The 121,896-nt window shown below is 47.1% G+C and overlaps 1 protein-coding gene across 2 annotated transcripts; it reads right to left on the bottom strand.

The window, feature by feature from the left end:
* Positions 1-31,777: 31,777 nt before the first annotated feature.
* LOC115095044 (dipeptidase 1-like) lies at positions 31,778-106,404 on the bottom strand. 2 transcript variants are annotated; one of them, XM_029608225.1, is made up of 11 exons: positions 105,876-106,404; positions 69,757-69,883; positions 69,267-69,399; positions 68,371-68,521; positions 62,813-62,882; positions 61,782-61,958; positions 40,432-40,516; positions 40,087-40,162; positions 39,596-39,731; positions 38,389-38,455; positions 31,803-31,960 (listed from the first exon to the last, which is right to left on the bottom strand). In XM_029608225.1, the coding sequence occupies exons 1-11, from the start codon at positions 105,980-105,982 to the stop codon at positions 31,926-31,928; spliced, it is 1,164 nt and encodes a 387-aa protein (XP_029464085.1). In that variant the 5' UTR covers positions 105,983-106,404; the 3' UTR covers positions 31,803-31,925. The 2 variants fall into 2 exon arrangements, with proteins under 2 accessions (XP_029464084.1, XP_029464085.1); XM_029608224.1 differs by lacking the exon at positions 38,389-38,455 and having other exon boundaries at positions 31,778-31,960; positions 105,876-106,395.
* Positions 106,405-121,896: the final 15,492 nt, after the last annotated feature.

The raw sequence follows: 121,896 nt of genomic DNA on the forward strand, positions 1-121,896 counted from the left end.
GATTTTGAGGGAGGAATCTCAGTAACTTGGTGGGATTCCATAACCTCCTGGTTTTCTAACTTATCTAGTCATTTGAAGGGGATAGTAGGAGTTTTTCTTGGATTACTAGTTTTAGGTATAATGTTATGTTTTTGTATTCCATGTATTTGTTCAGTATTACAATATTGTCGACCAAAGATGCCAACACCAAAACCAGTAACCAATATGATAGCGTATAGCAATATAAACTTGAGAACTACTAGAATGGTCCAAACCACAATCAGTACAGATGATAGCTGGGAAACGGAAAGTGAGAGCAGTTAAAAAAGGGAGGTCCTAGGGAGGTGTCCACAGATACAAAGAAGAAAACCCTAGTCTCTATGCTGTTCCCCTGTGTGAAGAATGAAGACACCTAATGTGAGCCAGAGTCAATCTGGCTCAAGGGAGGATTGTAGAATATCCTGAAGGAAAAAATACCAGAGGCCTCAAAATGAATTAAGGCTCTGAAGAAAGAAGAAGAAGCTATGGTGAACTATGGCCTAGTTTTGCAAAGCAACATATGAACTATGGCCTAGTAACACACACATTAGCAGAATCCAGGTGAAACGTCAACAAGTGAAGTCACAGGATGAGCATAAGATAAGAAGATGACAGGTCTGAGAAAGGGTATCTGTGAAGATAACAGATCTGAAAAAGGGTATCTGTGAAGAAAGTTTGTGCATATGAAGTAAGATAAGATTAAACGGGAACAAAGAGTAGCTGCACTTAGCAGCAAGGTTAACTGAAATCTTGTGGTTTTGGAACAAATAGTAGTTATCAATTAGCTTACAGAAAATGTATATAAAAAGAGCTTGCAAAAAGAAAAAATTAAGCAAATGTTCCAGACCATAGATGTGCTATGTACATGTTGTGAGTATACCTTTGCTTCCTGCGTATACCATTGCTTATACTCAGTATAATAAATATATTATTGTGTGATTCAAGACTTAGTCAGAGTTGTTATTACAAACAACCTACTCTGTTTGGAGAACAACTGGCAAAAGACTTAAAGATGTATCAAGTTATGCATGGGCCAGTTGTGCAGTATGTGGATGATCTCTTGTTGTTCAGAGAAACTTATCATGAATGTGCAGCATCAACCCACCATTTGTTAAAGACTTTGTACTCAAAAGGGTACCGTGCAAGCAAAAAGAAAGCACAAATCTGTGAATTGGAAGTAGAATACTTGGGTTTTCAAATCCGTGAAGGCACTCGTCGTCTTGGATTCTCTCGCACAAGTTCCATAAGAGATCAGCCTGTACCTACCTGCAAAAAAGAACTTCGTGCGTTTCTAGGAGCCACGTGATACTGTAGACTGTGGATTGCAAACTATGCAATTATTGCCCAACCATTATATGACAAACTACGAGGTAAAGAAGCAGAATCCCAACCCTTCCAATGGGAAAAGCATGAATTAGCAAATCTGCATCAACTAAAAGACGCTTTGATCTCACCCCCTGCTCTAGGATTGCCGGATGTAATGAAACCATTTCATCTCTTCGTAGATGAGAAAAAAGGAATGGCCATAGGGGTATTGACTCAAACTTTAGGATCATGGGAACGACCTGTTGCATATTTGTCAAAAGGAATGGACAATGTTGCTAAAGGATGGCCTGGTTGCCTTCGAAGCATTGCTGCTGCATGCTTATTGATCCCAGAAGCAGTTAAATTAACCTTTGGACAAACTCTGCAAGTAACAACCCCTCACACTATACAAGGACTGCTTGAAACTCATGGACCAAAATGGATGACAAATTCCCGTCTTGTAAAGTATCAAGCCCTGTTATGCGAAACACCTGAGATTCAAATACAAGACAGTAAGAACTTGAACCCTGCAACCTTACTGCCAGCACCTAAGCCAGTCATTCATAACTGCGAAGAAGTCATGGCTACGGTGCATTCTAGCCGACTCGATTTGAGAGATCAACCTTGGCAAGGAGCTTGGACTTTATTCACTGATGGAAGTAGCCAGGTTATAAATGGGATACGGGTCGCTGGATATGCTGTAGTATCCGAAGATGAAATCATTGAGGCTGAACCTCTTCCCCCAGGGACATCTGCACAAAAAGCTGAACTAATTGCTCTCACTCGAGCTCTACAGATAGCCAAAGGACAAGTTGTAAATATCTACACCGATTCTAAATATGCATTTCTCACCATCCAAGTACATGGAGCCCTATATAAAGAATGAGGATTTTTAACTGCAGAAGGAAAGCAATTGACAAACGCATCAGAAGTACACGACTTACTAAATGCAGTCTGGTTACCACGAAAGGTGGCTGTCATGCATTGTAAGGCTCATACAGGAAAATCAGATCCTATTGCACAAGGGAATCAAAGAGCTGACAAAGCAGCAAAGGAAGTAGCTCGGGAACAACCATTTCAAATGACAACAAAAACGTGCCCTCTCTTACAATTTCCAAGTGAAAGTCCTATATACACCACAGAAGAAAATGAATGGGCCCAAACCGAACAATTTCATCAACAAAGTGGATGGTGGATTGTACAAGATGGTCGAATATGGATACCTGAAGCCATTGCTTGGACTATAGTTAAAGAAGCACATGATAATACACATCTTGGCCGTGATTCATTGGCAAGATTATTGGAAAAAACGTATTACATCAATAGAATCACTCAACTGACTAAACATGCAATTAATCAATGTGTCACATGTGCAAGAAACAATCCTCGAAGCAGACCTGGTCCTGCCCCTGGCCATGTCCTTCGAGGAACTCTACCATTCCAAGTCTGCCAAATTGATTTCACTCACATGACTCCTTCCAAAGCAGCGGTTCTCAACCTGTGGGTCGCGACCCCGGCGGGGGTCTAACGACCAAAACACAGGGGTCGCCTGTGTTTTGGTCGTTCGACCTGTGTTTTGGTCGTTCGACCAAAACTGATCTGCGGACCGACCCCAACGGCCTGGTCCGCAGACCAGTACCGGGCCGTTGGGGTTTTTTGCCGGGCCGCGGCTGCTGCGGGGAGGCGGGGCGAAGCTGGAGACCTGCCTCCTCCAACCCCAAAAGGGAGCGCGTCGCGGTGCTCCTCCCTACTTACTTCCTGCCCGCCCTGCCCCGGAAGACAAATGTTGCCGGAGCCGCACGGGCAGGAAGGAGGAGGCGCGTCAGCTGCGTGCAGAAGAGGAGCAGCGGGGCCGGGAAGACTAGGGCCGCTGCAGAGCCCATCCTGTGGTAACCCGTAAAGAAGAGGCCCAGAGGTGAGAGAGAGGTGTGTGCGAGTATGAGATGAGTTGAGAGATTGTGTGTGAGAGTGAATTGAGAGACTGTGTGTGTTTGCAGAGACAGCATGTGAGAGCCTCTGTGTGTGTGAAAGAGACAGCATGTGTCAGTGAGAGCCTGTGCTTGAGCAAGGCAGCATGTGGGGGGGTGAGAGAGCCTGTGTGTGAGACTCAGACAGCCTGTGCCAGTGAGAGACTGTGTGTATGAATGAATGCATGACAGAAAGAGCATGTGACAGTGAGATCCTGTGTGTGTATGTGTGTTTGAGAGAGAAATGCATGTGAGAATGAGAACCTGACTGTGTGTTTGAGGGAAGAAGACAGGTGGAGAGAAAAGAAACAGAAAAAAAGGCAATATAAAAGGAAATGGCAAAAAAATAAAGGGAAGCAGATGTAAAAAAAATAATAAAATTACTTTTACTGATTGGTACATGTAATCTTTGGGAATGTGCAAGAGTAGCACTTTCTCTATGGCGGATCTCACAATGTACGAGATCAACATGGAGGAAGTGGAAACCCAGGGGGCCTGCACAGAGGAGGCAGCAGAATGGGCTTCAGTGCCAATAGCAGCAATCAGCGCCTCCCCAATAGCCACGTGGCAGTAATTAGATTAATTGTTTGACTCAGCTGGAGGTGACAAAGTATGAAGTGGGATGTGAAATCAGCTTGATCTGGTGGAGAATTAGGATTGCTGTTACACATGAACTGTATTTGGCAAACATTAAATTAAAGGGAGCCAGGATAATCAATTGAAGCCTGCAGCTGAGAACTGATTCATTATGACTCATGTAGAAATTAGTGCATTTTCCAGATTAGTCTGCATAACACAATTCTCAACATTCAGCATTATTTCTGCTGCATAGAGTTTTATCTGAGAGACTCTGAGGTTGTGAGGGAGCCAGTAAGAGTGAGAGCATGAGTGTGTATGAGAAAATCCAGGGGAGTAAGAGTGTGTGTGAGTGGGGGGGGGGGGGAAGAGAGTGTCTTACACCCTGAGAGTGTGTCAGTGTCTGTGAGAATGAGAGGTTATGGTGGGTATAAGAGCATGAATGTGTAAGTATGTGACAGTGTATGTGTGAGAGAGAATGGACATGTGAGTGTATGTGTGAGAGAGAGAGGATAACCTCCTAATCCTCGACAATATCAGGGTGACTGGAAATCAAGAGCTCCCATGTATGGACAGCAGGGGCTTTTTAAAATCCTTATTAGTTTTAATTATTGTGTGTTATTTGATATATGTGCTGTTTTGAAATATTATTGGTGTTTGGGAAATTATAAAAATGTATATGATTTTAATTAATAGAAATTCTATTTATCAGTAATTTTAAAATATTCTTTTATTAGTATGGTTTTACTATTATAACTGATGCTTTATGTTTCTTAATTTTATTGTTTTATGAGGAATGGTGGTTCTGTTTATAAATGTCATAATAAATAAGTATGCACTAAAATCCAACCCCATCCATAACCCTGCCCCATATGACCAAAGCCCCGCCCTTGCCCCGCCCTCCCGGGGCGAGGGCGGGGCGAGGGGTCACCGCACCATGAGGAACTGTATTACGGGGTCACGGCATTAGAAAGGTTGAGAACCACTGTTCCAAAGGATACAAAGCTATGTTAGTATCTGTCTGCACCTACACCGGATGGATTGAAGCTATACCTACAAGGACTGAAACAGCTAAAGAAGTGGTGTCATTAATTCTCCATCAGATGTTACCACGCTATGGATTACCAAGACAAATAAATTCTGACAATGGACCAGCTTTCACCAGTGAAGTCACTCAACAATTAAGTAAAATTTTGGGCATTAAGTGGCATTTGCATTGTGCCTGGAGACCACAGAGCAGCGGAGCAGTTGAGCGAGCTAACAGAACTTTGAAAAGCCAAATAGCTAAGTTGTGTCAAGAAACAAAAACCAAATGGCCTGCTATCCTACCATTAGTTCTATTACATGTCCGATGCAGTCCAAGAAAATCTGGTCTAACACCATATGAAATGATGTATGCAAGACCCCCCACCGCTTCCATCGTTCCCAAATGTCACTCAGCAAACAACTAAAGGACTGTATGACACAGTTGTCGCCATCCGCAACTATACTTGTGAGACTGAGCCCCTAATTCTAATCACACCGACTCATCAATTTCAAATTGGAAATTCTGTATGGGTAAAAGAATGGGATGAGTCTGATTTTTCTCAAGCCACGATGGAAAGGTCCATATACTGTACTGCTGACCACCCCTACGGCTGTAAAAGTCTCTGGATGTCCATCATGGATTCATTGGACCCGACTTAAACCTGCCTCTTCTATTTGGCAGGTCTCCAGGACTGGAGACAACAAATTAAAATTTACCCGAGGCAGGCCCAGAGCTAATCCTGAGTAAAAGACCCAAACGAAATACTGAAGAATATTAATGTGAAACGCGTGAACCTCAGGGGCGTCCTCCTGAGATGACGTCATCCACTTCCAATATTTAAAGGTCTCTAATTCACTATCGAACTGAGTTAGCAAGGAGAGGATTTGGTTACGGATTCGGCTACGTTTCCTCCAAGCTACTCTGCCTCCTCAGACTTACCAGAGGTACCCACTCCTCGGGGGCCTCGCTTTTTTCTTTACTTTCAGATTACAGATAGGAACCGGTACTCACTCCTCGAGGGTCCATGTTCCTGGACACTCTGAAGATTCTCTACTGCCTGGAAGCTATCGCTGCTACAAACAATTGTGAGTTACCCTTAGTCGGGAGGGTACTTACCGAGGAATGGTCCTGATGAACTCCTCTCCGGAAGGTGGAGTGGAATAGCCTAGGGGAGAGTCAAGGCAGGCGGCCAGCAAGCAGGATCCGGGTCCAGGCAGGGTCAAGGCAGGTGGCAAGCAAGCAGAGTCCGGGTCCAGGCAGGGTCAAGGCAGGCGGCAAGCAAAAACAGAGTCCGGGTCCAAGCAGGGTCAAGGCAAGGCAGGTTCAAAGAGAATACCAGGAGCAGCTATGCAGGAACCTCGTTGCAAGGCATCTGAAGATTCCCAGGGAGAGGTTTAAATATCCTCGGGCGCTGACCAGTCATCATCCGGGGCCGGCCCGACCTTTCCGCCACGGCCCCTTTAAGGGGCAGAGCCTGCCGTGCTCTCTCCAAGGCTGCTCGTTGAGGCACCGGGAAGAACGCGCCGCAGCCTGCGCGATGCTTGCAACGGTCAAGGCAGGGCCAAGGCAGGTGGCAAGGCAGAGTCAAGGCAGGCGGCAAGCAAAACAGAGTCCGGGTCCAGGCAGGGTCAAGGCAAGGCAGGTTCAAAGAGAATACCAGGAGTAGCTATGCAGGAACCTCGTTGCAAGGCATCTGAAGATTCCCAGGGAGAGGTTTAAATCTCCCCGGGCGCTGACGTCATCATCCGGGGCTGGCCTGTCCTTCCTGCCACGGCCCCTTTAAGGGGCAGAGCCTGCTGTGCTCTCTCCAAGGCTGCTCTTCGAGCACCGGGAAGAACGCGCCGCGGCCTGCGCAATGCTCGCAACTGTAGGGGGTCCCTGGCCGGGGACCAACTTGGCCAGGATTAGTAACAGTACCCCCCCCTCTTATGGCCTCCTCCTGGAAGGACCAGGCTTACCAGGGTGTGTAAGATGAAAGTGCTAGAGTAAGGTCTTATCCAAGATGTTTGCTGATGGTTCCCACGAGTTCTCCTCCGGACCAAAGCCTTCCCATGCAATCAGATATTCACACCGTCTGTGGTTATGACAAACATCAAGAATCTCACGTACTTGATAGATCGGATCATCTTCTGATGCAACAACCTGTGTCGGAAGTGGCGCAGCTTGGAACGAAAGAGGAGATCACTGGTTTAAGCAAGGAGACGTGGAAAGAATTATGACTACGGAGACTGGTTGGTAGCAGTAAGCGATAGTGACTAGTCCCCAGGCGTTTGCTGACATAGAAAGGTTCCAATGTACTTGGAGCAAGTCTCATGGACGGGACCGGAGACGTATGGGGCGGGTACTAAGCCAAAACTCGGTCTCCCGCATTAAATAGTGGAGAAGGGCGACGATGCTTGTCTTGCCATCCGCTTGGTTGTTGCAGCCGCATGAAAAGCTTGGCATTGGTAACCTCCCATAGTTCATGAAGCTGTAATGCGGAAAGGTGGGCTGCTGGGAGGCCAACCGAAATGGGGCAGAGGAAGGGGAGGCCGGGGCTGCTTGCCATAGACAATCTGGAATGGAGAAGTCCCAGTGGTTGAGTGCGTGTGCGAATTATGCGAAAATTTCGGCCCAGGGTAAGAGCATGGACCAATCATCCTGGCGGTCATTTATAAAAAGGCGGAGAAACATCTTTTAATCTTCTGTTGATGCGTTCAGCCTGTCCATTCCCTTGTGGGTGAAAGGCGGTGGTAAGTCCATACTGCACACCAAATTTTTTGCACAATGCACCCCAGTATTTAGCGATAAATTGTGGACCTCTGTCTGATGTGATGTGGAGTGGAAGACCATGAAGGCGGAACACATGAAGAGAAAACAGCCCTGCCAACTCAAGGGCGGATGGGAACTTGGGTAACGGAACAAAGTGTGCCATTTTGGAAAATCGGTCGACCACAACCCAAATAACCTGATTACCGGAAGAAGAAGGAAGGTCCACTACAAAGTCTGTGGAAATATGGGTCCAGGGTTCCTGAGGCAGTGGTAGGGGTTGGAGGAGGCCCATGGTCGGGCCAGGTAATGGTTTCTGTTGAGCACACTCGGACAGGAATTGACGTAGGCACGCACATCCCTACGGCAAATAGGGCCACCAATAATAGCGGGATAATATTTCCAGGTACCTGCCCTCCCGGGATGGCCAGCCGTAAGGAATTGTGTGCCCATGAGAGTACCTTGGGACGAAGGCGGAGAGGAACCACCGTCTTCCCTGGTGGTGCAGTTTCTGTGGTGCCAGGACCACCTTGGCTGGATCAATAATATAGCTGGGGAGTCAGGTGTGTGTCATCGGTCTCGTGCAACCGGGAAAGGGCAATCTGCACGAATGTTTTGGTTGCGGGGCGATAGCGTAATACAAATCAAAATGACTGAAGAATACCAACCACCGAGCTTGGTGTGGGTTCAATCATTGTGCTTTACTAAGGTATTCCAAGTTTTTTATGGTCTGTGTAGACTGTAATAGTATGTTGCGCTCCCTCCAGCCATTGCCTCCATTCCTCGAAGGCCAACTTTATAGGCTAACAGTTCCTTGTCTCCAATCCCGTAGTTCTCTTCGGCCTGGGAAATTTGCAGGAAAAGTATGAGTAGGGGAGTAATTTTCCCTGGTTGGAATGTTGGCTAAGTACTGCTCCTACCGCCACGTCCGAAGCATCCACCTCCACAATAAATGGACGTGTGGGATCTGGGTGACAGACATAGGGTTCTTGTAGAAATGCGGTCTTAAGATCCTCAAGGCCTGTACAGCCTCGCTAGGCCAATTCCTAGGATCCGCCCCATTCTTGGTCAAGGCTGTGAGGGGTGCCACAATGTGAGAAATCGAGGGATGAAAGTCCTGTAAAAATGAGCAAATCCAAGAAAGCGTTGTAGGGCACGAAGTCCCACAGGTTGTGGCCACTCCCGGATGCTAGCCAACTTATCAGGGTCCAGTGGTGGAGATGATGAAGCCCAGAAAAGGTAGTGATTGTCTTTCAAATAGGCATTTCTCCAGTTTTACAAATAACCGGTGTCTCTCTTCAAGCGTTGAAGAACTTTTCAGACATCTGTGCGATGAGCAGCCAGACTCTTTGAATAGACTAATATATCATCAAGATAAATGATTACTCCTTGATTCAACATGTCCTGAAATATCTCATTCATTAAATTTTGGAATACCGCCGGGGCATTGCAAAGTCCAAACGGCATCACCAGATATTCGTAATGGCCGTCTTGTGTATTAAACGCGGTCTTCCATTCATCTCCCAGTTTTATCCGAACCAGGTTGTATGCCCCACGCAAGTCCAGTTTAGTAAATACGTTAGCTCCATGAAGGCGGTCTAGTAATTTCGGAATCAGTGGGAGAGGATATCGATCCTTGCGAGTTATTGCATTAAGTCCCTCTGTAGTCAATGCATGGTCTCAACGACCCATCTTTCTTGGGGACAAAGAAGAACCCTGCTCCTGCCGGAGATGACGAAGGTCGGATAAACCCTCATTAAAGATTTTCTTTAATGTATTAGGACATAGCCAGGGATTCTGGCCCAGATAGTGGATACACCCGCCCTCTAGGTGGTCAGGTATTGGGAAGCAGATTTATGGCACAATCAAAGGTACGGTGTGCCGGAAGGATCTCTGCCTCTTCCTTGGAAAAGATGTCCGTATAATTTGCGTATTGCGGAGGTGGTTGTAGTCTTGTAGCTGCTAGTTGGATTTTAGGTTGAGGTCTCTGATTCAAACAGGTAGCGAAACATTCTGACCCCCAAGCCGTAATCTGCAGAGTCTTTCAGTCAATGATGGGGGCGTGTTTCTGTAGCCAGGGAAGGCCCAATACCACCAGTTGGACAGCTTTTTCCAAAATGAAGAAGGATATCTCCTCCCTATGGAGGATCCCCGTAAGGAGTGTTATCGGGGCGGTAAAGGTAGTGACTTGACCCGGAAGATTCTCCCCCTGAATCAACGAGATGTATAGGGGTGACTCGCGATGAAGTACTGGTAATTGTAGTTGGTGAATCAATTCCGCTAGAATGAAGTTTCCTCCTGACCCGAATCGATGAGGGCCAAAGTTGTGAAGGATCCATGGAGGTAATGTAGCGAAACCGGCATAGTACAGTGAGGGGCGAGATTGCTCCCTAGGGTCAGCCCCTCTAAGACGCCTAGGTTTGATAGTTTCCCGGACGTTCTGGGCACTGAGCTAGAAGATGTCCCTTGTTACCCACAATAAAGACAAAGTCCCATCCTTCTTCGACGCTGCTTCTCTTCGGTAGTCAGATGGCTCCTACCCAACTGCATGGCTCCTCCCTGCCCTCGGAAGATGCTTCAGTAGTGGTTGGATGAACCATGGGGAGGGAGAAGGTAGGGGCCAATGGAACTGTGCGTCGGTAGAGTCTAAACTCCTTGGCTCGTTGCTGTAGTCGTCGATCAATACGACCCGCGAGGTCAATCAATGCCTCAAGATCATCTGGAATCTCTTGTGCCACCAACTCATCTTTACTATGAGGAGAAAGTTCCTTCCAGAAAAATTCCTCTTAGGCAATCAGCCTGCCATCCCAGCTCGGATGCCAAGGGTGCGGAACTCCACCGCGAAATCAGCCAAAGGTGCGAGCGCCTTGACAGAGGTTGAGGAGTTCCGAGGGAGGCGGGTAGATAGACGGCTTGGTTCATCGAATATTTTGGTGGAAGGTCCGAACAAACCGCGGCAAGTCGCCCAAAATGGAGTCTTCACGTTCCCAGATCGGGGACGCCCAGGCTAGGGCCTTCCCATCCAACAAGGAAATGAGGAAGGACGTCTTAACCCGATCTGTGGGAAATTATTGTTCCTGCAGAGAGAATCGAATGAAGCAATGGTGCAGAAATCCTCGACATTGTTTGGCATCTCCGGCATATTGGGGTGGAGCAGGCAAGTGGGTTACAGCACTTGTAAGCTTGGAATCGCAGAGTAGGAATGGCAGCCTCTGCTCCTCGGACCGAGTCAAGCCGGTTCACTAAACGTTCAACAGTGGTGGTCAGAGTCTCTAGGCACTGTTGTTGTTGCTGTTGCCTCTGTTGCATAAGTTGTTGTGCCTGGCCTGGAATAACCTGGAGGCCTGTCAAGTCCACCGGGTCCATGGCCTTGCAATCTGTTCTACTGTGGACCCTTAGTCCGGAGGGTACTCACCGAGGAATGGTCCTGATGAACTCCTCTCCAGAAGGTGGAGTGGAATAGCCTAGGGGAGAGTCAAGGGCAGGCAGCCAGCAAGCAGGACCCAGGTCCAGGCAGGGTCAAGGCAGGCAGCAAGTAAGCAGAGTCCGGGTCCAGGCAGGGTCAAGGCAGGCGGCAAGCAAGCAGAGTCCGGGTCCAGGCAGGGTCCAGGCAGGCGGCAAGCAAACAGAGTCCGGGTCCAGGCAGGGTCAAGGCAGGTGGCAAGCAAAACAGAGTCCGGGTCCAGGCAGGGTCAAGGCAAGGCAGGTTCAAAGAGAATACCAGGAGCAGCTATGCAGGAACCTCGTTGCAAGGCATCTGAAGATTCCCAGGGAAGGTTTTTAAATATCCTCGGGCGGCTGACGTCATCATCCGGGGCCAGGAACCTCGTTGCAAGGCATATGAAGATTCCCAGGGAGAGGTTTAAATCTCTCCGGGCGCTGGACGTCATCATCTGGGGCCAGCTCCACCTTCGCGCCGTGGGCCCCTTTAAGGGGCGGAGCCTGCTGTGCTCTCTCCGCTGCTTGTCGAGGCACTGCGGAAGAACGCGCCGCGGCCTGCGCGATGCTCGTTATGGTTGGGGGGTCCTGGCCGGGGACCACCTTGGCCGGAATCGCAACAACTCGCTCCTCGAGGCCTAAACCTTTCCAGCTCCTGAGATTCCTTGAGACCTTATGTGAATTTTGTCATCTAGTTCTGTTCATGAACCTTGTCTACTCTACCTACTCACTTTCTACAGTTTCTCAACAGCTCAGCCATTCTGGATCGCGGTTCCAGTGCCTGAGGGACTACAGGCCTGCCGGGCATATAAGCTCACTACTGCCACCTCTGCTGATTTCCAAGCCCTGTTAAATAAAGAACTAATGTGGTCTGTCTCCATACTCAAGCCTAGCCGGTGGTCCCTCTCGGGAATCCTCCCGGGGGTGTGATCATCTGCCACCGGCCCAGGGATTCACCCACTACTATCTCAGATTCTTAACAGATTGCTAATTCCCAGCATAGCAGAATATAACAGAATCTGAGACACTACAAGATAGCTGACTCCTCCTTCTTAGGCGCCATTCATTCAGATTGCTCCTCCCATCTAACGCTCAGCTTTCTTAACAGATATAACAGATTGCTATCTCCTCATGGAGAACCCTAACAGTTGCTAGCCCTAGCAGATTTAAAACAGATTGCTAACTCCCTAGCAGATTCATAACAGACTGCTAACTCCTTAGCAGATTCACAACAGATTGCTAACTCCCAGCTCTAACACAGAGCTTTCCCAACAGAAAGTTACCCCTCAAAATGTTCAGCATTCACAAAAACTGAAGCACATGGACTTGGTAAGGCTATAAACCTCCCCCATTCTCAGGAACCTCTGCCCAAATTGCAAGAAGATAGCTGGATGTCAGCATAGCATAATGCTACTGATCATTTAAGAACATTTGGAGGGTCATGTGATGCGGTGAATAATGGAATACGTACCTCACTGAGCTCCGGCTGCCATGGCTCCAAAAATACCTATTTTTTGATCACGTGTAATTTCCAATTGCTGCAAAAACAACACCTCGAAATTTATGTCGATCGCCTATATATGCAACAATCGCCATCTGATATGCCTCTAAAAACCGGCAAGAAAGAGAGGGAAGAAACCCCAAAACTACTGACAACAAAATGGCGACACACTGCCGACACAGCCAGCAGCCAAGGCCAGTATGAAAGTCTGGCTGAAGAACCTAAAGCAGCTGTGTTAGAAGCCCTTGATGTTAAACTATCCTCCATTTCAGCGCAAATCACAGAGGTAAAATCCGCGCTGATGAACTGAACCCTGCTTTGAGCAAATAGAAGGCAGGGTGTCGGTGCTGGAGGATGATTTGCTGGCAGCAACCTCTAAAATGATAGCTCTGGAAAAAACAATAGCGGCACAATCCATCAAAATAGATGATATAGAAAACAGAACTCACCGATCGAATTTGCGTTTTTATGGCCTCCCTGAATCTATTGCCGACAGGAATCTAGGCTCGTTCCTGGAAACATGGCTGCCAGACTCCCTACACTTCCTGGACTTATATTCAGCTCTTAAGATTGAAAGGGCTCACCCGGATAGGGCTGCAGAAAGAAAGGATCAAAGGCCAAGGACAGAAAATAGCGAAGATCCTAAACTTTGCACACAAAGAAGCTATCTACAGGGTCTAGTTGTAAGTCTTTCAGAGCTTATCTATAACTCCACGAGGGTGAGGATCTTCCAAGACTACTCCACCCAAATTTCGGCTCTGCGGCGAGGATTCTCCCTGATATGCTGTTCGCAAAACAGATGAAATTCTCGCTTCAGTTTCCTGCACAACTAAAGATCTGGCATGGAGATACTATCAAATTCTTTGATTCAGCGGATGAGGTGAAAAGGTTTTTGGCAGCTAATTGGAAGTACGGGAGAAGGTTTTCATGGGTAATGATTCAGATGGACTAAACCAAATCACGGTGAACCTAGAAGATGTGGTAGACCTGATTGACAAAATGAAGAGTAGTAAATCATCTGGACCGGATTGTGTACACCCCAGAGTTCTGAAGGAACTAAAAAATGAAATTTCAGACCTATTAGTAACAATTTGTAACCTATCATTAAAATCATCCATTGTACCTGAAGATTGGAGGATAGCTAATGTAACCCCAATATTTAAAAGGGCTCCAGGGGCGATCCGGGAAACTACAGACCCGGTTAGCCTGACTTCAGTGCCAGGAAAAATAGTGGAAGGAAGTGTCCTAAACATCAAAATCACAGAACATATAGGAAGACATGGTTTAATGGAACAAAGTCAGCATGGCTTTACCTAAGGCAAGTCTTGCTCACAAATCTGCTTCACTTTTTGAAGGAGTAAATAAACATGTGGATTAAAGGTGAACCGTTAGCTGTAGTGTACTGGATTTCAGAAGGCGTTTGACAAAGGTCCTCATGAGAGGCTTCTAGGAAAAGTAAAAAGTCATGGGATAGGTGGCGATGTCCTTTAGTGGATTATAAACTGGCTAAAGACAGGAAACAGAGAGTAGGATTAAAGGACAGTTTTTCAGTGGAAGGGAGTGGGTAGTGGAGTGCCTCAGGTGATCTGTATAGGACCCTTACTTTTCAATATATTTATACATGATCTGGAAAGAAATACGACGAGTGAGGTAATCAAATTTGCAGATGATTCATAATTGTTCAGAATAGTTAAATCACAAGCAGATTGTGATAAATTACAGGAAGACTTGTGAGACTTTGTGAGACTGGCAGATGAAATTTTAATGTGGATAAGTGCAAGGTGATACATATAGGGAAAATAACCCATGCCATAGTTACACAATGTTAGGTTCCATATTAGGTGCTACTACCCAGAAAGAGATCTAGGTGTCATAGTGGATAACACATTGAAATCGTCAGTTCAGTGTGCTGGGGCAGTCAAAAAAAATCCTCGCTGTTCTAATCAGAATGTTGGGAATGATTAGAAAGGGGATGGTGAATAAAACAGAAAATGTCATAATTGTCTCTGTATCGCTCCATGGTGAGACCACACCTTGAATACTGTTGTACAGTTCTGGTCACCACATCTCAAAAAAGATATACGGTTAATTGTATGGAGAAGGTACAGAGAAGGGCTACAAAATGGTAAGGGGAATGGAACAGCTCCCCTATGAGGAAATACTAAAGAGGTTAGGAGTTTCAGCTTGGAGAAGAGACGGCTGAGGGGGGGGATATGATAGAGGTGTTTAAAATCATGAAGAGGTCTAGAACGGGTAGATGTGAATCGGTTATTTACGCTTTCAGATAATAGAAGACTAGGGGGCACTCCATGAAGTTAGCATGTGGCACGTTTAAAACTAATCGGAGAAAGTTCTTTTTTCACTCAACGCACAATTAAACTCTGGAATTTGTTGCCAGAGGATGTAGTTAGTGCATTAGTAATAGCTGTGTTTAAAAAAGGATTGGATAAGTTCTTGGAGGAGAAGTCCATTACCTGCTATTAATTAAGTTGACTTAGAAATAGCCACTGCTATTACTAGCAACGGTAACATGGAATAGACTTAGTTTTGGGTACTTGCCAGGTTCTTATGGCCTGGATTGGCCACTGTTGGAAACAGGATGCTGGGCTTGATGGACCCTTGGTCTGATCCAGTATGGCATGTTCTTATGTTCTAAAATGGTGCGGGAGTTTTTTTTTTTCATTCTTTCACCATTAGATGGATGCTAGTCTGCCAGCCGTTTTTATTAGCTGACGGAATCAAGGTTCGCTAGGCTTTTACATGGTTACTGGTCTCCCAGATATCTGCCTTAACTGTACTCCATGTTACCTCGAGTGAGGAAATCTGTCTTCCTTTCTTTTCGGACTGTCCTGCCATTTCGAGATGACCTGTCCTCATAACTACATTGACAGAAACTTGGGGTTTCCAGGTTTCTACCATGGACTCTTGAACCCTGCTGTCAGCTTTTACCGACTTCCATGTTACCCCATGTGAGATATACTGCTTTTTTCTTCCCTTTTTTCTTTTGGTTCAGATGGTGGAGAGATGTGAGATTGAGGGATCTCATTGATGGTGGTGTGGGGTGGGAATACTTCAGATTTGGAAATGTGGGTTCATTAAGGGAGGTGTACTTTGCCCCCTCCTTCTGGGTGAATATGGTTACAGTTCAAGAACAATTTGTGAACTGGGAGGAAAATCCCGGCTAGGGTTTTTTTTTGTTCATAGTCCGGTGAGATTTCTTTTCCTCTAAATATCTCATCTAGTAAACACAATGGGTGGACCCAGTGAGGATTATCTCTTGGAATATAAACGGGCTGGGCTACCCCATGAAGAGAAAAAAAGGTCTTGCATCAATTGAGGGAGATGCAAGCCCATTTTGGTTTGCTTATAAGAAACTCATCTGTCCCATATAGAGAGCCAGAAACTGGTGCGGGCATTGGTTGATGCCTGACATTTCACACCGGCTAAAGGGATGAAAGTGGGAGTGGCCATACTGATTCACAACTCCGCCAACTTTCAAGTATCTAAAACTATACACGACAAAGAGGGCAGATTTTGTGATGACGATAGGTCAGCAGAATGGTAAGGGAAACCATCATATGCAGTGTATATGCACCTAACAATTACTCACATAGTTTCTTTGTGTATATCCTTTCCCAACTAACATCTCAGGCCTGAAACTTACTGGTAGTGGCTGGAGATTTCAATATTACACATGACCATCAAATGGATAAGTGCCCCTCTTTGCCTTGCTCTTTCAACAACACAGATAAAGGAGTGGTGTTTCTTTGTGAGGAGTGCACTCTTTTTGATTCATGGCATGTACTTCACCCGGCTGAGAAAAATACACGACATATTTCCCAAGCCCATGATTCCATGTCAGGCATTGATTACATCCTGATTTCCAGAGATGATTTCTCCTCCTTAGCAAATGCTACCATTGGACCACAGATTATATCAGACCATGCAATCAATTGGATAGATTTACAGTTCTCAGTTTTGGAACCTGGAGAATGGTTCTGAAGTTTCCTGGTTTTTTCTTTGCAATGACCCAGCCTTCCAGAAATTCCTTCATGGGAGATGGGAGGATTTTTCTGTACACAACCAACAACACACAGATAATCCCCAATTATTCTGGGGAGACAGGGGAAAGCCGTGATGTGAGGAGAGATCATCTTGTATGTGGCCTCTCACAGGAGGCAGACCAATGCAGCCATTTTACAGTTGGAAGCCCAAATGAAAACAGCCAAGCATAAACTTACTTCCCAAGCAACCACAGCGCATTTTTCTTCCTACTTTTCCTTCTTAAGAGACCTACATTTTTTATTACAACAAAGAGCTCACAGAACCTTACAAGTTTCTGAACACAATTTCTTTCGATTTGGAAACAAAGCTGTTAAGCACTTGGCTAACATGGTTCGCTCTCGCAGAGGAAGAACCTTCATTCCCCATATAAGATGTTGCGGTCCCGACTGCCCCTCTCCTGATCGGGCTCAGGCCTGCCTACCTCCGCTCTGGCAGCCGCGGGATTCCGCCCAGCCCCGGTCCCGGGAGGCCCTCTGTCCGCGCAGTTCTCACGTGGCGGACGCCATTGCAGGCCTGTTCTCCGGCCTCACGCGAGGATGCTCTTCTTGTGCGTCCAGCTCCCGGAAGCCCGGCTCCGCATCCTTGGCTGATGTCACGCTCTGCTCCCGATATAACCGGCGTTCAGTCGCTCACTAAACGCCTTGCAACGAGGTTCCTAGCTGACTAGTTGCTTCCTGTCTGCGTTTCCTGTTGATTCCCAGTTACCTGCCTTGACCCCGGTTTGCTTCTGATTTCGCTACAGCCTGCTGCCTGCCTTGACTCCGGTTTGCTTCTGACTTCGCTACAGCCTGCTGCCTGCCTTGACTCCGGTTTGCTTCTGACTTCGCTACAGCCCGCCGCCTGCCCTGACCCGGGTTGCCACGGACTTCTTACCACTGCCCGCCTGCTCTAGCCCTGAGCGTTCCCTCTGGCCAGCTTTCTGACCCGGCCAGTCTCTCTGACTCTCTGGCAAGCCTAGCCGCCACAACTCCTAGTGGGCCTCCTGCCTTCCCTGTGCACTAACTCTCCAGGACATTCTCAGCAGTGCCCAAGTCCCAAGGGCCCGTGTCCCTACGGGCTCCTCCCGGGGGGACCCCGGGCTCTGGGTGAAACCTTGCCAGTTCGTGCCTCCGCCTCCCGGCCTGCCTAGTGGTCATCGGTAGGCCGGCCCAAGGGTCCACCATCTACCCTCACAGCAGTCTAGCCGTAACAGTTTGCAAGGCCATGGACTCGGCGGAGGCTCCCAGTCTACAGGCCATCCCTGGGATGGCACAACGCCTCCAACAACAACAGCATTGCATCGACACCCTTGCTGCCACCGTGGAACAGCTGGTCAGCTGCCTGGAGGCTTCTCCACCAGACCCGCCTCCAGCTCCGCCCCTTGCTTCCATCCCCAGCTCCACGTCGGTTACCCAGTTGCCTGCACCGACTCGCTATGCCGGGGACATCAAGACATGCCGAGGCTTCTTGAACCAGTGCTATGTCCGCTTCACTCTCTTACCAGCACAGTTCCCCTCGGACGCAGTCAAAGTCGCTTACATATTCTCGCTGCTGGATGGCAAAGCACTCGATTGGGCTTCTCCCATGTGGGAGCGCCAAGATCCCTTGTTACAGAACCTTCAGGAGTTTGTATTCAACTTCCGCTTAGCTTTTGACGACCCTGCACGCCAAACGACGACCACCTCTGGACTTTTGCACCTCAGGCAAGGGGTGCGCTCAGTGGCGGACTATACTATAGACTTTCACACCCTCGCCATGGAGGTCGGTTGGCGGGACGACTGCCTTAGGGGGATCTTCCTGGAAGGCCTAGCTAGCCGTATCAAGGATGAGCTAGCAGGTTGAGATCTCCCGGATGACCTCAATGACTTAATTGATATCGCCGGAAGGGTGGACCGTCATCTACAGCAACGAGACAAGGAGACATGCCCCTATCGAAGGGGTCCACCGCTTCCCCAGAGTACCACCCAGTCCGCAGCAACCAGGATACCACCTGCTTCTGCCGCCCCCGGAGAACCTATGCAGTTGGGCAGATCCCCACTGACCACTGAAGAAAGGAGGAGACGCCGTTCGCAGGGCCTTTGCCTCTACTGTGGCGGCAAGGGGCACTTCCTCGCCAACTGCTCGGAGCGTCCGGGAAAAGACCGTGCCTAGGTTACCCTGAGGAGCTACTCCTAGGCTTTGCGGGCTCAGCTCCTCAATGCACCATACCAGTGACTCTTAAATACCCCGGAGGGGAACTCCAGACTCGTGCCTTCATCGATTCTGGCGCCGAGGGCAACTTCATAGTAGCAGACCTGGTAAACCAGCTATCGCTCCCTACGCGACCCAAGGTTCCTCCACTGCGTATCTCTTCCATCCGAGGTACGTTGCTCCCAGGGACCATCTCCTGCTGCACGGGTCCCTTGACCCTTCAGACCGGACTGCTCCATTCTGAGGAGATTTCCATGCTGATTCTGGAACGGGCAGTACATCCTCTGATCCTCGGACTGCCGTGGCTGCAGCGTCACTCCCCGGTAATTCAATGGGACACCCTCCAGCTGACCCAGTGGAGTCCCTTCTGCTTCGCACACTGCCTGCAGGTCCCGCATCCTCCGCCGCAGCTCCGGCTTTGCTCATCTCTCCTCTTACCGGAGCCGTATCAAGCCTTCGCCGACGTGTTCTCCAAGAAGATGGCAGAGATTCTCCCTCAACACCGGCTATTCGACTGCCCTATTGACTTATTGCCAGGCACCACATCCCCTCGAGGCCGGGTTTATCCACTGTCCCTGCCAGAGACTGCTGCCATGTCCCAGTACGTTACCGAGAACCTTGCCAAGGGCTTCATTCGCCCTTCTCGTTTCCCCGCTGGAGCCGGCTTCTTTTTTGTGGCAAAGAAAAACGGCTCACTTCGCCCCTGTATAGACTATCGAGGCTTGAACGCCATTACCAAGAGTGATCGCTACCCCCTTCCGCTGATCCCTGAACATTTGGACCGCCTCCAGGGGTCCCAAGTATTCACGAAGCTAGACCTTCGGGGGGCCTACAACCTCGTCCGTATACGTCCTGGAGATGAATGGAAGACGGCCTTCAATACCAGGGACGGGCATTACGAGTACTTGGTAATGCCCTTCGGACTCTGCAACGCCCCGGCCGTCTTCCAGAATCTCATGAACGAGGTTTTACGTGAGATGCTACACTCTCACGTCATCGTGTACCTTGATGACATGCTAATCTTTTCAAAAGACCTGGAATCTCACCGCCAGCACGTCAGGCAAGTCCTACAAGCCCTAAGGGATAACCGCCTCTATGCCAAGTTGGAAAAGTGCGTCTTTGAGGCGGAGTCCTTGCCCTTTCTGGGGTACATCATTTCATCCACTGGCTTCTGGATGGACCCCGAGAAGGTCTCGGCCATAACCAAATGGCCCCAGCCCCTGGGTCTCAAGGCTCTTCAAAGATTCCTGGGATTTGCTAACTTCTATAGACATTTCATTCCTCGCTACTCCCATCGGGTCGCTCCCCTCACTGCCCTAACCAGAAAGGGAGCTGACGCCAAGAGCTGGCCCGACGCCGCCGTCAAGGCATTCTCCGATTTGAAAGAGGCATTCTTGGCCGACACCTGTCTCCGCCACCCGGACCCGGCAAGACCCTTCATCGTCGAAGTCGATGCCTCCAGCGTGGCCGTTGGGGCGGTCCTCAGCCAACACTCCGCTTCAGGCCAATTATTACCTTGCTCATATTTCTCCAAGAAATTCTCCCCAGCCGAAGCGAATTGCTCCATTGGAGATAAGGAACTTTTAGCAACAAACTCGCCTTCGAGGAATGGAGGCAGTGGCTCGAGGGAGCTAAACACCCAGTCACCGTATACACTGACCACAAGAACTTGGAGTTTCTGTCCCAAGCCCAGCGGTTAAACCCCCGTCAGGCCCGGTGGTCTATGTTCTTCAGCCGCTTTGATTTACACAACAATACCGCCCTGCAGCAAAGAACCTTCGGGCTGATGCCCTGTCACGGACCTCCATGTCTGACGAGGACCTCGAGCCTCCCCAATACATTCTGGACCCCAGCAAGGTTCGTCTATCAGCCCTGACGGTCCTTTCTCAAAATAGAACAGTGGTTCCCCGACGTGACCGACTAAAAACCCTGCGCTGGGCTCACGACTCCCTTACTGGAGGCCACGCCGGGCGGGAGCGAACACTGGAACTCCTCAACCGGTTCTACTGGTGGCCCAACATCCAGCAGGACGTCCGCACCTACGTAAGCTCTTGTCCCACCTGTGCCCGACAAAAACCCAGTCCTGGTCCTCAGTGTGGTCTTCTGCAGCCTCTCCTGGTTCCCACAGAACCTTGGACCCACCTTGCTACAGACTTTATGGTCGACCTACCACCGTCACACGGGAAGACGGTCATCTGGGTCACCGTCGACCGTTTCTCCAAAATGGCGCACTTTGTGCCGCTGCCCAAGCTACCATCTGCACCCGAACTGGCCCTTCTTTTCGCCCAACACATATTCCGGATTCATGGGCTTCCCCAGGATATCATTTCTGACCGGGGGCCGCAGTTCACCACGCGGTACTGGAGGGCTCTCTGCAAATGCTTCAAGGTTCAACTCAGCTTCTCCACCGCTTTCCACCCTCAGAGCAATGGACAATCCGAAAGGATGAACCGCTCCCTAAAGACCTTCCTGCATGCCTTCATCAATGAAAGGCAGGACAACTGGACTGAGCTCCTACCCTGGGCCAAGTTTGCCTATAATAACCAGTATCATGCCGCCAGCAGACTCTCACCCTTCCAGCTGGTATATGGAAAGCAGCTTAAACCTCCGCTCCCCATTTCCACGCCCAGTGTTTCCCCGGCCGCTCAGCTGATGGCTCAGCAACTGCAGACTCTTTGGCAAACAACCCAGGACAAGTTGGCTGTCTCTGCCTCCTCCGCCAAGCGAGCAGCTGATCGCCACCGACGCCCGGCACCCTTGTATCAACCTGGAGACCGAGTCTGGCTCAGTACGAAGAACATCCATCTGAGGCTTCCCTCTAGGAGATTTGCACCCAAGTTCTGTGGACCCTTCCGGGTTGCCGAAAGGGTGGGGCTCGTTTCCTACCAATTGAGGTTGCCATCCTCGCTACGGATCCACGACGTCTTTCACGTCTCTCTGCTGAAGCCTCTGGTCCTCTCCCGCTACCACCGCAAGCTTCTGGACTCTTCCGCTACTCCCATAGCTGATGATCCCACGTACCAGGTACGCGAAGTACTAGACGTACGATTCTACAATTGAAGATGGGAGTACCTCCTCGCCTGGGAGGGTTGCGGCGACAAGGACAACACCTGGGAGCCAAGCCGCAACATCCTGGACAAGTCCCTCCTCCAGCAGTTTCATCTTGACCACCCTGAGAAACCCGGTCCTTTAAAGAGGGGCCGTAAAGGAGGGGGGGGGGGGTACTGTTGCGGTCCCAACCGCCCCTCTCCTGATCGGGCTCAGGCCCGCCTACCTCCGCCCAGCCCAGGTCCCGGGAGGCCCTCCGTCCGCGCGGTTCTCACGTGGTGGACGCCATTGCAGGCCTGTTCTCCTCCAGCCTCGTGCATACGCGAGGATGCTCTTCTTGTGCGTCCAGCTCCCGGAAGCCCGGCTCCGCCTCCTCGGCTGACGTCACGCTCTGCTCCCGATATAACCGGCGTTCAGTCGTTCACTAAACGCCTTGCAACGAGGTTCCTAGCTGACTAGTTGCTTCCTGTCTGCGTTTTCTGTTGATTCCCAGTTACCTGCCTTGACCCCGGTTTGCTTCTGACTTTGCTACAGCCTGCTGCCTGCCTCGACTCCAGTTTGCTTCTGACTTCGCCACAGCCTGCAGCCTGCCTTGACTCCGGTTTGCTTCTGACTTCGCTACAGCCCGCTGCCTGCCCTGACCCGGGTTGCCACGGACTTCTTACCACTGCCCGCCTGCTCTAGCCCTGAGCGTTCTCTCTGGCCAGCTTTCTGACCCGGCCAGTCTCTCTGACTCTCTGGCAAGCCTAGCCGGCTCAACTCCTAGTGGGCCTCCTGCCTTCCCTGTGCACTAGCTCTCCAGGACATTCTCAGCAGTGCCCAAGTCCCAAGGGCCCGGGTCCCTACGGGCTCCTCCCGGGGGGACCCTGGGCTCCAGGTGAAACCTTGCCAGTTCGTGCCTCCGCCTCCCGGCCTGCCTAGTGGTCATCAGTAGGCCGGCCCAAGGGTCCACCATCTACCCTCACAGCAGTCTAGCCATAACATAAGAATGCTACAAGGACAAATAGTAACAAGCCAGAAAGAGATATGTGAGGTCTTTTGAATATTTTACGAGAACCTGTGTACAGGGGGAATCACACGACGAGGAGGTTTCTTTGAACAACTTCCCTTACCTAAAATTTCAGAGACTCAGCTTATGTCCCTAAATAGACCAATTCAGCCTATCGAAGTGTTAAATGTAGTAACGGCAAGTAATCCCGGGAAAGCACTTGGGCCAGATGGATTTTCCTTTGATTTTTACAAAATTTTGAAAATCCAGCTATCTGGCCCCCTATCTGCTTTTTATTCGGATGTGTTACAAAAAAATGCATTTCCCTCATTTTAACACAGCTTTTATTACCGTGTTACCCAAACCGGGAAAAGACCCTTTAGCGCCGGCATCTTACAGGCTTATCTCTCTCCTTAACTACGACTTTAAAATCTTAGCTAAGGTGCTAGCCAACCGTTTAGGCATCATTCTCCCACAACTCATCATGTGAAGGGCCGTGTGGCCTGTTCCCACATAGTTAAACTCTTAACTTTCCCAGTTTCCCAGTGCACCCCAGCTCTTGTGCTCGGTTTCGATTTGGAAAAAGCTTTTGACAGAGTGACATGGCATTACCTTTTCTCAGTCCTTGGATGATTCAGGTTCCAAGGAAATTTTCTGTCTTATATCTCTCTACTGTATGATAACCTGATATCTCATATTGTAGCCAATGGCCTTAAATCAGCAGAATTGAGTATTAAGTGAGGGGTCTGTCAGGGTTGCCCGCTTTCCCTGATATTGTATATCCTCGCCATAGATCCGCTATTACGGAAAATAAATCAGGCACAGGATATTCTAGGATTCCAAAAAGGCCAACATTCGTTCAAAGTGATTTAATGACTGGAAGAGGAACAGTGTGCAAATCCAAGGCTCTCGTGCTAAACTTTCAAAAGGGAAACTTTGATAAAATGAGAAAAATTGTTAGAAAAAAAACTGAAAGGAGCAGCTACAAAAGTAAAAAATGTCCAAGAGGCGTGGTCATTGTTAAAAAATACCATTCTAGAAGCACAGTCTAGATGTATTCCACACATTAAGAAAGGTGAAAAGAAGGCAAAACGATTACCGGCATGGTTAAAAGGGGAGGTGAAAGAAGCTATTTTAGCCAAAAGATCTTCATTCAAAAAATGGAAGAAGGATCCAACAGATGAAAATAGGATAAAGCATAAACGTTGGCAAGTTAAATGTAAGACATTGATAAGACAGGCTAAGAGAGAATTTGAAAAGAATTTGGCTGTAGAGGCAAAAACTCACAGTAAAAACATTTTTAAATATATCCGAAGCAGAAAGCCTGTGAGGGAGTCAGTTGGACCGTTAGATGATCGAGGGGTTAAAGGGGCACCTAGAGAAGATAAGGCCATCGCAGAAAGATTAAATGATTTCTTTGCTTTGGTGTTTACTGAAGAGGATATTGGGGAGGTACCCGTAATGGGTTTTCATGGGTATTGATTCAGATGGACTGAATCAAATCACGGTGAACCTAGATGTGGTAGGCCTGATTGACAAACTGAAGAGTAGTAAATCACCTGGACCGGATGGTATACACCCAGAGTTCTGAAGGAACTAAAAAATGAAATTTCAGACCTATTAGTAAAAATTTGTAACCTATCATTAAAATCATCCATTGTACCTGAAGACTGGAGGATAGCAAATGTAACCCCAATATTTAAAAAGGGCTCCAGGGGCGATCCGGGAAACTAGAGACCGGTTAGCCTGACTTCAGTGCCAGGAAAAATAGTGGAAAGTGTTCTAAACATCAAAATCACAGAACATATAGAAAGACATGGTTTAATGGAACAAAGTTAGCATGGCTTTACCCAGGGCAAGTCTTGCCTCACAAATCTGCTTCACTTTTTTGAAGGAGTTGATAAACACGTGGATAAAGGTGAACCGGTTGATGTAGTATACTTGGATTTTCAGAAGGCATTTGACAAAGTTCCTCATGAGAGGCTTCTAGGAAAAGTAAAAAGTCATGGGATAGGTGGCGATGTCCTTTCGTGGATTGCAAACTGGCTAAAAGACAGGAAACAGAGAGTAGGATTAAATGGACAATTTTCTCAGTGGAAGGGAGTGGACAGTGGAGTGCCTCAGGGATCTGTATTGGAACCCTAACTTTTCAATATATTTATAAATGATCTGGAAAGAAATACGACGAGTGAGATAATCAAATTTGCAGATGACACAAAATTGTTCAGAGTAGTTAAATCACAAGCAGATTGTGATAAATTGCAGGAAGACCTTGTGAGACTGGAAAATTGGGCATCCAAATGGCAGATGAAATTTAATGTGGATAAGTGCAAGGTGATGCATATAGGGAAAAATAACCCATGCTATAATTACACAATGTAGGGTTCCATATTAGGTGCTACAACCCAAGAAAGAGATCTAGGCGTCATAGTGGATAACACATTGAAATCGTCGGTTCAGTGTGCTGCGGCAGTCAAAAAAGCAAACAGAATGTTAGGAATTATTAAGAAGGGAATGGTGAATAAAATGGAAAATGTCATAATGCCTCTGTATCGCTCCATGGTGAGACCGCACCTTGAATACTGTGTACAATTCTGGTCGCCACATCTCAAAAAAGATATAATTGCGATGGAGAAGGTACAGAGAAGGGCTACCAAAATAAGGGGAATGGAACAGCTCTCCTATAAGGAAAGACTAAAGAGGTTAGGACTTTTCAGCTTGGAGAAGAGACGGCTGAGGGGGGATATGATAGAGATGTTTAAAATTATGAGAGGTCTAGAACAGGTAGATGTGAATCAGTTATTTACTCTTTTGGATAGCAGAAAGACTAGGGGGCACTCCATGAAGTTAGCATGGGGCACATTTAAAACTAATCAGAGAAAGTTTTTTTCTACTCAACGCACAATTAAACTCTGGAATTTGTTGCCAGAGGATGTGGTTAGTTAGTATAGCGTTGTTTAAAAAGGATTGGATAAGTTCTTGGAGAAGAAGTCCATTACCTGCTATTAAGTTCACTTAGAGAATAGCCACTGCCATTAGCAATGGTAACATGGAATAGACTTAGTTTTTGGGTACTTGCCAGGTTCTTATGGCCTGGATTGGCCACTGTTGGAAACAGGATGCTGGGCTTGATGGACCCTTGGTCTGACCCAGTATGGCATTTTCTTATGTTCTTAAAGTGGTTGCTTTTGCGGGTGATATTTTAATTTTTCTAACCAATCTGGAGAACTCCTTGAGTCCCTTACTGCGGCTACAGACAGAATATGGTAAATTTGCAGGTTTACGAATTAATCAGAAGTCAGAAGCTCTGGACATAGGCGGGTGGGTGAGGACTTCTTGGACGGGCTCCTTCCCCTTAAAATGGGTTGAAAAGGACATGAAATACCTGGGAATTAAAGTACCTAGTAATTTGTCTAACCTTTATTCAGCCAACATACGCCCACTGATGTTTAATACTTCCCAGCTCCTCAGCAAATGGCGGGGCTTACCCTTGTCCCTCTCTGGTAAAATTCAATTATTTTAGATGATGGTCCTTCCCAAGTGGCTCTATGTCCTTCAGATGCTAATAATTTGGCTTACAAAAAATGACTGCAGAGAAGTGGGAAGAAAGCTCGTATATCCTTACAAACTCTCATGCAACCTATGTCCCAAGGGGGGGGGGTGAACTGTACTAATTTATGCTTATACAACCTAGCTTGTATGTTATGGTTTATATAGGACTGTGTTTTGAGGACTTCCTACTTTATCCCATACCAACAATTGGAAGGCTGGCTGGATATACCATCTTTCAATTACATCTTAAATGCACTCATTGATAAACTTATTGATAAACGCAGGGTGGAAGGCCTGGTCTTATTTATGTCAATTGTTCCATCTCCCCTCCAGAATAACATCATTGCTAAGCATCTGTGACATTAACCTATTCCCCACGCCAAAGGAAGCTCAGTGTTCCACAGATGGAGGAAATTAGGCTTAGAATTCATCTTTCAATGCTTCTCACAGGACTCCAGTTATTGAGCTTTCCGGAGCTGCAAAGGCAGTTCTCCTTACCAGCATCCGATCTCTTCTCTTATTTACAACTTTGGCATTTCTTTAAAGCATATGAAATTTCCTTTAAGTGTTCATTGCAGATTGTTACGATTGGGCAGTGGTCAGGTGTAGTGAACATCACCTGCAGGAGTGACTCCAGATGGAGAGAAACAGGAGTTGCAGTAGAGCCTCTGATAATGGCTGGAGAGGAATCTGGTGCAGGTAGGAGTGTGTAGGGCTGGGTGCTGGCTGGAACCTGTGGAGCTGAGTACTGTCTGGAAAGGAGTCTGGTGCTGGCTGAACCCTGTGGAGCTGGGTGCTAGCTGGAAGGTGCCGGTGGTGTTGGGAGCTGGCTGGAGGAAGTCTGATGCAGGCTGGAGGAATCTCTGATACAAGGTGCGAGAAGGTAAGGGTGAGCTCGATACACTGGAGCAGCATGGAGGTATGTGTGGAAGTGAGTGCAGGTAAACATGGTCAGAACACTGGAACCGAGTGCTGGTAAGGATGGATTCAGGATAGCATGCAGGTAAGTGTGAGACTGACTGTAGGTATGTGTGACTGGACTGAGGGAACCTGGGGAGGCAAGACTGACAATGAATAGACAGACTAACTAGACAGCACTAACACTGAACATAAAACATAAAAGCCCGAAAGTAGCAATCAAGGAGGCGTGACACAATGTCCGAAGACAGCAAGGCAGGGAAGACAGACCACAGACCGAAGGCAGGCAAGCCAGGACACAGAGCCCGAAGGCAGCAGGGTAAGACAGAATGCCCGAAGGCAACACAGAGAAATGAAGGAGGCTAGAGCAGGGAACCCAAGCAAGCTCGATGCCGAAGCACTGAGGGATTGGCTAGGCAGGGTTATAAAGGAAGTCCAGAACATAGAGCAGATAGATAGGATGGACTGGGCCAGCCAGGAGAGCATGCTCATGGGGGACCTCTGGTGGTGAGGCGGCTGCACAGCAGCCATAGTCGTAACACAGATCCAGTTGTTACATAATATTGTTTTAGGCTCCCACAAGCATAAACCTTCTATAGCTGGCTTCTCTAAGGCTGTGAGAACTACCCTGATAGTGGGAGATCTACCAAAACTTCATGATAAGTGTGTTGCGGGAGCACTAGGCAGCAGTCCCGATTCCGGGAAGATTGGTTTACCCTTGGACCACGGCGTGACTGCAGAGAAGCTCTGAGGAAGCGCCGAGGCAGGCAAGATGTGTCCAAGCATGGGCGGACATGCTGACGACCAGGAACCCTGACCTCTGCCGAACCTGAACGCACCAGAAGAGACCCAACAATGCAATGCTGGTCTCTGGGGTAGCCCTCCGGCCACTCGATAGCCCTTTCAGAGCTGCTGCCTGGAAACAGCAGATGCGACAGGACGGACAGAGGTCGAGGACAGGTGGACACAGGAACAGGAACAAGACAAAGACACTTGGAGACATGGTCGGGTTGAGGGTTCTTGAAGACTAGGATGAGGCGAAGACACTAGGCAAGTGGACAAGGCTAAGGCAGAACTGAGTCTCAGGATGAAGAGAGGATCCGGGCGGCTCTCGAAGCAGGGTCCAACCAGAAGAGGCTTCAATGATCCAGTGTGGTGATGCCCTGAAGGTCATCTAGAAGCAGAGTCCGCTGGAGGAGGCTAGGGTTGGCTCCGGGAACCTGGTACATCCAAACAGAGGAGCTGAAGGGAACTAGGTGGACAAGGCGGAAATACTTGAAGACTTGGATGAGATGAAGACTCTTGGTGAGTGGAAAGACGACAGCAAGGTTAAAACTCAGGATGAGGTGGAATCTGGGTGACACTCGAAGCAGGATCCTGCCCAGGCAGGGGCTTCAGTGACCCTGCATGACTGACGCCCTGGCAGGTCGTCTGGAAGCAGAAATCGGCAAGAGAGTTAGGAGTCAAAACCGGAACCAGGAACATCTGAGGACAAGGCATCCAAAGAGAGGAACCAGAAGAAATAGGACCTCTGAAGATGTGACATCTGAAGACAAGAACATCAGGGACATCTGAAGACGAGGACACGGGATCCGATGAGAGATCAGGAACCACAGATGATGACAAGGGAATTCCCATGAAGAACAGAGTGCCTTGAAGAAGCTGGGATCAATGAGGAGTCCAGGAGTGGACAGGCTCTTTGCAAAGGCGCTGAAGGACTGGCGAAGAGCCCTTTTATAGGGCTGAGGAGGAGACACCTGGATGACATCATCAAGTGGTGCCATGGGGCTACTCCCACCGAGGGCCCTTTAAGAAGGCAGGAGAGGTGTGGCCGTGTGCCTAGGAGGCAGGACCATGGACAGCAGCGGCGGTTATGCCGCGAAGAACAAGCAGGAACAGCACTAGGCCGCGAAGCCAGGTCCCAGCGTCGGCGGTGGCTTCCTGCCGCAGGAGGGGAATAGAATGGCGGCTCCATGCCGCGTGGGTAACAGGGTGTGCAACGGCCCTGCTGCACAGGAGAGGACAGTGGCAGTGGTGGCCTTGCTCGCCACAGGAGAAATGATGGCGGCAGCCTCCCAACTGTGCGAGGACATGGCGGCGGCTCCCTACCACTGCACAGCAGGAAGATGACATCGGCAGCCTCCGGGCCACGGAGGCAGGATGGCGGTGGCTCCAACCACCGCGGGACACAGGCAGCAGCCCCAGGCTGCAAGAGACAGCGTTGGGGCGGCTGGCAGCAGAAGTAAGAGTCTGCTTACAGCTAGGCCCGCGAACAGCATCGCAACAAAGTGGAAGCAATGGCTGGACTTCTCCCTATCATTGCAGGAATTCTCTGAATGCTTTCAGAATATTACGTCCTGGTCAGAAAATATGCTGTATAGGGAGCTACAATTTAAATTTATGAGGCAATTCTGTTTTAGCCCCAGACAGGGCTTTCCAAGCTAAGTTGGTAGCTTCCCCACAATGTGTTAAATGTTCAACATCCATAGGTTCTTTCTTCCACTGCTTCTGGACATGTCCAGTGGTCCAGGTGTTCTGGAAGAAAGTGTGCCACACGTGAAGCCAAATTCTTGATATCTCCATACCTGTAGATCCTATGTTGTGGCTATTTGGAGTCACATCACATTTCTCATTAGCAGCTGATCTCCCTACTCTCCAATTTGTACAGAAAGCAGGCCTTGTGGAGAAAAAAGTTATCTTGTGTAACTGGATTGGCAACTTAGCGCCACGACAGGAACACTGGTTTCGCCTGTTGGCGAAACTGTATACCTTTGAATTTTTTATCGGCAAAGATTTCCTCACATAAATATCTCTTAGAAACACAGTAAGTGTGGGAAAAACACTTTTTTAACACCCAAAACATTGTAGGGGGCTCCTTCTGTTCCTTACACTTCTCTATGTCATTTTCTCTCCACCCTTCACTTCACCAATCCACTTCTACACTCAAGAAGGAGGCTCTTCCTTTGAGGAACTTAGATTGAATCCTTCCTTCCTTCCCTAAGGACTCCATGCCTTATTTCCGAGATGGTGTTTTGCTTATTGTTTATAGTATCCCTGGGCGTCATCTGCTGAACAGTTGTGAGAGGTGGGGAGGAATGGGAGGGAGGGGGTGTGGGGGAGAGGGATGGGTTAGGGAAATTTGGGGGTTATTTTAGTTTGATTTAGTTAGCAAAGTCTAGATTAGACACTTGCAAAATTGATGACCACATCTATGGGTAATTTGAATGCCATAGCTTTTCCTTTTTTTTGTATTAGAACTGATGTATGTCTCTTATTAGGTATTCATTGCTCAAGGTTTACTGTTTGCTGTTACTTGGAGGTTATATGCAGCTCCTTTGATGCTATAATTCTTACATGATGTATGTTTAAAAATTCAATAAACATAATTAACAAAAAAAAGAACATTTTTTGTGCTGTTACTGACTCTCTTGAAATATACTTAGAAATAAAAGCTTGCTTTCTGTTTAATTCTGATATGGAAGTCATCAGGCGGAGTCAGATCCTCATGAAACCACTGAATCTCACAAGCTGCATGCGACTCGTTCGGGGAATAGTGAGAACTCGACCCTTTGTGTGAAACTTAAAGGAAGATAACACTCACATATAGCTCTTCTAGAGTGGGGAAAGTGCAATGGACCTTGTCATAGCTCGCCCCTCCCTTCTCCAGGACAGAGGTTTATTCGGACAACTACCCCAAACCAAAAAAATACCTGATTCTTCACTTTCAACGCAAATCCAGCATAACTCTCTGCTTCAACGGCAGGGGAGGAAGTTTGACACTTCACATATATCCAGCATAGCTCTCAGCTTCAATGGCAGGGGAGGAAGTTTGACACTTCGCACATATCCAGCATAGCTCTCTGCTTCAACGGCAGGGGAGCAAGTCTGATATTTCACTTTCAATGCAAAGCCAGCATAGCTCTCTGCTTCAACGGCAGGGGCAGAAGTTTGACACTTCACACATATCCAGCATAGCCCTCTGCTTCAACGGCAGGGGAGCAAGACTGATCACTTTCAATGCATAGCCAGCATGGCTCTCTGCTTCAACGGCAGGGGGGAATGAAGAAAGGTGGATCTATATTCAGGTAACAATCGACAAGGACTGAATTACATAGTCTGAATAAACAGATAAGCATGGGTGTAGCTTGCTTATTGTGGTGGTTAATACCCCTAACTAAATTAAGCTATTTCATTTAGATGCAGTTCCAACACTGCTCTCTACATTAATGGCGGGGGTGGAAGGGAAATAGAAAAGTATGTGAGAGAAAAAAAAAAGTGCAAAAGCTTGCTGGGCAGACTGGATGGGCCGTTTGGTCTTCATCTGCCGTCATTTCTATGTTTCTATGTTTCAACTTCAGTAAGAAATGAAGGCCTTGTGACATCGCTTTGACTGTGGCTGGTATGACACTGGTACCCAGTACAAAGCTTGTGCCTGCCAAGTTACTGGAGAACTGAAATACTGCAAACTCTTTATTTTAAAGAAGGAGGAAGTACAAGAGGAAGAATACGAGAACAGTAGAAAGGAGCTGCAGCCTGTTGCCTCCATTCGTGTACCCATACTTGGTTCGACATGACCCCTCGAGTTGATCAATGGAGATGGGTTCATCATCGGGAAATGTATTGTTCAAGCTGTTCTTCACCTGTAAAAGAAATGTGCTTCCGTGAGAGACTAAGTAAAACTGATTCCCTGTACGTACCAGGATCAGTCCAGGACACCTGGGTTGTGACCCCGCACCAGTAGATGGAGACAGATTAAAACTTGTGGGCGGAGCCATATATGCTCCTGTGCCAGTCACAGCCCCTCAGTCTTACTCTGTCTCCAGTAGGTGGTGCAGGTGTAGTCACAGCCTCTGGGTGCCCTGAGGACTGATACTTAGTTTTAGTCAGGGTTATTTTACTTATTTTGGTTATTTTAAGCTCAGTTTGTATTTTTTGATTCTACTTATTTATTTATTTATTTATTTATAACTTTTATATACCGGCATTCGTAAAAAAAAAACATCATGTCTGTTTACAGACAACTGAGAAAGGAAATTACAATGATAGATGGAGGAAGGATAGGAAGTTAAAAGGTGACAACTTTACTGTAGAGCCAACGGGCGCCACAGTTATTAAATGAGATTACATGTGGTTAACCAGGTTGGACATAAATTAATTATATACAAGAGGCGACAGAGTGGGGGGGTAGCGCGGGGCGGGGGATGAAGCGCATAGGGGAGGCGGGGTGGGGTAGGAACTGTACAAGGGGGCAGGTGGTGGCGATGGGAAGGAGTGACTGAATATCAGGAAGGTGGTGACTGAATATCAGGAAGCCATAAAATGGATGGGGTGGTGAGGGAGGGAGGGTGTGTAGGGGGGCGGGGGGACACTGGACTAGGGAGAGGGAAATAATGAGTGTTGAGGAGAAGTCAAATGCTAGGGTTGAGAGGCGTTGGGATAGGCCTGTTTAAATAACCAGGTCTTGATTCCTTTTTTGAATTGATTAAGTGAAGGTTCTAGTCGGAGCTCGGTGGGGAGGGAGTTCCAAAGGGTGGGGCCGGCGATGGAGAAGGCTCTCGCTCTGGTGTTTGTGAGGTGAGCAATTTTGAGTGAATTCTGCTTAGAGTAGTTTAAAAAAGCTGTCCGTCCTGCCTCCCAGGGGGGTGGGAAAGTTCTGAGAGGACCATCCCCCCCTGGTTGAGGCCGCTGCTGAGGGTCGAGGACCCGAACTACTAAAGCAGCAGCGTCGGGGGTGACACCGGGGAGCCCAGTTCACTCACCCCCAACAGGAGCAGGAACCCCAGGACCTTGGACAGCGGCAGGTTTGATTTAAAAAAAAAAAAAAAAAGTGTTTTTAAATTCTTTTGTTTGTGCCGGCTCTCCGTTTCTTCTTCGCCGGGGGGGGGGGGGGGGGGGAGAAAAGGTCCTCGGTTCGGCAAGGGGAGGGGAGTTTTTCGGCATTCAATTCTTTAATTTTATTTTTCATTTTTTCTTCACGTTTTCCCGCCGCGGCCGCGAGAATGCCTAGAGGCACAACTTGCCGCGCTTGCGGCTCTGCGCGCGCGCGGCTCTCTCGTGAGGGAATTTGTTCTGCATGCGTCCCGGGTGGGGAGGGACCGTCTAAGTCAGGTAAGGGGGTCCGTTCCCGGTCGGTGCGGTCGCCGTCGTGCACTCCCGCCGCTTCTATCGCGCCAGCTGACTCCTTCCCGCTTAGTGCAGGAGCGGCGGCCATCTTGGCATCAGTTCACGAAGTTGTGCAGGAACCTGCAGGGGTTTCTGCCGCGCCTCCCGAGTTATCTCCTCAACAACGGCCTTCGGGGGGGGCTTCCGCTGGGGGGGCTGAGTCCCCGGATGAGGCTGGCGAGGAATCGGACTCCTCAGATTCGGGGTCGTCTTTTTCGGCGGATTTTGCCCTCCTGCTGCGAAAAGTTTTAAAATATAAGGGCCGCAGGCGCAAGGAACTTCATGGACACTCTAAAAAGGATACTCCAAGGAAGAAAAAATCTCGGGATGACCCTGCGACAGGAACTCGGACACCAAGAGGTATCCCGCAGGATACAGAATCAGAGTCCACCTCACAAGATGAGGTAGATCCGCCCGACGAGCCCCTGATAGGGGCCGATGGCGCGTCAGGGGACAATTCTGCCCAAACAGGGCTGAGCAAACCTTCGCAAGCCGGTGATGGGGACGACCCAAAGGTGGTACGCCTTTTCCGAAGGGACGAGCTGTCCCCGCTTATCCCGGCAATCCTCAGCGAGTTAGAGGTTGAAGCCCCACCGACAGTCTCGCGCCCCGGAGCAACTATGGACCCGGTCCTGCTAGGACTCACTGGTCCAGCGGTAGCCTTCCCATTCCATTTCTCGGCGTCTGACATTTTGTTTCGGGAGTGGGATACTCCTGAACTAGGTCTGAAGGTATCTAAGGCAATGGATAAGCTCTACCCTTTGCCAGAAGACGCACTGGAACTTCTTCGGCTTCCAAAGGTGGATTCAGCGGTGTCGGTGGTAACTAAACGTTCCACGATTCCGGTCACTGGGGCCACAGCCCTTAGAGACATACAGGACAGGAAGCTTGAGGTGCAGCTCAAAAAGATCTTCGAGGTCTCAGCGTTGGGAGTCCGGGCTGCCATTTGTAGCAACTATGCCATGCGGGCTAGTTTGCGCTGGGCCCAAGTTCTACAGGCGAATGCAGGTCTTTCTCCTGAAGAGGCCACGCAGGCGGATCGCCTAGAGGCTGCCATTGCTTATAGTGCGGATGCTCTCTATGACCTACTACGTACTTCAGCAAGATCCATGGTCTCTGCAGTCTCGGCGCGTCGCTTACTTTGGCTTCGCAATTGGTCGGCGGATGGATCCTCCAAGGCTCACCTTGGAGCCCTGCCCTTCAAGGGGAAGTTGTTATTCGGCAAAGAGTTGGATGATCTCATGCTTTCTCTTGGAGAGAACAGAGCTTTTAAACTCCCAGAAGACAGGTCCAGAGCCCGATCCTCCTATCCGTCCAGGTCCCGGTTTCGAGGTAACAAGAGATCTCGTCCTCAGAGGTCCTCGGCTCCTTCTTATCGCTCGACTTCTTCCCGGGCCTCTTCGTGGCCACAGTCCTTTCGTGGGAAACGTTACGGCAGACAGGGAGGCACCCCATCCGGCACGGGTCCCAAAGCCTCTCAATGAGATACGGCGGGTCCATTCCTTAAGGCAACCAAGAACCTCCGTTCCAAACATAGGGGCGAGGTTGACTTTATTTTTCGAGGAATGGACCAAAATAACATCCGATCAGTGGGTCCTCAATGTAATAAGGCACGGTTACGCGTTAGATTTTGTACGGACTCCAACGGACAAGTTCCTGATGTCGCCCTGCAAGTGCCCAAAAAAGACCATGGCAGTGCTAAGCACTCTCAGGCGTCTGGAGGACTTAGGAGCAATCGTCGCCGTACCTCCCGATCAGCAAGGCGCAGGTCGTTATTCCATCTACTTCATCGTGCCAAAGAAGGACGGCACGTTCCGGCCAATTTTGGATCTCAGAGGGGTAAACAAATGTCTGCGCATTCCACACTTCAAGATGGAAACAATTCGGTCAGTGATTGCCTCAGTTCGTCCAGGCGAATTCATGGCCTCTTTAGATCTCACGGAGGCGTACCTCCACGTCGGAATTCAGCCGTCTTTCCAGAGGTTCCTCAGATTTTGCATCTTGGGCAGACACTACCAATTTCGGGCTCTTCCCTTCGGCCTCGCCACAGCTCCGCGAACATTTACAAAGGTAATGGTAGTAGTGGCGGCTCATCTTCGACGAGAGGGGTTCCTGGTACACCCCTACTTGGACGATTGGCTGATTCGGGCCAAGTCCGAGACCCGTTGCCGTCAGGCGGTGGCCAGAGTCCTCCAGTTGTTGCAGACCTTAGGTTGGGTTGTCAATCTCAACAAGAGTCAGCTTGTTCCTACCCAGTCCTTGGAATACCTGGGAGCTCTTTTCGACACGAAGCAGGGCAAGGTTTTTCTGTCCGTGGATCGTGCACGCAAGCTTCAGTGTCAAGTGCGTCGATTATTAAGTCTTCAGCTGCCGCTGGTTCGCGATTATCTGACGGTTCTGGGATCTATGGCGTCCACACTGGCGTTGGTTCCTTGGGCTTTTGCTCATCTGCGACCATTACAATTTGCGTTGCTCTCCCGATGGAAGCCGGTATCAGAAGAGTTCCACCTACCACTTCCACTCACGACTCAGGTGCGGGAGAGTCTTCACTGGTGGCTCGATCCGGGCCATCTCTTTTGCGGAGTGTCTCTGTTGGTCCCCGACTGGACAGTGGTGACGACGGATGCCAGTCTCTCCGGTTGGGGAGCGGTCTGCCTAGACAAGTCGGTACAGGGCCGATGGTCCTCCGTCCAGTCGCAGTGGTCCATCAACCGTCTGGAAACCAGAGCGGTGCACCTGGCTCTGCAAGCTTTCCTCCCGTTGGTCCAAGGGAAGGCGGTCCGTGTGTTGTCGGACAATGCAACAACAGTATCATACATCAATCGCCAAGGAGGGACAAGAAGTCCACTTGTGGCGGAAGAGGCAAAGCTTCTGATGAGTTGGGCAGAGTGCCATCTCAACTCCATAGCAGCATCTCACATAGCCGGGGTCGACAATGTTCAGGCGGACTTCCTCAGTCGACACCACCTTGACCCCGGAGAATGGGAGCTGACGGAAGATGCTTTTCATCTCATTTGCGATCGGTGGGGGCTGCCCCACATGGACCTGATGGCCACGTGGCACAACGCGAAGGCTCCTCGGTTTTACAGTCGACGTCGGGAGCGAGGTGCCGAGGGCGTCGATGCGCTGGTTCTTCCTTGGCCAACCAACGTGTTGTTGTACGTATTCCCTCCGTGGCCAATGATAGGCAAGATCTTAAGGCGCATAGAGTTGCACCCGTCCAACATGATCATGGTAGCGCCGGAGTGGCCACGGCGCCCTTGGTTTGCGGATCTCGTTCAGCTGTCGGTGGATGCTCCCCTTCGGCTACAGGGGTTTCCGGGGCTTCTTCGTCAGGGCCCCGTTTGTTTGGAGGATGCGGATCACTTCTGTCTCGCGGCATGGCTTTTGAGAGGCAACGTCTAAAGAAAAAAGGCTATTCAGATGCGGTGGTAGCCACGTTACTGCGGTCCAGAAAGCAGTCTACGTCCTTGGCTTATGTACGTGTCTGGGTAGTTTTTGAGGAGTGGTGTATCAGCCGAGGGCTAGATCCCATTTCCGCTTCCGTCTCTGATATTCTGGCTTTTCTTCAGGCCGGTCTAGCCAAAGGGCTTTCTTGTAGTACCCTTCGTGTACAAGTGGCGGCGATTGGTTGTCTGCGGGGTAAGGTTCGCGGTTCCTTTCTGGCCCTGCATCCCGATGTCTCTCGTTTTCTTCGGGGGGCTAAACATCTTCGTCCACCACTACATCATCCATGTTCCTCCTGGAATCTTAATTGGGTCCTTTCTTCTTTGTCTACGGCTCCGTTCGAACCCTTAAAACGGTCTACTATTAAGGATCTTACTTTAAAGACCGTTTTCCTGGTTGCGATTACCTCGGCTCGGAGAGTCTCGGAATTACAGGCTTTGTCTTGTCGGGAGCCATTCCTGCGGATTTCAGATACGGGAGTTTCCCTGCGGACGGTTCCGTCTTTTTTGCCAAAAGTGGTGTCACCGTTTCATTTGAACCAGTCTATTGAGCTTCCTGCTTTCGCAGGTGCTGAATATTCCGACCCGCAATGGAAAGAATTGCGGAAGTTGGATGTGCGGAGGGTTCTCCTCCGTTATCTAGAAGTCACTAACCCTTTCCGGGTGTCGGATCATCTCTTTGTTCTATTCTCGGGCCCAAAGAAAGGAGGTCTGGCTTCCAGGACGACAATCGCACGGTGGCTTAAAGAGGCCATCGGCTCAGCGTACGTGTTACGAGGAAAGCCTATTCCGAACGGTCTCAGGGCTCATTCGACAAGAGCTCATGCTGCGTCTTGGGCAGAATCTTCTCAGGTTTCGCCTCAAGAGATTTGTAGGGCAGCTACCTGGAAGTCCTTACATACCTTCATTAGACACTATCGGTTGGATGTTCAGACTGCGGATTCCGGGGGTTTTGGAGAGAGGGTACTCCGAGCGGGACTCTCTGCTTCCCACCCTCGGTAATTTAGCTCTGGTACATCCCAGGTGTCCTGGACTGATCCTGGTACGTACAGGGAAAGGAAAATTAGTTTCTTACCTGATAATTTTCGTTCCTGTAGCACCAAGGATCAGTCCAGAATCCCGCCCGTGCTGTTGTGAAGAATCGGAGAGTCCGCTCATCTCTTTTGTTAACTATTCCGGTTATTGCTTTGCTCCCTCGTTTTGGGGTTCTGTTCCGGTTGGGGGTCCTTGAATGGCTCCCTGTTAAGGTTAGTTATTTAGTTTGGTTGTTCTGTTTTTTGTCTACTTTGACATTACGTATGACTGAGGGGCTGTGACTGGCACAGGAGCATATATGGCTCCGCCCACAAGTTTTAATCTGTCTCCATGTGCGGGGTCACAACCCAGGTGTCCTGGACTGATCCTTGGTACTACAGGAACGAAAATTATCAGGTAAGAAACTAATTTTCCTTTTTTTTCACCTTCAGAGAAGGGATTCTTCACTCCAGGAGGGGGGAATTCTGCAGCTTTCTTCCACTGAAGAAGCTCCTGGAGGAAAGAGGGGTGAATCAGGGTGACTTTGGCAGGGTTATGGAGCCTCATGCTTGGGAGACGCATGTCTCCCTTATACGCCTTAAAATTACTTTTAAAAAGCACAGAATAATACAAAATGCATACATAAATGTTAAATAATGAAATGGAGCAGACTTGGCTTACTGCTAAGGTGACAGTGACAAAGGCAGACTTAGGAGAATGTTGAAATTGCTAGATTTTCAGGCTGGACAAAATGTGTTCTCCCTGTACATCTGACATGGTTGTGGTGTCACATTTATTTTTTTTTTCCTTCCTCTGGCTTAGCAGCATACCTGGGAACTCTCAGAATTTCACCCTGAGACTTGGGGAATTTGCATCAGTTGCACAGTCTCAGGGGAAACACTAGAAATCTCAGAGCCTCTCTGTATACAGCTCAGCCATGACCCTTCCTCAGTAAGCCTGCAGAGAACAGCAAGCCTGGAGTAGACACTGCAAGCAGCATATGGGGAGAAAGTGGAGAGGGGCTGCAATACACACAAAACTCTGTCTGCAGCTGTGATTCCTGGACTTGGGACTCTCATCTAAGGGTAGACTGAGAATGCATAAGTCACGGAGCAGAGACGAATAGGGGGAGGGAGCAAAGAGCGTGCTGGGTGAGGGAGAGTGGAAGGGGAAGTATGCTGGATCAACTTGGGAGGGGGGACAAGTGATGGTGATGGGTGGGAGAAAAAGAAAGTGTGGATTAATTGGGGGAGGGCAGTGGAAGAGAGAAAGATGATACATATTACTCCATTCCTTCCCCTTTCTCCCCCCACCCTGTGCTAATCAACAGCAACCTCAGGGTGACCACAACTCAAAAGTTCCCAAGTATGCTTAGCAGGTAGAGAGAGCTGTAAAGCACTCAGGAGAGGGCTGGACTCAGTCCTCTGGTCTTTTCATAAAACTACTGCAGAGACTGCACTCCCATTCACAAGACAGATCTTGGAAGGAAGGAGCTGTGATCTCATGATTTCAGCACAGAATTAGGTGTCTGGACTCCTGGTTTCTAATTCCAGCTTTGCCACTGAGTGACTTCGAGCTTGAGCAAGTCTCTGCTGACTAGACACCCTGGCCGAAAACCCTCTGAAGGATGAAGGAGATGTTTCAACTTCTCACCTTCTCCACTTCCTGAAAGACACGCAGCAGATTCAAGGCAAGGGCAGCTTTCACTTCATCTTCAGTCCATTTCCTCTTGAGTAACTCTGCTGTCAGATCTGGATACTTGGAGACATCTTCCAGGCCCTCAGGAACCCTGCAAAAAAAAAAAAAAAAAAAGAAACATATCACAGAAAATCAAGTCAGAAAACAGGAACCTGAGGAAAAAAGTCTCCTATCAAGGGTTTTGGATTAAAGTATGTGGATCTATGTATTGGGGTGGAGGAGGCTTTTTATTTTTGGTCTACAATTAAAAATATAATCCTTGAAAAAAGCAGAAAGGTTATTTTAAAAAGAAAGCCAAAGCTGCAGCACATTCTAAGATCCTATTAATGATGCCTTTCCAGGTCATAGATGGCATAAAAAGCTTACCCCTGGTAAGACAGCCAAAAATATGTGAACTCCCATCAATTCCCAGTCTTCATTCTTCCGTCCACCACTTTAGTACCCACCTGGAGACACCATCATAGTCACCACCAAATCCAACTGCTTCATAGCCAGCGACCTTCTTAATGTAATCAAAATGATCTGCAGAAGGAAACTGCAGATTATTAGAAATTTAATGCAGAGAATGACAGTTTTAAGTTAAATTTTATGTTAATTTTATAATTTATGATGTTTTATTGATTTTATTTGTTGTAAACCGTTTCGATAGATTTTTGTGCAACAGTATATAAAAAATGTTAAATAAATAAAATAAATAAACTGCAAATGTAAATTGGCAAAATTTCACTGCACTGAGTCAATGGAAGGCACAGGAGCAAAGGCACAACTGAACAGGCGCTCACATCACTGACCTGCCACTTGAGATAAGGTAGCCTTTGGGTTGCAAGACACATAATCGTTGTAAAAGTTCACCATCACCACACCCTTTTTTTCCTTCTGTAGGAGAGAAACAAATAAATCTATAGAAATGCCAGGAATTTCAATCTACTCTTTTCTAAATGCTGATGTTAATTAATCACTACATATTAGCAGCATAATAGTAACATACATAGAGTGGCAGTTACTACCCTAAGTAACTTGCTGGGCAGACTGGATGGACCATGTGGGTCTTTATCTGCTGCCATTAATTATGTTAGTACATTGAATGAAAAAGTAGTATCAAGCTGGGGAATATATTACAAGGGGATGTGGTTAAGACGACTAGTAGAGCAGGATTTAAAAGAGCTTTGAATAAGTTCCTGGAGGAAAAGTCCACAACACATTAGACAGGTAGACTAAAGAAAACTATTGCTATCCAGAAAACCATAGACTGATGAGCCTGACTTCAGTGCCGGAAAAATTGTGGAAACTGTTATAAAGAATAAGATCACAGAACATTTAGATAGACATGATTTAATGGGACATAATCTATTTATTTATTTATTTGCTTATTTGTGTGTTTTTATATACCGAAGTTTGGCACAAGCCTTCATGCCGGTTTATAGGTATAACAACTTCTTACATGGGTTTATTCAAGGAAAGTCTTGCCTCATAAATCTGCTACATTTTTTTATAGGGGTGAATAAACATGTGGCAAAAGTGACCTGGTAGATGTAGTGTATTTGGATTTTCAGAAGACATTTGACAAAGTCCCTCATGAGAGGCTTCTAAGAAAACTAAATAGACATGGGATCGGAGGCGATATCCTTTTGTGAATTGCAAGTTGGTTAAAAGACAGGAAACAGAGTAGGATTAAATGGACAGTTTTCACAGTGGAAAAAGGTAAAACAGTGGAATGCCTCATGGATCTGTACTTGGACAGGTACTTTTTAATATATTTATGAATGATCTGGAAAGAGGTACTATGAGCAAGGTGATCAGATTTGTGGATGACCCAAAATTATGCAGAGTAATTAAATCCCAAGCGGATTGTGATAAATTGCAGGAAGACCTTGAGAGACTGGAAGATTGGGTGTCCAAATGGCAGATGAAATTTAATGTAAACAAGTGCAAGGTGATGCATATAGGAAAAAATGACCCTTGCTGTCGTTACACAATGTTAGGTTCTATATTAGGAGTTACCATCCAGGAATCTAGGCCTCATAGTGGATAATACATTGAAATTGTCAGCTCAGTGTACTATGGTGCTCAAAAAAGCAAACAGAATTTTAGGAATTATTAGGAAGGGAATGGCAAATAAAACAGTGGATATCATAATGCCTCTGTATCGCTCCATGGTGAGACCGCACCTTGAATTCTGTGTGCAGTTCTGGTCACCGCATCTCAAAAAAAGATATAATTGCACTGAAGAAAGTACAGAGAAGAGCGACCAAAATGATAAGGGGCATGGAACAGCTCCCCTATGAGAAAAGGCTAATGAGGTTTGGGCTGTTCTTCTTAGAGAAGAGACAGCTGAGGGAAGATATGATAGCAGTCTACAAATTCAAAAGTACTTGAGTAGGTAAATGTGAAACTGTTATTTAATCTCTCAGATAATAGAAGGACTAGGGGGCACTCCATGAAGTTAGCAAGTAGCACATTTAAAACAAATCGGAGAAAATTCTTTAATACAACACACAATTAAGCTCTGGAAATCATTGCCAGAGGATGTGGTTATGGCAATTAGTGTTACTGGATTTAAAAAAGATTTTGATGAGTTCCTGGAGGAGAAGTCCATAATCAATAAGAAATAGTAGCTTGGGATCTATTTAATGTTGGGTACTTGTGGCTTGGAATGGTCACTGTTGGAAACAGAATATTGGGTTCAATGGACCGTTGTTTGACCCAGCATGGCATTTCTTATTAGGGATGTGCATTTGTTACATCTGTTTCGGTGGGTTCATACATACCTCATTGACTTTCTAGTACACGCGGGAAATGGAGAGTACTGAGAAATTACTACTTACCTTATAATTTCCTTTTCCTTAAACCAGACAGATGAATTCAGGTCCAGTGGGTTATGCACTTCTACCAGCAGATGGAGACGGAGGAAACCAACGTCACAGTATATATACTCCCGCAAAGACATCATCCTGCCAGTATTCTCTCCAAAAACCAACTGTGGACAGACTAGCAAAAACTTGATTAATAACAGATTACCATTTCAGCACTCAGCCAACAGGAAACACTGAGCTCAGACAAAGAATGCATTTAACACTAGTCTAGGGACTGGATTAACACTTACCAGTAACCCCTGGAACACATAACCATGCAGGAGGACCATAGCACAGTCATTCGGCAGCCATGGTCAGGCAGCTGAATTCATCTGTCTGACTTAAGGAAAAGGAAATTGTCAGGTAAGTAGTAATTTCTCATTTCCTAGCACCCAGACAGATGAATTCAGGACTAGTGGGATGTACCCAAGCTACACCTAAATAGGGTAGGAGGCTGCCTGCAGTCCTGTCAAAACCGCACGTGCAAAGGCTGCATCCTCCCGGGCCTGCACATCCAGACGATAATATCTGGAAAATGTGTGTAAGGAGGACTACATCGCAACTCGGGAAATATCGATGGGAGACAACAATCTAACTTCTGCCCAAGACACTGCCTGAGCCCTAGTGGAATGAGCTCTAACCTGAGTAAGCAAATGGCTTTTCAGCATCCACATACACAGCCGTGATTACCTTCTTAATCCAGCGAGCTATTGTAGCCCGCAAAGATGGCTCGCCCTGTTTACCTCTACCATGAAGGACAAACAAGCGATCTGTCTTTCAGATAGATTTAGAAACTTCCAGATACCTCACAACATGTCTCTTGACATCCAAGGGCTACAACAGGTGATATTCCTTTGCATCTCTTTTCCTATTCAGAGACAGCAGGGAAATGGACTGATTCAAGTGAAAATCTGAGACCACTTTTGCCCCTGGAGTCATCTGAAGGAATGGCTCCTGGCAAGACAAGGCCTGCAGCTTGGAAATTCAACGTGTAGAACATATTGCCACCAGAAACACTGTTTAAAAGGTTAGTAACCGCAAGGAAAGGCTACACATCGGTCGAAACGTAGGGTCCACCAAGAAATCCAAAACTAGATTAAGACTCTACAAGAGTACTGGTAATCACAAGGGAGGATGGAGATGTTTCACTCCTCTCAAGAAATGGGCTGATAAGGATTCACCATTTACCTGACCCCTGTCCCTTCAAGGAATTAAGGGTCAACCCTTTATTCAATCCATCCTGCAAAAATTCCAAAATGAGCAGGATCTATTCTGAACAAGGAAGCACCCCTCGATCTTCACACCAAGCCTTATTATACTGTATGTTCTTGGTTCCATGTATCGCCTTACAGGCAGTTTTTTATTCCATGTAAACCGGTTTGATTTGTATCTAATGCAAGAAGATCGGTATATAAAAACTAAAAATAAATAAATAAATAAATAAGCCTAAAAAACTCGCTACACCCACACATAGGCTAAAGAAGTGGAGAACTTTCTTGCTCGTAGTAAGGTGGCTGTTGTGCTTTCCAGTCGCGGCAGGCTGTGGCCGGCCCTGCTCACCCCCGATGCTGGGGCCCTAGACCTGGCCTGACCTCTCTGTGCTCGTGTCTCCTCTGTGTTCCCAGGTCCTTCCTGTGCTGCTGCGGCCTCCTCAGGGCCTGGTTGGGTCTCCCCACATACGCCACAGGGAGATGCCGCCACTTCCTTGTCTTCGGCCTGTTTGCCCTAGGTGAGGATTTTAAAGGGGCCGTGACGGGAAAACCTCCCGTGGCCGCGGATGATGACGTCAACCAGCTTCCCTATATAAGGCAGATGTTCAGAGCCTGTCTTCTCAACAGGTCTCCATGCTTTCCTGTCGTGTGTTTTGTTGCTTCTCCAGTTCCAGTTCCTGTTCCAGCTCCTGTTCCAAGTACCTGCTCCAGTTCCAGTTACTGCTCCTCCTTCGGATGGACCTCCTTGGCTTTGACCTCTTGCTTGGACCTGACCTTGTCTCCAGCCGCCTGCCCTGATTCTTTTCTTGGACATGACCTCGTCTCCAGCCACCTGCCCTGACTCTCCGCTTCGACCTGACTCTGTCTTCAGCCGCTTGCCTGGACTCTTGTCTGTTTCAGACTTCGTATCTTACCTCTCCTTTCTGGGACCCTCCGCCTCTGCTGTTTCCTGGCATCCTGCTCCTGGACACTCTCTCTGGGATCAACCACGTGGAGGCCCGCCTAAGTCCAGCCAGCCCCAGTACCCAAGGGCTCAACCTGCGGGGAATGAGGGCTGGTATTGGCGAAGCTCCAGTTGGCCTCCGCTTCCTGCTTGGCCTCGCCTCCTGACAGTGGGGACCCATGGGGGTTTCCCCCACAGGTGGCGCCAGCATTACCTCGGGCCAAGGGTCCACCTCTGTAATAGTGGCAATCACTGCAGTAGAATATCCACGCTTCAGCAAACAAGCCCTCTCAAAGGCCATACCGTAACACAAAACCAAGTCAGATCTTGTGAAGAACAGGTCCCTGCTGCAATAGATTCTGGTGCGCCAGAAACCAGAGGGGGAGTCTACCAGGAGCCGTCGCAGATCCATATACCAGACTTCGTATCTTGCCTCTCCTTTCTGGGAGCCAATCTGGTGCCACCAAAAGCACCAGATCTCTGTGACCCTTGACCCTCTGAACTATTCTGCCCAAGATGGGCCACGGGGGAAAGGCATACAGCAGCTTGTCCTCTGGTCAATCCTGCTTGAGAGCATCGAAACCCAAGGACTTCGGATTCTCCTGCGAGTGAAGAATCAAGGAACCTTTAACTTGCAAGAAATCGCTAGCAGATCTAGAAACAGAAGGCCCCAGTGATCCACTTTCAGCTGAAATGCCTTGTTCAACAATACCCATTCTCCTAGGTCCATATTCTCCCTGCTGAGAAAGTTTGGTCTTACATTGTATTTTTCTGCAATGTGCGAGGCCGAGATGTCCTGAAGATGCATTTGTGTCCATTCCATAGAAACATAGAAACATAGAAACATAGAAATGACGGCAGAAGAAGACCTAACGGTCCATCCAGTCTGCCCAGCAAGCTTCCATAAGTTGGTCTATCTCCTGCCAATTGATGTAAGCCACTGTCATTGCATTGTACAACATTACCTGGACTGGTCAATCCTGCAACCTACTGCTGAACTGCAAGCATGCCAACTGGACCACACGAGCTTCTAGCCGATTGATGTTCCAGAGAGATTCTTCCGCACTCCAGCGCCCTTGCGCTGTTAGTTCCTGAAAGTGAGCTCCACAATCCTGGAGACTCACATCTGTCATGAGTACTAATCAGTAGGGATGTGAATCATTTTTTGACGATTTAAAATATCGTCCGATATTTTTTAAATCGTCAATAATTGTTAAGAGTGCGATACAATAGAAATTCCACCGATTTATCGTGAAAAAATCATTAATCGGGTTAGTGTCCACTAACGGGAGTTATTTGGGGGGAGGGCGGGAAAACCGGCACACCAAAACAACCCCTAAACCCACCCTGACCCTTTAAAACTAATCCCTTACCTTCTCCCACCCTTCCAAACCCCCCCAAAACTTTTTACATGTACCTGGTGGTCCAGTGGAAGCCCTGGGACCGATCTCCCGCTCTCGGGCCGTCGGCTGCCACTAATAAAAATGGCGCCGATGGCCCGATAAAAAAAAACCCACCTCGATCCTTTAAAACTGACCGCTTAGCTTCCCCCACCCTCCCGAACCCCCCAAAACTTTTTACAAATACCTGGTGATCTAGCGGAAGTCCCGGGAGTGATCTCCCGGTCTCAGGCCGTCGGCTGCACTAATAAAAATGGCGCTGATGGCCCTTTGCCCTTACCATGTGACAAGGTATCCGTGCCATTGGCCGGCCCCTGTCACATGGTAGGAGCTCTGGATGGCCGGCACCATTTTTAAAGATGGCGCTGGCCATGGCCCCCAACTGAGCTCCTGCAACAGGGAGATCAACTTGCAGGTCGCTAGGTGGCTCTCTTCCAGAGACTTGGCCCGAATCAGCCAGTCATACAAATACGGTTGTACTAGGATCCACTCCTTTCTCAACTCTGCCGCCATCACCACCATAACCTTGGAAAAAGTTCTGGGAGGGATGGCCAGACCAAAAGCCAGAGCCCGAAACTAAAAATGGCACCCCAACACCACGAAATGCAGAAAATGTTGGTGCTCCAGTCAGATGGGAATATGGAGGTACAACTCGGACAGATCCAGGAAGATCAGAAATTTCCTGGACTGCACTGCCATTATCACCGACTGCAATGTTTCCATGTGAAAATGAATCACCCAGAAATGACGGTTTACCCCTCTCAGATCTAGGATGGGATGAAAGGAGTCCTCCTTCTTGGGCACAATGAAATAAATGGAATATTGACCCATATTTTCTTGGGACGTGGGTACTGGAATTACAGCCCTCAGACTGAGAAGCCTTGACCATGTACACTCCACTGCCTGCTTCTTCTGTGGGGAAGAGCAAGGAAATGCCATGAACACGTCCCAAAGAACACTGCGAAACTCCAGCACATATCCCTCTCATACCACCTCCAGGACTGACTGATCCAATGCAATTTCGACCCACCTCTGATAAAAGAGAGAGAGAGATGCCCCCCTATCTCCTGTTCCCAGAGATGGGTCAGCAAACCTTCATTGGGAGACCTGGGAGGTTCCACTACCCATACCTGCACCCTGCCTGGGCTGTCTGGAACAAAAGGGCAGAGACCTACTGAAAGGCTGAGCCTTCTGAAAGGACACTCCTATATAGGGTCAAAAATGCTTGGAACCCCTGGTACAACTTCTCATGCCAAAGGGACATGATGTCTACTTCTTATCCTCTGTCAACTGAGATGCAGGGTGGTCAAATGGGGGTATATTTTATATTATGTCATAGAACACACTACACAACATCCGGTAAAGCAAAATTTAATTTACTAAATGTTGTAAATATATGGATAATAAATCAGCAAAGATAAGTAATATTAAAATTGAATACAGTAACAGTAAGCTGTACATATAACAATACAGTAAATAGGAAACAGACAGAAATAAAGATAGAATATTAATCAAAGAATAACAAAGAACTCTTCCTTATATGTCTTCCCTCTATATAACCCATATACCCAATGAGATAATAATCATCTAAATCATCCCATACAATTTTTAGTGAAATTGTATCAAACACTTTACAAAGTTTATATAAAACTTAACTATACATTAAAAACTAACTCACACATATCCTTACACATTCATACCTCATTAAAAATATAATGTATCAAAAAATACAAAATCTCTGAAATGTGTAGGCATGAACTGTATTGTAAATCACTCTTCAAAACAAATAGTTTAACCCAGTTTCTAATCAATAACCATGCTAAATATGTTTATCTAATATACTTCTTCATGTAACGTTGTTTCAAAAAGAGATAAAAAGGATTTCTAATCATATTTCACTGAATACAAATGAAGATTCCTTTCCAATGTCATCCCATGGAGACTTCTACAATGTCATCCAGATTCTTCTACAATGTCATCCAACAAAGAATTCTTTGTTTCGCCCTCTATTAAAAGGGCTTCATCAGGGAGTGTTATGATTATGTGAGAATGTGAACCCCTGGGGCTGAGTTGTGAGATGTCTCTGCCCACAGGGAGGAGCCCTGTGAGCCTCACCGTCAGCAGGCATAGCCACAGAGGCGTGGAACACAGCTAGAAGTAGAGACTTTATTATGAAGGAAAGAAAAGTAATATCCACAGAGTAATAGATGTATTAGTACGGTCCTGCGCAATGGGTATTACCCAGAGCATAGCCACAGAAGAGAAGATCCGGTAGTGACCCACGGAGCGGGGTACATCGGGATCCCCTCTAACGAGTGAAGGCAGCTCTGGAATGCAGATCCGGTAGTGGCCCGCGAAGCGGGGTATGCCGAGGATGCTTGTACAGTAGAAATTGAAGAACAGGTAGAGATGCCGGAACCCAGAAATGGCTCCCGTATTGGTACGTCAATACTCTGTAAAGCAGGAAGGCTGGATAGCTACTACTGAAGGTAAGCAGTAGTGGCCTGAGGAACGGGGTACACCGCAGGAAATCCCAATACAGTTCGTATAGTAGAAGTCAGTAGCGGTACTCACAGTAGATGGTTCCTGGAGAGAGAGAGAGAGAGACCTGAGAAGCATGTCTAGTAGTAGTCAGGCCGGTAGTCCCTCCAAGGAGCGGATAGCGAGAACGCAGGGGAGCCCCTGAGGAGAGGGTACTCAGAGCGTTCAGATGCCAAGAGCAAGTCAGGAACAGGAAGTCCTTGAGTGAGGAGGATTCAGCAAGATGGAACTCCTTGCTAACTCGGAGAAGGCAAGGGCCGGTCAGATTAAATACACTAGCGACTTGACGTCATCGGGCGGGGATGCCCCCGAGGTTCCCGCCAAGATGTGTTCAAAGGAGGCCCTTGCCCACACATGCGCCTAAGTAACTCTGGATTCAAGCACCCATGCTGTCCCGGGGATGCCGGAGAGGTCGGCGGAGGTTAGCAGAGGCCGCCATTCTTCCTGTGAGCATGAGAGGTCACAGCCGTCTGCGACCAACAGGTGTAACAGTACCCCCTTTCTTAGGGCCCCTCCCCGGGGGTTTCGGCTTCCGAGGATGTGACTTGTGGAACTGTTGGATCAACTCCTTGTCAAGGATGTTACATGCAGGCTCCCAACTATTTTCCTCAGGGCCAAATCCCTCTCAGGAAATAAGATACTCCCATCGTCTGCCATGTTTTCTTACATCAAGGATGTCTTTCACTTGATAGGTGATGTCTTCTTCGGCAGAGAGAGGCTGGGGTTCAGCTGATTTCTTGGAGAACTTTGGCAGGATGAGTGGCTTCAGAAGACAGTTATGGAAAGCATTATGTATTCTGAGTGCCGGTGGTAGCTTCAAGCTGTACGTGACTGGACCCAGGCGATGGAGAACTCAAAAGGGTCCTATGTACCTTGGCGCAAACTGAACTGATGGCAGTTTAAGGCAGATGAAGCGGGTACTAAGCCATACCTTGTCTCCGGGCTGTAACTGTGGAGCGGCTCTGCGATGGGCATCATAGAACTTTTTGGCCTGTTGTCCAGCCTTTTGGAGAAGTTCTTTTCTGTGTTCCCACAACTGATGTAGTTCTTGCGCCGGTGCCTGGGCTGCAGGAGAAGCTACGGATAATGGCATTGGTAGTGGAGGTAGCGGCTGACATCCGTAAACTAGTTGAAAAGGTGATGACCCAGTTGAAGGAGACTGATGAGAATTCAGTGCGAATTCAGCCCAGGGGAGCAGGTCAGACCAGTCACTTTGTCTGGAGTTAACATAAGCCTGGAGAAACTGTTTTAATGTGCAGTTTGTTCTCTCTGTCTGTCCGTTGGTTTGCAGGTGGTATGCTGAGGTAAGATCTAATGAGATGTCAAATTTCTTGCACAGGGATCTCCAAAACTTAGCCGTAAACTGAATCCCTCTGTTCGAAGGGATATGCTTTGGCATGCCATGTAGATGGAAGATGTGACGGATGAACAACCTTGCTAATTCCGGGGCAGATGGTAAGCTGGGTAGTGCCACAAAATGAGCCATTTTAGAAAAGCAGTCTATGGTTACCCAGATGGTATTATTGCCGTTGGACAAGGGCAAATCTATGATAAGGTCCATGGCAATGTGAGTCCACGGTTCACTAGGAGTGGGCAGTGGCTGGAGAAGTCCCCATGGACGGCCGGTTGGAGGTTTCTGTCTGCGCAGGTATGACATGACTCCACGTAAAGCCATATGTCTTCTTTCATGGAGGGCCACCAGTAGTATCTCTGTAAGGTAGTGAGTGTTCTGGCCTGTCCAGAGTGGCCTGCAAGCAGAGAGTCATGGGCCCATCTGAGGATCTTCTTCCTGGGAGAGTGAGGTACCATTGTCTTTCCAGCCAGAACCGTATGTGTGGCTGACAGAATTACCCTAGCAGGGTCAATGATATGTCACGGTGTGTCCGTGACGTCCTCTGGAACGAAGGAATGGGAGAGAGCGTCTGCCCAGGTATTCTTGTCCGCTGGACGATACTTAAATATGAAATCAAATCGATTAAAAAATAGGGACCAGCGGGCTTGTCTATGGTTCAAGCGTTGCACATGATGTAGGTATTCAAGATTTTTGTGGTCGGTGTAAACCATTATCTGGTGTTGTGCACCTTCGAGCCATGAGCACCACTCTTCGAACGCCAATTTGATGGCAAGTAGTTCCTTGTCTCCTATTCCATAATTCCGCTCAGCAGGAGAGAAACGCTGAGAGAAAAAGGAGCAGGGATGAAGAGTGTGGGTGTCACTGTGTTGACCAAGGACAGCACCAACTCTGACGTACGAAGCATCTACCTCAACAATGAATGGTCGTCGAGGATTGGGATGGCATAGTCATGGTTCCTGAATAAACGCTTCTTTAAGTTTTTGGAAGGCGTCAACGGCTTCTGTAGACTATTGAGAGGGATTGGCTCCCTTCTGCATCTTGGCTGTAAGCGGCACGGTCAAGGTGGAAGAGTGATGAATGAAGGACCTGTAATAGTTTGTGAATCTGAGAAAACATTGCAAGGCCTTAAGACCAGCAGCTTGGGGCCACTCCCAGATGCTTTTGGTTTTTTACGGGTCCATTTGGAATCCCTGGCTGGATACCATATAGCCTAGAAATGGGACTGATTCTTGATGGAAAAAACATTTCTCTAATTTGGCATAGAGGTGGTTATTCTGAAGTCTTTGGAGGACATTGGCGATGTCTACTTGATGGTTCTGTAGGTTCTGAGAGAACACTAGTATATCATCGAGATATACTACTACACAGCTGTACAGCATGTCCCTGAAGATTTCATTCATCATGTTTTGAAATACAGCTGGGGCCTTGCAAAGGCCAAAGGGCATGAATAAATATTCAAAATGGCCATCACGGGTGTTAAATGCTGTTTTCCATTCATCACCCTGTCGTATTTGGACCAAGTTATATGCCCCTCTGTGGTCCAGCTTTTTGAATATTTTGGCCCCTTGGAGCCGATCAAAAGTTCAGAGATCAATGGCAGTGGATAGTGGTCCTTCATGGTGATCTCATTTAAGCATGGTAGTCTATACATGAGTGAAGGGATCCATCCTTCTTACCCACAAAAAAGAATCTGGCTCTGGCTGGAGATTTAGAAGGCCAAATGAAACCCTTCGCCAAGTTCTCTTGAATATAGGCTGACATAGCCTGGGTTTCAGACAGAGAAAGTGGGTAAACCCTTCCTCTGGGAGGTTCAGAATTAGGTACCAAGTTGATGGCACAGTCAAAGGATCGGTGAGGAGGCAGAGTATCTGCTGCCTTCTTGGAAAATACGTCCTGATAGGATGAATATTGCTGAGGTAGGCCCAGAAGGGAGGTGGTAGTGGTGAGACACGGCAGGGGAGTGACCACTTGTAGGCATCTTCCATGGCAATCTTTTCCCCATTGGGATAATTCCAAAGTGTTCCAATCAAACTGGGGTGAGTGTGTCTGTAACCATGGTATTCCAAGTACTACTGGGTGTATAGCTTTATCCAAGACCAGGAAGGAGATGGTCTCCAAGTGGAGCGACCCCATGCGGAGATGAATAGGTAACCTCACCAGGAAGTGGCTCACCATGTATGGATGATAGCAGCAGCGGCATAGGTGTCCGGACAGTTGGGATTCATAGGTGCTCTATGAGTTGTCGAAGTATGAAGTTTCCCCCGGCCCCGGAGTCTACTAGAGCTAATGTGTGGAATTCGAGAGTATTTGAAATGATGGAAACTGGCACAGTCAGTGGAGGAGATGGAGAAGTTAGACCTAGGAGTAGTCCTCCGGCAGATCCTAGGTCTGCGAGTTTCCCGGACAGATAGGACAGGAGGGAACTGCATGGCCAGGTTGCCCACAATACATACAGGGGCTTAATCTTCTACGATAATGCCTCTCTTTGGCTGTTAGATGGCAGCAGCCTAATTGTATGGGCACTTCCTCCTCGATACTGGGTATAGAAGTGGTCTGTGTAACTGGTGTGGGATGAAAGCGTGGAACTCCTGGTGTCATTTTCTTAGGACCCTTTACCTCTTGCGAGCACTCACGCAGACGACGATCAATTCGTCCTGCAAGATCAATGAGGGAGTCCAGGGTATCAGGGAGCTCTCAAGCTGCTAATTCGTCCTTAATGCAATGGTTAAGACCTTCTAGAAAAATAGTCCGTAAACAACCCAGGTCCCAAAGTAACTCAAAGGATAAGGTTTTAAACTCAATAACATAGTTAGTCAAAGGTCTGTTACCTTGTTGAAGGTGTAGAAGTGCAGATCCAGTGACGGTCTTACGAGCAGGGTCATCAAACACAGAATGAAATAAAGTAAGGAAACACATCAAGTCACTGAGGATTGGATCATTATACTCCCAGAGAGGAGAAGCCCAGGCCAGGGCTTTCCCGTCTAATAGAGACAGGATGTACGTAGTTTTGGACACTATGTCTGGGAAATAGGTAGGCTGTAAGGAGAAGTGCATACAGCACTGGTTCAGGAAGCCTCTGCAGGATAGAGGATCTCCTGTAAAACGAGTGGGTGCAAACAAGGGCACAGAAAGTCTTACAGATCCAGCAGGTGAAGAGGCGGTAGCCTTGTCAGGCAGAGATGCTGCGTTCAGTTGAGAACTTAGCTGGTTGAAGGAGTTAGCCAGGGTCTCTAATGTCCTTTGCTGTTCAGCCAGATGCTGGGCCAGGCCAGGGATGGCCTGGATGGCTGAGACCTGAGCTGGGTCCATGGAGTTAGCAATCTGTTATGATTATGTGAGAGTGTGAACCCCTGGGCTGAGTTGAGGGATACAAAACATGAGGATTAAGCCAACCTTTGGTTCTTGATGTTATTAGCCTTTCTCAAGGTTGTCTGAATAGGCATGTTCAAAAAGCCAGGATTAGCCATGGAATTCGCATCAGTTGACCAATTTCTCAGCCATAACTGATGCCTGGCTGCTATTACTGAAGCCACACCTCTGGCTGAGGTGCGAACCAAACCGCAGCCCGCATCTGCTAAAAAGGCGGTGGCTGGCTCTATATCTGCCCTGGAATTTACTCCAGAGTCATCGACCTCCTGAGAGAGAAGTAAACAAGAGTGAGCCACCAGTGAGCCACTCATCATTTGCTGCTATACACTCTAATTCTCCCATCTTACTACTTAGACTTCTGGCATTGGCATACAGACATTTCAAAGTGTGTTTTTTGCTTGTTTTAACAACCTGCTTTTCAGTTGTTTGGGATAATTTGGAAATCATTAGCTTTGGTGATTTTTTACATATAGGTATATGAACTATGTTTGCATTTAATGGAACCTCTCTGTTGGGATGCCCTAACTCTCCTGTTTCATTAGTATCCTTCAAGGATACATTTATCCGAACCATGCACTGCTGAGTGACTGTCGGCTTTCCCCCTTGTTCTAGTTTAAAAGCTGCTCTATCTTCTTTTTGAAAGTTAGTGCCAGCAGCTTGGTTCCACTCTGGTTAAGGTGGAGCCCATCCTTTCGGAAAAGTCTCCCCTTTCCCCAAAAGTTTCCCCAGTTCCTTACAAAATTGAATCCCTCTTCCCTGCACCATCGTTTCATCCACACATTGAAACTCTGGAGCTCTGCCTGCCTCTGGGGACCTGCACGTGGAACAGGAAGCATTTCAGAGAATGCCACCCTGGAGGTTCTGGATTTCAGCTTCCTACCTAAAATCCTAAATTTGGCTTCCAGAACCTCTCTCCCACATTTTCCTATGTTGTTGGTGCCCACATATACCACGACAACCGGCTCCTCCCCAGCACTGTCTATAATCCTATCTAGGTGACGCGTGAGGTCTGCCACCTTTGTTTAAAAATACAATCCTAGAGGCGCAGTCCATATGTATTCCGCGCATTAAGAAAGGTGGAAGGAAGGAAAAACGATTACCGTCATGGTTAAAAGGTGAGGTGAAAGAGGCTATTTTAGCCAAAAAAACATCCTTCAAAAACTGGAAGAAGGATCCATCTGAAGAAAATAGGATAAAACATAAGCATTGTCAATGTTGCGATCCCGGGTCGGCCCTGGGATCGGCACCCACCCGGTCGCAGCTCCGATGCCGGTCCGCGTTCCCCGGGCCTCCGGGGACCTCCACCACCGCAGCCCCGACGTCGGCCTACCTCTCCCGGGCCTGCAGATTCCCCTGCCGTCGCGTTTCCGTCCCGCCGGAGCAGCCGGCATCCCTCGGCGGCTAGCCCCGCCCCCTAGGCGCGCGCTCGGGAGCCTTGAATTTAAAGGGGCCAGCGCGGGAAACTACAGGACTGCCTCCTGATGACGTCAGACGCTCTAGCCCTACTTAAATCCTGCAGCTAGGCTCCTTCCCTGCCTTGCAACGAGGTTCTCTCAGTTCACTGAGCATCCAGTTGCTGCATTCCTGTATCGTCTTGGTCTCTTCTGGCTTCTGACCCCCGGACTGGCTTACGGTGATCCTCTGGCTTCTGACCCCGGACTGGCTTACGGTGACTCTCTGGCTTCCGACCTCGGACTGGCTTACGGTGATTCCTTGGTTCCTGACTCTGGACTGGCGAACGACGACCCTCCGGCACTCGATCTTGGACTCCGTCTGACTCGGCCCCCGTGGGTCCTCCTAAGTCCCAGCGGCCGGGTCCCTACAGGCTCCTCCTGGGGGGACTCCGGCTTCCAGGGTGAATCTCCTAAGTCCCAGCGGCCGAACTCCTACAAGCTCCTCTCGGGGGAGGATCGGCTTCCAGGGCGAAGATCCTCTCACCACTGCGCCAGTTCCACAGTCTCCCTCTTCCTCGCCAAAGCCCTTGGTCGCATAGGGCCTCCTTGGTTCTTCCTTCGGCCATCCACGACTCCGTCCTTGCCGCCTCCCGGTCGGGACCTCTGCTGCCACCTCGCTCAGCGGTTCATCCTTTGGTTCCGATCGGCCCAAGGGTCCACGAAGCTAACAGTTAAGCTAAGTGTAAAACATTGATAAGACAGGCGAAGAGAGAATTTGAAATGAAACTGGCCATAGAGGCAAAAACTCATAATAAAAACTTTTTAAAATATATCCAAAGCAAGAAACCTGTGAGGGAGTCGGTTGGACCATTAGATGACAGAGGGGTTAAAGGGGTTCTTAGGGAAGATAAGGCCATTGCAGAAAGACTAAATTAATTCTTTGCCTCTGTGTTTACAAATGAGGATGTTGGGGAGATACCAGTTCCGGAGATGGTTTTCAGGGGTGATGAGTCAGACGAACTGAACAAAATCACTGTGAACCTGGAAGATGTGGTAGGCCAGATTGACAAACTAAAGAGTAGCAAATCACCTGGACCAGATGGTATGCATCCTAGGGTTCTGAAGGAACTCAAAAATGAAATTTCTGATTTATTAGTTAAAATTTGTAACCTATCATTAAAATCATCCATTGTACCTGAAGACTGGAGGGTGGCCAATGTAACCCCAATATTTAAAAAAGGCTCCAGGGGCGATCCAGGTAACTATAGACCAGTGAGCCTGACTTCAGTGCCGGGAAAAATAGTGGAAACTATTATCAAGAACAAAATTGTAAAGCATATAGAAAGACATGATTTAATGGAACATAGTCAACATGGATTTACCCAAGGGAAGTCTTGCCTAACAAATCTGCTTCATTTTTTTGAAGGGGTTAATAAACATGTGGATAAAGGGGAACCGGTAGATGTAGTGTATTTGGATTTTAAGAAGGCGTTTGACAAAGTCCCTCATGAGAGGCTTCTACGAAAACTAAAAAGTCATGGGATAAGAGGCGATGTCCTTTTGTGGATTACAAGCTGGTTAAAAGACAGGAAACAGAGAGTAGGATTAAATGGTCAATTTTCTCAGTGGAAAAGGGTAAACAGTGGAGTGCCTCAGGGATCTGTACTTGGACCGATGCTTTTCAATATATATATAAATGATCTGGAAAGGAATACGATGAGTGAGGTTATCAAATTTGCAGATGATACAAAATTATTCAGAGTAGTTAAATCACAAGCAGACTGTGATACATTGCAGGAGGACCTTGCAAGACTTGAAGATTGGGCATCCAAATGGCAGATGAAATTTAATGTGGACAAGTGCAAGGTATTGCATATAGGGAAAAATAACCGTTGCTGTAGTTACACGATGTTAGGTTCCATATTAGGAGCTTCCACCCAGGAAAAAGATGTAGGCATCATAGTGGATAATACTTTAAAATCGTCAGCTCAGTGTGCTGCAGCAGTCAAAAAAGCAAATAGAATGTTAGGAATTATTAGGAAGGGAATGGTTAATAGAACGGAAAATGTCATAATGCCTCTATATCGCTCCATGGTGAGACCACACCTTGAATACTGTGTACAATTCTGGTCGCCGCATCTCAAAAAAGATATAGTTGCGATGGAGAAGGTACAGAGAAGGGCAACCAAAATGATAAAGGGGATGGAACAGCTTCCCTATGAGGAAAGGCTGAAGAGATTAGGGCTGTTCAGCTTGGAGAAGAGACGGCTGAGGGGGGATATGATAGAGGTCTTTAAGATCATGAGAGGTCTTGAACGAGTAGATGTGACTCGGTTATTTACACTTTCGAATAATAGAAGGACTAGGGGGCATTCCATGAAGTTAGCAATTAGCACATTTAAGACTAATCGGAGAAAATTCTTTTTCACTCAACGCACAATAAAGCTCTGGAATTTGTTGCCAGAGGATGTGGTTAGTGCAGTTAGTGTAGCTGGGTTCAAAAAAGGTTTGGATAAGTTCTTGGAGGAGAAGTCCATTAATGGCTATTAATCAAGTTTACTTAGGGACTAGCCACTGCTATTAATTGCATCAGTAGTATGGGATCTTCTTAGTGTTTGGATAATTGCCAGGTTCTTGTGGCCTGGTTTTTAGGGATGTGAATCGTTTTTCAACGATTAAAATTATCGTCCGATACTTTTAATATAGTCTTAAATCGTTAAAGAACACAATACAATAGAAATTCTAACGATTTATCGTTAAAAATCGTTAAATCGTGTTAGTGCGCACTAACAGAAAATGATACAAATTGACACTTTCCAGGTCAGTAAAGGTCAGTTAGGAATGAATATGTATTCCTATTGGCTGGCTGTCCTCTTATCTATTGATGTTACCAAGGTTCCCACTGAGGTGATGGTTGGGGGGATGGGAAATGGAAATGCACTAAATGGAAATGGAAACTCACTAAGAGTAACAGAAAATGATACAAATTGACACTTTTCAGGTCAGTTAGGAATGAATATGTATTCCTATTGGCTGGCTGCCCTCTTATTTATTGATGTTACCAAGGTTCCCACTGAGGTGATGGTTGGGGGGATGGGAAATGGAAACTGTTGGTAGCTTGACAAAAAAAGTAATGTGATCAGTCAATGTGACTAGAACTTGTGCCCTATTCCTGATACCGGGAGTGTTGTGATCTTCCTGCATGCAGTGCCATATCCCTGATACCGGGAGTGTTGTGATCTTCCTGTAGGCAGTGCCCTATCCCTGATACCAGGGGTGTTGTGATCTTCCTGCAGGCAGTGCCCTATCCCTGATACCTGGATGCAGTGCCCTACCCTGATACCTGGAGTGTTGTGATCTTCCTGCACACAGTGCCCTATCCCTGATACCTGGAGTGTTGTGATCTTCCTGCACACAGTGCCCTATCCCTGATACCTGGAGTGTTGTGATCTTCCTGCACACAGTGCCCTATCCCTGATACCAGGGGTGTTGTGATCTTCCTGCATGCAGTGCCATATCCCTGATAATGGGAGTGTTGTGATCTTCCTGCACACAGTGCCCTAACCCTGGTATCAGGGTTAGGGCACTGCAATACTTCCTGGTATTAGGGTTAGGGCACTGCAATACTTCCTGGTATTAGGGATAGGGCACTGCATGCAGGAAGATCACAACACCCCTGGTATCAGGGTTAAGGCACTGTGTGCAGGAAGATCAAAACACTCCTGGTATTAGGGATAGGGCACTGCATGCAGGAAAATCACAACACCCCTGGTATCAGGGTTAAGGCACTGTGTGCAGGAAGATCACAACACTCCTGGTATTAGGGATAGGGCACTGCATGCAGGAAGATCACAACACCCCTGGTATCAGGGTTAGGGCACTGTGTGCAGGAAGATCACAACACTCCTGGTATTAGGGATAGGGCACTGCATGCAGGAAGATTACAACACCCCTGGTATCAGGGTTAGGGCACTGTGTGCAGGAAGATCACAACACTCCTGGTATTAGGGATAGGGCACTGCATGCAGGAAGATCACAACACCCCTGGTATCAGGGTTAGGGCACTGTTTGCAGGAAGATCACAACACTCCCATTATCAGGGATATGGCACTGAGTGCAGGAAGTTCACAACACCCCTGGTATCAGGGATAGGGCACTGTGTGCAGGAAGATCACAACACCCCTGGTATCAGGGTTAGGGCACAAGTTCTAGTCACATTGACTGATCACATTACTTTTTTTGTCAAGCTACCAACTTTTTCCATTTCCCATCCCCCGTCAGTGGGAACCTTGGTAACATGAATAAATAAGAGGGCAGCCAATAGGAATACATATTCATTCCTAAACTGACCTTAACTGACCTGAAAAGTGTCAAATTGTATCATTTTCTGTTAGTGTGCACTAACAATGGTTAGTGCGCACTAACTCCCGGTTAGTGCGCATTAACTCCCATTAGTGCGCACTAATCGGAAAAAACGATTTTTTAACTAAAAAATCGTGCCAAACACGATTTTCTTCTCCTGCCAGACGATTTAGATCGTTAAGACGATCGGGCACACGATTCACACCTCTACTGGTTTTGGCCTCTGTTGGAAACAGGATGCTGGGCTTGATGGACCCTTGGTCTGACCCAGCATGGCAATTTCTTATGTTCTTATGTTCTTAGGGAACAACAAGAAGCTATCTGCAAGGTCATTGCCACTGCTTCAAATGCTTGCTTAAGGATGGCCTCAATCCTTCTATCGTGCACATACTTCAAGGTAGCTCCTCCCTCCATGGGAATAGTCATCCACTTAGAGACAGCACAGACAAGCGCATTCACTTTTGGAAAACACAGAGTCACCTTATTAAGCATCTCCCTTTTACGCCTGATCCAGAGAGTCAGGATCAGCCTCATCATCAGTGCCATCTGGATTCCTGTCTGGAGGACCAGCTACTGTGTACTTCGACGATTAGCAGTAGTACAGGACAAGTGAGAGGCCACCGCCTGTGATTCTGACCTGACAAGATTGGACAGAACAGGCAGAAGAATCCATGCCAAAACAGAAGGCACCTGTGCTGCACCCACTGAGCTACTGTCCTCCACTGATGAACCAGTTAAGGGAGTTCCAAGGTCAGGCGTCCCTCCTGACATGTCCTTATTCAAGCCATCATCAGGCTGGGAAGAACCAGGCTTAGTAAAATCAGAGGAAGATAATTCTCCCTGAACCTCTAAGCAGCACTGGCACAAATTAGAGGACACTCCAGGCTGAGATGCCCAAATAAGACATGCAGCACAGAGGAAAAAGCGCTTAGGTTTCTAAGCCATAGGTGCCTTTGGTCCATAAGTACACTTAACAAATGACTGAAGGTGTGTGTCTAGTTGAATTCATGCTACAAAACTTAGGAGCACAAAATTTAGGCGTCCCAAAACTAGGCGTACTTCTGCCGCACCAAACTTAAGTGCACAATCAATCAGTCCCAGATTTTGTGCACAGGCAGCACGCCCAAAAGTAACTGGTGCACAATTCGGATGCACAGTCAGACGCACTTACATGCACCAACGGTCCTGAAGAGGGCAGCCTAACATGCAGAAAACAGTGTGCAAAAACACCGTCGTGGCCTACCATGCAGCACACAGAAAAGAAAACCTAACAGTGGGGACTAGCCCACTTGGGCTATTCCAGCCACCAGACTGCCCAAGTCCCTAAACCCCCATGGGAGTGGGAACAAACATCAGAATGGCGTGCCAAGCATAGAGACTAGAGGAAGAGGAAGGCTCACAAACAACTCTTCTACTCTTTCTCTTTTTTTTAACCTTACCTGAGCTCAGCCTTTCTCGACTGAGTACAGAGACTGTCTCTGACTGTGGGAGAAGAGGGCATATAGCGTCACTGCCGCATTCGGCTTCCTGCACCTGCTGCCTTTCAGCTCTTTTAATCAGCTAAGTCCACGAGGACTAAGAAAACCAGCTGCCGGACCAAGGCACTCATCTGAGGGACCACAGAAATCACCTCATGAATACTCAACTGGGGGAGAGACCAGGAGAGTGGGGCGAATTAAATCTCCTATTATTCCTCCTCTAAAATTTGAAGCAATCTCCAGTAGGGAAATGCACTTCCCACCATCTGCTGGAGATGGGGAATACTGGCAGGCTGGGGTCACTGCAGGAGTATATATACTGTGACATCAGTTTGATCTGCTGGTAGAGATGCATAACCCACTGGTCCTGAATTCATCTGTCTCGGTGCTAGGAAATTGTGTATTTGCAATAATGAGATACACACAAGCTATCCATTTTCCCGCATGTACTAGTCAGCGAGGTGTGCGTGTACCCGCTGAAACAGATGTAACAAGTGCACAGCCCTATTTCTTATGTTTGTATAAGAGAATCCTATCCTTAAAACAGGGAGTTCCAGTTTTGGATTGTCCAGAAGGGATATGGGAGCAGATATATAATGACTTGTGTACATCTCCTTTTATTTTAATCACTCTATATATTACTTTGGTAACACATGTAAAATTGTCATGCCAATAAATCTATCTGAATCTTGTGACTTGTATAGTCAGTGTAAGAGGATGCCAGCAAGACATTTCATCTTTGGGAGAAGAGGAGTCTGGCAGGAGAAAAGCAGGGCAGCTACACATGATTTTAGGTGCCAGGTGTCCTAAAAGGTGTTGGAGCTTCCTAAGTCAGTCCTGCCACAGTGAAGGAAGGGGATTCTGACTAATTGCTGTATTTGGATATCTGAATGAAGACTACAGATTCTTCCCCAAATAGATATAAAGCGTGTCAGGTCCATTCTGTTACCGTAAAGACTTGATGGAACACCACTTTGCATTCAGCAACTGTTTTTCTGAGTCCAAGTCACTGCACCCCAAGTTCCTAAAAGTGAAGGAACGTGGTGCACACTTTGAACAGGAAGTGCATGGCAGTCCTCAGCCAGTGAGCGTGCAGCTTGTTCCATTACCCTGAAACCTGTGCTGCAGCTACCTCTCTGTGCTTATAGCTCACCATCTGTAAGGATGAGTGGGCGAGCTAGGACTCTGTCTCAAGCCTAATAAGACTTTCCCAGTTCTGCTGAGTATTGGTACTTACCACCAGCCTGAGCACGTTATCAGGCACGTTGCGTCGATGTGGACAGATGGCATAGGCAGAAGAGTGGCTGAAGATGACAGGGGCCCTGGAAATATTCAAAGTGTCTTTCATGGTTTTCACTGAGACGTGAGCCAGGTCAATGATCATCCCCAGTCGGTTCATCTCCAACACGACTTTCTGCACAAGTCAAGCAAGAGAAGAAAGGAATCTGAAGCAGAAAACAGGCTATGGCTTCCTAATACAGCTGTAGCTAAAGGACAGTCAGCCAGTCCCATCACATTCAGGGCTGTTGCAAGGAGTGGGCAAGCAGTATGTCAGCTCTGCTCTCCTTGAATCTGGCTGCTGTACGATGGCTGCTCAAGGTGCTGCCTCTGAAATATTCCTAGCCCTGGCTAGCCCAGGGAGAAGAAAACCCAGCCCAGGAACCAAATGCAGGTCCCGCCACATGTAGTGTACTGAGCTGTCACTGAGCCCCAGGTCAGCCTCTACCTGGTAAGGTCCTCTCTTGGAGTTCTAATTATTAAAGCTTTCATCCTGCTGAATTTCAACACATCAGCTCAAGGTGGGAACAAAAAACAGAGCGCATGTACAATTAACATTTAACAATCAATAACATAACTAAACAATACAAATCTAAAGAAACTAAAATATAAGATCATAGTTAACAATTCAGTGGCTTATGGTCCTAGCTAAAGGATAACTAGCCAAAATTAGAACAATATTAAAATAAATACATATCTTACCCCTTAAGCGAATGTATTCAAATGTACAACAGAATTCTGAACAGCTTAAAGAATCTGTGAGGATTCAGTCAATACAATCCAGTCACAAGAACTCAATTAATGAAGTGCTATAGCTTAGGTCAGGTCTGCCCTTGCCATAATCCCACAATAATACAAACTAGATCTTCCCAACATCTAAGGCAATTTTTAGAAACTGCAATTCAGTCCAAATCTAGCAATGCGGAATGTTTTATGAACTCAAAAGCTGCAATAAAGATTGAGGCCAGTGACAAAAGGTTTTCTACTTACTTGCCCAAAAGAAGATAATCCATCACTGAGAGCTACTTCCTCACCCGTGTCCACCCTCCAATTATCAACCCTAGAAAGCAAGAGCAGAAAGTTAGCTTGGGGCTGACTTAGATCGAGAAACATGTTGAGGTCCTTTTCCCTTGCTGCAAGTGACTGTCCTGTGTTATATCAGATTTCAATAGGGCTAGAAAAGACTCATATTTGAGGACTCAAAGCATTATCTGTGCTGCTGCCTGCACTCTCTTTCACACTCAGTAACCAAGTGAGCTCTTCTCACTGCCTGCGCGCCCCCCTCACACTCAGTAACCAACAGGTGATCTCTCCTAGCTGCCTGCATCCCCTCCCCCACAGTAACTAACAGGTGAGCTCTCCTAGCTGCCTGCACCCCCCCTCACACTCAGTAACCAACAGGTGAGCTCTCCTGCACCCCCCCCCCAACACTCACTCACTCAATAATTAATAGATGAGCTCTCCTTGTTGCCTGTGCTCTCTTTTTCCAGTCTTGGATGGGTAGGAGGAGTCCTAGCATAGGTCAGATCTATGCATTAGGGGATGTTAATGTAGTTGCTTATCTTAGTAAAGTCATTCTTATGACGTTCACTTTCAGCCTAAATCTCCAGGTGTGAAAGATTAATTTAGTGATCTTATCGCTGGTCCTGTATTTATGGACTTTTCAGTCCCTTTTTTCTTAAGGAAATTGGCATTACAGCTACATAAATGTGACGGGGCACAAATAGGAGTGGATAAAGCTATCCAGTAGCCTTCATCTTAACCTGAACCCCACTCCAGCACTATTCTCTTACTACATATTGGAATTGTGATGCCTTTTTTGGTGTGCACATGCTAATGCTCTTTCTCTGGCTCTGCAGCAGAATTCTCTTTTCTGTGGGTTCCCTCAGCCCCATTCTCTGCTGATGTAACAGTGGGTTTGGTGTGCTAACGTGAATCAGTGGCTTTTGCATTTCCTTATGCAGCTGCTGTTGACTTTCAAAATTCTCTATAGAGGTAACATTTCTGTGGCTCTTGGTTTCTGCTCACTGGGGAAGTCACTGGGGTTTTTTCTAGCCAGCTAGCATCATTGCAAAATTCTACCATGGTAGTGGAAGAGAAACCACAGCAAGAGTTAATGTAATGCTGTTCTATGAGCCATATTAGGCTTGGATAAAACTCGAATCTTTGTAAACTAGGCCACCTATATTTATTCTTTTAAATTTAGCTCACACCTTCATTGGTTACTCAAAGCCAGTTACATTCGAGTATTGGAGGTATATTCCAGCCACCCTCCTCCATCACAGTGAAATGCTGCTGATGCCTGTTGTGTGGCGCTTCCTCCCTAGGTGCACATGCACTGCTCTCCCCGGGTCTTAAAGGGGCCACAGTAACCCAAGCACTGCTGCTTCAACCCTCGTTCCTGCTGGATGTTGCCATCCCAGAAGAACCCATGCAATTGGGCTGCTATTGCCTGGTGCCTGAAGGGAAGACCCGACGCAGACAATTAAGCCTCTGCTTGTACTGTGCGGCTCAAGCACATGTTTTTTCCCAATGTCGTGAGTGGAGGGGAAGGATGCAACTCCCAGAGCTGGTTGGGCAGGTGACCATACGGCTCACTGCCTCAACCCCGCCAGCTCCTCCTGCCTGTCTCCTTGGAGCAGTCTTCCATACATTGCTCCACCCAAGCCTTGGTGGACTCTGGCTCCAGGGGGAACTTCATATAGCAAGAGTTTCTTGCATGGTTCTGAATCTCTACCAGTCCCTTGATGCCGCCCTTAGTTCTCTCATCCATCTACGGAGTGCCCCTACCAGAATGGGTCACCCGGTCCACAGCGCCCCTTGCATTGTGTGTTGGGTCCTCACACACACAAATCATCAGCTTCCACGTTCTACTCAGAGCCTTGAGCCTGATTATACTAAGCATGCCATGGCTCCAATGAAATCAGCCACAATTTAACTGGTCCACAGTTGAGCTTGTCCAGTGGGGACCTGGATGCACCAAAGCCTGTAGAGAACCCAAAGGGTTGGCCCAGCCGATGAGCATGGCTTCCACCCATCTGAGACCCTTTGCAAGGACTGCAGAGGAACTCAGACCACCCTGCATCACCTCCAAGAAAATACCCTTAAAGCAGTCTATGATCAGCTAAAGCAGAGCTTTCCAAACTGTGTGTCGGGACACGTTAGTGTGTCGCCTGCAGTGTGCAGGTGTGTCGCGCAAGCCCAGTCAACTCTGATGCGAGTTTGGGCTTTTTTTTTTTCTAGAGATTCACTTTTTTTTTTTTCAGTTTATGGGTTGCTTATTATTGGGTGATTTTTGCTGTCAATCGCGTTTTTTTTGGGGGGCTTGGTGGGTGGAACGAGTCCAGCCATCCTTGCATTGGCTGCTGCTGCCGATGAGGCCTGGCCATGAGGAGTACTGACTGCAAGCAGCAGTGTCTGGTGATCATGGAAGGGAGTGAAGCACTTAACTGGCAACAATCAAAAAGACGAGGTACATGAGTGTGGGGGCCAGACATGTGCTGGGGGGAGAGAGATGAGTGAGTGGGGGGCAAACGTGCTGGGGGGACAGACATGTGCTTGAGGGGGAGAGATATGAGTGTGTGGGGGCCAGACATGTGCTGGGGGGAGGAGAGAGATGAGTGTGTGGGGGACAGACAATTTGTTTTATTATTGTTTCTCATAAATTATAACAATAACATGAATCTTGGAATATACATTTTTAATATAAATTTAAGGTTTTCATGAGATAGGTTGTGTCGTGAAACATTTTATTTATGTATATATTTAAGGAAACATACATAAATTGTCGAAATATGTTTCGTTCGTTTAACCTTTAACCTCTGGTTTACTAGTAGACTGAATTACCGTGTCGTGAAATTATGTTTGTCTAAAAAGTGTGTCACCAACATGAAAAGTTTGGAAAGCTCTGAGCTAAAGGAACAATTGGAACTAGAGAGAGATACGCATGAGAAAGCTTGGTAAAGGAAAACCACCTTGTTAAGTGGAAGACCGAGATCCTTATCAAGAACAAAGATGCCGAGATACAAATCCTGCATACACAACTTCTGCAAAAAGAACGTTCTTCCACCGCCTGGCCACCATGAAGAGGATGCTTCTTCACAATCAGTCTGTTCAACAGGTCGCATTTGTTCACATCCCGTCAGACCAGGAGAAACTATTCTTTTGTGTGAAACTCCGCTTTCATCCCCAGAATTGCATGAACTAGGGGAGAAAACCAATCATTTGGTTATAGAAGTTACCAACCAAGCCAAGAAACCCGTAAGGATCTGAAGGAATTTTTGTTGCCGGTACCCCCACAGATCCAAGACCTCAGGATGGGGCTTAAGAAGTGGGGGGTACTATTGCCGATCAGCAATTTGCGGGCTGCCCCATTGTTGCATTCGTAGCTGCTCTACGCTCTCACTCCACCCTCTCTACCTCTGTGGTGACTCTCTCCGGGTCTGATGGATGGCTTGCTGCCGCGGCGTCTCCATGCCTCCTCTCTCCGGCGTACCCGGACTGGCCCGATGCTGCGGATCCGCCATGTTCCTGATGACGTAGGATGCACACGCGCTCCAATGATTGTACCTGCAAGGGCGCGAACCTCAGGGGCGTCCCCTGAGATGACGTCATCCGCTTCCAGTATAAAAGGTCTCATACTTTCACTAACAGATTGAGTTAGCAAGAACTACGAATCGGACATGAATTCGGACTTTGATTCAGACTCGCTACAGATTCATCCAAGCTACTCTGCCTCCTCGGACTTACCAGGGGTACCCGCTCCTCGGGGGCCTCACTCTCTTTTCTCTATTTCAGATTGCAGATAGGAACCAGTACTCGCTCCTCGAGGGCCCATGTTCCTGCACACTCTGAATATTCTCTACTGCCTGGAAGCTATCGCAGATGCAGACATTTGTGATTTACCATCGCTCTCTCAGAGCTTTCCCTGGAACCAGATACTCGCTCCTCGAGGGCCTAACTCTTTCCAGCTACTGAGCCTCCTTAAGACCTTATGTGAGATTTGTCATCTAGTTCTGGCTATGAATACAGCATACCTGTCTACTCACTATTTATAGTCTTTCTACAACTCAGCTACCCTGGGAGCGCTGTTCCAGTATCTGAGGGACTTCAGCCCTGCCGGGCACAACAGCTCACTACTGCCACCTCTGGTGGTTCTACTAACCTGTCTAATAAAAGAACTATCTGTGTCTGTCTCCATAACCAAGCCTAGCCAGTGGTCCCTCTCAGGGTATCCTCCTGGGGGCGCTATCATCTGCCATTGGCCCAAGGATCCACCTATTTACATTCCTCTACAGCTGAGTACCCTCTCTAACACTCCGCTGATACAGATTGCTAACTCTGCAGTCTATATCTTAACTATGTTACTAACTCTGCCTACGGAGCATTACAAGATTGTTAACTCCTCCCTCTACAGGAGCAGACCATAACAGATTGCTATATCCCTAGCAGATCCATAACAAGTTTGCTAAACTCCTCCTTCAACGGGAGTATCCAGCAGCCAGTTCATAACAGATTGCTAACTCCCATCTGCTTGCTCCTCCCATCAGCATAGCAGATTATAACACCCATAGACTGCCATTTTTAACTCTAGCTTGGCCCAGTGCATACAGCGGGACACTGTCACCGATTTCCCCCAGGCCAGACGCCCTCCTTCATCACAGTGAGACGCTGCTGATTCCTGTTGTGCGGCGCTTCCTCCCTAGGTGCACATGCACGGCTCTTCCTGGGCCATTAAGGGGCCATGTCAGAAAAAGCCCCATGTCCCCTGAAGATGACATCTGAAGCTATGGCCTATAAAGGCCTCTCTTGACTCTGCTCCATTGTCTTGGCAATAGGTTCACTATGCATAGTAGAGCGAGTTGCCCCAGCGGTCCAGCGTCTGTTCCTTGTCTTCATCTTGTCTGTTCCTGATCATCATCTCAGTGTCCTGGTCTTCCTCTCATCTGTTCCTGTGGTCTTCATCTTGCTCTTGTCACTCCAATTCTCCATCTGGTCTTCGTCTGTGGTCAGTCTTCATTTCTTCGTTGTCTTCAGTGTCCTTGCTGGCCCACCTGTGTTGTCCCTTGCCTCCCTGCCTGCCTCTCCATTCCACCTTTCCCTGGACAGATCTCTGGTTCTGATCTTGGCCTGACTCACGACTATGCCTGAACTCCACCTGCACTGACCACTGCTTGACGATTGACAATGCCTGAACTAACCTGCCATTGACCACTGCCTGACTCTCGATCATGTTTGACCCTCTGCCTACCACCAACCTTCACCTTCTCCTTCTCGTTGACTACATCCATACATAGCCTGCCCTGAACCCTAGCCTATAATCTGGCCATCTCTATTGAACTATAGCTCTTCAGCAAAGACCCCAGCCTGCCCTGCCCCAGTACCCGAGGGCTCAACCTAAGGGGAATGAGGACTGGTATAGATGAAGCTCCAGTTTGGGTTCTGCCTCAGCCAGCTCTGCCAGCTAATGGTGGGGATCTGCAGAGCTCCACCCTGGCCAAGGGTCCATGCCCGCAACTGTGTCACTGCAAAACAGTTTATGTTCTTACCATGGCACGTTACAACTGTGTGTGAGAGTCATGTATCTCACTCCCAGGTCATACATTATGCGCAGGGTGGCCAGGCTGCTGTCTATGGAGTGTCCACCTTCCACACCAATCAGGCTAGCCACTTTTTTTTCCTGGAAGGCTTGTTTTACATCTGAGAAAACAAATATTTCACAGTCAGGAGGTGCCAAACACTAAGACCAGGCACCAGAACCGTAAAACATGGCAGAGAAAGATTCAAGTGACTCATCCAGTCTGCCCAGATAAAGGTAATACTGTAGCTCTGGTCAGGACGGTTCAAAAGTTTCTGTACTGCATTGAGGGGTGGGGGTGACCACAGAAACCAGAAATAGAAAAATAGGGAGTGGTCTTGTTATGAAGTGACATGTTCACCAATCAGAAATGGAGTTTGATGGCTGTCCATCCTTCCTACACTCACCCATGCTGCTCTCCCAGTATCACCAGTCCATCCCTCCCACATTCACTTGAGCTACTCTCCCAATACCTTCTGTCCAGCCCTCCCACACTTACCTGAGCTACTATCCCATTACTGTCTCTCCATCCATCTTACACTCACCTGAGCCACTCTTTGAGTACTGCTAGTCCATCCCTCCCACACTCACCTGAGATACTCTCCTAGTACCACTTGTCCATACCTCCCACACCCACCTGAGCAGCTCTCCAAGTACTGCCTGTCCATCCTTCTCACTCTCACCTGAGCAGCTCTCCAAGTACTGCCTGTCCATCCTTCTCACTCTCACCTGAGCAGCTCTCCAAGTACTGCCTGTCCATCCTTCTCACTCTCACCTGAGCAGCTCTCCAAGTACTGCCTGTCCATCCTTCTCACTCTCACCTGAGCAGCTCTCCAAGTACCGCGTGTCTATCTCCTCTACACTCACCTGAGCTGCTCTTGGCACAGGTAAAAACCTCTGGGTACTTTGCACACATTCGCCAAATGACATCGATCTGTTCCAGGGTGCGCTTTACTGCATCTTTATTCTGCGTGTCACAGGGCACATAAGCAGCCCAAAACTACAAAGAGAGAGAGGAAGGCCTGTCAGAGCCAGAACTACAGGGAAAACGCAGGACCAAGAATTATCCCCCGATCTCTCTCTTATATAGTTTGAACGTGTACTCCTTTCCCTCCTGGGCAGTGCTGAAGTCGTGCTCTCATATGTGTGTTGTGAGTAAACTCCTGTCCCTTTTGCACACTGCTGTGGCCCTGCTCTATCACATGTATACTCCCGACCCTCTATTCAGTGCTATGGCCCTGCTCCCTCACATGCATGTTGAGGGTATACTCCTGTCCCTCCTGTGCAGTGCTATGGCCCTCAGCGCCTCCCACCCAGTACATAGACCTAGTCTCTTTCCCCCACCTATGATACTGACCTGCCCCCCCACGTGTCCAGCCTTCAGTTTAGGGATGTTGGTGTGAGTGTTGTTGAGTTTGCATAGGTCCACCTCACTCAGCCTGTTGTTAAACTGTTTCAGCAGTTGCCAAGGGAGGTCATTGTGTCTGCAGAAGAAAGAAATTCACTCAGGTCACTGAAAGCAGAAGAGACTTCACATCCCTATCCAATTTCAGAAACTGCCAGCTGTCGGCATTCTAGTACTTGTAGTCCTGCTCGCTTCTCGAAGTAGTCCTGCTCACTTCTCGCAGATTCAAATTGTGCTATCCCAGTGCTCTTTATTCCTACCTAACTATTCAGAGCTCAGATTTCTTTTAGCCCCTTGACTGGTTTTAACCTCACTGATGCTAAGTTGGCTTGCACTCAATTTTTACATACACATACATGCTATTTGGCTCCCTCTCAGCCATCCACACAAAACACAGGTGCATTTAGTGCTAGCACTTTGCTGCAATGTTTGCATATGGGTGAAAAGTGCCATGGTGCTTTGCAAATGATGCAGGCTATTCAGGACTGACCTTTTAATAACAAAGCGCAAATTATTGTACTCTGGCCCAGCACAGGGCAGTGCTTGACATCCAATTAAACTGTGCTTTAGGCCATCCTGATGGCTTAGTGCAGTGTTGTGCAGTGCCAGGCAGAAGAGCTTGGACCAGAAATCTGCTTCCCGAGCAGAGGCCTATCACTGAACTGTTAGGTTGCTTAGTTTTATTTTTAACCATCTATTTTATATTTGTGTTTTGAAAGTTTTGTACTTTTTGTGTTTTAATTATGAATGTGATTATTGTAATCCCCCCAGAACAACAATGTTGGATTAGGGCAGACAGAATATTAGAATTTTTAAATAAGGAAGCCAGTTGATTGAGGATGTCCCCCCACACCATTCAAACAAAGACTGCAAGGAAATCAGAAACGTGGAGGAGCTCATTAGTCTGCTCTTGAGCAACTGGGTAGATGAGGGAGGAGATATGAGTTTAATGGAGTGTAGACATGCCAAGGAAACATAGCTTGGAGGGCTCCTGCGAGCAGAAATGCTCATATTCTAGGCAAAAAAATTCCAGATCTGCAGGCAGACCTGGATATTGTTGCTATCATGGAGACACAGTTCACTGAGTCCCTTGAAGAGGATACGGCCCTACCAGACTGGAATCTGTTTAGGAAGGATAGTGTTGACAGAAAAGGAGGAGGAATAGCTCTTTATGCAAAAACAAAATATCAATGCAACTCAAATGCAGGAGGAGGCACTTCCATCTACATTGGCATGCTCTACAGACCTCTGAATCTAGGTTAAGAACTGAACAGAGATCTGGTCAAAGACTTCCTAACAAAATAATGAAGGGGAGAAGTGATGGGAATGTTGGTGGGAGTCTGTGGGCTTTGCTAAAAGTAGAGAGATCTTGGACTCCCTTCAAGGTAATAGAAAACCATGAGGGAAGGGGGGTTGTTCCTAGATCTGCTACTAGGAAATGGAGGAAGCATCTCTAATGTCCAGGTAGGTGCCCATCTGAGCACCAGAGATCATCAGGCAGTATGGTTTGATATAATGGCCCCAGTTGAGAGGAGTCACTGAATGAAAGTTCTGGATTTCAAAAATACTAACTTTGGTGAAATTGGGAAGTACCTTAAGGAGGCGCTGGAAGGGTGAGAGCAGGGAGATGAAATGACAGAAAGGGGATACAGAAAGAACAACAAATCTTTATATTTACAAAGTAAACAAAAGAGGAAAAAGAGACAGGTGTGGTTTTCATAAAAAGTGGCTGAAAATGTATGGTCAAAAAGAATAGTATTCAAAATGTATAAAAGATCTCAAAAAGAAGAAGACATGAAAGAATGCCTGGAGAGGCTGAAAGAGATGAGGAAAGAAGTCAGGATGCAAAAATCAATGAGAGTAGGAGGAAAAAAATAGGGAAACTAATAAAGCAACATTTTCTCGGATTTGTCAGTGAAAGGAGGAAGGACAGAGGTGGAATTGTTAGATCAGAAGAGATGAGGAGAAATGTATGAAGGGAAACCTGAAAAGGGAAATGCTAAACAAATACTGCCATTCAGCTTGACTGAAGGAGGAAATTGAGAAGGGCCACTGATGGTTACTAAGAATACACATGAGAGTGGGGTGCATACCACAGCATTTATGGAAAAGTATGTTTGTGTGGAAGTAGCAAAACTGAAAGTGGATAAAGCCATGGGGCACAATGGGATACATTCCAGGATATTAAGGGATCTCAGAGAAGTTCTGGCTGGTCCATTGAAGGATGTATTCAATAGATATTTAGGAACAGACGTGGCCCCACAGGATTGGAGAAGGATGGATGTTGTGCCTATTTACAAAAGTGGTAACAGTGGAGGTTGGAAAGGAAACTACAGGCCGGTTAGTGTTTCTTTGATGGCTGGAAAAATAATGGAGACTCGGCTGAAGGACTGTGAAGGATCTGGAATCTAGAATGGGGGTTGCAGAATCCGAGATAGCATGGTTTTACCTGAGGGAGACTGTGTCAAATGAACCAGATGAATTTCTTCATTTGGGAGGCTGGAGACTTAGATCAAGGCCATGTACTGCATGTGGTTTTTCTGGATTCCAGCAAAGCATCTGATGCTGTCCCCCATAGGAGACCTATGAATAAACTGTGCAGCTTGGGAGTAGGTTCTGTTTTTCTGAAACTGTATTTCAATGAAAGATACACACATTGCTCCAAAAGGATATAAAGAGACTGGAGGCAGTCCAGAGAAATGCTATCAAACTGGTTGAGGTCTGCAACAAAAGTCATATGAGATGAGACTTAGAAACCTAAATATGTATACCCTAAAGGAAAAGAGAGATGGGGGATATAATAGAGACATTGAAATCCCACAAAACTATAAACCAGGCATAAGAAACAAAACCTTTTAGAGGAAGAAATATTATAGAACAAGAGATGACAACATGAGGCTCTAAAGGGACAGATGCAGTAATATGTCAGAAAATATTTTTTCACAGAAAGGATGTTGAATGCATGCCATGGATGCCTAGTAGAGAAGATGAAAATGGTAATGGAATTTTCAGCACAAAAGATCCCTAGTGGAAGAGAGGATGGTATAAAGCACCTGGTTAACCTGCATGCAGAGGCACTTACAATCTAAAACAGCAGAGGGCTTCCGAACCAACATGGAGAGCCCATGGTTAAATATGAGAGGGGTCGGAGGTTTGTAATAACATTTCATAAGAAAGGAGTTTTTAGGATTCTTTACAATCCAAAAACCTTTGCTTGACTTAAGAGCTAACCTATGATCTGCAGGGAGTTAGCTTCCTTTAGCTTTTCTAATAGTTTTCATTAGATTTTTAGCAACTGTTTTGATGTTTTTGGATTTTTAATATTCTTGTTATGTCTTTGTTTAGTTTTGATGTTTATGTGATTTTTATTCTTATCTTGTATTAAAATTATTTGTCCAATATTATTTTTATTATATTATTTGTTGTAACCACTTGGAGCATCCGATTGGATAAGGGGCTTTAGAAATCTAAAATTAGAAATAAATGCTAAAGTATCTTTATTTTATATCATATCACTTCTATTATGTATTTGCCTTGTAAAAAATGAGAAGACCTGATATGACTTCTAAGCAGAAAGAGTAGTGGAGAGCAAGTTTGGGATGGATAAGGAGGGTGGTGGAAAAAGGGCTGTGAGCCAGGGTAGAGTTGATGTTGGATTATATTTGGGAATTTGTAGTAATGATGACAGACTGGATGGACCATTTGGTCCTTTTCTGCCATCATTACTAGGATATTATCTATTCAATGCGGAAAAAATCGCAACTGGGCAAATTGCATGGCCCAATCTAGTCTGTATCTGACATTATTTACTATGTTACCATATTACTATGACTGGCTGAATCTGGAGGTCTTCGTTTTTAATGCATCTCTGGAGGTCAATTATGTTCATATTTTAGTATTTTGTTTTGTATTAGAGAAAATTGATTGTTTATTAAACAAAGAATGATCCCTGCAATCTCTGGCAACTACAAAGGTCTCCTGCAGGTATCGAGAGTCACTGAAGAAGTCCAGAGACCAGCCCCAATAGAATCCCCCACTCCCACAACAGAAAACCCAGAGAAGGAACTTAAAATAGCGTGGAAATATGCTTGAAATCAATATCTGTTATCAAGAATGTGTTTCTTCTCAAGCTTGTTATCTGAGATAAATCAGTAAATCTTTTTTTTTTTTTTTAATTTAATATTTATTAATTTTCAATATTCACTTCCAGCAAATATAATACAATGCGTAGATTAACATCCATCATATAATTTTTAAACAATAAGACTTTTCATCTCTTACTCAGTCATTCATAACATTTTTATCTACTTTTCCAAGAAATTGGGGGAGACATTAAACATGGCGGTTTACAAGGAATTTTTACATATTTTGCAAAAGTATTTTGACCGTCGTGAGAATGCAACAGAAACTTCTATATTAGCTATGATAACTACAGGTTCTGGGGGTTACTAGGCTCAAGAAACCTCTGTAATTGGGCAGGTTCAAAGAAAATATATTTCACATTTAAATGCTTAATTACACATTTGCTGGGATACCTCAGACTAAAACTAGAGCCCTTGGCCACAACATCAGACCTGAATGCCAAAAATTTCTTACGTCTCTCTTGTGTCATTCGAGATATGTCCGGATATATCCAGATTTTACTCCCATAATATACTACCTCTCTATTTCTCATATATCTCTTTAATATAAGATCCCTATCTGAAGGGAAAGTACATTGAAGAAATAAGGTCATTCTTCTCTTAACTTCTGTTTCAGTGGACATTTCCAGAATCTGAGTCAAATTCAATACATTTTCTTCTTCCTGAGGTGGTTCTTTCCCTTTTTCTTCCTTATTCGGTAAATAGTATACTTTTGAAATCACTGGTAATCCCTCAGATGGAATCTTCAGAATCTTTATCATATACTCCTTCAGCATATCGTATGCAGATATCTCTTTTATGTATGGGAAATTCAAAACCCGAAGGTTCAGATATTTAATTTGATTTTCCAAGTTCTCTAGTTTCTTCACGCTTATATTCTCTACTCTCATGGTCTCAAATTGAGCTTTTTCCACTTTCTCCATACGTTGTTCCATTCCTTGTAAGGTATTTGTATGTTCCATTAAATTTTTCTCAAGATTCAGTATTTTACTATTAGATTGTAATATTTGTCAAGTCCATAACTGCCTTCTCCAGGCCTTTTATTGCATGCCACAGCGATTCCAGTGTTATCATCTTCGGCAATTCAGCAGGGGTGTACATTCCCAATAGAGGCCTCTGAGCCTTTCTCCCCCCCTATAGTTTCCCCACTCGCTATCTCCCTGATAGCATTTTCTTCCTCGTCTTTACTGGCTTGGGGTAAGTTACTCTTCATAATGTTTTCAAATGCAAGAGTTCCAGGCATTAATTGTAATTCGGGTGTACTCACCCCTCCAAGCACGGCTTCAGACGGAATCGGGGAGGGGGGGGGTTATCGGAGCGCCGGGACTAAGGGTGACTTCTTCAGCCAGCAAGGCCGAGATCCGCCCGAAATCAGCGTTTGCAGCGGCTGCTTCCACCGGCATTTTTCCTGCTGACTCGGCTGCGAAGAAAGTTTCAATCCGTGTCTGGCCAGCTTCAGAGATCGGCGATGAAGATGAAACTATCGCCTCTCGGAGCTTGGCTTTTCTTTTTGAATGTGGCATTCTTGTAAAGCAAATTTTTTTTCTAAGAAATCACGGAGCGAGCGTCCTTCGCAGCCTTTCACTCGGCGGCCATCTTGCTCCCCCCAAGCCCTAAATCAGTAAATCTAAGGGCATTAGAGGGATGGATTGCCTATCTGGGATGATAGGGAAGTTCTGATACCAAATCACAGAGTAAAACAATCTAGAAGGACCTCAGACTGAGTGTTTAACATGAATGTACAGTAAAAGCCTGCTGAATGTGTTGTATCTGTGGACCCTTGGGTCTAGGCAGGATTGACACTACCTGCAGGAATGAGTCCTGCAGGTTTACACAATCAGTAAGTGGACCCAGACGAGACAGAGACCCATCAGGACCTTCAGCTATACCAGCCCTCGCTTTCCTCAGGCTCAGCCTTTGTGTACCTTGGCTAGGGTCATAGGCAGGTGGCAGTCAGGCATACCGAGGTCCTGGCAATGGTCAGAAGTAGGCAGTGGTTAGTCGTATCCAGGCCAACATAAATTCAGGTATCCATCTGAGGGAGGAGAAGAGGGATGAATAAACAGGGCAGGCAAGCAAGGGTAAGAACAAGTGGGCAATGATGATGGACTGGAACAAAGACAGGAGACAACCTGAAGACAGCAGGACAAAGACCAGGACAACTGAACGAGGACTGAAGACAAGGCTGGAATGAAGACAGGATGCTGGGAAGCAAGACGCCCTACTAGAAATAGTCATACCTGTTGCTGAGGCAAGCTGTGTCTGGAGCGTTGCCCTTTTATAGGGCCTGGGTGCAGCCTGCAGACTCCCAAATGTAACAGTACCCCCGCCCCCCCTTAAACCCCCTCTCTGAGGCTTTGGGTTTCTTGGGGTAACATTGATGAAAGCCTTCAAAAGATTGGTGTCCCAAGATGTTGGAGGATGGCTCCCATGAATTTTCCTAAGGGCCATAATTTTTCCAAGAAATTAAGTACTTGAACTTTTTCCCCTCCAGTGGGAATCCAGGACTTCGTATACATCATCTCCAAGAGCAATGACTTCCTGAAGTTCAGACAATACTCAGGAGGGCCATGAAAGCACTACTGGCTTAATTAATGCAACATGGAACTCGTTAAAAATCCCTAACATGGGTAGTAGCCTTAGCTGATAAGTGACAGAGCCCACTTCCTGCAGTACAGAAAAAGGCTCAATACAGTGTGGTGCCAAGTGTATGGATGGAAGTCGTAGACGTAAATGGAGGGTACTGAGCCAGACCTTTTTCCCTATCTTGAATTGGAGAGCTGCCCTTCTATGGGCATCTGCCATTCTCTTGGCTTGGGCGGCGGCTTTCTCAAGTAACTAATTGGTCTGGTCCCATAGTTCATGCAATTCTTGGGCAGAGAGCTGAGCCACCAATGATGGAATTGTCACAGGCAATGGCAGAGGAGATAGAGGCTGTTTCCCATAAATCGAGTGGAAGGGCGAGGAGCCCATGGCTGTGTTGATGTAGTTATTATAAGAGAATTCAGACCCAAGGTAGAAGGGTGGACTAGTTGTCCTGGCATTTGTTAATATATGAGCAAATGAAGGTCTTGAGGGTACAAATTGGTTCGCTCTGCTTGCCTGTTGCCTTGTGGGTGGTAGGCCATTGTGCAGTCGAGTGTGATGCCCAACCTTTTTTAGAGGGATAGCCAGTACCGCATAGATAATTGCACTCCTGTATCCAAGAGTATGTCCATGTAGGCGAAAAATGTGCAGGATGAAGAGACGTAATAATTACAGAACAGAAGGAAGGCCAGGTAATGGGACAAAGTGTGCTGTCTTGGAGACATGATTAATCACCACCCATATTACAGTGGCGCCATTAGAGATGGGGATGTCCACGATAAAGTCCGTGGACATGTGGGTCCAGGGTTCCCTGGGGGCTGGCAATGGCTGTAACAGCCCCCAGGGTCAGCCATGCAGTGCTTTTTGCTGTGTGCAAGTGGGGTATAGGTCAACAAATGCCTTGACGTTTTGCTTCATCTGGGGCCACCAGTAGTGTCATTGAAGCAGTTCAAGTGTTCTTGCTCATCAAGAGTGACCTGTGACATGGGAGATGTAGGCCCATTTCAGCACTTTCTCATGCAATCTGGAAGGTACGAGCATCTTCCCTGGAGGGACAGGTACCAAAGTGGCCAGAAGTATCTTAGCAGGATCACTGATGGGCCTGGGAGGTTCTTGAACATTCTCAGTCTGGAAGGAGCGAGAAAGGGCACATGCCCATTGGTTCTTGATCTCTGGGCAATACCATAGTTCAAAGTCAAAGTGAGCAAAGAATAAAGACCAACAGGCCCATCTTTCATTAAGTTGCTGAGCTTGATGTAGGTGTTCAAGATTCTTGAGCTCCATGTATATTGTAACATGATGTTGAACTCCTTCGAGCAGGTGGTGCCATTCCTCAAGAGCTAGTTGTCAGCCAGAAGCTCTTGATCTCTAATGCTGTAATTGTGTTCAGTTGGGGAGAAATTCTTAGAAAAAAAAAGAACATGAGCGGAGTATCCCCTTTTGGAGTGTGTTGGCTGAGGACAGTCCCTACCCCCAGCATAGAGGCATCTACCTCACCATGAAGAGTCATGTAGAGTCCAGGTGCCATAGGCAAGAGTTGTCAGCAAAGGCCTTCTTTAACTGTTGGAATGCGTTGATACCCTCGGGCAGCCAATCTTTGGTGCTGGCGCCCTTACAGGTAAGGGCAGTAAGTGGGGCTACAGGGAGGAGTAATTTGGAATAAACTAACAATAATAATTAGCAAACCCCAGGAACCTTTGCAAGGCCCGAAGTCCAGTCAGGATAGATCAGTCCATAATAGCTCTTATCTTGTCAGAATCAATCAAAAATCCATCTTGTGATGCTCTGTACCCAAGAAAGGGGAGTTCCTTCTCCTCAAAGAGACATTTTTCCAGTTTGGATTAGAGATTATTCTCTCGCAAGTTTTGCAGGATGATACAAATGTCTCTCTGGTGGAAATTCAGGGTTTAAGAGATCAATATGTCATCCAAAGTATATGACTAATGAAGTATATAGCAGATCGCAAAAGATTTCTTTGACCTTTTTCTGGAAAACCGCCAGGACATTGCAAAGCCCAAAGGGCATTACCATATACTCAGTATCCATCACATTTGTTAAATGTTGTTTTCCATTCATCACCGGTTTTGATGCAGATGAGGTTGTATAAACCCTGGAGGTCCAACTTTTGTGAGTATCTTGGTGCCCTGTAGGTAGTCGAAGCGATCCGTTATTATAGGTAATTGATAACAGTTCTTCTTAGTGTTGGCGTTCAAGCCATGGTAGGCTATGCACTGCCTGAGTGATCCATCTTTTTTTGCAATGAAGAAGAACCCAGCTCCTGCCAGAAAACAAGAAGGGTGGATAAATCTCCGTTCTATATTCTCCTGAATGTAAGCAGATATGGCCTGTGTTTCTGGAAGAGACAGGGGATAAACCTGTCTGTGTGGAGGCGTGGCCACTGGAATGAGTTCAATGCCGTAGTTGTACGTATGATGAGGAGGTAAAACTTCTGCTTTTTTTTTTTTTATTTTTATTTTTTTTAGAGAAGACATCCTTGTAATCAGCATGTTGAGGAGGAAGTCCCTGGATTAAGAATGCCATGGTCAGTGGACAAGGTAGGACTCTGCACACCCATGGCCCCATCAGGCAAGTTGTAAGGCAGACTAGTCAAAGTGTGGTTGATGCTGCTGGAGCCATGGCAGAGCCAGGATGATAGGATGGATGCCCTGGAGATTATAAGAAGGCTGTTTTTTTCCATGTGCAGGAAGGCAGTGCCACAGATACTATGGTCAGGGTGACTTGGCCTGGCAATGTGTCTCCATAGACAGAAGAGATTACCAAAGGAGTAGTCCTCTGGCCGGTGGGAATCTGGATTTTGTTGACTAATTCCTTTAATAAAAAATGTCCTTTGGGACCAGAATCCACGAAAGCCTAAGTGACAAAACGAGTTGAGCTCAATTTCAGTGTGACAGTAGAAGTAATTGGGGAGCCAGAATGGACGCCAATGTCCAGAATTCCACCGGATATTCAGCTAGAGTTTGGGAGCCTTGGCAGAGGTGGAGCAGATCGGAAGCCATCGCTGCTGTACAACCTGGCTCCTCGAAGACAGTGCGAAACTGCTCCATGAACTATTGTACATAAGAACATAAGAAATTGTCCATCAAGCCCAGCATCCTGTTTCCAACAGAGGCCAAACAGATTGCGCAATAAGAGATCCCTTCATTTCCAGAGGGGAGACGCCCATGCTAGTGCTGTTCCATGAAGCAGAGACAGGATGTATGTGATTTTAGCCTGATCCACTAGGAATGGCAGAGCCTGTAATTGGAAGTGTATTCTGCACGGGTTCAGGAATCCCTGACACCTCTTGGAGTCCCGGGAATACCGAGGTGGAGATGGCAGCTGAGGAATGGGCCAATTAGATGCTGCAGGAGGCGGCGGTTCTGGTGTGGGTGGTACCAAGGGAGTGGTCAGTGCATCCAGGCGAGAAGATAACCAGTCCATTACAGCAGTCAAATATTCCAGGGTGCCTTGTTGACCTTACAGCCTGTGAGATATGCCAGGAATGGCCTGCAGCAAAGTCAAGTCCGCCGAGTCCATGGCCTCAGCAACCTGTTATATCTGTAGACCTTTGGGCTGAGGCAGGATTGACACTACCTGCAAGGAGGAACCCTACATGTCCCCACTGTCGGCAGGTGGACACAGATGAGGCGGAGACCCATCAGGACCTTCACCTATACCAGGCCTCATTGCCCTCGGATTGAGCCTTTGGGGGCTGAGGCCAGCAGGACTTAGATCGGGTATCTGCTGATGGCAGAAGGGTTGGTTTGTGGTCAGCTAGGGTCATAGGCAGGTTGCAGTCAGTCATATCCGAGGTCCAGGCTAAAGTCAAACCAGGTATCCATCCAAGGGAGGAGAAGAGGGACGGATAGAACAGGCAGGCAAGCAAGGGCAAGAACAAGCGAGCAATGATGATGGACTGGAATGAAGACAGGAGACAACCTGAAGACAGCAGGATGAAGACCAGGACAGCTGGATGAGGACTGAAAACAAGGCTGGAACAAAGACTGAAGACAAAGTTGGAATGAAGATAGGATGCTGGGAAGCAACTCGCACTACTGGAAGTAGCTGGACCTGTTACAGAGCGTGGAAGTTGAGAACCTGTTGTGTCTGGAGCATTGCCCTGTTATAGAATGTGGTTGCTGACATTATCAATAAGGGCCACAGGGGATTTCCCATCAAGATCCCTTTAAGTACCGGCAAGAGGCATGCACATGTACCTAGGAAAAGGCACAGTGCTCAGAGGCCGATGACATCCAGCTGCTTGGGTTGGCAGCCCACCGACCCCCAAACTTAACAAAATGAACACTCTCTACCTCCAGATTGAAAACTGCTTGATATGACAAATATTGGAGAATATTTTCATGTTAGCATTATACCATAGAGTTGCCTTGTAACATACCCCAAATTCAGCAGTGAGATCTAACATAGTAACATAGTAATGACGGCAGAAAAAGACCAAAATGGTCCATCTAGTCTGTCCAGCAAGCTTCCTAAGGTAGTAACTGCTGCTCTGTGCAGGTTACCCCCAAGCTTTTTTTTATTTATTCCCATCCTCTAGCCTTTAGGGATCCACAGTGTTTATCCCATGCCCCTGTTATGAACTAGCGCTGCCCGTGGGTCCCCCCGCGAGCAGGCCACTTACCCTCGCAGCCTTTTCTTCGCCGACGCGGCAGGACGCCGCTGTCGGCCTGCCCACGCGGCCAGGAGGCCGCCCTGCTTCATCTTCAGCTCCGCGGCCGGAGCCGCAGCCTTCCTCGGGGCTGGGACCGCCCCGACGTCATCCGCTTCTTCGCGGCGCTAAGGCCGCAGCCCCGGGCTCAAGTAGCGACTGGAGCCGCCCCCGGGGCCTCCCGCAGCGGCTGGAGCTGCTGCCGACGTTGGAGCCTGCGCTCAGGCTCAGCCCTGCCTTTGCTAATGTCTGACACACAGACGCTGTGCAGGCCGCTAGCCATGGTCCTGCACAGCCTCTGCTTCCTCTCTCTAGGCGCGCGGCCGCGTCTTCTTCTTATATTTAAAGGGCCAGACACAGGAAGTTTCTGGGCCCCACCTTGGGACTATTTCCTGCTTCCAGCCCTATAAAGGGCTGCTCCGTTCATTGTTCCAGTGCCTTGCATCATCGTCGAGTCTTCGCTCTGGAGGCTCCTGCCTGTCAGAGCCGTTGTAAGGTCTTCTCATCTTGTGGAGCTCCTCACCGTGATGTCATCTTGTCTCGTCATGCTTTGCCATGCCATGTCTTGTCTCCGTGCCTGAGGTCCATGTCCAGGTGTCTTCGTTCTTTACGTCCTGGTGTTCCTGCCTTCCCGGATGTGCTTCCCGATGCCACGCCTCGTCTTCGCTCTCGAGCCTTCTGGTACCGGTAGACCGGGGGTCCCTCAGATGCAGTATTCCTGGGTGGACTGCCTGCCGGTGGATGGTTGTCCTGTGCTCCTGGGCCGTCATGTCCTGGATGTGTCTTCCTGTGCTGTCCCACTCCCGTCGTGGTCCGTGACCAGCCTTGGGGCTGTGTAGGGCGCGTAACGGACAGGATGGTCCGTGACTCAGTCCCGCGGGTGGCCTGAGTAGGGCTCCCTGAGAGACAGTGCCAATGTCCATGCCTTGTGTTGCTTCTTTGGATGTCTTGTCAAGGATGCTGTTGCATCAGCCATTTGTCTTCATGCCATGGATGCCGTCGCATCAACCCTTGTCTTCATGCCATGGATGCCGTCGCATCAACCCTAGTCTTCGTGCCGTGGATGCTGTCACATCAACCCATGTCTTTCGTGCCATGGATGCCGTCGCATCACCCCTAGTCTTCGTGTCATGGATGCCGTCGCATCAACCCAAGTCTTCGTGCTATGTGATGCCGTTGCATCAATCTTCATGTCTTCATGTCAAGGCCCGTCTGCCCTCAACCTCAGGCCAGGCCTGCTGCTCCATGCTGCTCGCAGCAGGTCCGAAAGGGCCCGGAATGGTCGGAGGACCATTCACCTTCCAACATCCTCGGATGTTTGGCCATGGGAGCTTGCCGGCCTGGCGGAGGGTAGACCGTCAGCCATGCGGGGCCACCGTCAACCCTTGGCTCGGCCCTGGATGGCCTGGGTCGGGCTGAGGCCCATGGGCACACTAAACCACCAGTACACAACAGCCCCTTTGAAATCCTTTACAGTATTCGTCTCCATCACTTCCTCCGGAAGGGCATTCCAGGCCCTACCATCCTCTCAATGAAGAAATATTTCCTGACATTAGTTCTAAGTCTTCCTCCCTGGAGTTTCAAATCATGAACCCTAGTTCTACTAAATTGTTTCCAATGGAAAAGGTTTGTGGATGGCCATGGATCATTAAAACCTTTCAAGTATCTGAAAGTCTGTATCATATCACCCCTTTTCCTCCTCTCCTCCATTGTATACATATTCAGGTTCTTCAACCTCTCCATTTTGGTCGCCCTTCTCTGGACCGCCTCCATCCTGTCTCTGTCTTTTCGGAGATACGGTCTCCAGAACTGAGTGCAGTACTCCAGGTGAGGCCTCACCAAGGACCTGTACAAGGGGATTATCATTTCCCCTTTTCTTACTAGATATTCCTCTTTCTATGCAGCCTAGCATTCTTCTGGCTTTGGCTATCGCCGTGTCACATTGCTTCCACTACTTCAAGTCGCTAGACACTATCATCCCAAGGTCTCTCTCCTGCTCCATGCACATCAGCCCTTCACCCCCCAACGCATACAGTTCTTTCGGATTACCACACCCCAGATGCATGACTCTGCACTTCTTGGCATTGAATCCCAGCTGCCATATCTTTGAGCACTCTTCCAGCTTCCTTAAATCCCATCTCATTCTCTCTACTCCTTCCAGAGTGTCCACTCTGTTGCAGATCTTAGTATCATCTGCAAATAGACAAACTTAACTTCTATTCCTTCCGCAATGTCGCTCACGAAGATGTTGAACAGAAACGGTCCCAACACCGATCACTGTGGCACTCCACAACACCATTCTCTCTTCAGAATAGGTTCCCTTTCCCATCACCCGTTGTCTTCTATCCGTAAACCAGTTTGTAATCCATGCCATCACCTTGGAGCTGACTCCCAAGCTTCTCATTTTATTGATGAGTCTTCAATGTGGGACTGTATCATAAACTTTACTAAAATCCAAGTAAATTACATTGAGCGCTCTTCCCTGATCCAGTTCTCTAGTCACCCAATCAAAGAAATCAATTAGATTTGTCTGATAGAACCTTTCCCTGATGAATCCTTGCTGCATCTGATCAAGCAATCCACCGGATTGTAGATTATTACATTGAATTATTACATTTAATTAAAGCCATTCTCTCTGATTAATTAAAATCCTAAAGATAAGGAAAGGTACAGTTAGTCCCTAGAAAAGATTTTTAATAGGTACTTGAACTAATTTATTTATTTATTTTATTTATTTAATTTTATATACCGACAACCGTTTGCACATCATGCCGGTTTACAAGTAACTTACAACCAAAAGATATATAGGCAAAGCCTTTACAGATAACAGTATGTAACATAAACGTAGTAACAGAGCAAGTAACTAAATAACTTTGGGAGTGAGGGAAAGGGGTAGTCGAGACAAAGGAGGGGGCGGGGGGAGGGTGATAACAGACACATAAGGATAAGATATATACAAGGATTCGAGGAACAATTGATATGTACACTGGTTATACATAGGATTGTGTAAGCGTGAAAACAACAGCTGTTGAAATGAGGTTATGTGTGAGGTTGTACTAGGTAACATTTTTTATATGCAGGAGGTTAAGTGAGGGATAGAAGTTCCTTAGAGGTTAGAGGGGGTAGGTGATGGGTGTGGGTCTGATGGGGGGGTGTTGGTGAGAGATGATGGACAGGTTAGGGTGTTAGTAGATGATGAAGATGATTGGGGGTATGCTTGGAGGAAGAGCCAGGTTTTGAGTTTCTTTTTGAAAGTGGGTGTGGATGTTTCGGAGCGTAGGTCAAGAGGCATAGAGTTCCAAAGGGAGGGGCCTGCGAAGGAGAGAGCGCTATTGGTGGTGGAGATGAGTCTTGTGGATTTTATGGAGGGAGGAATAAGAGTTCCACGGAGAGAGGAACGGGTGGGTCTTGTGGAGGTACGAGGGAGGAAGGGTGGGTTTAGCCAGTTGTAATGTTCGTTAGTAATACTTTTGTGGATGAGGGTAAGGGTCTTGTAAATAATTCGTGAGTGAATGGGGAGCCAATGGAGATCAATGAGGGTGGGAGTGATGTGGTCTTTCTTATTGACATTTGTGAGGATGCGTGCAGTAGCGTTTTGAAGGAGTTGTAGAGGTTTGATGTGGGTAGCAGGGAGTCCAAGTAGGAGAGCGTTACAGTAATCCATTTTTGAAAAAATTATAGATTGGAGTACCGTACGGAAATCAGAGAAATAGAGAAGGGGTTTGAGTTTTTTGAGGGTTTGTAGTTTGAAATAGCAGCTGCTAAGGATAGATTTGATATATGGTTTGAAGGTTAGTTGGTTATCAAGTATAACACCCAGGTTTCTTGTGTCAGAGAGAAAGTTGGGGGAAAGGAGAGAGGAGGGAATGGGTATGGATGCATGTCTAGAGGAGATGAGGAGGAGTTCATTTTTTTGCGGATTGAGGGCTAGGTGCATGTCGGTGAGGAGCTGGTTTATGGAGGCGAAAATGGTGTTCCAGTTTTGGAGTGCGGTGAGCAAGGAGTTTGTGAAGGGGATGAGGATTTGCACATCATCCGCATAGATGAAGTGTGTAATACCAAGGTTGGAGAGGAGGTTTGTAAGGGGGAGCATATAAATATTAAATAGGGTGGAAGAATTAAAAGTATGTGTTATCCAGTAAAGATTAATAGGTAGAATATGCAAACCAATTTTTACAAGTAATATGACAGTATAGGTTATATCTAGGCTATAATGAACTACTAAGTAATTGGGGATGAGGTAACTGAAGCTAATTATCTAGGAGACCAGGGAAGAGTATATAGAGGGGCTGGGAGGGAAATTAACAATGGCTAGGAGGACTGGCTATCCTTTTTCAATTTTTAGCCCCAGAAAGCAGACAAAATAGCTCTCTTTTGTTGCGTTGGAGGTGGACCATTGGGCCGAGGTGGGGTTGACGTCGACAGGCAGAGTGGGATGATAGACAGAGGCTGCTGGAGCTTCACCTATACCGGCCCTCGTTCCCCGCGGGTTGAGCCTTTGGGTGCCGGGGCCGGCAGGACGTAGGTGGGCCTCTGTAAGTAGTTGCAGTAGGAATTGGTTCAGCCCAGAGACAGCAGGTGAGAGATGGTACAGTCTTACTCCGGACTGGGTAATATCCTGGAAACTTGGGCGCCAATGGAACAAAGGCAGACAGGGGGCACTTGAGCAAAAGCAGGCCAGAGCCTGAAGAAACCATGTCCAGGGAGTAAGCTGAAGAGGCATCCAATGTTAGGCTTGAGTCAGGGCTGGCAGCGATATGAAGGCAGTGGCAAGTAAGGCTGAGGTCTGATCATGGAGATAGTGAAGAGCGTAGTCAAGCAAGGCAAAGGTCTGATCACGGAGATGGTCAAAAGCGTAGTCAGGCAAAGCAGAGTTCTGGGTCTGGAGATAGGCAGTAGCGTAGTCAGGCGAAGCAGAGGTCTGGGTCTGGAGATAGGCTGGAACGTGGTCAGGCGAAGCAGAGGTCTGGGTCTGGAGATAGGCTGTAGCGTAGTCAGGTGAAGCAGAGGTCTGGGTCTGTAGATAATCAATGGCAAAGTCAGGCAAAGCAAAGTCAAAGTCCATGTAGTCAATCCGAAGCATAAGGCAGGGTAGGAACGAAGAGACAGGAACCAGGAACAGCGAGAAACAGGAACACAGGGAAGAGACGAATCTCTAGGAAGCAGCGAGTACTCGACCAGTGAGGAGACCTTTTGCAAAGGCAATGCTAGGGAGCGGAGCCTGAGCTTAATACTGTAGTTATGTTGCCGTCATTATCCGGGGCCGCAGCTAGGTTCCCGCCGCGGTCCCTACTTAAGAATCAATGATGTGCGCGCGCCTAGGGAGGGGCATGGCGTGAGTAGCAGCGTCTCTCCGCGGGCCACATGGAGAGGCCTGACGAGAAGTGGAAGCAGGACCGGGAACGCCGGGGACTGTGGCAGAGCCCGAGGCACCGGGGGAGGCCCGAGGACAGAGCTGACGGCCCACCGCCGCCAGCTGGAGTCACTGTAGAAAGGTGAGGGGGCCGTGCCGTGGGTCTACCGCGGTCGGCATGTGTAACAGTACCTCCCCCCTTTACGCCCCCCTCTTGGAGGTTGGGGTTTGCCCCGATGGGCACAATGAAAGTTCAGGAGGAGGATTTTGTCCAGGATGTTCTGAGTTGGTTCCCAAGAATTTTCTTCGGGTCCATAACCCTCCCAAGAAAGGAGGTATTCCCACTGGCGACCCCTACGGCGAACGTCGAGGACTTCATGTACCTTGTACATCGTATCAGTTTCAGCCACGAGTGGAAGTGGTTCAGGAGCCTTTTGAGCAAGCCAAGATAAGACCACAGTTTTTAAGAGAGATGCGTAAAACGTATTATGCATTCCCAGCGTAGGAGGCAGCCAAAGATGATATGATTCGACATTATTACCGCACTACCAAATTGGTAGTGCAGTAATAATGGAGCACAGGACTTGGTGAGAGAGGTAACTGTGGTGGGGCCACTTGGCAATAGTGATCATAATATGATCAAATTTGATTTAATGACTGGAAGAGGAACAGTGTGCAAATCCAAGGCTCTCGTGCTAAACTTTCAAAAGGAAAACTTTGATAAAATGAGAAAAATTGTTAGAAAAAAACTGAAAGGAGCAGCTACAAAAGTAAAAAATGTCCAAGAGGCGTGGTCATTGTTAAAAAATACCATTCTAGAAGCACAGTCCAGATGTATTCCACACATTAAGAAAGGTGGAAAGAAGGCAAAACGATTACCGTCATAGTGGATAACACATTGAAATCGTTGGTTCAGTGTGCTGCGGTAGTCAAAAAAGCAAACAGAATGTTGGGAATTATTAGAAAGGGAATAGTGAATAAAACGGAAAATGTCATAATGCCTTTGTATCGCTCCATGGTGAGACCGCACCTTGAATACTGTGTACAATTCTGGTCGCCGCATCTCAAAAAAGATATAATTGCGATGGAGAAGGTACAGAGAAGGGCTACCAAAATGATAAGGGGAATGGAACAACTCCCCTATGAGGAAAGACTAAAGAGGTTAGGACTTTTCAGCTTGGAGAAGAGACGGCTGAGGGGGGATATGATAGAGGTGTTTAAAATCATGAGAGGTCTAGAACGGGTAGATGTGAATCGGTTATTTACTCTTTCGGATAGTAGAAAGACTAGGGGGCACTCCATGAAGTTAGCATGGGGCACATTTAAAACTAATTGGAGAAAGTTCTTTTTTACTCCCGGGGCTTCGTAAAAGGGACGGGGAGGGGGCGTGTTGGGGGCGTTCCCGAAACGACGCAGCGTTTCGGGGGCGTTTCAGGGGCGTGGCGCCGGCCCGGGGGCGTGGTCGAGGCCTCTGGACCAGCCCCCGGGTTGGGTGATGATGCGCCAGCAGCCCACTGGCGCGCGCAGATTTACGTCTGCTTTTAGCAGGCGTAAATCTGCCAACAAAGGTAAGGGGGGGTTTTAGATAGGGCCGGGGCGGGGGGGGGTGGGTTAGGTAGGGGAAGGTGGGGGGAGGCGAAGGAAAGTTCCCTCCGAGGCCGCTCTGAAATCGGAGCGGCCTCGAAGGGAACAGGCAGCGCGCGCTGGGCTCGGCGTGCGCAGTTTGCACAAATGTGCACCCCCTTGCTCGTGCCGACCCCGGATTTTATAAGATACGCGTGGCTATGCGCGTATCTTATAAAATCCAGCGTACTTTTGTTTGCGCCTGGTGCGCGAACAAAAGTACGCGATCGCGCACATTTTTTAAATCTACCCCTTAGAGAATAGCCACTGCCATTAGCAATGGTAACATGGAATAGACTTAGTTTTTGGGTACTTGCCAGGTTCTTTTGGCCTGGATTGGCCACTGTTGGAAACAGGATGCTGGGCTTGATGGACCCTTGGTCTGACCCAGTATGGCATTTTCTTATGTTCTTAAAGGACTAAGTTACATATTAATCCTCATGGATTTATCAGCCACCTTTGACACAGTCAACCATTCCATCTTACTCAACAGACTGTCCGAAATAAGGGCAACGGGTACTATACTAAAATGGTTCACCTCCTATTTATCACAAAGAAGTTTCCAAGTAATATTCAACAACAACCTATCGAATAAAGTAAACCTAAATACAAGAGTCCCACAAGGATCTGCCCTGCCAATTACACTTTTCAACATCTATCTTCTACCAATTTGTCACACACTGGATCTCCTAGGTCTGACTCATTTCCTATACGCTGACGACATTCAAATACTGGTTCCAATACAGAATACACTGGAAGAAACTTACGAGAGAATAACCATCTATCTCACAGAAATCAAACTGTTGCGGTCTCGGTCGCAAGTCTTGCGACCAAACCCTTACCTTCGTCCCCGGAGTGTCGACGTTGGGTTCCGGTGCTCGGGCCTTCTCCTCCTGCCCCAGTGCATCGAGACAGGACCCGCTGCTGGTTGGGCCTGCTCTGGCTGCCTTGCGGCGGCGTCTTCACGGGAGAGATGCCGTCGAGCCTTGAGGCTTGGCTCCTCCCTTTTTGGATGCGTGTGTGCGTGGGGAGGGGTGGTTTGAACGGCTTTTCTCGCCAGACTGTGGGCTGTTCCTGGGAGTGACGTCAGACGCCGGTAATATTTAAACCTGGCGTCTGACTGATTTTAGTTGCTTGGCAGCAAGGTTCTTGTTGGTGCTAGCTGCAGTGTTTTAAATCTGCTTAACCAGGATCTTCAATTAGCATTTTTTATTGATTTTGTTTCACTCCAGCTTCAGATTTTTAGCTTCAGTTCCAGCTCAGGATTTTCTGCTTGTTTTCTTGGTTTCTGACGCTGGTTTGTTTTGTTCCTTCGCACTTGCCGCTTGCATCAACAAAGGTTAGTCACATCCATCCATCTTCCTCTCACTGATCTAAGTCCCAGCGATCTGGGACCTCACGGGCTCCTCCCAGAGGGTCCTTGGGCTTCCAGGGTGAAGACGTCTCTTCAGTTTCCTCTGATTGCCTAAGTCCCAGTGGTCCAGGACCTCAAGGGCTTCTCCCGGGAGGTTCTCGGACTTCCAGGATGAAGACATCTCTTCAGTTCTCTTGATCTCCTAAGTCCCAGTGGTCCGGGATCTCACGGGCTCCTCCCGGGGGGTCCTCAGACTTCCAGGGCGAAGACTTCAGTTCTACGTTCAGCTTGGCACCGTCTCCCAGCCTACATCTTTCAGCGGAGTGTATTTCCTCTCACACCATCTCACTCCGTTAGGCCGGCCCAAGGGTCCACCACTATGCTCGCAACAGTTTGCCAAGCCATGGACCCGGTGGAATTTCCTGGTCTTCAGGCCATTCCCTGAATGGCTCAACGCTTACAGCAACAGCAACATTACCTGGATGTACTTGCGGCTACTGTGGAACGTCTGGCCAATCGATTGGATGCCACGCCTCCTGAAGCTCCTCGGGTTCCTCTACCCGCTCCAGTGGTGAGTGTCAGTATGCCTACTCATCTGCCTGCGCCTTCTCGCTACTCCGGAGAGGCCAAGACTTGTCGTGGTTTCTTGAATCAATGTTACATCAGGTTTTCTCTTCTACCTAATCAGTTCCCCACAAACTCTGTGATGATAGCCTATATCATGTCCTTGCTTGATGGGAAGGCATTGTCTTGGGCCTCACCCATGTGGGAACGAAATGATCCTCTGCTGAACAATTTGTCACAGTTCATGGCTAATTTTAAACTGGCCTTTGATGAACCGGCACACTTATCTACCGCTACTTCGGAGCTGTTACAATTAAGACAAGGGTCTCGCTCCTTAGCGGATTATGCCATTGAATTTCGTACTCTCGACCTTGAAGTTGGGTGGCGAGAGGATAGTCTTCGAGGTGTGTTCCTTGAAGGTTTGTCGGCGCGAATTAAGGATGAACTAGCAGCCCGCGACATTCCGGATGATATCAATAGGCTTATAGATCTGGCTGGGTGAATTGATCACCTTCTGCAACAGAGAGCTAAGGAGAGTCGTCCGTTTCAACGCTTCGTGCTGCTAGCTCCCGTATTCTCTAGACCCATGACCTTGGTGTCCAATCAAGGAACAACATGCTCTGAAGCTTCCACAGAAGAGCCCATGCAGTTGGGACACACTCCACTGTCTGCAGAGGAGAGACAACGATGCTGAACCTTGGGTCTATGTCTCTACTGTGGTACTAAGGGTCACTTTTTAGCCCAATGTAAAGAACGCCCGGAAAACACCAGAGCCTAGGAGGTCGAGGGGAGCTGCTCCTAGGCTGTGTCAACTCTGCTCCTCAATGTACTGTACCTATTACTTTGGAATATCCTGGTGGTTCGTTTGAGACTCTTGCTTTCATTGACTCTGGGGCAGTTGGGAACTTTATCCTGGCAGATCTTGTTCAACAACTACAAATTCCCATCCTCCCACGTAAGTCTCCTTTACGTATTACATCTATCCGAGGAACATTTCTCCCAGGAAGTATCTCAGCCTCTATGGTCCCTCTCACTCTTCACACTGGAGTTCTGCATTTGGAAAAGATTTCTTTGCTGATCTTGGAGAAAGCCATCCATTCCATGATTCTGGGGTTACCATGGCTACAACAGCATTCTCCTGTCATTCCCTGGGACACTTTACAGATTGCAAAGTGGAGTCCCTTCTGTTTTACTAATTGCCTCAAGGCCCCATGTGCACCTAGTATATCTCTTTCACATACGTCCATTGCGCCTCCAGCTCCCTACGCAGAATTTGCAGATGTATTTTCTAAGAAAAAGGTGGAGATTTTACCGCAACATCGCCCATTTGATTGTGCCATAGAACTATTACCTGGAACCACACCACCTCGTGGAAGGGTATATCCCCTATCTCTGCCTGAGATGCAAGCTATATCAGAATACATTGTTGAAAACTTAGCCAGAGGATTCATTAGACCCTCTAAGTCGCCCGCTGGGGCGGGTTTCTTCTTTGTGGGGAAAAAGGATGGGTCTCTGAGGCCATGCATCGATTATAGAGGTCTTAATGCTATCACTAAAAGGGATTGTTACCCCCTTCCTTTGATTCCTGAACGCCTAGACAGATTGCAAGGAGCCAAGATTTTCACCAAGTTGGATTCGCGAGGTGCTTATAATTTGGTCCGGATTCGCCCCGGTGACGAGTGGAAGACTGCCTTTCACACTAGGGACGGACATTATGAGTATCTTGTCATGCAATGATCCAGCTGTCTTCCAACATCTGATGAATGAGGTTCTTCGTGAATTATTAGATTCATCAGTTATCGTATATTTGGATGACATGTTAATTTACTCCAAGGATCTGGAGTCGCATCGCCAGCATGTAAGACAAGTTTTGCAGAAATGTCAGAGATAATCATCTGTATGCAAAACTGGAAAAATGCATGTTTGAACAAGAAACTCTCCCTTTTCTGGGTTATATTGTGTCAGCATCTGGATTTCAGATGGACCCTGAGAGAGTGACTGCTATTAGAGATTGGCCCCGTCCTAGAGGATTAAAAGCCTTACAGCGTTTTCTCGGTTTTGCGAACTTTTACAGACATTTCGTTCTGCAGTACTCCCTTTTAGTAGCACCACTCACTACTCTCACAAGGAAAGGGGCTGATGCTGTGGAATAGCCAGAGGCGGCTTGCCTAGCCTTCAAAGATCTCAAAAGGGCCTTCCTATGGGATATCTGCTTACGTCACCCAGACCCTCTTCGCCCATTTGTAGTGGAGGTGGACGCTTCCAATATAGCTGTGGGGGCTGTACTTAGCCAAAGCACCAGCTCGGGAGAGCTATTACCATGCCCTCAAGGGCTTCTCCTGGGGGGTTCTCGGACTTCCAGGGTGAAGACGTCTCTTCAGTTCTCTTGATCTCCTAAGTCCCAGCGGTCCGGGATCTCACTGGCTCCTCCCGGGGGGGGGGGGGGGGGGGGGGGGTCCTTGGACATCCAGGGGGAAGACTTCAGTTCTACGTTCAGCTTGGCACCGCCTCCCAGCCTACGTCTTTCAGCAGAGTGTATTTCCTCTCACACCATCTCACACTGTTAGGCCGGCCCAAGGGTCCACCGCTATGCTCGCAACACAAACAGTGTCTATCCACCCTAAAACTCATAATAAACATCGAGAAAACTGAATTAATCATCCTGGACAAAAAAGTAAATGACTCACCCATGCAACCGCTCAAAAAAGAAAACCCCAAAACACTAATCTCTCCTGTTAACCATGCTCGAAACCTAGGAATCCCCATAGACAAAGAATTATCATATAAAACCCACATAACAAATAAAATTAAAGAAGGATATCACAAATTACTTACAATCAGACTTCTTAAGCCTTTCCTTACACAGGATGATTTCAGAACAGTCCTGCAACTACTCATATTTTCCAACCTAGACTACTGCAATACCCTACTCCTTGGCCTACCACTTGCTACCATCCATCCGCTCCAAATACTACAGAACACAGCTGCCAGAATTCTAACAGGAACAAAGAAACACGAGCATATTACTCCAACCCTCATCTCTTTACACTGGCTCCCAATAAAATACAGAATAGACTACAAAGTTTTAACAATCCTCCATAAAATAATCACAGGTCAGCAAAACTACTGGCTAAGCAAATACATCGAACTACATGCTCCAAAATGGAACGTTCGCTCAACAAATAAAGGCCTCCTCAAAATCCCTCACGTAAGAATCACTCATCTGAACACAACCCGTGAAAGAGCTATATCCATCGCCAGTCCCGCACTATGGAACTCATTACCAACCAATTTAAGAACACAACCAAACATCAGAACTTTTAAAAAAGAGTTGAAAACCTGGCTTTTCACCAGAGCCTACTCAGCCTATCAGATCATCAACACCAGCAGACTCCCACTCAATCCAACACCAAGAAAAAAATCCACATCCATCGAGCAACATAAACACATCTAAGAAAATGTACAATGCCCTATTCATCATATACAAATATCCTCTAAAGTTTATCTGGAACCAGAAATACCATGCTGTAACCATCCTAACCGGGCAAACCATCCAACATTGATACCATCTTTTCCACCCGTGGAGTCTCACCGCAACCATAAAACCCACTCTTGCCGCTTGAGAACCTTTTAATATGTAATAATTAACACACTTCCTACTGCAACTATGTTTACCTACTTGTTTCACCTAATATAATCACTGTAGAAACCCTGATGTAACTTTGTCTACCTAATATGATTACTGTAAACCGTTATGATGGTGAAACCAATTGACGGTATACAAAACATGTTAAATAAATAAAATAAATAAATGTAAGTGGTCCAATGTGTCGGGTGACCAAAAAAGGTCCAATGTACCTTGGAGTGAACCTTTGAGAAGGTATTCTGAGTCGGATATACCGAGTACTTAACCAGACCTTCTGGCCAGGAAGGAATTCAGGAGCCAAGCATCGGTGACTGTCAGCATTTCTCTTGGCCCAGGAAGCGGCTTGACGTAAGCGAAGATTCGTCTGTTCCCATAAAGTCTTGAGGGCATCCGCAGTTGCCTGTGCCGCAGGGGACGGCACTGACAAAGGTATGGGCAGCGGTGGTCGTGGTTGTTTTCCATAGACAATGGAGAACGGTAGTGTGTCTGTAGCAGTGGCAATGTGGGAGTTGTGAGAAAACTCCGCCCAAGGGAGAAGTTCAGATCAATTGTCTTGCCGGTCGTTGATGTAAGCGCACATGAAGGCCTTTAAAGAGCGAGTCATTCGCTCGGCTTGTCCGTTGGCTTGGGTATGATAAGCAGTTGTCAAACTGATGTTAATACTGAATTTTCGGCAAAGAGTGCCCCAATATCTAGCAACGAACTATGGACCTCTATCAGAGACAATGTCCTTGGGTAGGCCATGCAATCTGAAGATGTCACAGAAGAATAGGCGTGCCAATTCTGGAGCAGATGGTAGGCCCGGAAGAGGGACGAAATGGGCCATTTTTGAAAATTGGTCTATTGTTACCCTTATCACGATATGACCCTTAGATGGACGCAAATCCATGATGAAATCCATAGACAGGTGGGTCCACAGTTCCTCGGGAGCTGGAAGTGGTTGCAGGAGACCCCAAGGTTGACTGACCGGGGGCTTTTGCTGTGCACAAGCGCTACAGGATTTGTCGTATGCTTTAGCATCAGAGACCATAGTTGGCCACCAGAAGAACCGTTGGAGCAGTGCCAAGGTTCGTGCTCGCCCTGGGTGATCATGTGCCCAGCAGAGGACTCTTTTTCAGAGTCGTCGGGGCATGACAGTCTTCCCAGCAGGGACTGGGTGAGTAGCAGACAGATAGATACAAGCTCTGGGCTATTATATGGCTGGGTTCTTCCGGAGTGTCTTCAGGCTCAAAAGAGCATGATAGGGCATCCGCTCGGAGGTTCTTATCGACTGGACGGTAACGAAGCTCAAAATTGAACCAGGAAAAGAACAGGGCCCATCGGGCCTGACAGGCGTTGAGACACTGGCCATGGCTCAAATGTTCCAGGTTCTTATGGTCAGTGAACACGATGAACTTATGTTGCGCACCCTCTAGCCACGGGCGCCATGCCTCGAGGGCTAATTTTATGGCAAGTAACTCGTGATCTCCAATACTGTAGTTCTGCTCTGCAGATGAGAACTTGCGAGAGTAGAATGAACATGGGACTGTAGCACCAAAAGCAGTGCATTGACTTAAGACTGCCCCAGCTCCAATAGCGGAGGCATCCACTTCCACTTGAAAAGGACGGTTTGGGTCTGGGTGATGTAGACGACCCGGCCTGGAAGGCCTCTTTGAGGTGGTGGAAGGCTGCGACGGCTTCTGGAGTCCAATTTCAAGTATCTTGGCCCTTGCAAGTTAATGCTGTCAGAGGCGCAGCCAAAGTGGAATAGTGTGGGATGAAATGGCGATAGTAATTTAGAAACCCCAGGAAGTGCTGGTGGCCAATCCCGGATTCCTTTCAACTTGGCAGGGTCCATAGAGAATCCTCGTTGGGAGATAATATATCTGAGGAAAGGCAGACTGGATTTCTTGAGCAAGCATTTGTCCAATTTTGCAAATAACTGATTCTCGTGAAGGCACTGGAGGATGGTAAGGACATCAGTGCGGTGTGTGGCCAGGTCCTTCGAAAAGACAAGGATATCGTCCAGGTATGCCACAACCTTGGTTTACAGCAAATCTCTGAAAATTTTGTTCATCATTCGTTGGAAAACTGCGGGCGGGTTACAGAGGCCAAAAGGCATCACCAGGTATTCGTAATGCCGTTCTGGGTATTAAAGGCAGTCTTCCAAATGTTGTCAGGATGGATCCATACCAAATTATTCGCTCTGTGTAAATCCAATTTCGTGAATATAGATGCTCCCTGCAGACGATCGAATAATTCTGAGATCAGTGGCAGAGGATACTCGAATTTGTGGGTGATGGAGTTTAGGCCACGGTAGTCAATACATGGCCTGAGCGACCCATCTTTCTTGGTCACAAAAAAAGAATCCCGCCCCAGCAGGAGAAGTTGAGGGGCGGATGAATCCCTTCGCAAGGTTTTCTTGGATGTACTCCGTCATAGCCTTTGTCTCTGGCAGAGACAGAGGGTAGGTGCATCTTCGGGAAGGTGTGGTCCCGTTCAATGGGATAATCGAACCTCCGAAGACACGGAAGAAGGTCTGCTTTTTGCTTGGAAAACACATCTTTGAAAGCTGCATAAGGAGGTGGTAGCCAATGGAACCACGGATGGCGATACCACTTTCTGAAGACAGGACTGGTGGCAGGCGGGACCCCACTCCACCAGTTGCAATGGACCCTAGTTAAATTGGGGAGAGTTTTTTTGAAGCCAGGGGAATCCAAGGACTACCGGATGGATGGATTTCTCCAATACTAACAGTTCAAGCTCTTCTGAATGCAGGGTGCCAGTGCACAGCTGAACTGGTTCCGTGGTAAGGAAGATTCGACCGGGTAATGGTTCTCCATAGATAGATGCTATACACAAGGAGGTCTCTAGCAAACGGGTCTTTATACCCAGGAGCGGGACTAGATCCTTGAGAATGAAATTACCTCCTGCTCCAGAAACCACCAGAGCAAGAACTGGAAAGGACCAGGAATCCCAGATCAAGGTGATGGGTACAGACAATTGAGGGGCCGGAGATGTTGTGCCCAAGTTCAGGACCCTACTGAACTCAGGCCGGGAAGTTTCCCGGATGGACTGGACAGGCCTGTAGATGGTGGCCAGGTGTTCTGCAATAAAGACACAGACTGGTTTGTCTCCGCTGGATGCGCTCTTTTGGTGTCAGCCACCCACAATCCAACTATATGGGCTCTTCCATCCTAGCCACAGTAGTGACCCTGCTCGGAGCAGGGCTGGTGGTCAGTGGCGAATGGGATCGAACCCAAAAGGGCTTCTTGGGCATCCGAATCTCCCAGTGACACTCTTGGAGACGGTGGTCGATTCGACCTGTCAAGTCTATAAGGGCCTTGAGGGAGGAAGGGAGCTTTCTTGCAACCAGCTCATCCTTCAGCTGTGAGGAAAGTCCATCCAGGTAGATAGCTCGTAGGCAGTCCTCCTGCCAGGCGAGCTCAGAAGCCAAAGTCCGAAACTCGATAGTATAGTCGAAGAGACTTCTTTGACCTTGACGAAGATGTAGTAAGCTGGTGCTTAGAACATAAGAACATGCCATACTGGGTCAGACCAAGGGTCCATCAAGCCCAGCATCCTGTTTCCAACAGTGGTCAATCCAGGCCATAAGAACCTGGCAAGTACCCAAAAACTAATTCTATTCCACATTACTGTTGCTAGTAATAGCAGTGGCTATTTTCTAAGTCAACTTAATTAATAGCAGGTAATGGCCTTCTCCTCCAAGAACTTTTTTAAACACAGCTATACTAACTGCACTAACCACATCCTCTGGCAACGAATTCCAGAGTTTAATTGTGTGTTGAGTGAAAAGGAACTTTCTCCAATTAGTTTTAAACGTGCCACATGCTAACTTCATGGAGTGCCCCCTAGTCTTTCTATTATCTGAAAGAGTAAATAACCGATTCACATCTACCCGTTCTAGACCTCTCATGATTTTAAACATCTCTATCATATCCCCCCTCAGCAGTCTCTTCTCCAAGCTGAAAAGTCCTAACCTCTTTAGTCTTTCCTCATAGGGGAGCTGTTCCATTCCCCTTATCATTTTGGTCGCCCTTCTCTGTACCTTCTCCATCACAATTATATCTTTTTTGAGATGCGGCGACCAGAACTGTACACAGTATTCAAGGTGCGGTCTCACCATGGAGCGATACAGAGACATTATGACATTTTCTGTTTTATTTACCATCCCCTTTCTAATCATTCCCAACATTGTTTGCTTTTTTGACTGCCACAGCACACTGAACTGACGATTTCAATGTGTTATCCACTATGACACCTAGACCTCTTTCTTGGGTGGTAGCTCCTAATATGGAACCTAACATTGTGTACCTATAGCATGGGTTATTTTTCCCTATATGCATCACCTTGCACTTATCCACATTAAATTTCATCTGCCATTTCGATGCCCAATTTTAAAGTCTCACAAGGTCTTCCTGCAATTTATCACAATCTGCTTGTGATTTAACTACTCTGAACAATTTTGTATCATCTGCAAATTTGATTACCTCACTCGTCGTATTTCTTTCCAGATCATTTATAAATATATTGAAAAGTAAGGGTCCTAATACAGATCCCTGAGGCATTCCACTGCCCACTTCCTTCCACTGAGAAAATTGTCCATTTAATCCTACTCTCGGTTTCCTGTTTTTTAGCCAGTTTGTAATCCACGAAAGGACATCGCCACCTATCCCATGACTTTTTACTTTTCTTAGAAGCCTCTCATGAGGAACTTTGTCAAACACCTTCTGAAAATCCAAGTACACTACAGCTACCGGTTCACCTTTATCCACATGTTTATTAACCCCTTCAAAAAAAATGAAGCAGATTCGTTAGGCAAGACTTCCCTTGGGTAAATCCATGTTGACCGTGTTCCATTAAACCATATCTTTCTATATGCTCTACGATTTTGATCTTGAGAATAGTTTCTACTATTTTTCCCGGTACTGAACTCAGGCTCACTGGTCTATAGTTACCCAGATTGCCCCTGGAGCCTTTTTTAAATATTGGGGTTACATTGGCCACCCTCCAGTCTTCAGGTACAATGGATGATTTTAATAATAGGATACAAATTTTAACTAATAGATTGTTATGAACTGCTGCCCCCGGGTCCCCCCGCGAGCAGACTCACTCACCATGCCACCTTGCTTCACCCGACGCAGCCGTATGCCGCCGTCGGGCCTTCCCACGCGGCTGGAGCCTCGGACTGAACACTCTCCCGTGGCCCGGAGGCCGTCCCTGGCAGCAGTCTTCACCGCGGCTGGAGCCGCAGTCTTTCCTGCTGTCTTCCTCGCGGACCGGGACCGCCATCGATGTCACCGGCATCTTCGTGGCACTAGGCCGCAAGCCCCGGTTCCATCCGGCGGCTGGAGCCGCCCCCGGGGCTCCCCGCAGCGGCTGGAGCGGCTGCCGACGTCAGGGCCTGCTCCTCAGGCCCAGCCTGCGTCTGTACGCACAGACGCTGTGCAGGCCACTGTCCATGGTCCTGCACAGTCCTGCTTCCTGCTCCTTAGGCGCCGGCGCGCGCCTCTCTACCAGATTTAAAGGACCAGACACAGGAAGTGTGCTGGCTCCACCTAGGGAGTTGACTTCCTGCTTCAGCCCTATAAAAGGGCTGTCTTCCCAGTCTGTCATTGCCTTGCATCGGAGTGTCATCCCCTCTGGAGGCTCCTGCCTGCCAGAGTCTTGTAAGGTCTTCTGTTCTTCGTGGAGCTCCTCGTCTTGTCTACCTTCTACCACGTCTTCATGTCTTGATGTCTTGCCTGAGGTCCCGGTCCATGTTCTGATGTCTCGTCATGATGTTTCACATCCTGATGTGCCTGCCTGTCTGGATGTTCTTCCCTGCGTCTTCGTCTGGTGCTCCTGAGCCTTCTGTTCCTGTAGAGCTGTGGTTCTCGTTGGTGTGTGCCCGAGAATGGAGCGGTCTGCAGGTGGGATTGGTCCCTGTGCTCTGGAGCCTCTGTTCCTGCCAGCCATAGATGGAGCTTCAGGTGACATCGATTCCATCCTTGGAGTTCCTCCTTGCTTGGGTCTTCCCTGCGCTTGTCCCGCTCTCCTCGTGGTCCGTGACCAGCCTCCAAGGGCTGTGTAGGGCGCGCAGTGGGACAGGGTGGTCCACGACTCAGTCCCGCGGGTGGCCTGAGTAGGGCGCCCTGAGAGACAGTGCAAATGTCCTTCCTCCCAGCTGTTGTCAAGTTCCAAGTGTCTTCGTCCGTGATGCCGTCGCATCAACCCAAGTGTCTTTGTCAGTGATGCCGTCGCATCAACCAAGTGTCTTCGTCAGTGATGCCATCGCATCAACCAAGTGTCTTCGTCTGTGATGCCGTCGCATCAACCCACTCTTGTCTGCGATGCCGTCGCATCGACCATAGTCCTGTCTACGTGTCAAGACCTGTCTGCCCTCAACCTCAGGCCAGGCCTGCTGCTCCATGCTGTTCCTCGCAGCAGGTCTGAAAAGGCTCGGAATGATTGGAGGACCATTCAACTTCCAACATCCTTGGGTGTTGGCCTTGGGAGCTTGCAGGCCTGGTAGAGGGTCAGACAGCCACACAGGGACATGCCGTCAACCCTTGGGTCAGTCTTGGACGTGTCTGGGGCTGGGCTGAGGCCCAAGGGCACACTAAAACATCAGAGTGTAACATAGATCAGAAATTTCATTTTTTAGTTCCTTCAGTACCCTAGGATGCATACCATCCTGTCCACGTGATTTGCTACTCTTTAGTTTGTCAATCTGGCCCTCTACATCTTCCAGGTTCACAGTGATTTCGTTCAGTTCATCTGACTCATCACCCCTGAAAACCTTCTCCGGAACTGGTATCTCCCTAACATCCTCATTAGTAAACATGGAAGCAAAGAATTCATTTATTTCTGCAATGGCCTTATCTTCCCTAAGAGCCCCTTTAACCCCTCAGTCATCTAATGGTCCAACTGACTCCTTCACAGGTTTCTTGCTTCGGATATATTTTAAAAAGTTTTTATTATGAGTTTTTGCTTCTATGGCCAACTTCATTTCAAATTATCTCTTCGCCTGTCTTATCAATGTTTTACACTTAATGTGACAATGCTTATGTTTTATCCTATTTTCTTCAGATGGATCCTTTTTCCAATTTTTGAAGGATTTTTTTTGGCTAAAATAACCTCTTTCGCCTCACCTTTTAACCATGATGGTAATCATTTTGCCTTCCTTCCACCTTTTTTAATGTGTGAAATACAAATGGACTGCGCCTCTAGGATTGTATTTTTAAACAATGTCCATGCCAGTTGAACACTTTTAACCTTTGCAGCTGCACCTTTCAGTTTTTTTCTAACTATTTTCCTCATTTTATCAAAGTTTCCCTTTTGAAAGTTTAGTGCTAGAGCTGCAGATTTACTTATTGTCCCCCTTACAGTTATTAGTTTATATTTGATCATGTTATGATCACTGTTGCCAAGTGGCCCCACCACCGTTACCTTTCTCACCAAATCCTGTGTTCCACTAAGAATTAAATAAAAACAGCTTGCTGAACACTTAGAGAATAACAATATCCTATATCCATCAGAACATGGCTTTCGCAAAAACTACAGTACAGAAACGCCTCTGCTTGTCCTGACAGATAACATCATGAGAGGCTTTGACAGCAGTAAGCGGTACATCTTAATGATGCTTGACCTATCAGCAACATTTGATACTGTAAATCATAACATCCTACTAAACAGATTAGAAGAAATAGGATTAAGCAACAAAACAATCAAATGGTTCCAATCATACCTAGAGAAAAGATACTACCAAGTACAGATGAAAGACGTAATGCCAAATAAAATAAACCTTAAAACAGGAGTCCCTCAGGGATCAGCCTTATCGGCCACCCTATTTAACATATACTTACTACCATTATGTCACCTAGTAGATGGTCTAATCAGGTCTAATCACACTACATATATGCTGATGATATTCAAATAATCCTACCCATTGATGACACAATTGAAAAGACACTGAACATAGCAAACATGTATCTGGATATCATCAAACAATTACTAAACCAAATGGAATTAGTGATCAACATAGAGAAAACAGAATTCCTACTCTTCGAACGCAAAAATATTGAAATAATCCAAAACCCTATCATACTCAAAAACAACCAAAAAATTGAACTTACAGAGAAAGTGAGAAACCTCGGAGTGATAATTGACACAGAACTTAACCTAAAACAACACATATCGTTAAAAGTAAGTGTTATGCTCAGGCTTGTGAACCCTTGGGCCGACGGGAGGATGGTATACCTTTGGAGAAGATCCGTAGGTTCTCCCGTCGGGAGGCGAGGCAGGAACAGAAGATGCGACCAGCTGACTCTCGGCACTGTAGACAGAGATGACTGTGGAGGCAGACGAAGAGTCGTGACTTCGAGGAACGGAAGTGTGTCTTTGCCACTGGAAGTCCGCGCTCCCCCAGGAGGACTTAGGTGGACCTTTGAGAGTCCCCGCTGGGACTTAGGTGGACCTTTGAGAGGTCAAGGAAACGGACGTTCAGTGCAAGGGCTGACTGGAGCTTCACCTCTGGAAGCCCGTGGTCCCCTCGGGAGGAGCCCGTAGGGACCCGGGCTGCTGGGACTTAGGTGGGCCCTTGGAGACGATGGTCAGGAAGAAGTCCAAGGTCAAGTGCCAGAGGGTCGTCGCTTACCAGTCCGAGGTCACACACTGAGGGATCACTGCTTGCCAGTCCGAAGTCACACACCAGAGAATCACTGCTTGCCAATCCGAAGTGAATACCAGGAATCACCATTAGCCGATCTGAAGTCAGGAACCAGGAACACCAAGACGAAACAGGAACAAGGAATCAAGACACTGGAACTCACCGAAGCAAGCAGACCTGACCAACGTAGGACGTTGCCAAGTCAAGGAATGAGCAGAGGAAGCCTCTTTATATACTTCCTCTGCCCTGGATCATTGGAAGCAGGTGAGTATCATTAAAGGGATCAGGTCCCTTTAAATCAAGCAAGGGGGTGCGGCCTCGCGCCTAAAGATAGTGGCGGCCATCTTGGATTTCCTCCGCAGAGGAAAGCCAGCAGAACGCCGTGAGGGAGGAGCAGGGACGGCTCCCTACCCAGCGGCCAGACTGCGGACCAGCCCCGGAGTGACGGGCACCGGCCCAGGGGAATAGATCAGGAGCTGCCGCGGTGGGTCGCTGCCACGGTGGAGGTAGGGGGCCGCGCCCGTGGATTGCCACGGGCACGGGACACAACAGTAAGGGAAGGATACGCCAAACTCATGACCCTTAGAAGACTAAAACCTCTACTTACAACAAATAACTTCCGCTTAGTGTTACAAGCTCTAATTTTCGCTAGCACTGATTACTGTAATGCCCTCCTACTTGGATTACCATACACAATGATTAGGCCACTCCAAATAATGCAGAACACGGCCGCTAGAATTCTTACTGGTAAAAGTAAAAAAAGACCACATCACTGAAACCCTAATGGAATACACTATAAAACTCTATGTACCATACATAAATTAATACATAATGAAAAAGCTGAATGGCTGAATACAGCCCTCCACGTACACTTCCCGAACAGAAACCTGAGATCAGCAAATAAGGCTTTACTGACAATCCTCTCAATTAAAACAGCTAAACTAACCCAAGTAAGGGAAAGAGCACTTTTCTTAGCAGGTCCTATGCTATGGATCTCCATGCCTATCGAGATCCGTTTACAAAGAGACATCAAAACCTTCAGAAAACGTTTAAATCATGGTTATTTAAACAAGTGTTCAACAAAGAGAAAGGAGAGTAGAACACAGGGAAAAAAAAAGGAAAGCGATCTGCAGAACACCCAAGCACACTACCCCAATCTACATGGGTATATATTCTATTTTTATTTTTGAAATATTTTTGCTCACCAAAGAATAAGTTTATATAAACTATCTATTTTAAACCTGTTACAAAAAATGGACATGATATAACACATCCAATTATGAATATTTATAACGATCTATGTTACCGTAAAGTCTTGGCACATGTTTAGTGATAGAATTTATTATCTGTTTCCAATATTGATATTTGTGCTTTTTTGTAAACCGTTATGATGGTACCTAACTGAATGACGGTATAGAAACGTTTTTAAATAAATAAATCAATCTAAAATAGCTCCCTCTCTTGTTGGTTCCTGAACTTTATGTCTTTAGCAAGTCCTGATGTTACATTTAACCAGTCAATATTGGGGTAATTGAAATCTCCCATTATTATTGCACTGCCAAATTGGTTAGCTTCCCTGATTTCTCTTTGCATTTCATCATCTGTTTGACCATTTTGTCCAGGTGGACGGTAGTATACTCCTATCACTATACTCTTACCCAACACACATGGGATTTCTACCCATATAGATTCTACTGAGCATTTAGTCTCTTGTATGATCTTTATCCTGTTGGACTCTATACGCTTCCCTCACACACAGACACAGACACCTCATCACAGGACAGGTACAGCACAGGCAGCAGCTTTTAGGATTCATGGGTTTTGTGGACCCTTGAACCGAGGTGGAGGTTGATAGTTCTTGAGGGGTGAAGCCCCACAGGTCATCACAGTCGGGAGGCGAGGTCAGCTGCAGCAGGAGACATGACTGTAGTTCAGTAGAGTGAGAACTTCCTGTGTCACTGCCACATGATCGCAGGTACCTGCACTGAGATGTACTGTGAGGCATCCCGAGGAGCGGGGTGAAGAGACACAGTTCAGAGGAGTCACAATACTTAGGTAGGACTGATGATACAAGTACCAGCGCAGGAACAGCCAAGATAGAGGAGTGCTAGGCAGGCCCCGAGGAGCGGTAAGCGCAAAGACAGGATCTTCTGGAGGAGTGATGCAGAGACTGTCCCAAGGGTGGGACAGCATTGCACCAGAGCGGGGAAGCATAGAGCCAAAGACATTGCCAAAGTCTTTGCCTGGTGCAATGACGTAGGGGCTACCCCTACGTCATTGCACCAGGAGCGGGGAAGCATAGAGTAAAGCCACTGGTGTAAAAGCAATGAGACTGCCCCAAGGGGCGGGGAAGTGCAGAATCAAGTATCAGACAAAGTGAAGTAGAGGCTACCCTGAGGAGCGGGGAAGCATAGAGCCAAAGTCTTCGGTGTGGTAAGGTAGAGACTGCCCCAAGGAGCGGGGAAGTGTAGAGATGGGATCTCTGATAGGCAGTGCATGAGGCAACCCTGAGGAGCGGAGAAGCGAGCAGGCAGGACCTCTGGTGAGGAGCGCAGGAACTACCGTGAGGAGGGAGGAAGCCTGGAGACCAGGTCTTTCGAAGGAAGCGCAAGCAGGCCCCCGAAGAGCAGGTACCCAAGCCAGAGTCCAGATAGCAGGTGGAGATCGAAGGCAAGAACCATGGGTCCGGAGAGAGGAACAAGCACCAGTGAAGCACCAGGGAGGCCAAGTCGGTTAGCGTAGGCCAAGGGAGGTGCTTATAGATTCCAAGCTTGTGATGTCATCAGTCTGGGACACCCCTGGGGTTCCTGCCATTGTGCCTTTAAAGTGAGACCCGGTGGCGCACGTGCCTAGGAAGGCCCAGAGTTGGTGTGTAAGTTGGGGCATCCCAGCCGCCACGAAGTGTCTCGTGAGCCAGGAGGTACGCAGCGGTAGTGGCTAGCCCCAGCCGCGAGTTCACCCAGAGAGGAGAGCAGGGCAATACATGATGTGAGTTGGGTTGGCTGCGGCCGCCCGCGGCCAACGGTCATAGCAGCAATGCAAGCTTCCCTCATACACAGACACACACACCTCACCCTAAGACAGGTACAGCACAGGCAGCAGCAATGCATGCTTCCCTCACACACAGACACAGACACACACCCCCCCCCAGAATACAGAGCCTCATACAAAACAATTCCAAGAAACTCCCCTAATGAAAGCAATTAGAAAAATCTAAACTAACAAACCAGCAGTGATATCTGTGCTCCTGAAACAGAAAGCAGAGCAGAGCGAGACTGAGTGCTCCTAGACACCTGCCTCAAGATTTTTAAGGCAGGGAGCCTGATTCACTAAATCTTTCACATAGATAGAAGAAAAGCCTTTGTAATAGAGAGATGGGAAGGAGGCCAGGGTGACAGACAGGGACCGTGTATCCCTGGACTTCTGCTAATGACTGCCAGCAAAGGAGCAAGCATGCGCCTCTCATACCTAGAGTCTCACTTACCCATCGATCACAGGCGTGGTGGTCATGATCTCCACAGCTTTCTCCCTCAAATTCTCCCCAGTGCCAAGTGTGCAAGAGGCAAAGAGAAGCAGGAGAAGACGCAACATTGTCCCTCCAGGAGTCTCCACACTTCCAAGGAGATACTGATGTCTCTGCTAGTAAATCAACAGATTTTCTCCTAAACTCTTGGGTCCTTCTCCTTCCAAACTTCTTTGTCTCTTCCTCTATCTGTTAGTTGCTATATCTGCTTCTTCAATAGAATACAAATTTATTTAGCACACGCCTTCCTCAATGTTTGCCCGAGGAAAATTAAAACAATTTAAAATTACATTAAACAAACAATTAAAAAGCCACAGAGGAGATCTAGAAGCCCTGTAGTTTCACACAGAGGTAGAGCTACTGTGGACCTGACGAAACAGAGCTGACTCTCCAGTGGCTACACCCAAAATCCTCTCTCTGGTTTATATCAGGAAGAAATTAATGAGTATCAGTGTGAATCTGTCAGACTTCCTTCCCTCTAGAAGAGCATAATCTGCCTGATTGGCCAAAGGGAAGATTGTCCCTGTGCAATCATTGTTTGATAGTAATAAGAGAGGTTTGTTGTAAAGGATGAGGATTGCACAGGGAAGCCCTGACCTCAGTGTGGGTGATATAATAATTTCTCAACAGGAGAAATCAGCAAACCTGCTCTAATTCCAGATAAAGACTGTAACTATCAGTTAATGAGTAAAGTACTTAGGAAAAGATTAATGATACTGGCACAGCACTGAACACCCTATCCTCCAGAAAGACACACCCTCCAATGTTAAACTTCCCCATCCACAGGGAGACCCCTCAGTGTTCATTTATAATGTTCATGTGTCATGTTTTACAGAGATGCTGTTTGCCTTTATTATAAGGACCATCCTATATTTTCATTTTAAAATTCCTTTTCTGTTCAATTTTATATGGAAACTGTTATAATTTAATACAAGAATACATAGGCCACAATTGCCAAGGTGGGCATGTATGGCACAAAAAAAGCCTCTATCACCAGGCATAACACATAGGCATAATGACAGTGGCCCTGTTGATATCATGGTTATTTTATACTTCAGCTTCACAGGAATTTTGTTTTCTAGCATTTTGTAAAAGAACAGTGTTCTGTGTTATTCAATGTGGTATACTCATAGAGGTCAGGGAAAGAACCTGTGTACATGTTTGTGCTCTATGAAGAAAGGCATGCGTACATGGGCTCCATGAAGGAGCGAGGCCTGTACTTCTGAGCAATGACAGCCTGTGTACATGGGCCCATGAAGAGGCCTGTACCTCTGAGAAGTGACAGCCTGTGTACATGGGCCCATGAAGATGCCTGTACCTCTAAGGAGGGACAGCCTGTATACATGGGCTCCATGGATGAGAGAAGCCTGTATCACTGTTACAAAAAGCCCAAGTAAGATCCAAGTTTGTACTTCCTTGTTCAATGTAATGCATTCTTTCCAAGTTTGTACTTCCTTGTTCAATGTAATGCATTCTTTTATGCGCTGGTTATCGTTACAATGTAAACCGAAGTGATTTGTAACTTGTTACAAGAATATCGCTATATAAAAGTGTTAAATAAATAAATAAGTAAGAGATACAAGGACCACACACACGGCGCCCAACACACACACACACACACACACACACACACACACACACACTATAATATAATATACAAGGTATACAGTAATAAAATACTATTTTATTTCAGCACACATACTTCATTTCCCATGACTATAATACATACCAAATCAGCATCCTGCGACCGAAAAACAGGAACACACAGCTTCAATGGGAAAGATCCTGCGCCACTCATCAGTGCACAGGTGAGGCTCTGGCCTCCCACTGGAGAACCCAAAACTTTTATAGGTGCCGAGCCTGGGAACCTTTCTGTCCAGTATAGTGCTGCTGGCTAGGCATCCCTCCTCCTGTTGAGTTAGGTCCCAGGCACAGACAAGCTAATCTCCCCCACAACCACCTGCTTAAGCCCTGCTGATACTGTTCTTCACTTGATAAACACGTTTCCAAAGTTCAACACAGTGTTTGTCCTGAGAGCATTTTTATCCCATCATATTACAACCACTGAGCAGTGACAATCTCTATCACTCATGGAGAAGGGAGCCATGAAGAGGCCTGTACCTCTGAGCAGTGACAATCTGTGTACATGGGCTCTGTGAAGGAGAGAGATCTATATCACTGAGCAGTGACAGCCTGTGTACATTGGCTCCATGGATGAGAGAGGCATGTACCTCTAAGCTGTGACAGCCTGTGTATATGGGCTCCATTGAAGGGAGAGGTCTGTATCTCAGAGCAGTGAGAGCCTGTGTATCTAAGCTCTGTGGAGGCCAGAGGCTTGTATGTGTTTTTTTTTTTTAATCAGCGTAGTGAAAATGTCCTATGTTCTGTATATGGGTGAGTGTAGTGAGTGTACTGTGTGGATTGTTTGCCTGGGTCTTTGTGGTTCTCAGCAAATAACCTATTTTTATGTAACAATACCAACTTCCCTTCTCCATGAGTCATGACACCTGAAAACATCTTTTTTACTGCTAGAAAAATCCTCATGGTTAAAAGTTTTGGGAAATTCATTCAAACTGTGGCTGACCTGATTCAAAGAATTCTAATGCTATAAAATTCCCCTCCCTCAAAAACACAACCTGAGACTGAGACTGCAGTAAGTGCATCTCGCTGATATGTGACAGAGACTGCAACAAGAGCTTCTCATTGATGTGTGACAGAGACTGCAGCAATAGTGTCTGACTTTTATGTGACAGAGACTGTAGTAAGAGCATCTCACTGACATGTGATAGAGATTGTAGTAAGAATGTCTGACTATTGTGTGATAGAGACTGTAATTAGACATTATGAACCAGAGTTCAAATCACATTGCTGCTCCTTGTGACCTTAGACAAGTCACTTTACCCTTCGTTGTCTCAGGTTCAAACTTAGACACAGGAGTGGATTACAGGAAAATATCAGCCCAGGGGATTTTTTTTCAAAACCAGCCCATAAGTTATCTGCCTGACTCCCTTGTGCATTTTCCTTGCAGCATACGTTTCAACAGTTCCCAAAAGCATGCCAAACTAACCTTTCACAAATACAGAATTGAGCCAAAAAATCTCCAACATAAATGTCACATTTTTCCCAAATAACTAATTAAAGGAACACATACTAGATCAGGGGTGAGCAACCAGAGCTGAGTACTCTCTTCCATCCATGCAATTGGTTGCCATCTGCCCCCAATTCTGGTTACATCTCTCATAATTATATCTTGGATTTCTGGTCTAGAATTAAAGTCTCTTGTCAACCAATCAGCTCTTGAACCAGTTGCCAAGTAATGTGACAACCGCACTGCCAGCCAGTATCAGATACACACATGGTCTCTCAGACACAAACACCCACACCTACTCTTTCGATACCCACTTTATATCCAAGAGAGGGTATGTATGGATGTCTCTATCTCTCTCGGACACAAAGACACTCACACACTTATTACCTGTCACAGATGTGACCTATATGTAATGTAAGTGCATAAGATCCTTCCCGTATGGGAAGTGAATGTTGTGTGCAAATTTGAACGCATTCGGTTAAACGGTTGGCGAGATTAGCGACGACGTACAAACTATTTAACATTTTTATTTATATAGATACGAGGGCCACCTGATAGGTCGAGGTGAGGTGTTAGTGGTGGTTTAGGGTGTAGGGGCCAGTTTTACATGTAGCGTTAGATGTATGAACAGCCCTTCCGGCTGAGCAAAATGGCATCGTAGAGAGAGGACGCGCCGAATTGAGCTCCTGAACTCGCAGAGTTTTCACATTGCCTGGAACAGAATGCCACATACGAAAAGAAAGGGGAAGATAAGAGAGGGAGCCTCAACCCCCCTTGGACCTACCCCTGTTCAGACGAGGATCCAGGAATTCTTTGGCGCAGTGGGGGTGTCGCCGGGAGAGTCGGCTGTGACAAGGGAGTTGGAGCGGGCTTCGGTGTCTATCGACGAACCATCTCTAAGCCCCGGAGCTCCAGTTATGCCTTCCCACCCTGCCCGTGGAGACACGCCGGAACCGGTGGACCCTTTGCTGCCGGAGCTGCAGCAAATGGAGGAAACGCTTGAAGCGGGTTTTCCAGCAGGCGCGACCGGGTGAGAGGACTTTGGCCGCCCTGAGAGACATTGCGAGCGGTGCATTGCGAGCGGCATTGCGAGCGGTGCAGGCAGTTTTTTGCCGGGGAACACTGCCGCTGGAAGGAGATAGACGGATCTGGAGGGATTGGGACAAACATTGCAGGATATTCCGGTAATCTCTATAGAGTCTAAGCTGCTAAACAAGCCTGATAATGTAACGTTAGATTCATTATGGACTGGTATAGCTGCTCTTGAGAAAGCAATTCTTTCATTAACAGTGATGGTAAAAGGATTTCAAGATCAGTTTAATGTAGTAAATCCTATTGTTTTATCTAATACAACAAAAATACAAGAAATGGATCAACAAATACATCAAATCCAGCAGATACAAACAGAATTAATCCAAGGAGACTCTAGACTAGAGAAAAGAATGGAACTCTTGGAAAATAATCTTAGATATAACAATCTTAGATTAATTAACTTTCCTAAATGCAAACTAATTTCACCTAAAGAGCAGCTAAAGAAATTCTTTCAGGATTCATTGTCTATTCCTAGTGGAGAACTACCGAAAATTCAAAAGGCCTATTTTATATCTGGGCCTCAGAAAAAGAAAAATGGTGGAGGAACAGGGGACAATGAAGACCGGAGTAGGCCCCCAGAGACTTCTTCACCATTGGAAGATCTGACGGGATTTCTTGAGACAACTCAAGAAGAGCAAATTGAGGAAAGAGGAATACTTCTAGCAAAATTTGCAAATTCTGAGGAAAGAGACATGATATTAAAGACTTTCTATAGAAATAGAAGCAAGCTATATTTAGGAGGGAAAATCTGGGTCTTCCCAGATATTACGAAAACAATGCAAATGCGTAGAAAGAAATTTCTTTTACTATGTCCTAGAGCACGGCAGTTGGGTGCCAAAATAATGATTACATTTCCTTGTAAATGTTCCTTGAGTATTGGAAATAATAGGTATGAGTTTATGGAGCCAGACCAATTAGAGATTTTCCTTAACTCAAGAAGTGAATCCCTACCAGCTCCTGCTAGTAGTACTGGAATAGTTTAAATAAACCCACCACTCTCTGTTTCAGAATTTAATTTCCTTGGTAATTCTGCTCCTTTAATGTTACCTTTTACTCTCCCAAATTGCATGGTACGTTCAGATAGTAAGAGAGGAAATTGCTTTGAATATATAGTTAGATTGAAGCTTTAAGGATAGCATTTAAATATTTGGTTCTTGTGGAATATATATTTCTTGCTAAAAATTTCTGTTGCTTTATTGTAAAGTACTATCTGAAATTTATGGCATGTATTAATGCTTGTGATTATGATAAAATTAATAAAGAGAAAATTAAAAAAAAAAAAAAAGATGTATGAACAGCACAGTACACCTTGATGAGGATTTGACGACATTTGGAGTGAGAAAAGTCTCACAAAGATGAAATTTTGTACTATGTTCTCTCACCCTAGCATGAAAACACATGCATCCAAAATGGGCGCCTGTTTTTTCAATGCGCGCAAATCCACCTCTCCTGGGTACCTGATGCAGGCATTCAAATGAAACTGAATTGAAAAGGGTGCCAAAAAAGTTCATGGTGTTCAAAAAAGAGCATCCATAGCGCTACCAGTACCTATTTTATTACATCAGACGTCCATACTGCATCACGTGTGCACCATGTGGACGCACATACATTCTGTCAAAAGGGCATACATTCTGTCAAATTTAATATGAGGAATGTTTATTTGAAAAATTAAATTTTGAAATCGAATTGGGCATCCTGAACATGACATCATGAGAGAGGTCATAATCCTGCCAGCAGGGTATATAAATCGCTGCTTTGAGTCAAACTGTTCTTTTGTGCTCAGTTCAAATTGGAACTGTGCTCTATACAGATTGGTGTGGACTGGTGCCTGGCTTTCAAATTATTCAGCATTACATAGAAATGAAATGAAATGATGGCAGAAAAAGACCAATCGGCCCATCCAGTCTGCCCAGCAAGCTCCCACACTTATTTTCCCATACTTATCTGTTTCACTGACCACCATGTTCAGGGCCCTTGATGGTAACTGTTTGATTCAAATTTCCTGCCACCCCATGCCATTGATACAGAGAGTAATGTTGGAGTTGCATCAAAAGTGAGCATAAGGCTTAATGGTTACGGGTAGTAACCGCCGCATCACGCAAGTTACCCCGATGCTTGTTTACCCAGACTGCACAAATCCATGCTTTGTTGGAGGTTGTCTGAATGTAAATCCTCTTTTCCACATTTCTCCCTGTCGTTGAAGCAGAGAGCAACGCTGTATATGCATTCAAAGTGAAGTATCAGGCTTAATTGGTTTAGGGTAGTAACCGCTTCAATAAGCAAGCTACCCCTACGCTTATTTGTTTACCCAGACTGTGTAGTTCAGACCTTGTTGGTTGTTGCCTGAATGCAAATCCTCTTTTCCACATTTTCCCCTGCCATTGAAGCAGAGAGCAACGCTGTATATGCATTCAAAGTGGTGTATCAGGCTTAATTGGTTTAGGGTAGTAACTGCTGCAATAAGCAAGCTACCCCACACTTATTTGTTTACCCAGACTATGTAGTTCAGTCCTTGTTGGTTGTTGTCTAAATGCAAATCCTCTTTTCCACATTTCCCCTTGCTGTTGAAGCAGAGAGCAATGTTGGAGTTGCATTAACCGTGTGAAGGCTTATTGAGTAAGGGTAGTAATCACCAGGTAGTAGCCTCCATTCCAGCAAGTCACCCCATGGTTCTTCTCTTCATTCCCATCTTCTAGCCTTTATGGATCCACAGTGTTTATCCCATGCTCCTTTGAAATCCTTCACAGTTTTAGTTTTCACCACTTCCTCCGGAAGGGCATTCCAGGCATCCACCACCCTCTCCATGAAAAAATACTTCCTGACATTGGTTCTGAGTCTTCCTCCCTGGAGTTTCAAATCATGACCCCCTAGTTCTACTGATTTTTTTTCCAAAGGAAAAGGTTTGTTGTTGACCAGGGATCATTAAAACCTTTCAAGTATCTGAAAGTCTGTATCATATCACCCTTGCTCCTCCTCTCCTCCAGGGTATACGTATTTAGGTTCTTCAGTCTCTCCTCATAAGTCATTTTATGAAGACCATCCACCTTTTTGGTCGCCCTTCTCTGGACTGCCTCTGTCCTGTCTCTGTCCCTTTGGAAATAAGGTCTCCAGAACTGAGCATAGTACTCCAGGTGAGGCCTCACCAAGGCCCTGTACAAGGGGATCATCACTTCCTTTCTCTTACTAGATATTCCTCTCTCTATGCAGCCCAGCATTCTTCTGGATTTAGCTATAGCCTTGTCACATTCTTTCGCTGACTTCAGATCGTTAGACAATATCACCCCAAGGTCTGTCTCCTGCTCCGTGCACATCAGCCCTTCACCCACCATCAAATATTCTTTCGGATTTCCACACCCCATATGCATGACGCTGCACTTCTTGGCATTGAATCTCAGCTGCCATATCTTCGACCACTCTTCCAGCTTCCTTAAATCCCGTCTCATTCTCTCCACTCCTTCTGGCATGTCCACTCTGTTGCAGATCTTAGTATCATCCACAAAAAGACAAATCTTACCTTCTATCCCATCCGCAATGTCGCTCACAAAGATATTGAACAGGACCGGTCTGAACACCAATACTTGCGGCACTCCACTTAACACTGCTCTCTCCTTAGAGTAAGTTCCATTTACCATCACACATTGTCTTCTGTCCGTCAACCAGTCTGCAATCCAGGCCACCACCTCGGCACTCACTCATTTTACTCAAAAGCCTCCTGTGCGGGACCGTATCAAAAGCTTTGCTGAAATCCAAGTAGATGACATCGAGCGCTCTTCCTTGATCCAATTCTCTAGTCACCCAATCAAAAAGGTCAATCAGATTTGTCTCACAGGACCTTCCCTTGGTGAATCCATGCTGCGTCTGGTCCAGCAATTCTTCTGACTGTAGATAGTTCACTATTCTTTTTCTCAGCAGCGACTCCATTACTTTTCTCACCACCGAGGTGAGGCTAACCGGCCTGTAGTTTCCAGCCTCCTCTCTGCTCCCACTCTTGTGAAGTGGAACCACCACCGCTCTTCTCCAATCACTCGGCCTCACTCCCGTTTCTAGGGATCTATGGAACAGGTCATGCAGCGGACCGGCCAGCATATCTCTGAGCTCCCTCAATATCCTGGGATGAACCTCATCAAGCCCCATGGCTTTGTCCACTTTCAGTTTTCCTAGCTCTTCCCATACATTCTCTTCTGTAAACGGAGTTTCATCTATTCCACTGCCCTCCAGTTTCTTGTTAACTAGCGACTAGGGATGTGAATCGTGTCCTCGATCGTCTTAACGATCGATTTCGGCTGGGAGGGGGAGGGAATCGTATTGTTGCCGTTTGGGGGGGGTAAAATATCGTGAAAAATCGTTAAAAATCGTTAAAAATCGAAAAAATCGAAAAATCGAAAAACCGGCACATTAAAACCCCCTAAAACCCACCCCCGACCCTTTAAATTAAATCCCCCACCCTCCCGAACCCCCCCCCCCAATAACTTAAATAACCTGCGGGTCCAGCGGCGGTCCGGAACGGCAGCGGTCCGGAACGGGCTCCTGCTCCTGAATCTTGTCGTCTTCAGCCGGCGCCATTTTCCAAAATGGCGCCGAAAAATGGCGGCGGCCATAGACGAAAAAGATTGGACGGCAGGAGGTCCTTCCGGACCCCCGCTGGACTTTTGGCAAGTCTCGTGGGGGTCAGGAGGCCCCCCACAAGCTGGCCAAAAGTTCCTGGAGGTCCAGCGGGGGTCAGGGAGCGATTTCCCGCCGCGAATCGTTTTCGTACGGAAAATGGCGCCGGCAGGAGATCGACTGCAGGAGGTCGTTCAGCGAGGGTTCCGGCGCCTCGCTGAACGACCTCCTGCAGTCGATCTCCTGCCGGCGCCATTTTCCGTACGGAAAATGGCGCCGGCCATACGCGTATGGCCGGCGCCATTTTCCATATGAAAACGATTCGCGGCGGGAAACCCACCCCCGACCCTTTAATTTAAAGGGTCGGGGGTGGGTTTTAGGGGGTTTTAGTGTGCCGGCTCACGATTCTAACGATTTATAACGATAAATCGTTAGAATCTGTATTGTATTGTGTTCCATAACGGATTAAGACGATATTAAAATTATCGGACGATAATTTTAATCGTCCTAAAACGATTCACATCCCTACTAGCGACGGTCCTTCTCCAGGGTCCTCTTTAGTGAACACCAAACTGAAGTATTCATTTAATATTTCTGCCATTTCTTCGTCTCTCTCCACACATGGATCCTTTTCACCTTTCAATTTAACTATACCACTCTGGACTTTTCTCCTTTCTCTGATGTATCTGAAAAATGTTTTGTCACCTCGCTTTACCTCTTTGGCAATCCTTTCTTCCGCTTGACTTTTTGCTGTCTTGATTACTTTCTTCATCTCCCTCAGTTCCACCAGATATTCTTCCTTATGATCCTCCCTTTGGGATCCTTTATATTTCTTAAACGCTGTTCTTTTAGCTTTTATTTTAACAGCCACCTCCTTTGAGAACCAGATAGGTTTCATTTTTCTCTTGATGATATAGACTTAATTGGCATCTCAGAGACATGTTGAAAGGAGAACAACCAATGGGACAGTGCTATACCGGGGTACAAATTATATCGCAATGACAGAGAGGAGCACCCAGGAGGCAGTGTGGTGCTTTATGTCCGGGATGGCATAGAGTCCAACAGGATAAACATCCCCCACTACTCGCCAAGATGACTGAGAAAGCAGCAATGATTCAGCTTAACGAACATCTAGAGGACAACAATATCCTACATACCTCATAACACGGATTCAGGAAAAACAGAAGTATAGAAACCCTGCTAATCAATCTATCAAATAAATTAATCAGGGGCCTCGACGACAAACTAAATCACCTACTAATTCTACTTGATCTCTCCGCGGCGTTCGATACGGTAGACCATGAAAGCCTGATATCAAGACTTGCGCACATCGGTCTTGATGGCAAAACACTAAGCTGGTTCACCTCCTTCCTAAAAGAAAGATACTTCAAGGTCACCATTAACAACAATTCATCTAATCCCCTCCCACTTGATACCGGGGTACCACAAGGCTCCGCCCTATCTGCCACCCTCTTTAAAATATATACCTACTCCCACTCTGCCACTTCATCTCAAGTCTTGGCATAACATATTATATGTATGCAGATGACATTCAACTACTCATCCCTATATCCAACACTATCAAAGAGACACTGAACACCACAGCCAACCACCTAATTGCTATCAGAGACAAGATATTGAACAGGACCGGTCTGAACACCAATACTTGCGGCACTCCACTTAACACTGCTCTCTCCTTAGAGTAAGTTCCATTTACCATCACACATTGTGCCTCAATATGAATAAAACCAAATGCATCCTCATAGGTAGATACAACTCAGGTTCGACAACTTCCACACACTTCCTACAAATCGATAACATCTGCATCCAACTGAAAAACACTACAAAAGACCTCGGCATCTGGATTGACAACGAACTCAACTTAAAAAAGAACATCGCAACTAAAACGAAAGAAGGCTTTCATAAACTCCACATCCTGAAACACTTAAAATCACTTCTCCACCATCAAGACTTCCGAACTCTGCTGCAATCCCTCATCTTCAACAGCCTTGACTACTGCAACTCTCTTCTGATCGGCCTCCCAAAATCCACACTAAAGCCACTCCAACTGTTACAAAACGCCGCAGCCAGAATCCTTAACGGCACGAAGAAATCAGATCATATCACCCCCGTTCTGAAAAGCCTCTACTGGCTACCAATCGCACAAAGAATTGAATTCAAAGCTTTGACAATTGTCCACAACGCAATATTCAAAGAAGCCAACTCCGCCCTCAATGACATGATTCACCTTCACAAAGCACAACGTACAACTAGAACAGCCTGCAAACTGAATCTAGACATACCCTCCCTCAGCATAGCTAAACTGACCAACACGAGGAACAGAGCCTTCTCCATTGCAGGACCGAAATTATGGAACACCTTACCACACTACCTAAGTTCACTTAGTGACATCAAATCATTTAAAAAGGAACTCAAAACATGGTATTTCAACCAAATCTTCCGTGACGGCGTTTGTTAAGCCGCCCACAACTTCCTAACTCATTCCTCTCCTATGCACGACACGTTCTAATCTCCTCGAATGTCCTCCCCCACCCCCTCCACCTCGCCATCCCTTTCCTTTCAATACCAATCCTCATCTCACCTTGTCCCATCCCTCAGATCAGCCTCACCGATACACTAAGTCCTCTCGTACCCCTCACCTAACGATGAACTCTACTTAAGTTCTCCCCCCTTTTAAATGATTAATTCGTATGTTGTAAAAATGTTCATTTCCAATATGTAATTGTTGCTCTTTTTAAACCTATGCCTCGAACACCGTTCCTAGGATAATAAGTTGTTCCAATGTTATTAAATTGTATTGAGTTGTTACCATGTAAATCGGAGTGAAGGCAGTCTGCTATACTTCAGTATATAAAAGCCTCGAAATAAATAAATAAATGCACAATTGAATCTTTATGGGTAGAAATCCCTTGTGTGACGGGGAAGACTATAGTGATAGGAGTATACTACCGTCCACCTGGTCAAGATGGTGAGACTGACAGTGAAATGCTAAGAGAAATTAGGGAAGCTAACCAAATTGGTAGTGCGGTAATAATGGGAGACTTCAATTACCCCAATATTGACTGGGTAAATGTATCATCGAGACATGCTAGAGAGATAAAGTTCCTAGATGGAATAAATGATAGCTTTATGGAGCAATTGGTTCAGGAACCGATGAGAGAGGGAGCAATTTTAGATCTAATTCTCAGTGGAGAACAGGATTTGGTGAGAGAGGTAACAGTGGTGGGGCTGCTTGGCAATAGTGATCATAATATGATCAAATTTGATTTAATGACTAGAAGGGGGACAGTAAGCAAATCCACTGCTCTCGTGCTAAACTTTCAAAAGGTAAACTTTGATAAAATGAGAAAAATAGTTAGAAAAAAACTGAAAGGAGCAGCTACAAAAGTAAAAAGTGTGCAAGAGGCGTGGTCATTGTTAAAAAATACCATCCTAGAAGCACAATCCAGATGTATTCCACACATTAAGAAAGGTGGAAAGAAGGCAAAACGATTATCGGCATGGTTAAAAGGGGAGGTGAAAGATGCTATTTTAGCCAAAAGATCTTCATTCAAAATTTGGAAGAAGGATCCAACAGAAGAAAATAGGATAATGCATAAACGTTGGCAAGTTAAATGTAAGACATTGATAAGACAGGCTAAGAGAGAATTTGAAAAGAAGTTGGCCGTAGAGGCAAAAACTCACAGTAAAAACTTTTAAAAATATATCCGAAGTAGAAAGCCTGTGAGGGAGTCAGTTGGACCGTTAGCATCCATTACCTGCTATTAATTAAGTTGACTTAGATAATAACCACTGCTATTACTAGCCACGGTAACATGGAATAGACTTAGCTTTTGGGTACTTGCCAGGTTCTTATGGCCTGGATTGACCACTGTTGGAAACAGGATGCTGGGCTTGATGGACCCTTGGTCTGACCCAGTATGGCATGTTCTTATGTTCTTTACTTTTCTAACATATAGATTAGTTGCTTTGGTAATTGCTCCTTTTAGTTTGGCCCACTGATGTTCCACAACTCTCTTGTTCTCCCAGCCTTCTAGTTCTTCCTCCAGTTACTTCCCCATTTCAACAAAGTCCGTGTTTTTGAACTGCAAAACTTGGGTCTTTGTGTGACTTCTATGTATTCTATTTGTGATATGAAAACATACCGTTTGATGATCGCTGGTGCTGAGGTGGGCACTCACCTGGACATTAGAGACATTATCTCTGTTAGTGAGCACTAAATTGAGTGTAGCTCCCTCCTTTGTAGGTTCCATTACCATTTGTTTGACAGAGCCCCTTGCAGGGCATCCACTATCTCTCTACTACTGTTAGATTCTGGCAGATTAATATCTCCAACAATCACCTCTTCTCCCTTCTTTCCCCTTTTGGATGTCTTCAACCAGATCTCTGTCAAGTTCTTCCATTTGATTTGGAGTCCTGTAAACCACTTCAATAAAAATGGATGCCCATCATCTTTTTTTAGGTCGGCCCATAGTGCTTCTTCTTTGCCCCATCTTCCTTGCAGTTCAGATGCTTGGATATTGTTTTTGACATAAAGAGCCACTCCTCCCCCTTTTCTGTCCTTCCTTAACAAGTTATAGCCCGGTATGGTGCAGGAAGATCGACATTGCTTCATTTTCAACAGGTAAGGCATATTTGCTTTGTCCTTGTTTGTTTTTCCTAAGTGTACAACTTGTTTATTGTGTTTATTTTATATTACCTATGTTTCTTGCATTCATAAATTGTTCAGATTCCACTACTTTCAATTGCCTTTTCTTCCACAATATGGACTGATGGCTGTGGGTGAATGGACCCCCAAGTCCTGAATGCCGATGAAAGGTGCTGGGCTTGGGCATTGTTTTGGGCCTGTCCCTGGACACCCAAGCCTTGGACGCTGATGAAAGGAGCCGAACTTGGGTGTATGCTATGTGTTGCGATCCCGGTCGCTAGGCTAGCGACCGGGTCCTTACCTTTCTGCTGCCTCTCCCGGTCTCGCCGCGTTCCGTTGCTCCTGGGGCCTGCAGGGCCGCATGGCAGCGTCTCTCTCCACGTGGAGACGCTGCCGAGGGACGACTCAGACTTCTCCCACTGCCAGGCAACGCGCGCGCGCGAGCAGGGGGCTCTTAAAGGTCCAGCACCCGGAAGTGCTGAACCGCCCCGTTCCTGACGTCAGACGCTGGCCGGCTATTTAAACCAGCGTCTGACTTCCTTGCTTTGCCTTTGCAACGAGGTCACTCTACTGTGTGCTTAGTTGCTTCCCAGCGTTGCTTTCAGCCTTGGTTCCTGCTTGTTCCAGCCGTGCCTTGCTTCCAGCCCTGGTTCCTGCTTGTTCCAGCCGTGCCTTGCTTCCAGCTCCGGTTCCAGCTTGTTCCAGCCATGCCTTGCTTCCAGCCCTGGTTCCTGCTTGTTCCAGCCGTGCCTTGCTTCCAGCTCCGGTTCCAGCTTGTCCCAGCCGTGCCTTGCTTCCAGGTCAGGTTCTGTTTGGTCCTGCTGTGCCTTGGCTCCAGCTCTGGGCTCTACTTGCTGTCTACATATCCTGACTCCAGCTCCGGTTCCTGATTCTCCTTGTCTTCAGCCAGCCACGAACCTTGGTCTTCTTCACGATTCTCCTTTGTCTTCAGCCAGCCACGAACCTTGGTCTTCTTCACGATTCTCCTTTGTCTTCAGCCAGCCACGAACCTTGGTCTTCTTCACGATTCTCCTTTGTCTTCAGCCAGCCACGAACCTTGGTCTTCTTCACGATTCTCCTTTGTCTTCTGCCAGCCTCGAACCTTGGTCTTCTTCACGATTCTCCTTTGTCTTCTGCCAGCCTCGAACCTTGGTCTTCTTCATGATTCTCCTTTGTCTTCAGCCAGCCACAGACCTTGGACTCATTCACGATTCTCCTAAGTCCCAGCGACTCGGACCCCTACGGGCTCCTCCTGGGGGGGTCTTGGGTTTCCAGGGTGAAGACGCCATCAGTCCGCTCCAGCTGAGTGCCGCCTCCCGGCTTATTAACTCCTGTGGACGCTGTCCACCTCAGCCGGCCCAAGGGTCCACTATTGACTTTACTCATAACATAACAGTTTGCAAAGGCCATGGACTCGGCGGACTCCGCTCCTATGCAGGCCATCCCTGGCATGGCCCAAAGAATCCAGCAGCAACAGCAATGTCTGGAAGTCTTGGCTGCTACGGTGGATCGCCTAGCCAGTCGCTTGGACGCCAATCCTCCTCCGGTGGCACAACCCCCGCCTCCACCGGCGGTTCTAGCTCCCGCGCAGACTCAGCTTCCAGCGCCTACTCGATACTCCGGGGATGCCAGATCGTGCAGGGCGTTTTTGAATCAGTGTTTCATCCGCTTCACTTTGCTACCAGGGCAGTTCCCGTCTGATGCCGTCAAGGTAGCATATATTTTGTCTCTGCTCGATGGGAGAGCTATGCTATGGGCCTCTCCCATGTGGGAGAAACAGGACGCCATGCTGCACAATTTACAGGATTTCGTGACTCACTTCAAACAGACTTTTGACGAGCCAGCTCGTGCTACCACCGCTACCACTGAAATTCTACAGCTACGACAAGGATCCCGTTCTCTGGCGGAGTACGCTATTGAATTTCGTACTCTGGCGATGGAACTCGGCTGGCAGGATGACTGTTTGCGGGGTATTTTCTTGGAAGGCCTTGCAGGCCGTATCAAGGACGAGCTGATGGCTCGCGACCTGCCCTTCACTCTGAACGGGGTGATAGACTTGGCCGGGAGGATTGACCGGCGATTGCAGCAACGAGCTAAGGAGGGTCGAGTTCCTCGTCGGCCTGTCTCTTTGGCACCCTCCTTCTCCAGGTCTCTGACTTTATCTCACAAGACATCATCAGCCTCCCACAGCCCCTCTGAGGAACCTATGCAGCTTGGTCGGGCGCCCCTAACCGAGGAGGAGAAGACACGTCGCCGCACTCAAGGCCTGTGCTTATACTGCGGCACTAAGGGTCATTTCCTGGGTCAGTGTCCTGCGAGACCGGGAAAAGCTCAAGTCTAGGGAGAGATGAGGAGGTTCCCCTAGGCTATGTTAATGCTACTCCTCAATGTACAGTTCCTATAACGTTGGAGTATCCAGGTGGCTCCTTTCAGACTCTAGCTTTCATTGATTCCGGAGCCGGAGGGAACTTTATCTGGAGAGAACTGGTACACCAATTAGGACTACCTACTAAGCGCCGGATACCTCCATT

The sequence above is a fragment of the Rhinatrema bivittatum genome, chromosome 7 (genome assembly GCF_901001135.1).
Source record: "Rhinatrema bivittatum chromosome 7, aRhiBiv1.1, whole genome shotgun sequence".
In the NCBI taxonomy this organism is placed as follows: Eukaryota; Metazoa; Chordata; class Amphibia; order Gymnophiona; family Rhinatrematidae; genus Rhinatrema; species Rhinatrema bivittatum.

Bases quoted from the DNA above. Each gene is read 5' to 3' on its own strand.
- LOC115095044 (XM_029608224.1), bottom strand. From the start codon at position 105,982: ATGTTGCGTCTTCTCCTGCTTCTCTTTGCCTCTTGCACACTTGGCACT. The intron at 69,884-105,875 runs GTAAGTGAGACT...TTTCTTCTGCAG, and splicing joins ACCACGCCTGTGATCGATGG to ACACAATGACCTCCCTTGGC. The intron at 31,961-39,595 runs GTGAGAAGTTGA...TTTCTTTTACAG, and splicing joins TCTTTCAGGAAGTGGAGAAG to GTGAAGAACAGCTTGAACAA.